Consider the following 144,179-nt stretch of genomic DNA (forward strand, 5'->3'; position numbering starts at 1 on the left):
TGTTGTGGAGCTGAATTGAAAAAGAAATGTATGATTTTACTCAAATATGAAAAGTAATTGAAGAGGACAATACTTTTACAGATATCCATTGATTGATATGATGTTTTAATGAATTATGAGATTTATTATAAATTAAAATAATTAAATTAATATTGATCAACCTAAAATAGTCAATAGGATTTTTGTTGAAAATAAATAAATATTAAAGATGTGTTTGTTTTAGTTTCAACTTGGGAATTTATTGAGAATGAAGTAATTTATTCAGATTAAATATTATTTTACTTTAATTTTTTAATTATTATAAAATATTAAATAACAAATAAAAGTGAATGGGAGAATATACATGTGAATTATTATTGTGGAAAGCCAAAAATAAAAAAGTGATGTATGAGAAGAAGCTGATTGATGGAATGATTTTATTGAAGAAAGCAACAAATCGTGATGGTGGAATTCCAAGTGATGGAAGTCCTTTTCTAAACAATAAAAATGTGTGGTCCTTTATAAATTTTTTTAAAAATTATAAAGATTAAATAATAATTTTTTTATTTTAATAAATATGAAAAAAAAATTATAAAGGATCACACTTGCATTTAAATTAAGATTTTTAGGTAAACTCAATTTTCTCTTCCTTTATTTTGAATTTTAAGCATTATTTGGAATCAACGTCTAAAATTTAAGATAGATAATATTTTGCATGTGTGGGGAGAACTTGATTCAAATTTCAAATAATTTAGAAGTTTAATTTTTAGATTTAATCCAATTTATTAGACATGATTTAGATATTTATTATAGTGTAGAATCAAAATTCTCTCTTAAAAGTAATCAATTATTTGAGTTTAAAAAATCACACTTTTAAAAATATTAATTGTCATTATATGAATGAGTTAATTATCGTCAACTATCACTATTTCTTGTTTTGAAACTCTAATCGCCAAAATTTTTCTTAAAGTAAAAATATGTTATGTCTAATAAAATAAAAACGCGTGAAGTTGGAGATGTATGTGGAATGTCAAGGCTATGCATAAGAACCGTTTGTGCTCTTTGACATTTTTTACTATTTTTAATTTTTTTAATAAAAATAAAGAGTGAAAATTAAAAAAGAAAAATAAAAGTAATGAAAAGGTTATTTTCTCTGAGGTGTTTGAATGTTAAATATTTTTTATTATTTTTAATTTTTTTTTAAAAAATAAAGAATGAAAATTAAAAAAGAAAAATAAAAGTAATGAAAAGGTTATTTTCTTTGAATGTTAAGGACGAAGATTTGAAAAATTTTAAAAAGAGAAATTCACATGTATAGACTTTTTCTTTTTTTTCCTATTTCCTTTTTGTTTTATTATTCAGAATTATTTTAAAATAATTTTGAATATATTTTCAATTGAATTTATTATTAAATTTTTGATCATGAGTAATTAAATTTTTTTATTAGGAAATTTAATATAATTTAGATTGTTGATCCTTTTAAATTTATTTGAATTGATATTATTTATTTATTTATTACTTAATACTCGAAATTAATTCGATTCAATAGTTTTATTAAGATGGTGGAATGATTTTATTATGAAATTAATAAATAAAATAATAAATTAAATATTATATAAATATTAATTAAATTAAAAATAATGATTTGATCTACGGAAGTCTTAAAAAGAATAATTACAGCATTTAATAAATTAATTAAGGTATTATTAAATTATTAAAAGATAAATAAATATTTGAATTGATAAAATTAAAGTTCTCTTTTCAAAGTAATAACTGTTTAAATTCAAAAGATCACGCTTTTGAGAATATCACTATTTATTTTTTAAAATAAAAATATGTCACGTCTAATCAAATAAAGACGCGTGAAGTGGAATGCCAGACTCCTACATAGCAACTTTTTGTGCTCCTTTGATATTTTCCATTACTTTTAAAAAAAAAATTAAAAAAATAAAGAGTAAAAAATAAAAAAATAAAAATGATGAAAAGGTTATTTTCCTCACAGTGTTTGAATGTTAAGAAGGAAAATAAGATGGAAGATAACTTTTCGAAATAGTAAAATAATGATTTTACCTTTTGTATTTACAAATAATATAAATAATTTTAGAGATAAAAATATAATTATTTTTATTTTTCAACTATTTTCTTTTTAAATGGGAGAAAAAGTTAATAATAATTTTAATTTATTATTTTCTACTTCATTTACCTTCTTGTATTATTTTTTATTTTTTTATTAAGCATCCAATTAAAATTGCTCTCGAATCATATTAAACCATTATCATATCCAAACTCATATTATATACATTTTTTTATAATTTTTTTATATTATATAAAATAATTTATATTTTAATTTTAAATTTTAATATAATTATCAAATCAATTTTATATTTTTAACATAAAAAATTTAAATTTCTCTAGAATTAATCAATCTAAATTAAATACCCTACCATTCACTTCTTACTATTAAAAATATTAGTATTTTTTAAATAAATAAATTAAACTTTAATTTTTAAATTTAAATATAATTATTTAATTTATTTTAATATTTTTAAAATTAAACATTTAAACATTTCTTTATTTTTATTAAAATTATAAAATATCTTTATTATTTTTTCAAATTAAAAATATTAATAAGTTAAACTTCATTCATTTTTCTCAATCTATTAAAATTTAAACAGTTAAATTTCTTTTTTATTTTCTATTTAAAAAAATACCTAAATTCTTATTAAATTTTATTTAAATTATCATATTTAACTAATTTTTAATATTTTTACTATTTAATTTTTATTTCTTAAAATATTTTAGTATTATATAACTTCAAAATTTTTAAAAAAAAATTATAAATTTAATAATTTTTAAATGGTATCATATAGATAGTAGACTTTACACAGTATTTTTGAGAAAAAAAAATTATATTTTTAAAAATTTGATCATTCAGTAATTTTTAACTAACATTTATAATGAATAAAAAAAATTAAATATAAAAGGAATTGAAAGTTAAATTTTAAAGAATATAAAATTAATCTATTAATTATATTTAATATTTAGATATAAAATTATAATTTATGCAAAATAAAAAATTTCATCAACATTATTATATTTATTAAATTATTTTAAGTATTTAAAATATTTATTTTTTAATTTATTAATTAATATAATTATGGGGTAAAAACCTCTAATTTAAATAGAAAATTATAGAGGACCTCTGATTTGAGAGCAGAATAAAAATAGGAAGCAGAGAATGAACGGAGAAATGAACACAAGAAAAGTGCAACACGGTTTCTAAAAGGAACGCATATATTGTTGCTTTCTTCACGATGTAATGATTTTATTGAAGAAAGCAACAAATCGTGATAGTGGAATTCATTTTCTAAAAGTCCTTTTCTAAATAATAAAAAAATAAAAAAATAAAAGTATGTCACGTCTAATAAAATAAAGACGCGTGAAATTGAAAATATCTGTGAAATGCCAAGTTCATGCATAGCAACTTTTTGTGCTCTTTTGATATTTTTCATTATTTTTGAAATCTTTTTTAGAAAAAAATAAAGAGTGAAAATTAATGGTTAAAAAGCCATCCCATGCATAATTAATGGTTAAAAAATTAATACTCATATGAATATGTAATTTCCTTAACTTTCTTCTGATTTAATAAATTTAAAAGTTCAATTTTTAAAAATTATATTTTTCATGGACTTAGAGTAAAATAAAATTCAACACTCAAAATATTTGCTACTCTGAATTCAAATAGCTAATAAATAACCATCTATAAAGTTAATTTTTTCTTTATTATAATTTATTTTATTTAATTTTTTTCAAATAGAACAATTTTTTTCTAAACCACATATTTAGATGTGTTTTAGCAGCTTGAAATTTTTAGATAGATGACACTTAAATTTATAATAAAAAATAAATTTTCTTTTTTTTTTATATATATATAACTGGATCTTTAATTGTATTTCTTTAAATGCATCTGCCTAGGACTCTCTTGATGGACTTGATTTTTATTTAATATTACTCTAAATCTAAAACCTTCCGTAAGTGCTCCTCTAAAGACAAAATTGTAACTTATTTGATGTGACCCTACAACAACAGGAAAAACCCAAATGGGCCCATATAGAAGCAATAAGTTGGTACACCCTTATTTTGCAAGGAAATATAAGATGAGGAAAGGATAAAATTATAATTAAATTTTTAAAATTGATCAAAATGTGGCATTATTGATTTACTATGTGACTGTGCAGTTGTCGAAACCGGTTAAAAATAACTTTTTTAATTATCCATAATTTTACAATTGTAGATAATAACAAAATGATCGAATTCATAGGGAATTGATACTTACTTATCTTTCTATCCATGACCAAGAAAATGAATAGACAATAAAAGTAAATTTGAGGGTTTTGAAATTTGATGACTAAACTAGATTTAAAAGCAATAAAGTAAACCAAATAATAAAGTAAAGAGAATTTAATAATGAGAAAAGTCTAGTTGAAGAATTGGATTCACTTTAGTTATTGGAATTGATCATTGACACATAAGTTCTTTTATTTGATTCAATAAATTAGTTATGGAGGTAGAAAATGTTTCTTACCACCATATCCTTCCTCAAGCATAGATTAACTAGAAAACATTCTTTAATTAATCACTAATCAACAAGTTGCCAAGGAAGGCCATTGGGATTTTAGATTCATTCAACTGTCAATTGCATTAAGAAATAGAGAGACTTAATTCTAACTATCCAAACGTATGTTGATATTGCTAGATCATGCAATCTCCTTGGTTTTTACACCAAGAGTTACTTGTGGTTGAATAGTTCAAGTAATTACGGACTTAAAACTATCCAAACTAACAATTTTTCACTTTGCAATCAAGAATTAATTGGTCCAATTGATCTAAAAAATAAAGCAACAATAGAATTAAGCATAAAATTGCATAAATATTGATGAATAAAAGAATAACATAATATGTTCTGATCTCCCAATCCATTAACAACTAAAGTTTCATCTAATTTTCAACTAGAAAAATAGGTTTCAGCAACTCATGGCTGAAACTAACACAAAAATTAAAGAAAGAAAATAAGAAAGAAGAAGAAGAAGGGCCGATCGGCCAACTGGTGTGGCACACGGCTGCTGGTGTGATTTTCGAAGACTGATGATGTTCTTTTTTTGCTGGTTTGGCTCCCTATTTATAACTAATGTGTACAACCCTTTGTTTCCTTATTTAGATGGAGTCTTTTTCCTATTTGGAGTTTGATTCTTTGAAGGCAATTGAATCTTCTTGAGATTTGGCTTCCTTAATATGCGGGATAGGGTGCTGAGTTGTCTTGAAGGGTTGCTGAGCTGTTTTCACGTGTTTGGGGAATGATAGATTTCTTGAAGGTTTGAATTTTAAATCTCCTGCGTTTCTGCTATCTGTTATCGCAGGTTCTGTTTGTCCAGGTTGCTTAGGCAAACAATTTGGTCAAACAGTCTATTTTGATGCTGTCTGTCACTCTGCTTCTATTCCGCGGAGTCTGTTTGCTCAGATTGTTTGGGCAAACAATCTAGTCAAACAGAAAGTCTGTGCCGTTCTTCATCCTTCTCCCTCTAATTATATATATATATATATATATATATATATATATATATATATATATATATATATATATATATATATATATATATATATATATTAATTATATTAACTAGTTATTTATTTGTACCGTTGTGTAAATATTAAATTTTTTTTATATTATTATTATTATATAATATTATTTTACAAAATAATATTTTTTTTCATATAAATTCACTCTATCTTTTAAAAAAACATTTATTTTAAAATTTTAAATTTAAAATAATAATAAGCATTGATTTTAATAAAATAAAGATTTTAATAGATTATATCATTGATAATTAAATTTAATTTATAAAAATATATGTTTTATATTTTTTTACGTTCGGCGTATTTAAAAAATTTAATTAAATTTAAATTTAACTTAACTTATTAATATCTTAATTTAAATTTTAAATTTGACTTTTAAAAAATATATGTTTCATATTTTTTTACGTTTGGCATATTATTAACTTTTAAATTTAACTTAACTTATTAATATCTTAATTTAAATGCAAGTGTGGTCCTTTATAAATTTTTTTTGATATTTATTAAAATAAAAAAATTATTATTTAATTTTTTATAATTTTTAAAAAAAATTATAAAGGACCACACTTTTTTATTGTTTAGAAAAGGACTTCCATCACTTTTAGAAAAGGAATTCCACTTTCTAATTTTCCTCTTTATTCTTCTCCCCTAACACGACAAATTTTTTTCTCTAATGTATCGTCTTGATTTTGAATGATCGTTGTCGTCTCATGATAACAGGTAATTTTTTAATTTTAATTTATACATACTTGTTGGTTTGAAATGCACATATTTTAATTTATGTATATTTAAGATTTAATGATTTAAAATAATTTTACTATGATGAAATGATTTTATCATAAAATTAATAATGAAAATAGTGAATTAAATATCATAAAAATATTAATTAGATTGTAAATAAAAATTTGATAAATAAATATTTAATAAATTAATTAAGATATTATTAAATTACTGAAAGATAAATAATTATTTTTAATTAATTAATTTGATTTTGTTTGAAAGAGAAAAACAATTTATTTTAGAATTATTATTGTGCTAATTAAAATTAAATCTTTAATCAAATGAATTAGGATAAAAAAAAGTAGTTTAGTTAAGCAAAATAGTATTTTAATTGTCTTCTTAATTATTATGAAAAATCTAAAAATTAATCTTTTAATTATACTTAAAATTTATATATAAAATTGTAATTTATGCAATATAAAAAATTTCAACCACATTATTTATTTATTAAATTATTTTAAATGTTTAAAATATTTATTTTTTAATTTATTAATTAATATAATTATGGATGTAAAAAATCTGTAAAATTATAGAGAACGAGCAGAATAAAGATAGGAAGCAGAGAATTAACGGAGAAATGAAGAACACAAGAAAAGTGCGAGGGTGAATAGAAGAGTAGGTAGGAGTTGACGAGTGATGGCTTGATTGCAACTTGCAGCCAAAGAATTAAATTTCTTTGCTTTTATAAAGGTCTACTGCACTACTATATTATAAATTTATTTTTTAATAAATAAAATAAAAAATTTTAAGACCAATAATAAATTTTAAGATGGATTAAATTAAATTTAAATGTTAACCATAAAATACTTAATTTATAAAATAGTCTTTTAATATTATTTTTTTATTTTAATATTATTTTAAATTTAATATATCATATTTTTCCAATTATTTTAGTTTCCCTCTTCAATAATTAAATAATTATAGAAATTAAATCTAATATATCTTAATTTTTTTATTAATACATATTAGAATAAAAAAATAATATGTTTAAATTAATTTTAACAGTATTTAAATTTTTTTAACTCTTAAAATTTCTATACATGATTTTTAATATTATTAGTAGAAAATGTTAAGTATAAATATTTAATTAAACTTTTAATAGATTATCATTGATAATTAAATTAAATTAAAATTAATATTTTGGCATTTCAGTATTTGTTAATAAAAAATCTATTTAAAATTAGTATTTATAAGTTTTAAATTATTAAGAATATAACTAAAATAAAAATATGTATTTTAAAAGAATTATTTTATTAATTAAATAAAAATTAAAGAACTGTACTATAATTTGTTGTTAACTTTTAAATTTAATTTAATTTAGTAGTAAAAATCATCACTAATCTTAAAATTATATTTTTATTGTTTAGTTTTCATTTGTTTTATAATTTTTTTTTTAAAAAGTATTTTTTATATTTTATTTAAGTTTTAAATTTTATTTTTTTTTCAAATCCAAACTGAATTAGTAATTTATAATTTAGATTTTAATTAAAATTGAATCAGAATAGTAAAAAATCAAAATTATAATCACTTTAAAATTGAACCAAATCAAATATTAAAAACTTAAAATTGTTCTGAATCATTTTAAATCGGATCAAATCCAATTCGATTCAAAAATTAATCGAAATGTCGATTTTAATTTGAAAAGTGACTCATGGTCATGTCCTTCATGTATCAGGTTGAAACCATCACAAGAAATGAAGCAGCGCGAGGAATCAATATTATCATCACCGATCACATATAACCTTCACCATATCATCATTCATCAACGCTAAATAACAACCTTTCAAAAAACGAGAAAAAAACAATGCTAACAATAATAATAGAACATAAAATAAATATACATGCTATATTTGGACTATCAAAAAAAAAACAGATAAAAAACAATTCATAGTAAAATTATTATGCACGAAAAGGAGACGCCTCAAAATTTACAATCAATAACAATAAATAAGAATGTGATTGCAAAATATGGCGGACAGATATTAAAATACTGCATTATAGTAATAAAACGCCTTCCAATAGCCAAATAAAATATAAAATAAACATACAAGTATTCAACTTTTAACATTAACCATTTCAAATTTTTTATAAAAAAAAAAATAGAATTTAAATTTTTCAAAAAATTTAAATTATACTTGCAAATGACACTTAATATATAATTGATTGAATAATTTCACTCATTATCTTTTCATGTTGATAATTATTTTAATTTTATATTTCAATTTTAATTGATGAAAATTTTTATGTTTATTTTTAATGAAAATTTTTAATGAAAAAAAGTTATTTTCCATTGATTTAAATTTTTATTAAATATTTTATTTATAAGTTTATTAATAAAATTTATTTTTAAACTAAAATTAAATAATAGAAAATAAATTATCTCCTTAAAAAATATTTTTATGAAAAATATTTTTTATATGATTTTCGCTTTTAAAAAGAAGATAGTCATTTTCCATTCTTTAAATTTTTATTAAAATTTTTATTTATAAATTTATTAACAAAATTTATTTTTTAAATTAAAATTAAATAATAAAAAATAAATTATTTCATTAAAAAATATTTTTATAAAAAATATTTTTATAAAAAATATTTTTTAAATATAAATTATTTTTCATAGACATACGAAATATTAATAAATAAAATTTAAGATATAAATGTTTTTTAAGTTTTAAGTATTTTTCAATAAATTATAAAATAATTAATTTCTGATAAAATAATAAAAATTAAAAAAAAACTATTATCGAAAAATAACGTGCATTTTGTCATCATTATATAAATAAACAAGAAATATATATTTTTAAATTAATGCAAAGATAATATTGCATTTATCAAAGCCATAAAAGATAAAAATATAGAAAAAAAAATTAAAGATAAAAACAAAAATAATAAAATGCAACCCAAACTAAAATAAATAAATTAAGTCAATGGTAGATTAGCTGAAGACCTATAATCACATAAATGAATACATTTTACTATTTACTTATTTAATAAAATATATCTTCAATAATATTTATGATTCATATTTATTTATTTATTTATATTTTATTTAAATTTTCTATTTTTAAATTTCTTTTTTCAAATCAAAATCAAATTAACAGTTAAAATCGAAACTATAATTATATTAAAATTAAATTGGAATCCACCATTAAACAATAAAATTATTTTAAATCAGATTGAATTCAATTCGATTTTAAAATTAATTGAAGTGTTGATTCTGGTTTGAACCTTCACCAACAGTGAACAATAACAGTCCAACTTTCACCAGATTATCATTGATTAACACTAAACAATAACAGTCCAAAAAGCGAGTAAAAAATCAACAATTTTAACAACAATTCAATTTTTTAAAAAAAAAAACAGAATTTAAATTTTTCTAAAAATTTAAATTATGCTTGCAATTAACATTATCAAATATTTTATGAAATATTTATAATATTTATAATTTTTTCAATAAAATTATATTAATTAAATTATAATAAAATGTCATATATAATATTTATAATTAAATTATATTAATTATAATTTTATAAAATTATCAAATAAATAAATAACAATGTTATGGTAAAAATTATTATGCACTGGAGCATCTACTCATTATTTAGATTGCACAGAACAATCTATTAACCATTGAAAGTATATTTTATCCACTACAACGAGGGTAAGAAATGATTATATCTTTATTGGCAGCAACCTTAACAACAAATCGTGAATTGTCAGCCATTTTAGAAAAGAAAAAAGATTTATTTTTAGAAGAAAATGAATGAAAGACCAATTTCTAATCCAATTGAACAGCAAGAATCCAATGAAATATCCTGAAAATAGAACCAAATGATGTGGTTGAAACGGAATTATGCTGCGATTGGTCAATTTGCAAGAAAAAAGAACGTTGGGTGATTGGCGCTTATGGCAGCCACTCCAACACTCAAGTCAGTAAACTGAAAAAAGGCAAGTATATTGAACTGTTTTGAACTCAAGAGTAATTGTATAAGAATGTGTACAATGTGTACCTTGATCTCTGTGTTCACTAATTTTTATACTGTAAGAAGATGAAATTGGTAATCAAATTTTCTGGAAATCCAATTAGCACCAACTAGTAGATAAGGAATCCCGCAATTATAGGTAATCTGCTGGATTGTGTTTTCTAATGGTAACTTTCCGTGAAATCTCACCCTAAAGTTGAGAGGGCGAGTCTTGGTGAAAAGCCGAAATCTACAGCATCCGAGTCTTCTTTTCCACATATGAGACCGCGTATCATCTAATCAGACTATTGCTATGTGATTCTGTTTTCGAGTGACAGTTTATGATTTATTTTGAGCGATTATTGTGTTATATCAAATGTTTAATTTAAAATAATATTAAAATTATTTCTAAAATAGTAAGATTTTTAGTTTCAATATCAATAAGAATCAAATTGTACTAAGAAATAATTGGTGTAAGAAAAACTAATCAATCGAAGTGTTTTCCAACTTGACAATGTTTAAAGTTAAAAGAGTAATTAATTAATTTTTTTTAGGAGGAAAAAATATGGAAAAGGGATGATAATGGACTATAGGTCTTTTCAAGATTTGTCGATCGTTTTAAAATCGTTGATAAATTTTAAGTTTAAATTTCAATTCAAATTAATTGTATAAAATGAAAAACTTCCGAGATTTAATGATAGCAGTTAAAATATAAGTGAAAGAATATACCTTTTATTATGCATGTAATAGAAAAAAAATAGCTAAAAATGTATATTGTGCAATTATATAATTAAAATTTTTAATTAGTATCAGTAAAATGTTATTATTTGTAATTTAGTTGTACTTTCTTAACTAGGGTAAACACGTGATGATTTTAAAGATGGTTTTATCATTAGAAGAGAGGATCGGGTTGGGTGAATTACATGTGCAATAATATATAATTAAGGTTTATTAGAAAAAAGTTGTTTTTTTTATATTTTTTCATTTGACTTTACAATTTCAAATAATAAAATTTACTATTATTATAGCGAATATCTAAAATCAATTTTGATCAGGCCATATTTAAAACCAATTTTGATCCATGAATCTATTTGGTTTTGAAGGTTAAAATATAACTGAAAGATGATATGAGTTTAAAAATATAATGAAGAAATTAAAAGTTTTTGCAGATATGATTTGTAATTCTAATTAAAATTAATTTTAAAGATTAGCTAATTATGAAAAAATTAAAAAATTATTATTTTTTGTTCAAAATTAAAAAGTGAGACTATAATTATAAATATATTGAAAAGATTTGATTTTCAATGTTCAATATGTTTTGATGATGTGAAATTAAAAATTATAAAATTCTATATAGATATGATAAGTGACTAAGATCAAAATTAATTTTAAATATTAGTTATAATCGTGATAAAATTTAAAAAAAAAAGAGTTTTATCGTCTGAAATTGAAAAGTCAGGCTAAATGGAGAAAAAGCCAAACATGAAATGTGTATATATGATTATGACTCAAGACGACTGCTTAGTTTCAAGGTATGACTCAGTCATCATAATTAAGACTTGTCCACACGTGTCAAAGACTTTATAAACACATTTCTTCTTCATCGTAATAAAAGATGCTTAGAATTTCATAACTATATTAATTTCTAATAGGATCTTATATCTTATTGCAAGTATCGATCGATGTCCTTCGGACCCACAACAATAGGAAGAACTTTGAGATGAGTCCACAAAAATAACCAAAAGTCGATACAGTTCTTATGTTACCGGAAAGATGTGACATAAATAAAGAATAAAATTATAATCTAATGGTTAAAATTGATTACCGTTCCGAATTTGAATTCGATTTTTATTAATATTTATATAGATTTCAATAGCTTTCAACATCTTTGAAAATGGCCTAGCAGCCACATGGGCAACCCAAAAAAAATCTTCCAAGCATCTCTTGAGGAGATTTCTTATGCACAAGTTTTATGTGAAAAGTTGAAAGGACTTGATTGGATGTCCAAACATTGATAATAAAAAATGTATTATTGAAGCAAAGCCATCTAAAATTGTATTATTGAAGCAACGTGATCTAAAATTCAAAGAATAGAAAATTCCTTCAATTATTAAATGCATGGAAAATCAGCCATAAAGACAATAAAAATTTCAACGATAATAAAAAATGTGATTCAGTAATAAAAAAGTCTAAATTTTGCAATAAAAATCAAAGCATCTAACTCGGAGCAAGTCTTCTTTAAAAAATAACTTGTACAAAAAATATTAAAGATTTAACTTTTCAAAATCTACCTAAAACGTTTAACTTTCACAGATAACAAACTACTATATTATGTAAGTCAATCTTGTTTCAAAAGAATTCAAGAATAGAATGAAAATCCAAAAATAAAAAACTGAAACTCGATCATACAAAAAAGAGAATCACTCCACATAAACCTTTGCCCATAAATATTTCTATTAACGAGGTGTAAGAAACCCACCACACTTTTTAAAAATCTAATATTCAAAGTAGAGACTAAATCATTTTACACAAATTCAATTTAATAAAATTAATTTTATTAATTTTTTTATTTAAAAGAAAAGAATTTACTTATAAAATTTTATTGTTCTTTTGTATAATTTTATAAAATATATTTATATTTTCTTCTAATAAAATGACTCGTATTAATAGGGGGAAAAAATCGAGATGGGACATGGCGATGGACTTTCTAAGCTTTGATAAGAGTGTTTTGGAAGGGAATGAGGGTAGTGGAAAGTGGAAAACTATAAAATAGACATGTATATGTCTGCATTGATTCTTGCATGGAAAATTCTCGTATAAAGACTTGTGGGGTACGTATTTAAAGACTTGTTTGTCCAGGTCAACATCAAACAGACCTACTGATATTATAGCGAATGAGATAATAAGGTTTAGTTTAATAATACTAAAATTATTTTTTTTAAAAAAAATTGTATAATTTGATTTGAGTTTTATCACAATCAACTGGGCTAAAAAATCGATATTAGCAAAAAAAATTTTCAATTAAATATAATTTTAATCAATTTTCAAAATTAAAATATTTATTATAAATTTTTCATAATTATTATGGTAAAATAAAATTTATTTATTGTAAAAATTATAAAATGTATATTTAATAATTATATTATTAATATTTTTAAAATTAAATATATCATTTAATTATAATTAAATATGAATTAACATTAGTAAAATTAATTTATATTTAAAAAATAATAAAACATTACATTTGTCCTTTAAATTTTCATATTTTAATTTTAAAAATTAGTTAAAATTATACTTAAATATAAATATTAAACTAATTTATATAAAATTTAAAATTTAAAATTAAAATATAAAATAATATAAACGTTCAGTATTTTCAATCTATTAACCAGTAAAAATTAATTAATTGAAATGATTGACAACTTAAATTTTCTCAAGTTAATGTAATTAGGAACTTTTTTTTTCTTCCTTCCCCAACAGAATAAAGATTGATGAGAAGTTTCATGGTAATGCGAGCAGGAAAGATGCTTAGAGTTGTAAGAAATTTCTCATTTAACTCTTAAACTCTAAACCTCATGTATTTCGTGAAAATTTCATATAATATAGAATACGAAAAAAAAATACAATTATTTATATTCCTCCATATCATTTGAGACTTCACCCCAATATGACTTTGGCCTCCGCTCTCAATTCATATTTTTCATTTTTTTTCAATTCAGACCAAAGAGTACAGCGCCAGACTTTTTAGATTGAGTCATACTTTAATTTATATAAAAATAATATATCCAAAATTCAAACCATATCATTTATGCAAATAAATAAATGAATTCTAAAATTATTAAACATTTTTTAAAAAAAAAAATAGTAACTAATGTCTTCCGATCATGTCATATACTTGTATATATTATATCACCTCTTTATTTTATAGTTTATTCTTCTTATATTTACCTAAAAAAAATTTTTTTTTTCTCTGAAAGTGAATTTAAGTATCAGAGAGCTGTTTTTTCATTTCTAAGTTCATTTTGCAAAAATAAAGTACAAATTAGATAAGGTTTTGGCTGAATATACAGTGAGAATGAAAAATATTAAATCTATGTTTGATTTATGAAACAATATTTTTTTTTTTATGTTTGAAAAATTTAAAAGATTAGTGGACGAAAAATATTTTTTGGTTAAAAAAAATTAAATTATTTTAAAAAAATAGTTTTCACACTTTAAAAATTTCATTCATTAAAATTTTTATATATAAATTTGCTAATATATTTTTCACCTATAATTTAATTTCTATAAATCAATGAAGTTAAATTTTATTTTTATTTAATTTTTGTTTAAATTTATTCTTAATTTATATATTATTTTTTAAAATGAGGACAGAAAATCAGGAGAGTAAGAATCGAAACCTTTCTATTTGTGATACATTTTTAAATTATTATTAAAAAATTAAATAAAACTATCGCTCGTAAAAATTTAAAAGTGTATGTGAATTATACTCCTTTCGATCTATTTGAGTTTATTTAATTTTTTAAAATTAATTAGAAGCAAATTTGAATAAAAAGATAAAATTTATCCATTTTAACCCATGTAATATTGTTTATGAATAAATTTGGCCATTTTACTAAATAATTTTATATGAAGTATGAAATAAACATGCAAGGATATTTTGGTACCTAAATAAATAATAAAATAGAAAATTCCATCCTTCTTTTTGTCTCTCATGTGTACATAAATATAATTGTAATTGCATATGTTGTCCAGTTTGATGATGAAGCTGCTATTGTTGATGTTGGCTATTTGTGGATCAATCTCATGTTCTCTTGGAGTTGAACCACTTCAAATCTTGGCTTCACAAAAGGGAGGAAAAGAGAAAACCGGTTGTCAACTTGCTGGGAAAGCAGCAAATCCCAGTGAAGATGTGAAGAAAAACCATGAGAATATGATCGGAAAGCTGAGAGAATATGGTGAAAATCTGCAAGAAATACTATATTCTTTATCATTGCAAAGATAATATTGCATTTATTAATGCCATAAAAGGCGAAAGCACATAGGAAATTAAAGATCAGTCTACCATTCAAGAAAACTAAAAAAACAACTCAAACTAAAATAAATAAATCAATAAATAAATCAAGTGAATCACATATCAATCCAAAACTCATAATTCAACCCAATTCAAACCATTCAGCTCAACTCAATTCGTCTATAGAATAAAATAGACTAGACATAGCTATGGTAGTTTAGACCGTGAATCAAACTCATAACTAAGATTGATCGTTTCGATTTGATAAATTTCTTATTTGATAAAATATATATTCAATAATACTTAAGATTTATATTTACTTTTTTTATTTTATTTAAGTTTTTACTTTTAATTTTTTTTTTAAATTGAAATTAGATTAACAGTCTATCATTTAAATTTAATTGGAATTGAAATTGTGAAAAACCAGAATCATGAAAAATCATAATTATGAAAAATCAAAACAGTAAACGCTTTAAAATTGGATTGAAACTATTGAAAAACCTAAACCATTTTGAACTGTTTTAAATCGGATATATTTCGATTTGATTCGAATAATAAATTGAATCGCCGATTCTGATTTATAACTACATCTACGATGCATCGATTGGAACTATCACAAAAAATAAGCACCGTGAGACGCTAACATTACTATCACCAATCAAACGCAACTTTCACCATATTATTGCCGATCAATACTGAACAACAATAGTCCGAAGGGTGAGCAAAAAATAGCAATGTTGACAATAACGACAAAGCATAAAATAGCCAGCATGCCACATCTAGACTCGGGAAGAAGACAAACCAAAGACAACCTATAGTAAAATCATTATGCACGAGGAGACACCACAAAATCTCTCTAATTAAAGAAATTCTCCTCCAAGATAACTAATAAATTTTTTAACATAAAAATTAAAAAAATATATTTTATAAAATATACAAGAAATTCTCTCTAATTAAAGAAATTCTCCTCTAAGATTTTGTTTACTTATTGTCCTTCTCTCTAATTAGCTAAGGACTAGAGGCTCAGTTGAGTGAATCATCTCCCCTGCCCCTATTCTACTTCCCTCCAGCAGTCTTACTTTTTAAACTGAATAAATGAATGAATCATAAAGCATTGCCCATGCATCATTATGCCATGCAATATTAGGTTGTTTGCATTAGAATTCACGAATATGTTGCATTGCATACTTTGTTGTTGATGTGGATGAATGTTGAATGATCCATTAGCCCTTGTATGTCATGATAGCCTATGTGAGTCCAGGTGTGCCTGCTACGGCTCTACGCCCCTGGCACTATGACTGATTATGGAAGTCCGGGTGTGCCTGCTACGGCTCTACGCCCCCGGCATGTATAAGTAAGAAAGATAGGGGCTAAATGGTGACAAGTTCATCCTTGTTGTGAAATGTTTGTGTTATGGCGCATACATGAAAGCATGAATAAGAAAAAGTTAAATGATAATAATAATAATAAAATGAATAATAATATACCTAAAAATGGAGGAATTAAAACAAATGTTTTTAGTTTCTGCTCACTGGGCTCTAGTAGCTCACCCCACTCCCTTCATCCCCAGAGTTGCAGGTACAGGATAGATCAAGAAGTCGGCTAGAGCGAAGTCAAGTCATGTATGTTGTAATAGATAGTTGTGGACATGAACATGATGTAATGAGTATTTATGACCATGTAATGTAATGAATGATTTGATGATGTATTGAGGATTATAGTGGTGCTTGACCTAGAGGTGTGTGAATCCCCATTATGTACAGAGTGTTTAATGAGTAATGATGTTAATGACTATGATTATCCAAGCTAATATGTATGATGATGATACCCCATTGGAGTATTTGATGAGGACTCCAGTGTGGGGTTTATGTATGATTTTGTGCATGCACAGGTTTTGCTTGGATAAGAGAAAAGAAAATTTTTACAGATCATGTATATGTTGTTATGTATGGGATTCCACAGGTTTACAGGAGGTATGTAGGCTTGCTACGGGTCCCGGCGGCCTTAAGCCGATCTGGATCCTAGCGCCGGTAACGGGTCGGATTTCCGGGTCGTTACAGAGTGGTATCAGAGCCAGGTTCATATGGTCGGACCTAGAGTGTCGGGCTCATAGATGTTCTAGAAGGTCAAGCACACTAGGAAAATCATGTCCACTAGGATAGGATGTAGAGTCCTGTCTATATGATGATATGATATGCCATGATGATATGCATGTGCATAAATGCTATGATGTGATGCTATGTATGTGATGAGGGTTCATGTGTTTCCACATGAACCATATGATGCTAATGATTGCTTGTGCTATGTGCTGTTTTTCAGAAGATAGAATGAGAGGAACTCGTCGATCTGCACGATTGACTGGAGTGCCACCTCAGGACGAGGGCACTGATGCCCGTCCTTCAGCATTGCCTAGGGCAATGTCCAGTAGGTCCAACAGAGACAGAGTAGCTAGAGACCCTAGAAGGTCTTTGGATCTGGGTAGAAGCAGATCAGTAAGGGGAACAGTGCAGGGAGGAATGTCTGAGGATATGGAAGTAGATCAGAGGAGGGATGGCAGTCTCGGTGTGAGCATGCCGGAAGAGGGCATGGGAGAATCAGAAGGAGGCACTCAGGCCTCGAGTTATGTCCAGCCACATCACTACCCACCCTATTCACACCATCCAGGGTATTCGATGGGAGGTACATCGGATTACCCCAATTTTAGCCCTTACCCTCCACATATGCCATACCCACCTTACTACCCACCATACTCTCAGTACCCCATGTACCCACCTCCACCTCCCTATACCAGTACAGCAAACCCTACCCCAGGGGATGTTGTACCTCCACCACCACCAGTATCTACTGTCCCGGAAACACAAGTACCCAAACCTACCTCATCTGGAGGGAGCAAGGTCAAGATGACCGATTACATGAAGCTGGGTGCTCCCCAGTTTGAAACCGGTGATGATCCGTTCGTGTATTTGGAGCGGGTCAAGGCAATTACAGATGAGATAGGGGCTGATGACAGTAGAGCCATTCAGATGGCCGGGTTCACGCTTAAGTGCAAGAAGGCACGGGAGTGGTTCAAGAATTATGTGAACCCGAGAGTGGACAGCATGAATTGGGAAGAGTTTTCAAACGAGTTTGCAGGATGGGCTTTCCCTGATAGTTCAAGGAAATTGAAGATGATAGAATTCGAGCAGTTGAGGCAAACTGATGACATGAGTATAGACGAGTACACAGACAGGTTCCTGGAGTTGTTGCCATATGCTGGGCTGAATTTGGACACAGATCAAAAGAAGTCAAGGAGATATATTATGAGGCTGCACTCCAGGTATTCCTCTTTGGTACAGTCAGCAGAGAGAGAGAGTTTCCATGCCATAGTGGATATGGCTAGGAGAATGGAGGCTAGTGCTATCGTTGAGGGGAAGGTAAAACAGTCAGTGGCACAGTCTTCTGGTTCCAAGACCCCAGGTGGGGAAAGGGTAGACTCTTCTTCTCTGAGTGCAGCAGTTGCAGGCAATAAGAAGTGGGACAGAGGCCACAGAAAATCTAAGAAGAATAAGTTCTGGAACAAGATCAAGTCAGGTCTGGGTTTAGGCAGTGGCTCAAGCTCTGGCGCAGAGGTTACAGCATGTATGAGATGTGGGAGACCACACAAGGGAGTATGTCTGGCAGGGACAAACACATGTTTCAGATGCGGACAGGCGGGTCATTTGGCTCGAGACTGTCCTAGAGGAGCCTTTACAGCACCGTCTCAGCAGACAACCTCCGGCAGTGTGGTGCAGCCAGTAGCTCCAGCCGCAACACAGGCCAGTGGCAGAGGCAGAGAGAGAGGGTCAGCCTCTTCATCAGCAGGATACAGAGGTGAAGGTCCATCAGCTCCGGCACGGATCTTCACTATGACTCAGCAGGAGGCCAACACATCCAACACCGTGGTGGCAGGTAATCTCATCATTGGTTGTTCTGATGTGTATGCCTTAATGGACCCGGGTGCATCTCATTCTTTTATTGCTCCGAGAGTCGTGGAGAGGGTAGGATTGATGGTCTCTGGGTTAGAGTGTCCCCTATGGGTCAGTGGACCCAAGTGTGACCCGTCAGTGGCAGAGGCAGTCTGCCAATGTAGTCCAGTTTTCATAGAGGGGAGATGCCTTTCCGCCGACCTCGTGGTTCTAGATTTGACAGATTTTGACGTCATTCTAGGGATGGATTGGTTATCGACCCATGGTGCTACCTTGGACTGTAGAGACAAGGTAGTCAGATTCAGAGATCAGGATGGGTCAGAGGTCGTCTTCAGAGGAGACAAGAGGGGTACACCTAGAGGTCTGATCTCAGCTCTTCAGGCTCGTAGGTTGCTTAGGAGGGGATGTCAGGGGTTTCTAGCTCATGTGAGGGAGTTAGATAGTCATGTCAGAGAGCCCGCCTCAGTGCCTGTGGTGAGTGAGTTCTTAGATGTTTTCCCAGACGAGCTGCCAGGGTTACCACCTGCTAGGGAGATAGAGTTCGAGATTGAGTTAATGCCTGGTACCAGACCGATCTCTATCCCTCTCTACAGGATGGCACCAGCTGAATTGAAAGAACTGAAGGAACAGTTGCAAGAGCTGGTAGATAAGGGTTTCATCCGACCGAGTACTTCACCTTGGGGTGCTCCGGTTTTGTTTGTGAGGAAGAAGGATGGATCCCTCAGACTTTGTATCGACTACAGACAGTTGAACAAGGTCACTACCAAGAACAAGTACCCTTTGCCGAGGATCGACGATCTATTCGACCAGCTAGCAGGAGCAGGTTGTTTCTCCAAAATAGATCTGAGATCAGGGTACCACCAGTTGAGGATAAGGAATGAAGATGTACCGAAGACAGCTTTCAGGACCAGGTATGGGCACTATGAGTTCCTTGTGATGCCGTTTGGGTTGACCAACGCCCCTGCAGCATTCATGGACCTCATGAACAGAGTATTCAGTCAGTATCTGGATCACTTCGTTATTGTCTTCATAGATGATATCTTAGTGTATTCCAGAAATGCAGAGGAGCATGCCCATCACCTGAGGACAGTTTTGCAGACCTTGAGAGAGCATGGTTTATACGCCAAGTTCTCCAAGTGTGAGTTTTGGCTTAGGAGCATTTCATTCTTGGGGCACATTGTGTCAGAACAGGGTATTGAAGTAGACCCCAAGAAGGTAGAGGCTGTAGCTAACTGGCCTAGACCCACCACAGTGACCGAGATCAAGAGTTTTCTGGGTTTAGCAGGTTACTACAGGAGGTTCGTTCAGGAGTTCTCAAAGATTGCTGCTCCTATGACCAAATTGACAAAGAAGAACCAGAAGTTCATATGGACCGATCAGTGTGAGGAAAGCTTTGAGGAGCTTAAGAGGAGGTTGACTTCAGCACCGGTGTTAGCTCTGCCAAAAAGTGATGATGACTTCTCAGTATATTGTGATGCGTCCCGTGTGGGACTGGGTTGTGTGCTAATGCAGAATGAGAGGGTGATCGCTTATGCTTCTAGGCAGCTGAAGAAGCATGAGCTGAATTACCCCACACATGACCTAGAGATGGCAGCAGTGATCTTTGCACTCAAGATGTGGAGGCATTACCTTTATGGGGTAAAATGTGAGATCTTCACGGATCATAAGAGCCTGCAATACATCCTGAGTCAGAGAGAACTGAACATGAGGCAGAGGAGATGGGTAGAGCTGTTGAGTGACTATGATTGCAAGATTCAGTACCATCCGGGTAAGGCGAATGTTGTGGCAGACGCCCTAAGCCGGAAATCACTCGGCAGTCTATCCCACATTTCAGCAGAGAGGAGGCCGGTGGTGAAGGAGTTCCACAGACTTATGAGTGAGGGATTACAGTTGGAGTTGTCTGGCACAGGTGCCTTAGTGGCTCAGATGAGAGTGACACCCGTGTTTCTAGAGCAGGTAGCTCAGAAACAGCATGAGGACCCAGAGTTGGTCAGGATAGCCAGAACGGTTCAGTCAGGCCAGAGTAATGAGTTCAAGTTTGATGATAAGGGGATCCTCCGCTACGGGAACAGATTATGTGTGCCAGATGACATTGGTTTGAAGGGAGATATTATGGGGGAAGCCCATAATACCAGGTATAGTGTTCACCCTGGAGCCACCAAGATGTATCAGGATCTGAAGAGAGTGTATTGGTGGCCAGCTATGAAGAAGGACGTGGCACTGTTCGTGTCAGCCTGCGATGTGTGTCAGAGGGTGAAACTAGAGCATCAGAAGCCGGCTGGAATGTTGAATCCACTACCGATTCCAGAATGGAAATGGGAGAATATAGCTATGGACTTCGTAGTGGGGTTACCGGCGGCGTCCAACAGATTAGACTCCATATGGGTGATTGTGGACAGACTCACCAAATCTGCTCACTTCATCCCTGTCAGGAGTGGTTACTCTGTGGACAAGTTGGCGCAGGTGTACGTAGATGAGATTGTCAGACTGCATGGGGTCCCGGTATCTATAGTGTCGGATAGAGGGCCCCAGTTCACCTCCAGGTTTTGGCGGAGTCTGCAGAACGCTATGGGTACCAGATTAGACTTCAGTACTGCCTTCCACCCACAGACGGACGGACAGTCAGAGAGGACCATCCAGACAATAGAGGATATGCTCAGAATGTGTGTGCTAGATTTTGGCGGTTCTTGGAGGCATCATCTACCTTTGGTGGAGTTTGCCTACAATAACAGCTATCATGCTAGCATAGGGATGGCTCCATATGAAGCTTTGTATGGGAGGAAGTGCAGATCACCTATCTGCTGGGGGGAAGTAGGAGAGAGGACTCTCGCGGGTCCGGAGTTAGTAGAGCTTACCAGCAGGGTGGTACCCATAATCAGAGAAAGGATCAAGACTGCTGCTAGTCGGCAGAAGAGTTATGCAGATATCCGCAGAAGACAGCTAGAGTTTCAGGAGGGGGATTTGGTTTTGCTCAAGGTGTCTCCTATGAAAGGAGTGGTTCGGTTCGGGAAGAAGGGTAAGTTAGCTCCACGGTACATCGGTCCTTTCGAGGTGCTTCAGAGGGTCGGTAATGTGTCGTACAAGCTAGACTTGCCTGCTTCGATGGAGAGAATCCATCCGGTTTTCCATGTTTCTCTGTTACGGAAGTACGTGTCAGATCCGAGCAAGGTTCTTAGTGAGCCTGATGTGGAGATCCATGAGGATCTCACCTATGTAGAACAGCCAGTGCGGATCCTAGACACTCAGATCAGAAAGCTGAGGAACAAGGAAATTCCGATGGTGAAAGTCCTTTGGAACCACCACAATATTGAAGAATGCACCTGGGAGACACGGGAGTCCATGCTCCAGCAGTACCCCCATCTGTTTTGAGGTGAGTGTTAGTTGTTCTATGTGTTGCATGTATGATATGTTGTATGTTATGATTGATGCCATGCTTTGTATGTTAGTTGAGGAACATTCGGGGACGAATGTTCTTAAGGGGGGGAGAATGTAATACCCGGCTAGACTCCGGTATCGGAATCCCTACCGTCCGGTGGGACCTCGGATGTCGGAAACCTCTAGAAGGGTAAAACTATGATTTTATGAAATGTTTTCATGTATTTCATGTTTTTAAGTAAGAAATTAAATGAGTTTTACATGAAAAATCTTTGGAGGAAAACCCAGGTTCGGCCGCCGAACTCCGAAGTTCGGCCGCCGAACATGCATGCTTTCGGAGGGACTTTAGGCGCCCGAAACTTTTGAGTGAGGGAAATGCAGGTTCGGCCGCCGAACTCCAAGTTCGGCCGCCGAACCTTGCATGCATGCGGAGGCACTTTCGGCCCCCGAACGTGGCCTGGCCAGCCACCTATAAAAGGGGCACTTAGCCGAAATGGGAGAGTTTTTTTCCCATTTTCGACCTCAGCGAGCTTCCGACTTCCCTCTCCCAAATCTTGTGTTTTTTCCTTCAATCCCCACCATTTTCTTTGAGTTTTAAGGTTCCACAAAAGTTTTTGAGTGTTTTTAAGCAAGTTAGGAGCTTGGAAGTCTTGGAGCTAAATCTCTCCATTTTCCGAGCTAGGGTCGTTCTTCCTCTCGATCTTCAAGAGGTAAGCTTCGATCTATGCTTCTTTTATGTTTTATGAAAGTTTTATGCAAGCTGATGGGGTAGAATGCATGTTTAGGCTTGTTGTTAGGTTTATGGGTTTATGTTGTGATTTGAACAATGTATGTTGGAAATGTGTTGTTTGAAGTGTTGTAGTTGGGGTATATTATAGTTTGAGACCTCTAGGTGTGATGTATGATGTGTATGCATGCGTAGAGACAAGTTTATGCAGGTTTGAGGCGTTTTGGAGGCTGTGGACACAAGGGAGCCAAGTTTCTGCCCTTCGGCAGAAACTCAGGTTCGGCCGCCGAAGTGACTTTCGGCCGCCGAACCCCCTTGTGAAGGCAGTTTCGGCTGCCGAAGCCTGCCCCCAAAACTCAAGTTTCGTCTCTGTCTGGGAGGTTCGGCCGCCGAAAGTGCCGCCGAACCTGCATGACTTTCGGCTGCAGAGGGACTTTCGGCCGCCGAACCTGCCGCCGAAAGCACCCTGTTCAGCCATTTCTTGCATGTTTTCATGTGATGTTTTCAGGATGTTTTAGGGGGTTTTTGGGGAGTATTTCAGAGTCATGTTCATGTATGTTTGGTGCCTCATTTGAGTCCACCTGTGTAGGTTCGGACCCGAGGAACCGAGACCCCCGGTTGTGAGATAGTCGTTCAGAGTTCGTTGTTAAAGCTTCAGTTATCAGGTGAGTGGAACAACCCCTTAAGTTTTAAAGTAAATGAATAAATGAATGAATCATAAAGCATTGCCCATGCATCATTATGCCATGCAATATTAGGTTGTTTGCATTAGAATTCACGAATATGTTGCATTGCATACTTTGTTGTTGATGTGGATGAATGTTGAATGATCCATTAGCCCTTGTATGTCATGATAGCCTATGTGAGTCCAGGTGTGCCTGCTACGGCTCTACGCCCCTGGCACTATGACTGATTATGGAAGTCCGGGTGTGCCTGCTACGGCTCTACGCCCCCGGCATGTATAAGTAAGAAAGATAGGGGCTAAATGGTGACAAGTTCATCCTTGTTGTGAAATGTTTGTGTTATGGCGCATACATGAAAGCATGAATAAGAAAAAGTTAAATGATAATAATAATAATAAAATGAATAATAATATACCTAAAAATGGAGGAATTAAAACAAATGTTTTTAGTTTCTGCTCACTGGGCTCTAGTAGCTCACCCCACTCCCTTCATCCCCAGAGTTGCAGGTACAGGATAGATCAAGAAGTCGGCTAGAGCGAAGTCAAGTCATGTATGTTGTAATAGATAGTTGTGGACATGAACATGATGTAATGAGTATTTATGACCATGTAATGTAATGAATGATTTGATGATGTATTGAGGATTATAGTAGTGCTTGACCTAGAGGTGTGTGAATCCCCATTATGTACAGAGTGTTTAATGAGTAATGATGTTAATGACTATGATTATCCAAGCTAATATGTATGATGATGATACCCCATTGGAGTATTTGATGAGGACTTCAGTGTGGGGTTTATGTATGATTTTGTGCATGCACAGGTTTTGCTTGGATAAGAGAAAAGAAAATTTTTACAGATCATGTATATGTTGTTATGTATGGGATTCCACAGGTTTACAGGAGGTATGTAGGCTTACTACGGGTCCCGGCGGCCTTAAGCCGATCTGGATCCTAGCGCCGGTAACGGGTCGGATTTCCGGGTCGTTACATTACCACTTCGTCCACATACACCTGCGCCAACTTATCCACCGAGTAGTTGATCCTGACAGGGATGAAGTGAGCATATTTGGTCAGTCTGTCCATAATCACCCATATGGAGTCTAACCTGTTGGATGCTGCCGGTAACCCCACTACGAAGTCCATAGCTATATTCTCCCATTTCCACTCTGGAATAGGTAGTGGGTTAAGCATTCCAGCCGGCTTCTGATGTTCCAGCTTCATCTTCTGACACACTTCGCAGGCTGACACAAACTGTGCCACTTCCCTTTTCATAGCTGGCCACCAATAAACCTTCTTCAGATCTTGATACATCTTGGTGGCTCCAGGGTGAACACTATATCTGGCATTATGAGCCTCTCTCATAATGTCTCCCTTCAACCCTACGTCATCTGGTACACATAATCTGTTTCCATAACGGAGGATCCCCTTGCTGTCGAATCTGAACTCTCTATCTTTGCCTGACTGAACAGTCCTGGCAATCTTTACTAACTCTGGGTCCTCATGCTGTTTCTGAGCCACCTGCTCCAAAAACACGGGTGCCACTCTCATCTGGGCAACTAAAGCACCTGCACCAGACAACTCCAACTGTAGCCCTTCATTGATGAGCTCGAAGAACTCCCTCACTACTGGCCTCCTCTCTGCTGATATATGGGACAAACTGCCAAGTGATTTCCAGCTTAAAGCGTCTGCCACAACATTCACCTTACCTGGATGGTACTGGATCTTGCAATCATAGTCACTGAGCAGTTCTACCCATCTTCTCTGTCTCAAATTCAAATCTCTCTGACTCAGGATGTATTGCAGGCTTTTATGATCTGTGAAGATCTCACATTTAACCCCATAAAGATAATGCCTCCACATCTTGAGTGCAAAGATTACCGCTGCCATCTCTAGGTCATGTGTAGGGTAATTCAACTCGTGCTTCTTCAGCTGCCTAGAAGCATAAGCAATCACCCTTTCATTCTGCATTAGCACACAACCCAGTCCCACACGGGACGCATCACAATACACTGAGAAGTCTTCATTACTAGATGGCAGAGCTAACACTAGTGCTGAAGTCAACCTCTTCTTTAGCTCCTCAAAGCTCTCCTCACACTGGTCGGTCCACACAAACCTCTGGTTCTTCTTAGTCAGTCTGGTCATGGGAGCTGCAATTTTAGAGAAGTCCTGAACGAACCTCCTGTAGTAACCTGCTAAACCCAAGAAGCTCTTGATCTCTGTCACAGTAGTGGGTCTAGGCCAGTTTGCTACAGCTTCCACTTTCTTGGGGTCTACCTCGATTCCATTTTCTGACACCACATGCCCCAAGAATGAAATGCTCCTCAGCCAGAACTCACATTTGGAGAACTTGGCATACAAACCATGTTCCCTCAAGGTCTGCAAAACCAACCTCAGATGATGGGCATGCTCCTCTGCATTCCTGGAGTACACTAAGATATCATCTATGAAGACAATAACAAAGTGATCCAGGTACTGGTTAAACACTCTGCTCATGAGATCCATGAATGCTGTAGGGGCATTGGTTAACCCGAACGGCATCACAAGGAACTCATAATGCCCATATCTGGTCCTGAAAGCTGTCTTCGGCACATCCTCTTCTCTTATCCTCAGCTGATGATATCCCGATCTCAGATCTATTTTGGAGAAACAACCTGCTTCTGCTAGCTGGTCGAATAGATCGTCGATTCTTGGCAACAGGTACCTATTCTTGGTAGTGACCTTGTTCAACTGCCTGTAGTCGATACAAAGTCTGAGGGATCCATCCTTCTTTTTCACAAATAGCACTAGAGCACCCCAAGGTGAGGTACTCGGTCGGATGAAACCCCTAAATACCAGCTCTTGCAACTGCTCCTTAAGCTCCTTCAATTCTGTTGGTGCATCCTGTAGGGAGGGATAGAGATCGGTCTAGTTCCAGGCATCAATTCAATTTCAAACTCTATCTCCCTAGAAGGTGGTAAACCTGGTAGCTTGTCTGGGAACACATCTAAAAACTCACTGACCACGGGCACCGAGGCAGGCTCTCTAACATGACTATCCAGCTCCCTCACATGAGCCAGAAAACCCTGACAACCCCTCCTGAGCAGCCTACGAGCCTGTAGGGCTGATATCAAACCCCTAGGTGTACTCCCCCTGTCTCCTCTGAAGACAACCTCTGACCCATCCTGACATTTGAACTTAACTACCTTGTCTCTGCAGTCCAAGGTAGCACCATGGGTAGATAGCCAATCCATCCCTAGAATGACGTCAAAATCTGTCAAATCTAGAACCACAAGGTCGGCAGAAAGGCATCTTCCCTCTATAAAAACTGGACTATACTGGCAGACTGACTCTGCCACTGACGGGTCACACTTGGGTCCACTGACCCATAGGGGACACTCTAACTCAGAGACCATCAATCCCAACCTCTCGACGGCCCTCGGAGCAATGAAAGAATGCGATGCACCAGGGTCCATTAAGGCATAAACATCTGAGCAACCAATGATGAGATTACCTGCCACCATGGTGTTCGATGCATTTGCCTCCTGCTGTGTCATTGTGAAGATCCGTGCTGGGGCTGATGGACCTTCACCTCTGAAACCCGCTGAAGAAGAGGCTGCCCCTCTCCCTCTGCCTCTGCCACTGGCCTGAGTCGCGGCTGGAGCTACTGGCTGTGCCACACTACCTGAAGCTGTCTGCTGAGACTGTGCCACAAAAGCTGCCCTAGGATACTCCCGTGCCATGTGTCCCTCCTGCCCACATCTGAAGCAGGCTGTCGTCCCCACCAGACATACTCCTTTGTGCGGCTTCCCACACTTCTTGCATACTGCATTACCTGCACCTGAGCTCGAACCACTCCCTAATCCCAGACCAGACTTAATCTTGCTCCAGAACTTGTTCTTCTTAGACTTGGCTTTACCCCATCTCTTACTGCCTGAACTCAGAGAAGAAGGGTCTAACTTTCCCCCACCTGGGGTCTTGGAACCAGAAGGCTGTGCCACTGACTGCTTGACTTTCCCCTCGATTATTGCACTAGCCTCCATCCTCCGAGCCATATCCACTATGGCATGGAAACTCTCCCTTTCTGCTGACTGAATCAAGGAGGAATACTTGGAATGGAGCTTCATGATATACCTCCTTGACTTTTTCTGATCTGTATCCATATTCTGCCCAGCAAACGGCAACAGCTCCAAGAATCGGTCTGTATACTCATCCACACTCATCTCATCTGTCTGCCTCAACTGTTCAAACTCAATCATCTTCAATTCTCTTGAACTGTCAGGAAAAGCCCATCCTGCAAACTCATTTGCAAACTCCTTCCATGATAGGCTGTCCAACCTCGGGTTCACATAGTTCTTAAACCACTCTCGGGCCTTCTTGCATTTTAGTGTGAACCCAGCCATCTGAATGGCTCTACTGTCATCAGCTCCTATCTCATCTGTAATCGTCCTGACCCTCTCAAGGTACACAAACGGGTCATCACCGGTTTCAAAATGGGGAGCACCCAGCTTCATGTAATCGGTCATCTTGACCTTGCTCCCCCCAGATGAGCTAGGTTTAGGCATTTGGGTTTCTGGGACAATAGGTGCTGCTGGTGGTGGAGGAGGTGTAGCATCCCCTGGGGTAGGGTTTGCTGTGCCTGGATGATAGGGTGAGGGTGGATACATAGGGTACTGTGGGTATGGTGGGTAGAAAGGTGGGTATGGCATCTGAGAGTGATAAGGGTTAAAACTGGGGTAATCCGATGTACCTCCCATCGAATACCCGGGATTATGGGGTGTAGGATAGTTTGAAGCCCCTAGGAGCTTGTATGCTTGAGTATGCATGTTGTAGAATAGGAAAATGCATGATTGAATGAGTTGGGAGGCGTTTGTGCATGTTGGAGCCGAGTTTCTGCCCTTTGGGAGAAACCAGGTTCGGCAGCCGAAGGCTCTTTCGGCCGCCGAACCTGCCTTTGGTAGCATGTATCGGCTGCCGAACCCTGCCCCCGAAAGTGGACTTTCGGCTCTGGAAGGGAGTTTTGGCCGCCGAAGGTGCCGCCGAACATGCATGAGTTTCGTCTCTGGAGGGAACCTTCGGCCGCCGAAAGTGCCGCTGAAGGTGCATGACTTTCGGCTCTGGAGGGCTTTTCGGCCGCCGAACCTGCCGCTGAAAGTGCCCTGTTCAGCCCTCCTGTGCATGTTTTCTATGATAGTTTTAAGGTGTTTTAGGGGATTTTTAGGGGGTATTTCAGAGTCATGTTTATGTATGTTAGGTCCCTCATTTGAGTCCACCTGTGTAGGTTCGGACCCGAGGAACCGAGGACCTCAGCAGTGAGATAGCTGCTTCAGAGTCATTAGAGCTTCAGCCAGTGGTGAGTGGAATAACTCCTTATGCTTTAAAATAAATAAATCAGTTTTAGCATGATTCACGCATCATGAATACCATGAGATATAATAGGATGTTTGCATTAGAATTCACGAATATGTTGCATTGCATATTATGTTGATGATGTGGATGAATGTTGAATGATCCTCTAGTCCTCGTACGGTATGACATGATGTGATATGGTATGGTATGGAAGTACAGGTCGAGGCCCATTCTACACCCCTGGCATTATAGTAAGAGAAAGACCAGGTCGAGGCCCATTCTACGCCCCTGACATTATTGGAATTTTATGTTATGTATGTTATGATAAGAGAAAGACCAGGTCGAGGCCCATTCTACGCCCCTGGCACTATTGGAATGTGTCGAGGACTATTGGTGACAAATTCATCCTTGATGTGATTAGTTGTGATGTGATGCATTTCATGTTATCATGTGTTTTAATTATTATGTTCCATTATTCTGCTCATTGGGCTCTAGTAGCTCACCCCTCTCCCTTAACCCCCAGGTTTGCAGGTACAGGGAAGACCAGGAGGTCAGCAAGAGTAATGAAGTTATGGTCATGTAATAGCTAGTGTGGACATGATAAATGTTAATATGTTATGTTTAGCACAGTCATGTAAAAGTATAGTATTGAATGTAATGTAATGATGTTTATGAGAGTTTAGAGTTGTGCTTGACCATAGTAGTATGTCAATCCCTTTCTAGTACATGATCTTAATGTTTAATGATGATTATTGTGAACCAAACTCAATACATGTTATGTCACCCCATTGGAGCATTGATGAGACTCCAAGGAGGGGTTAATGTTTATGATTGTGTTTATGTATAGTGCATGCACAGGTTGAGTTTGGCGAACGAATGAATGAATGAATGAAAAGAAAAGTTCAAATTTTTATGTATGTTGTTGATCATGTATGGGATTAATCAGGTTCACAGGATGTATGTTAGGCTTGCTACGGGTCCCGGCGGCCTTAAGCCGATCTGGATCCTAGCGCCGGTAGCGGTCCGGTTTCCGGGTCGTTACAGTTTAGTCCTTTGAGACTTAATTTAATTTGTGCTATTTATTTCACTATCTTCATTTTCTAGCCTGCGAGCTCCTTTTAACTTATCTTAATATGAATTGCATTGAGTTGTATGTTCAACTTACTTGTATTAATGGATTTAAGCTGTCCTCTACGCAATTTTATCAAATGGATAGATTTAGGCTGTGAGCTCAAAATTTTTATTATGTATTCAACTTGTAAGTCTTTCTCCATTTTTACAGGAGTATTTAGGTTATTTTTCTATGACTTTTTCAGTGCCACGAGCTCGGTTATGTTACACAGTTTATTTTCACGTATTTATCTTATGAACTCATTCACGCTTATGTGGATGATCATTTTTACATATAAGATCTTTCTAGGTATGGTGGTCCTTTGGACCCGTCCGTTCTGTGAGTTCGAACATTTTATACTTGGGATTTTTTTTTTTATAGCAAGCTCGTCCGTGTTGCGAGCTCGGTTGTTTTATACTTGGTCTACTTTTATCATAATGCTTTCGAATGGTGAAACCATCCAAACTGCGAGCTCAGTTACTGTTTTTCGTATTTAACCTATTTTTTCATATGATTTAAAGGTTGCTGACTCTGTCCGAGCTGGGAGCTCGGTTACTTTTCATGCTTAGATCATTTTTGTGCTTATTAGTCTGTGAACTCGTCCGAACTACGAGTTCGGCAATTTTTACGCTTGGTTTGTTTTTACGTGCTCATAGCCTATGGGCCCGTCTGAATGGCAAGCTCGGCTTTTTATTGTTTTTCATACTTAACTTATTTTACCAAGCGTTTATAGGCTACAAGGTTATCCGAACTGCGAGCTCAATTTTTTATTCTTACTTAAGCTTTTTTGCGTGCTTATATCTTGTGAGCCCCGTATTGTGAGTTTGGGAATTCAAATTTTTGCTTCTTGCACTTTGTTGCCCTGAACTCTTTTATGAGGTTGGACTCAATTTTTTGCTTATTTGCTCAGCCTTACGGGCTATATTTTAAGCTGACTACTTGCTTGTTTAGCTTTAGCTTTTCGTTAGAGGAGAAGCTCAAGCCCTTTATTTTTTTGTTGACTTTTATCTTCTCAGTCGATTTTATAATACCGATGATTATTTTCTAACATTTGAATCCCACACATATTATATATTGAAGAAGGAGTGAGAGGCTAAAATTCAAAGACATTCAGAATAAAAGGGTTCATGGGGCGTTGACCAATTCAAAATTTCAATAATTTTATACCCAACTTAGTTGAATAGGAAAAGAAAATTTCAATTTGGTTTATTTAATTAGTTACATTGGATTGAGATTATACTGACATTAAAAACTCGCATTTCTATTTAAATATGTGTGCTAGCTGGAACCATATAATTTTAAAATAAAATTTATTAATTTTTAATTTAATTAAACAAAAAACATAATTTTTATTTGCTAGATGATCAGTAATTTTCTGTTTAATTAGAATAATAAAAAGTAACATTATATATTTTTCAATTTGAAATTATAATTTATGCTATTTTATATTAAGATTATAAAATTAATTTAATTTCAATTTTAAATTATTTACTTATATCACAAGATATTTTTAAAATTTAAAACGCTTCTTATTCTTGAATACTAACCCTACAAAGACATTAATGAAATTCGACTCTAAGTGGCAGCTAAAATCAATAAATAAACCACAATTATTTAATGGCTATCATGCTATCATCCATTTGTATTAACAATCATAATAATAAGGTCTAGTAGATAAAATTTAAATTTTAAAAAATAAAAGTTATATATTTTTAATTTATCATAATTATAATAAAAAAATTAAATTAAATTTAAATAATTAATAATAAATTACAATATAATCTTTAAAATCTTTAAATTTAAATTTTATATTAAAAATAAATTTAGTTTATATTTATCATAATATAATGAATATTATTTATTTTAGTTTACAAAGTCATTCCCTTACGGAATAAATCTTAGAGAATTTAATTTAATTAATTTTGTTAATAATTTTTTAAAAATTTCAAAATTTTCATTGTAAATGAAGTTAAAATATTACATGATTTTAAAAAATTTATTTAATTTTTTTTTTACAAAATAAATCAACTAAACAGAGGGTCAATGATATTATAAAAACTCATCTTTTTTTACTCTTTTATATAATACATATATATAAATTTATTAGTTTATTAGATAAAAAATATATTTAGTCATATTAAATAAAATAAAATATTATATATTTTAATTTATAAAAGTTTTTATACATTTTAGATTTTTATTAATAATTTACGTATATAAAAGTGAGGATGAAAAATAAATAATAAATTTAACAAAAAAAATTATTAAAATTAAAATATATATTTTAAAAATTATTTTATTAATCAAATAAAATTAAAAGATTATATTACAATTTACCCTTAATTTTTTAGATTCAATTCAATCATCTGAATCGTAAGCAATCCAAAATTTAAAATTTAAAATATAAATATAATTAACATAATTGTTTAAAGTTATTTTATGCAATAATAATAATAATAATTGCATACTTCTAAATTCATTTAATTTTAATTTTTTTTAACTCTTCAAATTTGAATTAACTTTCACTCAATTCCTTCTCATCTATAATTGCATACTTCTAGATTAAAATAAATTTTAAAAAAAAGTTGAAGGAATATATATAATATATAGGTTCTATTTTATTCTATTTTTTATAATTTATTATTTTGAAGTATTTTAAAATTTTAAATATTAAAATATTATTTTAAAAAATATAATAATAATTATCTAAAATTAATTTTATTATATATATGTATAAAATTATGTAAATAACTATTTAAAAACACCTATCCATTAGCCTTTAAAATAAAATGATAAATTAACAATAAAAATATTATACATTTAAAATAAATTAATAAATAATATGCAGACAGTTATTTAAATACTAAAATTTCATCTATAAAATTATCTAAATTAATATATAAAAATTATTCATTAATGTTTAAAATAAAATTATAACTAATTAATATTTTTACTATTAATAAAAAAATTTTAGTGTGATTCAAAAATAAAATATAAAAATATATTAATTAAATTATTAAAATAAAATAATTAATAAATTGTGTGAATAAAAATATAAAAAATAAAAATAAAGTAAAAAAGGGAAGAGATAAGAAAAATAAAAAATAAATGATAAAAAAGAGAGAAAAATATTTTTTTTATTTATGTTAATTTCGAAATTTGTAATAGTAGATAAAAATGAACTTAAGGAAAGTTTAAAATTTAAAAAGTTTAAAATTAAAAATTGAATTTGAAATTAGTCACATTTATTTTGATAAATTAGGGATTTTAATTCATTCACTTTTTGGCAGAATTTATTTTGCAATAAAAAATTTTTTAAAAAAATATAAAATCATGTAATAATTTAATTTTTTTAAAAATATTTTTTTAATCAAACTTTTATAAAATTCTTAATTTTAAATAAAAAGTTAAAATATTTCAATTTGGGATATGAGATTTTAACTAAGACTTAATTATGGTTTAATCATCACTAATGTCAAAATTGTTATTTAATTGTTTAAAATTAAAAAATTAAAATATAAATATAGTTTTTTTTATAAAAAATTTAAATTATTTTATTTAATAAATAAAATAGTATAGTATGTGACGAATTCAGTTTTAGTCAATTTGATTTTAAGTCTTAGATAAAATCATACCAGCGTCAAAGTTGTGGTTCTAAAATTAAAGGGTTGAAATACATGAATTTGCGTAAAGTTTTAGACCATCTTAATTAATAGATTTTTTTTTATTTTATTAATAAATAAACTGATTTCAGTTTTTTATTTTTTAATAATAATAAATCATATTTTAATTTATGAATTTTGACGTAATTAATAAATTAATATTTATATTTTTTAAATTTAAAATTTATATTGTTATATAATTAATATGTTTAAATTAGATGTGATTTCATTTATAATTTCATTAATTAACTGGTAAAAAAAATATTTTAAATATCTAAACTATTTTAATGAACACTTAAATTTTTTTAATATAAAAGAAAATTTTTATTTTATATAAACTATGCTTTTTTATTAAATTTTAATATAATTAATTGATCAATTTTTATATTTTTAAAAGGGAAAATTACTTTGTAGTCCCTGAGTTTTAACGTAATTAACACTTTTGTCCCTCTATTTTGGCGACCCAACACTTAAGTCCCTCACTTTCTCTTCCGTCCAAATTCGTAGTCCTTCCGTCTAAAATAGCCGTTTGGGACACGTGAATTGACAAAATTAACCCTCTTCTTCTTCTTTCTTCTTCTTCTTCTTCTTCTTCTTCTTCTTTCTTCTTTTTCTTCTTTTTTCTTCTTTTTCTTCTTCTTCTTCTTCTTTCTACCCAGCAACTTTTTCTTCTTCTTCTTCTTCTTCTTCTTCTTTCTTCTTTTTCTTCTTCTTCTTCTTCTTCTTCTTCTTCTTTCTTCTTTTTCTTCTTCTTCTTCTTCTTCTTCTTCTTTCTACCCAGCAACTTTTTCTTCTCCTTCTTCTTCTTTCTTCTTCTTCTTCTTCTTCTTCTTCTTCCTATCCAGCAACTTTTTCTTCTTCTTCTTCTTCTTTCTTCTTCTTCTTCTTCTTCTTCTTCTTCTTCTTCTTCTTCTTCTTCTTCTTCTTCTTCTTCTTCTTCCTACCCAGCAACTTCTTCTTCTTCTTCTTCTTCTTCTTCTTCTTCTTCTTCTTCTTCTTCTTCTTCTTCTTCTTCTTCTTCTTCTTCTTTTGGAATTTTACATTGAAAGAAGGGTATTTTTGGAAAAAATCATCACATCTCACTTTTGACTCTTTGACCGAACGGTTTAAATGGACGGAAGGACTACGAATTTGGACGGAAGAGAAAGTGAGGGACTTAAGTGTTGGGTTGCCAAAATAGAGGGACAGAAGTGTTAATTACGTTAAACCTCAGGGACTAAAAAGTAATTTTCCCTTTTTAAAATTAAATTTTTAAAATTTTCATTATTTAATCCGTTTAAAAATAAGTGTTTTTATCTATTATAGACATTGATTCAAAATTAGTAGATAGTTAAATTTTTTTTAAAAAGTATAATTTTTTTTAAAAATATTATTTATAAAAGTTTATGATCTATTTTAAAATTATTTAGTACTATTAAAAAATAACTGAAATTGTAAATATGTTATGAAAATTTTGAAATATTTTAATAAATAAAAATTAAAAAATAAAAAGTATTAAAAATTAATTAAATAAAATATTAACAGTAAAAATTTAAATGTTATTTTAAAAAAATAAAAAATAAAAATATTTAAATTATAATAGATCAAAATAAATTTAATTATTTTATTAATAACATAAAATTTAATAAATTATATTATAATTTATGATTAATTTTTTTAATATTTAATTCAAACTTTTTAATTATAATCATAATCAATTCAAAAATTTTAAATCTTAAATATAAATATAATTAACAAAAGCGTTTAAAGTTATTTTATGCCATAGGCGTAGCATACACAAAGTTTACATCAATAACTTATTGAATCAAGGTTGCCTTCATTCGCCAGCTCATGAATTGCCAGAGCTTTCTTCTCTGCTTTCTTGCTAAGTTGGTAGCGTGTCTTCAAATCAGTACATAATCCAACGAAACAATTTTATATTATTATAAGATAAAAAATTTTATATATGTATGAAAAATAATTATATTTTAAAATTATATTTTTAATTATTATATATATATTATATAATAAATTAATACATTTATAATTATTATTTAATATAATAAATTAATATATACACTTAATAATTAATTTACATACAAACTATAAATTATCAAACACGATGAAATCAGACATCAGTTATCAAATATCACTGTATATTAGCCATTAACAATAATTACTAAAGGTATTTAACAATTAAAAAAAACTTCCATTCTTATTCTTAATATTAAATTAAATTAAATTTTTATAAAATTTTTAATTCTAAAGAAATGGAATAGATTTCAAAAAAACATTCTAAAGAAATGAAATTATAATAAATTATAGAAAAAATTATTTTGTAATTCTTGAAATTTAACGTAATTAACATTTCTGTCCTTTTATTTTAGCGATCCAACATTTAAGTCTCTTACTTTTTTTTTATCCAAATTTATAGTTTTTCTATCTAAAATAACCATCTGATAAAAAAGTTAAAGGTGAGAGTTGAAATTTTTTTTCAAAAATATCCTTAATGAACTTGTTAAAACCCTCTCAACATGAATTCCTCATCTTTCTTCTATTTCATATCTTCTCTATTTCCTTTTGCTTATTGTTAATTCTTTTTTTTCTCTCTCTTTTCATCTTTTTTTCCTCTCATATATTTTCTATTTCCTTTTGGCATTATTGATTTTCCTTTTTTCTTTTTCCTCTTTTCCATCTTTCTTCTCTTTCATAAATTCTCTATTTCCTTTCGACCATTGCTGTAAATCATCACTGGAAAAGGAATATCTACTGAAATAAAGTTAAGAAAAGGAAGTCCTTCTACAACTAAATTATTTAGTGAAGCAAGTTAATAGCTAGAAACTATATCCAGTTTAAATCAATTAACCAATACCATTAAAGGTCTCAACATAATCATTTTTGCTCAGAAATTTTTTAAACATTATGAAGTGAATTAAAAGATTTCGAGAAAATGAATGTTTACCCCAGCATTGAAGGAATATCTATTAAAATTGCTTCATTTTTCCAAGTCATAAGCGGTAAAATGTTTGCAACAAGCAAACAACAGAAGCCCATCGTCAACTTCTCTCAACACTCTTCTCTCTCCAAATCCACCACCATTTCTCCGATCAGAACCACCTCCCCAATCTTCCAATCCCCACCTTAAAAACCCTTGACATACTCAATAGCATAAGCAGAAGCCACCATAGGATCCTCCCATGATTTTCTTGGCCTCTCCTCCATCTAAGGTCCCTAAAAACATTAAAATTAGGAGTCCAAAATGTCAACCCTGCTTCCCAATATCATACATTGCCCTAGCCTCAATAGCAACAGTGTAATACCCGGCTAAATTTCAGTGTCGAAATTTCAATTTTCCGACGTAATCCTTATTGAAATTCGGAATCTCGAAGCTGGAATCTCTTAAAAGGGTAAAAATTAAGATTTTCATAAAATAAATATGAATTTCTAAAAATTGTGTTAAAAAATAAAAGAGAAAAGAGTTTTAGAGAAATCCCCAGGTTCGGCGCCGAAGGTGATTCCTCCAGCCACCTATAAGATGCCTTCAGCCCGAAAATGAAAGAGCTTTCTCTCTATTTTAGGGCAAAGGTGAGTCCTTGCCCTCCCTTTGTTGCTTTTGTTGGTTTTCCTTCAAATTTCTCAGAAAACTCATAAGTCTCCTTTTGTTTTTAAAGATGCTTAACTTAAGTTTTAGGATTTGGATTAGAGTTTATGATAAATGCTTCCTCTTATGTTTTTGTTGTTGTTTGATGAGGATTAGGCTAGTTTTTATGTCCCTTATGCTTGTTGAGTGGGTATGGATGGTTATGAGTTGTTGGGTGTGAGGATCGAGTGTTTGGTGGCTGTGTGCTTAGGACAGAATCAGATTCTGCCTTGCTAGAGAATCCAGGTTCGCCGCCGAAGCATGGTTCGGTCGCTGAACCTGCTTGTGGAGGCACTCTTCTGGCCGCCTAAATTGCCCTCAAAAGTCTACACTTTCGGATCTGTGAAGGAGTTTAGGCCGCCGAAACTGCCCCCGAAAGTTACTGACTTTCGAATCTGTAAAGGGGTTAGGCCGCCGAACTTGCTCCCAAAAGTCACTGACTTTCGGATCTGTGAGGGACCTTCGGCCGCCAAACCTGCCGCCGAAAGTCCCCTGCCCAGCCTTTCCCTGCTTGTTTTCTATGTATGTTATGTTATGTTTTAGGGGTTCCTTGGGGAGTTGTTTAGAGATTGTAAAAGTTATGTTTGGTCCCTCATTTGAGTCCATTTATAAAGGAACGGACCTGGGAGACTGTAGAGGCCTGCAGTAAGATAGTTGCGTCAGTTTTAGGCAAGCGTCAGCCAGAGGTGAGTAGAACTAAATTGAATTATTGTTTTAAGAAATCAACCTTTTTAAGCATAATCATGCATCACGAATGCCATATATATGTATTAGGTTGTTTTGCATTAGAATTCACGAATATAATGCATTGCATAATTTACTGTTGATGTGGATGGATATTGGATGACCCACTAGCCCTCGAGTATGTTATGATATGATATGATACGGAAGTCCAGGTCGAGACCCATTTCTACGCCCCTGGCAATATGTAAGAAAAGTCTAAGTCGAGACCCATTCTACACCCCTGGCATTATGGATATGTTATGTATGTTTAAGAGGAAGTCCTGAGGAGCTCCCATCGAGGGCCGAGCACCATTAGAATTGTAGAGGGTTACTGGTGACAAATCCATCTTGATGTGAATTGTTTGTGTTATGACGCATTCATACTATCATGTGTTTTATGGAAATGTTTTCTTTATGTTCTGCTCACTAGGCTCTTGTAGCTTATCCCTTTCCCCTAATCCCAGGTTTGCAGGATCAGAGATAGCTCGGGGAAGTCGACATAGTTGCTAGTATAGTCCAATGTAATAATATAGATGTGGACATGTAATGTTTTATGAATTAGAATTGTGCTTCGCCCTAGTGTTTATCCTTGTAAATCCCTGTGTTTCATGATCTTTTTTGTAAAAGTTTTAAGTATAAGTTATGTTTGAATCAAGCTTGAGGCATGGATGTTGACCATAATGGAGCATTTGATGAGGGCTCTAGTATGGGTTTTATGTTTTTAGTTTATGATACATGCACAGGTTGAGCCTTGATTCATGAAATGTTTATATTTTTGATATATCGTGTGATCATGTATGGGATTTTATCAAGTGTATCAGGATGTTTAGTAGGCTTGTTACGGGCTCCGACGACATTAAGTCCATCTGAACCCTAACGCCGGTAGCAGTCTGATTTCCGAGTCATTACAAACAGGTGATCCAATTAAGAACCAAAGTGTCCTATTAAAAGCAACAGCTGATATAATAACTTGAGGGAAACCTGTAGCTGAAGAAACAAGTCCACTTTCAAAGGAGCAAGACCATAAGTGGCAATTCCATGGAGAGACTCAGACTACCATTAATAAGGTGGGATTCCAAGTCTTAGGATCCCTGAAGCATTATTTGAGAGTTGCAAGTTCTTTTGGGTCAATAGAGAGATGAGAAAGTGAGCTCTTGCAGAAACAGATAGAGATTTGTTGCAGAAGGGATAGGAGTTATGGTGAGGAGACTGACATGGGAACTGGGGGATCATTGATTTGAGGGATCAGTGATTTGAAGATAGAGAGTTAGAGAAATAATATGAGGAAGTATGAGGAAGAAGAAGAATCTACAGTGAAAAGGCAGTGAGTGTGGGTTTCATAATTTTGAAAAAGATGGGCTTTCAGCGAGAGTCAATTTTGTCAATTCACGTGTCCCAAATGACTATTTTAGATGGAAACACTATAAATTTAGACGGAAGAGAAAGTGAGAGATTTAAGTGTTGGATCGTCAAAATAAAAGGGCAGAAGTGTTAATTACGTTAAATCTCAAGTAATTAAATTGATTCTATTGATTATTTCATATATAAAGTTTATGCATCTCTAAGACGTGGTAGGATTAAAAAATAATGAATAAAAAAAAGTTAAGTACAGCGTCTTATAGATGGCGATGCTTGAAAAAAAATACAAAAAAAATTAACACATTGCTTCGAACTCATAGCTGCGATAATATATTATATATATATATCAAATAAATTAAATGTTAATTTATATTATATTCCTTAAATTTAGTGAAAATTTATAATTTAATTCTTATTTTTCAAATAATAAAAAATTTAATCTATAATTTTTTAATTAAAACAATTATTCTTTGAATTTACTATTAATCAACCATTTATTGAATAAATCAACTAAATTAAAGGGCTGATTTGTTATAAATATTAAAATTATACATAATAAATTATTATAAATTATTAATTATAAAAATATTAAACTGTTATAAAAAATAAAATTTTAACGAATAAATTATTATAATCTAATAATATAATTTAATGTAATAATTATTTTATTAATAAAATAAAATTTAAAAATTAAATTGTTTCACATTTTATAATAATATTACATTAAATATTTTTTCTATCCTATTAATATAAATAATTTAATTTAAGTATTTATATTTTTTTATTATATCATAAAAAATATATAAATTTTATAAAAAAAATTATTATTATTATTTATTATATAATTAAAATTAAAAAAAAAACTTTAAAAAGCTGCGAAAGGAGATGAGTAGTATTCAGTTTAAATCGAAAAAATCGATCGAACCGAATTAATTTAAAAATTTAATTTGATTTTTTATTTATTTCGATTTGATTCGATTTTTAATTTCAAAAATTTTAATTATTTTGATTCAGTTCGATTTTGATAAGAAAAAATCAAACCGAACTGATTAGTGATAATAATATATTATTTTCAATAATATAGAGATTATATCATACTAAAGTTAAAATATTCTAATTAAAATTTAAAATATTAAAAATAAAATAAAAAATAAAAATTTTATTAAAAATTTAAATCGATCAAATCAAATCGAATCGAATCAAATTAAATTAATTCGATTTGATTTGATTTCTGATTAAAATCAATTCGATTCGATTCGATTTTTATAAGTACTAAAATTTCAATTTCCAATTTATTCTGTTTAATTCAATTTTAAACTGAATCGACCGAATGCTCACCTTAACTGTCAGAAACATTTCTGCATTAAACTCTAGCACAACAGGCTTTTCTAGATAGTATGTCATACTGTTTCAAAACTTTTTTTCTAATTATAAAAAATAATAGCAGGAGTTTGTGGCGCCCTTGTTGAATTCCTAGTTGGTAAATATTATTAGGTGAAATATAAAATTCTAAATATTTTAAATTTTAGCACTAAAAATCTAAAATTTTAGAAGTTCATGCACTTGGTTAGAATTTAAGAACTTTCAATCATAACAAAATAAAAAAAAATTAAAAAAATAAAAGGTTCGAAATTAATCAACACCTTGTTTTTATATATTGTACTTAAATCTCCAAAGCAGTTCAAATCTCTTTTGGGATATCGTGAAAGCAACCTCTATTATTGCTGCACACTTATGGCAAATCACTTCCGGATACAACAAACCAATCAAAACCTGCAAGTAGTAACTCCTGAAGATTTTCTTTAGAATATTTCTTGACTAATCTCGCAGGAAAAAAAAACAGAAACTGTTTACAGCAGTTTATATCTGTTGGTTTGATGAACCAACACAAATAGTCACAACCAATTTTGACTCTTAAAAACTAAGAGTAAACAACTAAGATAAATTTTATAAGTATCCTTTTGAATATAACATAATTTAATTAATTTATATTTCAATCTATTCTAGCACATTTCAATCATCACAGCTAGTGCAGGACAAGAGCATAAAGAAAGAAAGCGTCTACCGGTGATCTCAAAGCACATCCCTCCAAATGTACACTACCCAACACAAGCTACAAACCAAGTCTCTCAATTTTTGGTGCAAAACATTTTATGATTAAGTAGAATATATAATCAATGTGCAAATTTAAATTTACATGATACCATAGAAAGAATGTAAACTCAGTTGTTCAACCTCAAACCAGGTTGACCTGTAGGAGTGATAAATGATCAAGATGCTTTCAATGCAAAATTAACTGCTAGTTGTATAAGAAATTCTGAACAAAGTGAAAAAAAATGAAATCTAGCACAAAAAAGAATAGAAGAACGGAAAAATTGAAAATGTACAAGATTGGTCCCATAAATACTAACAAAAGTAACATTAACAATAATAACATAGGAAAAAACAAGCTTTACTTTAACGACTATGGAGTTGTCTCAAAATAAAGTTTCGAGTTCAAAAACTCAAATAAAAGCAAGATGCGCCAAAAAAATAATATAAGAAATTCAAAATTGAAAGTATAATATAAGTTAAACACAAATTCAGGCATGACAAAGTGGATAGTTTAGTCTTGTCAATGCTGAAAAACTCAGCACGCAGCATGGACACATTTTATTGATTCTTATTCATGAAAGAAAGACAAGTTGATCCCCAAGAGATCAAATGGTACCAAATGGTAGTCCCACCATCTATCTTCAATTTGAAAAATGTGAGAATATCTGTCATAAATCATATGGAACGTCAGCCTTCTTATCCAAGCTCACCCATATGAACATTGGCCTATCCCCGTATCTTCAGCTTTCTGGGAAAGTAATTTGACAGTAAAAGAATGAGCAATCTTGTGATCATTGAGGTATAAAAAAATATGTATTAATTTTTGGCAATAAATGTTACCATTTCCATAAATAATGCTTGAATGGTGTTATTAAGGCTGCCTTCCCATTCCCATTCATATATACGTGGTCCTGTTTGAACTCTCCACAGCTGCGGCGTGCTTACTTCTTGAGCAAAAATCTTTACATTGGGGCATTCTACAATGATCACTTCTTCCATAGATGGGAAACTGAAGGTCAAATTCCCAGAGCAGAAGCTAGAGAGGCTTGGTAGACGTTGAAGTTCCAAACATTTTAGTCGGCTGAAGCAAATCTCATTCTCTTCTTCTTCTTTATCTACTTTAGCCACTATGACTTCTTGTATCAGTTCACATTTCTCTATCTTCATTTTTTCAAGTCGTTCAAGACTTCTCGCTGTTGAAGAAGACAACAAATTTACTAGACCTTGGCAATTTGATACCTGCAGCGCTGTTAAATTTTGAAAAGAAACAGAGAATGCCACTAACACTTGCAATCTACCACATTCCATTACATTTAAAGTCTCCAGAGATTGGAAAACTGAGAGTAGTTTGGTATCCCTGAGATGCTTGAGCCTTGGCAGTTTAGACAAACTTAGTTCTTTCAATTTCACAAGTAATTGAGGATGTATTTCCTCGCCAATAATCTCTTCACAGAAAATGATATCTTCGAAAGAAGCATCACTCAGAACAAGCTTTTCCAGAATGGGTAAACTTTCAAAGAACTGAGATGGCAAAAGTGTAGAGTCACTAGAAATACATGTCAACTCAATACCTTTCAGCCCACACAAGAAATCAGCTTGAGATGTTTGAGAACACAGATTCTTTATGGTGTTACATTCCACTCTTAATTCTTCTAAACTTGGGATGACAACCTAATAAACCAAATAAACAGTAATTATAAATAAGGATATATGAGATCAAAACATTAACAACATATGGTTCATCTTAGAAATAGAATGTAATTGAGCTTTTTAAATTGAGCTTAAGTTCAAACTTCTGAATTAATTTGGATAAACCAACTAAATTGAAAATCTCCACGAAGTACAGTGATGAAATTGAACAAGAAAGTATTCTCCTTATTATACAGAAAACTGACCTTCCCGCCAGAAGAGGCTGCAATTCTTTCTCCATTTCCCTCAGCAATCATGCTTAGATCATGTTCTTTGCAAAATTTAGAAGCTAATAGCTCCATGTTTGGACAGCCAACCATCTCAATTCTTTTCAAGGATGGGCATTTCAGAACATCGCTTGCAGAATAAAAACTTGACAAATTAGGCAAACACTCTAGACTCATGGACTCCATTGATGGAAATATGGTATTATCCTTTGCTATTTCCTCTTCTGATTCTTTTGTGATGATATGTTCCACCAAATTACATCTTTTCAATTCCAAATGTTTGAGGTTTACAAGACCCGAAGCCATGGACAGAGTAAAAATATTAGTCAAGCTGCTACAATTCTCAACTTTCAACAATGTTAGGTTTCTAAAGCTCAAAATTCCTTGAGGATCCTTGTTCCACACATGCACCAATCTAGGCAAATCAATTAACCTCAATTCTTCTAGAGACTCCAATAACCCAACATCACCTTCATCAGCATTTAGCCATTCTAATTCAAACAGCTCTTCCATAGAGTCACATCTTTCTACAGCCAGCTTATTTAACCAGGACAAGCGCTTTAGTAGATTTGATGATATGGCAATTGAGAAAAATGCACACTGGTCCACCATCAATTTTCTCAAGTACTCCAAGTTCTCGAATGGAAATTGGCCATGCCATTTTTCTTTCAGCATGGGAAAGTTGGAGAGTTGAATATCATATATCCCTTTAAATCCAATCTACAAATCCAAAATATTGCATTATTGGAGAACAATAAACAAGCATCGATACTTTTAATACAGGGAGAAGCAAGAGTTGGTAAAAATACGTACATATTTCATGTAAATCTGTTCAATGGTCGCATTGAGATCGCCTTCCCAATGAAATGTTCTTTTGAATCTGTTGCCTGTGAATACACCATGTATCTTTGGTGCGCTCAGCTGGTGGACAGTGAAAATCCTCAACTTGGGGCATCTGAAAACATCCACTTGTTCTAAAGATGGGAATTTGAAAGTGTAACTGCCCAAGCAGAAGCATTTGAGGTTCTGTAAATCTTCAAGTTCTAATGTTTTCATCTTACTGAAAACAATCTCATCAGTTGATCCATCCTCTTGAACACCTCCTATTATTTCGGTCAACATATTGCAAGATCTTACAATCAATGTCTCAAGTTGTACCATACTTTTGGCTGCGGCTGATGTAAAAATATTTGCCAATGTGTTGCATCCATATACTTTGAGAGTTTTCAGATTTCCCAAAGACACAGAGGATGGTGCTAAAACAATCAAATTTCCACAAGACTCTATCTCAAAAGTCTCAAGAGACTGAAATAATGGGTCATGCAGTTGGCCATCTGGATTCCATATATGCTTCAAATCAGGAAGATTTTTAAGCTTTAAATCTCTTATATGTGGGATTGTAGTGATATCTTCTTGGTCACCAACCAGTCTTTCAAATGGAAGTAGCTCGTTGAGAGAAGAATGAAGAACTTCAAGTCTTTGGAGATTGGGGAATATTGAAAGTAAACTAAATAGAGGAACATGATATTTGTTTGGAAAGAAACTCAATTCAAGAACTTTTACTTTGGAAAAGAAGCCTGTTGGAAACTGAGATCCAAGTATGGTTATGGTAGACTTCTTATCTAACCAAAACTTTTCCAAATTTGAAAACATCTGCACATCAGCAAATAAAAAAATTTCTAATTAGTAAAAGATTGTTAATGATAAATCCCCAGATGCTTATAAAAATTCATAATATATTTAATTAATTAATATATTAATAAGAAAACAATTTCTATGTTATAATAAACATGTATTATTAAAGTTTAATGTGGAGCAAAATTAGATATAAAAACTATAAATATATTTATTAAAGTAAAAATATAGTAAATATATTACATATCTCACTATTTTTTCTCTTTTATCTTCAAATATTTAAAAAAATTACTTGATTTTCCTTTAGCTATATTTAAAGTTTTATATTTATTTTTTTTATTTTATTATTTTTATTAATATAAATATTTTTATATTAGTATAAATGGTACCTTATTTTTGTATAAAATTTCTGAAATGTATTTATGAGCTTATATGCTAGTAAATTTTAATGATTATTAACCGATAAACTTATAATGTATTATAGTAATGGGTATAAATTTAAAATTTTATTGAAATAAATGAAAAATATAAAAATTTTATATTATCTTTAAATTTATGTGTGTATAATAAATTTGAATAATTAAAATAAAATTAACGTATTTTTTATTTAAATTTTTATTAAAAAAGCTAAAATTAAATATAGCAAATAAATTTAATTCTTAACATATTATATATATATCTTTTAATGAGGAGTTCTTATGATTTTTCATTTGAAAAAAACACTTATTTTTTTTTAATTGAAAAGAAAAATTAACATTATAAATACTTTTTAAATGTAAAAATTATTTAAATAAAATAAACTGACGTATAAATTAGTGTTTTTATACTTCTCTATGCAATGTTTGGGAAAAAAATAAATAGAAAAACTAACCTGAAAAGGTGTATGAACCTCATCAATTGTGTTCACTAGTGTCTGTGTGGTAAAGATATTCTTTAAGCTTGGACATTCATGTATGCTCATCTCCTCCAACAATGGACATTCCACATTACTCCATCCTGAACACAATCTGGAAAATCTAGGCAAACATTTAAGGACTACAGATTTCAATGAAGGCAATAATATCATCTTATCAGCTGCTCCCTCCTTTTCTATGATTCCTTCAATCATCTTACAATTGTATATCTCTATCTTTTCAAGTTGCAAGAGGCACAATGCTATCGACTCAGTAAATATATACTTCAAGCTGCTACAGTTTCCAACTTGGAGCAACCTTAGGTTCTTGAACTCCAAAATTCCCTGAGACTCCTTATTCCATAAATGTCTCAACATTGGCAGACTTGTTAATTTCAATTCACATAGTTGGGGAAGCAGCCCATCATAAGCAGATACCCCTTCCAAATCAAATACTACATCTGCTGAATCACAGTCTTTCACCTCAAGCTCTTCCAACTTGTTTAAAAACACCATTACATTGGATGGTATAGCTTTGTTATACATTGCACAGTTATCCACCATAAGCCTTTTTACATTGCGTAAGAGTCTCCCTTGCATCTCATCATGCCAGAGCTCAGGAAATTCAGATGCTTTAAAATATTGGTCAACTCTCTGATCCCACAAGACAAAGGGAAAAACAAATGAACTGACTTATCATAAACATATAACATATATGCATGCAACAGATATCTTGAAAATTAAGAAGAAAGCATAAGAATAAATACGCAAATACCATTTCTGCTAGTGTTGCATTAAGGTTTCCCTCCCAACGCTAAACAAGCATCGATGCATTTAACCAAACACATTAGCATGACTGAGTTTAATACAGGGAGAAGCAAGAGTTGTTAAATACGTACATATTTCATGTAAATCTGTTCAATGGTCGCATTGAGATCGCCTTCCCAATGAAATGTTCTTTTGAATCTGTTGCCTGTGAATACACCATGTATCTTTGGTGCGCTCAGCTGGCGGACAGTGAAAGTCCTCAACTTGGGGCATCTGAAAACATCCACTTGTTCTAAAGATGGGAATTTGAAAGAGTAACTGCCCAAGCAGAAGCATTTGAGGTTCTGTAAATCTTCAAGTTCTAATGTTTTCATCTTACTGAAAACAATCTCATCAGTTGATCCATCCTCTTGAACACCTCCTATTATTTTGGTCAACATATTGCAAGATCTTACAATCAATGTCTCAAGTAGTACCATACTTTTGGCTGCGGCTGATGTAAAAATATTTGCCAATGTGTTGCATCTATATACTTTGAGAGTTTTCAGATTTCTCAAAGACACAGAGGATGGTGCTAAAACAATCAAATTTCCACAAGACTCTATCTCAAAAGTCTCAAGAGACTGAATTAATGGGTCATGCAGTTGGCCATCTGGATTCCATATATGCTTTAAATCAGGAAGATTTTTAAGCTTTAAATCTCTTATACGTGGAATTGTAGTGATATCTTCTTGGTCACCACCCAGTTCTTCAAATGGAAGTAGCTCGTCGAGAGAAGAATCAAGAACTTCAAGTCTTTGGAGATTGGGGAATATTGGAAGTAAACTAAACAGAGGAACATGATATTTGTTTAGAAAGAAACTCAATTTAAGAACTTTTACTTTGGAAAAGAAGCATGTTGGAAATTGAAATCCAAGTATGGTTATGGTAGACTTCTTGTCTAACGAAAACTTTTCCAAATTTGGAAACATCTGCACATCAGCAAATAAAAAAATTTCTAATTAGTAAAAAATTAATGTATTTTTTATTTCAGTTTTTATTAAGAAAGATAAAATTTTATTTTAGTAATAAATATGGTAAATAAATTAAATTCTTAACATATCATTTTCTTTTTCTATATCTTTTAATGAAGAGTTTTGTATGATTTATTTTTTTTAAATTGAAAAGAAAAATTAACATTAAATGTAAAAATCGTTTAAAATAAATAAGCTGACGTATAAATTAGTGTTTTTATAGTTTTCAAATGCAATGTTTGAGAAAAGAATGAATAGAAAACTAACCTTATTAAGAAAAGGTGTATGAAACTCATCAATTGTGTTCACTAGTGTCTGTGTGGCAAAGATATTCTTTAAACTTGGACATTCATGTATGCTCATCTCTTCCAACAATGGACATTCCACATTACTCCATCCTGAACACAATTTGGAAAATCTAGGCAAATATTTAAGGACTACAGATTTCAATGAAGGCAATAATATTATCTTATCAGCTGCTTCCTCATTTTCTATGATTCCTTCAATCATCTTACAATTGTATATTTCTATCTCTTCAAGTTGCAAAAGACCCGATGCCATCGACCAGGTAAAAATATACTTCAAGCTGCTACAGTTTCCAACATGAAGCCACTTTAGGTTCTTGAATTCTAAAATTCCTCTGGGATCCTTGTTCCATAAATGTCTCAACATTGGCAGACTTGTTAATTCCAATTTCCTTAGTCGGGGAAGCAGCCCATCATCTGCAGATAGCCCTTCCAAATCAAATACTATTTCTGCTGAATCACAGTCTTTCACCTCAAGCTCTTCCAACTTGTTTAAAAACACCAGTACATTGGATGGTATAGCTTTGTTATACATTGCACATTTATCCACCTCAAGCATTTTTACATTGCGTAAGAGTCTCCCTTGCATCCCATCATGCCAGAGCTCAGGAAATTCAGATGCTTTAAAATATTGGCAAAATGCCTGATCCCACAAGACAAAGGGAAAAACAAATGAACTGACTTATCATAAACATATAACATATATGCATGCAACAGATATCATGAAAATTAAGAAGAAAGCATAAGAATAAATATGCAAATACCATTTCCGCTAGTGTTGCATTAAGGTTTCCCTCCCAACGCTGTTGATATTCCAGGAGTATTCCTCGTAGTTTTGGTGTATTTAGAAGTCCGGAAGCGAAAATCTTCATCCGGGAGCATCTATTGACGGTAACATTTTCTAAAGCCGGAAAATTGAAGGCATTATTGCCGGAGCAAAAGCTGATGAGACCAGGCAGACCATCAAGTACCAAACATTTCAGTTTGTCGAAATTAATAATCTCATCCTCTGTATGATCATCTCCATCGCTGGTCACTATTTCTGTCATCATACCGCAATCTCGTACTGTCATTTTGGTGAGTTGCACCATGGACTTGGCTGTGGACGCTGTTATCAAGTTTGCCAATCCTGCACAGTACCTCACTTCAAGAGTTGCTAGATTTTGGAAAGATGATGAGGATGGTGCTACGTTGATCAAACTAACACAATTAAATACACTCAAAGTCTCGAGATACTGAAGAAGTGGTTTCAGTACGGAGTCTGGGTCCCATATATGCTTTAAATTATAAACTCTATCTAGCTTCAAATTTTTCACTCGTGCAAGTGTCCTGGCATGTTCTTCTTCTTCTGCGGCAAGTCCTTCATATGAGAATAACTCTTCTAAAGCATTATATTCTTCTACCAAAATTGTTTCCACAGAATATAATCTTTCAAGGAAACCAATTATGAGAGGGCGTGATTTGTTGTGTAAGTTGGTCAAAGTAAGCATTTTGAGTTTAGAAAAGAATTGAACTTGCTGTATCGCAATCAAGTCCTTGTGCTCTAAAGTCAATTCCTCCAAGTTGGGACTCATCTATGCACAACAAATAAGTATATTGTTAAACTAATTACAATGATGGTGAGATGTCCAAATACATGTGAAACATTATATTTTCCCAGAAAATAAACGTTTCCCAGAAAATAAGTATATTGTCCAAATACTGTTAACATAATTAGTTATCAAGAAATATCTAATTCAAAGTTTTTTTATTTAAATCCAAAATTTTCACTTTTAAAATCTAACTAGTTTAAATTTAAAATCTAAATAGTTTGAAATTAAAGAATTTAAAATTTAAATTAAAGAGTTTAAGATTTAAATTAGAGAATAGGATGATTTTTAAATAGGACAATAAAAATCAAGTGTTTGTAAGGTAATGGTTAATTAGTTATTAAATAGTTGTTCACGTAGATTTAATTAATATTTTAAAAAGAAAATAAATAATATATACATATATATTGCATTATACGTACAATAATCTAAAATTGATCAAAAAGTTTGGTATAATTATATAAAAAAATTTAAAAAATTTAAATATAATATTAAAAGTTTGAGGTATAATAAATTAAATCTTTTTAGGCTTTATTATCTAAAATAAAAAATTTTATTATAATTATCATTAAATATAAAGTTTAGCTTTTTATATACAATTGGCATTTTGAATATATTATCTTGTTCATCAATTTTTTTTTATTTTTTTTTTAAAAAGAAAATTTAATTTGAAATAGAGAAAGAAATTTGAGGAAAAAATATTTCAACTAATATATTATGAAGTAAAAAAAAAAAAAGATCTTACCTTTTTCAAAAAAAGTAGGGGTCGTCTACCTTTTTCGTCTATTTCTTGGAAACTGAATTTTATTAGCTTGTGACAACCACGAACATTCAAACATGTCAATTTCTGCAACTCAGAAATGTGTATCCCTGGATACCAACTCCTTAATTTTGATAGATCTGTAAGTTCAAGAGATATTAGTTGAGGAAATTTAAAACAATAATAAGGGGCTTGTTCCACATCTTCAGCCTTTGCAATAATCTCCTCAACCCCACACCTAATTATTGTAAGCTCTTCAAGTTGCAAAAGACCCTCGGTAATGGAGGCTGAAAACAGATAGTTTAGAACATTGCAATCTGAAACTCTAACTGATTTCAAATTTTGAAAACTGAAAACTCCTTGTGGATCCTTCCTCCATACATGCTTCAACGATCTTAGTTCATCTATATATAATCTTCTCAACTCAAATACTTCATCAACATTGAACCCTTCAAATTGATATATCTCTTGCAATGAAGCACAATTGCTCACATGCAACTCCTCCATTTTTCGGAATCTTTCTAAGACATTAGATGGAAAAACAGCCATCAATTTCTGACAATTAGAAACATTTAATGATTTCAATTTAAAGAATGAATTTGCTGCAAGTGGGCTGTGCCATATTCTTTTCAACTCATTTATTCCGAAGAGACTCAATCTCTCCAAGTTAGGAAAACTAACCTGCAATGTCAAACACACTGATTTAGTAAATGCGGGAACTCCAACATAAGCATAAGTTAAATAAATATGAGATGATTTAGTAAATGCGGGAACTTCAACATAAGCATAAGTTAAATAAATATGAGACAAAAATGTAATCGTTGGAGGTGATGTGAAGTGGAGCCCTATCGAATTAAGGTCTTTTAGTCAACAGAGGGATTAGGCTTACCTATTAATGAATGCTATTTGACTATAGGATGTCCAAATATGTATGCATTTATGCATGCATAAAGAGAGAAGAGTAAAATTAATCACCATTCCATTGAAAAGAGATTGAATTTCAGCATTGTCACTTTGATTCTGATTCTGATTCATCTCTCTGTCATCTTGTTTTTCTATCATGCCTGTATGAGGGACACTGGGGACCAAGCACATCAATGTATAGCACCCTCTTATGTCCAAGTCTCTAAGAGATTGAAATTCAATTTGATATCTAGTGCAGAATCTAATCAAATTTGGAAGATTTTGAAGTGTCAGCTCATCCAATTTAGGGAAGAGTATCTGATTCATCCTCTCATCTTCCTCTTCTATAAATTCCTCAATCAGTATTATCTCTTCCATGGAACTACAAACATAAATTTGAAGTGTTTTGAGCTGCAAGAGTCTTTTAACAATTGAAGTTGTAAATAAATGCTTTAACTCATTGCAATCATTCACAGACAATCTCTCTAATTTTGAAGAAGTTGCAGAAAGTTGATCGTGCCATATCTTTTCACAACTAACTGAATGTAATCGAAGATCATCTAAGTTGGGGAAAGAAACCTGCAGCAAATAACACATTTGTTTGAAGCACTACTTTTCTATAAAAATAAATAGAAATGCTTTACGGATCAATAATGAATTTCCCAAAAAATGTGAAAAGTCTTTAATATTCTTTCTTAATTTTGGAGGCAATTAGTCAATTTTTTATAGATATTTAAGTATCAAATTTGAAAATTTCTTAACTTAATTTGTTATAATCCAATGATAAAAAATATAATTAAAAATATCTCACTAAAATTATCAATATATGATTGATTTCTTTTCACAATAACCATAATTTAAAAAATGATTCATTAAATTTTATCATTAAAAAAATTTTATGAGATAACTTTAAAAATAAAATATAAAAATACATTAAATTAAATTATTAAAATGAAATGATAAATACTTAGTGAAATTAGAGTTGGATCTTCTGTAGGGTTTAAACGGACCTGCTATTTATTAATTTTGATCATTTAAAATTAAAATAGTAAAAATAACTTAAAAATTATTAAAAATTTAAAATAAAATATTAATTAAATAAAAATTAAAAATTATCGAGGAATTACCAATCCCTATTTTGTTATATTTAATTATATCACACATCGAGAATTCAACAAAATTCTCTCTATTTTATATCATCTTTATCGTACTCAAAATTTAGCAATTTAACAAGTAAATTATCCCTAATTATATTAAAATATTTATATATATATATATGTCTCATTTAAATATAAGAATCCCTCATATTTCCGTCAGCTTTTTTTTTCTATTATTTTTGGAAAATCTGTCCATCACCTAGAGTCGGTGAGAATTTCTTTTTTTTTTTTAAAAAAAAAAATAGAATCTACATTAAAAACATAGCTACGCAAGCATTTATGTTAAATTTTGTTTTAGTAAAATTAAAAGGGTAAAAAATAAAATGAATTTTAAAATTTATTTAATGACAAGAAAATAAAAATTAGATAATTTGTGTTAGAAAATTGAAATTTTATTTTGAAACTTCTATTCCTTGATTAGAATGTAAAATTTTGAAAAAATTTAAAAAAATTATTTTTCTTAAATTTTATGTTTAGCAAAATCAATAATGTAAGCATTAATTTTTCTTGAATTCTTATGAGAATTGATTTTGAATTAAAAATAAATCTTGCTAAAATTATTAAAATTTTACAAAAAATATTTCAATTAAGGTTATTTATATCAAAATTATTTAATTAGCCATTTAATTTTTTTTATTTTAAATTTATTTATTATGGTTAATTAATAATTAATCTTTATAAAAATTATTTTAATTTAATAGTAACTAATAATATTTAATACATTTATAATTCATATTAAAATTTTATTATATTATTTTATTAATTTAAAAAAAATATTTTTAATGGTAAAAAATTATATAAAATTCAAAATGTTACAAAAATATTAATAATATTTTTTAATGAATGTAATAAAAATAATTATTATTTATAAGAATAAATATTTATGTTTTGTTTAAAAATAATAAGAAAGATGAATAAATTAAATCAATTTGAATTTTATTATTAATTTATCTAATATAAAATAAATTTTATTACATTTAAATTGATTTCAAATAAATGAATTCATTTATAAATAGAAATAAATTGAATTCCATTAATAAAATTTAATTCTTTTTTGAAAAGAATTGCATACCAAAAGATCTAGTATTTTTAATGAAAGAGAATATGTGATTCAAATTTTAAAATGGTCAAATTATTTTAAAAAAATATGTTAAAAGGAGTAATAATGTAAAGATATAATTTTTAGATATGAAATTATCACAATTAATTCATATTTATTGTTTCATCAGCTTATTCATATAATATACTCATAAAATAAACTAAATATGAATACTAAAAAATTATAAAATTGTATTTAATAATAAAAATCAAAATATTTTTTTCATTTTAAGAAATTTAAAGTACGATTTGAATAAACAAAATGTAGAGTAACCGATAGTAATGAAATATAATTATTTATATAATTTTTTTATAAATTATTAATGAAAATAACTAATAATAGTTATTTAAAAATTTGAGCATTCAACAATTAATATTAAATATTTAATATACATCTAATAAATAAAAAATGCATACAGACTTATTTCAAAAAATTAATACATGCGTACCATTCTGTTGAAAAGTGATAAATGGGCATTATTCCCCTGTTCTGACAGATATTCTTCAATCTTTGGCGGCGCCTTTATTTTGCTGCGGAAGGTTCTAAAATTGGGAAGATTTCGCAAATTCAAAGAGCGCAAGCAATTGAACTCAAGCACTTCATTACTGTTTTCACTTTCATCAATAACAATAGCTTCCATCCTAGGACAATCTTTCACTTTCATTTCCTGTAGTTGCAAAAGACACTTGGCAGCAGATAATGAGAAGAGATACGTCAATTTCTGACAATTTCTTACTTGCAAAATTTCTAATTTATTAAAAGATCCTGCTGCAAGTCGACCATGATAGATCTTCTCCAACTTTATCAAATTTTTCAAAATCAAGGACTCTAGAATTGGAAAGGCATCACATACGGCCCACTTCGTCGAATTGATGATATGTTGAATGGCATGATTATTTTGGACTCGGAGATGCTTCAATTTTGGAAAGCCGTCCCCGTCAATATCATACAACAAGTTCTCAGCCTCCCTCACTTCATCTAAGCATAAATCTTCAGTCTCCCTCAATAGCACTTTAATCCCGTATCCTGAATGAATGCTTGTCTTGAGCTTAAGTTTCAGCGTTCTGGAGGTTTTATAGTTGTCATCCCAGTCCCAGTTATCCCCTATCAGTATTCTGAAGCTCTGCAAGCGGCCATTGGAGAACAAGTGTTTTGGCAATATCTTGTCATCCAGTATTTGCATTTCCGAGGTAGTCAACTGAGACAACTTTTCCAACTCAGCAAGGCTTGCATTGTTCCCATCGGCCTCCCACTCAACAAAGCTGTTACTCATGTACAGTTCTTCAAGCTCCGACAGCTTTGATAAGGCATTTGCTGGAATCATTTTGAGTTTGGAACAATTGCTCACATCTAAGACTTTTAGTCGAGCCAGTTGCTCTATTTGTCTGGGCAACTCAACAACGTAGGAGTTTGCAAAACTAAGAACTCGTAGTTGCTTCAAGTCTCCAATGATAGCTAAGTCGTCCAGTTGGCATCGATGCAAGCAAAGGGTATGAAGGTTGGATAGGAAAGCGAGCGATAAAGGGAGGGACACAAAATGGATCCCAGTAAAATCCACTACTTCCAGGTTTCTAATGCCCTTGAAAAACTGATGTGGAATTCCCAAACAAAAAACTTCTGTGAAAAGGAATAGTGCCTCTGCTTTTGGGCACTCCCATCCTTCGGGGAGATTTTCAATATCACAATACGGCAGAGAAATTCTGGTGCAACCCTTATTTGGGAATTTCACCAATTCCATGCCACTTGTAACTATAAACGCATGTTGCTCTCTAGATGCAATATTGAGAGCAGTATCTCGAACAACATCATGAATTTTAACGAATCCATACATGTCGCCATCTAGCAATAAGCTCTGCGCTTTAAGGGTATCAATCAAACTATATACTTTGTTTCTTGCTCCCTGGACAGTGGAAATGTTCTTGAATAAACTAAGACCCATAACATATTTCAGCAAGGACTGGATTTCAATATTAGATTGTCCTATCAGACCACAGAGAAAGAAAAACGACTTGACTTCATTGCTACACAAATTATTGTAGCTTGACTCCAGAATCGCGTGCACTTTCGAATATATTTCTTCGTTGTCAAACTCGGATAGCTGATTGAGCTTATCATTCCACGCGTACAACTCTCTGTTTCTCAAGTCTGTCGCCACTGTGAGCAGTAGAAGAGGCAATCCTGCACATTTTTTAGCAATTTCCGCGGCGATAGGGGGCAATTCTGAATCTTTAGCACCTGCTACAGTTATTTCAAACAAACTCCGGGCCTCTTCGTCCTGTAGAACGTCGAGCTTGAATTCTTGCTGTGTGCCCATCTCGCGAGATAACACATCTTGTCTCCTTGAGGTGAGAAGTATTTTGCATCCTTTGAAACCATCTCCAAAGGGAATTCCTACGGCATTTAAATCAAGTTTTTTCCAAACATCATCAAGAATTATAAGTACCTTCTTCTCTTTCTCCAACTCTGTCTTCTCTTTCTCCAACTCTTTCTTCAACCTCTCATATAGCCGATTAGCTCTTCCAGGTATTTCCTCCGACTTAAATTCCAAGCCCAGGATATCAGCGATCTCCGATTGAATTCTTCGGAGTTCTGGTGTTTGACCTACAGCAACCATAGCGACGACGCCGAATAGCTTCCCTTCCAGAGCTTTTCTGTGGACCTGTTTTGCTAGGGTGGTCTTACCCACACCTCCAAGTCCATACACCCCGATCATATTAAGATCTGGATCTAATAGTGCATCCATAACTTTCTCCAAGAACAACTCTCTTGAATTCAAGCCCTCACGAGCGTAAACTGACGGGGCAACTATCTGCTGTAGAGTGGGACGGAAGGAAATTGAATCAAGGTCGCCTTCATTCGCCAGCTCATGAATTGCCAGAGCTTTCTTCTCTGCTTTCTTGCTAAGCTGGTAGCGTGTCTTCAAATCAGGACATAATCCAACGAAACACCTCTTTTTCGCTGGTTCTTTGCCTTTGATACATTCCTCAGCTTCTTCAATAGCTTTGCCTGCGTCGTTCAGCCACTTGTTGACACTTTCATAGATCTCTTCCCCTTTCCTTGTAGCCTCCTCAACAGCTTGCTGCAACTTGACTGTTCTGTTCTTCAATTTCTCAGACTCATGATGGAGTTTCTCAACCTTGCTCTTGTAGGTGAAAGGGTAGCTGATATGTCGTTTGATTGGGACAACAACAAATTCCATGATGGGTTCTTTAATGAACTCAGAGAAGATGGAGATAAAGATATCAAGAACCATTTTAATTTTTTTGATTTTTTTTTGAAATCTCAGAGCAAAAACAAAATAGACTAAGAAATCAGAGTCGAACAAGATAAAAGAAAATAAAGACAAGAAAGGACTGCTGAAATCAACAGAAAAGCAAAACAGTGGCTAAAGAATTAGAGAGCCAAATGAAGAGAGGAAGCAGAGAACTAACAGAGAGATGGAGGAGTGCTGGTTATGGATGAGTAAAGGTTGGTGAATACTGAATACAAAGGAGGGAATGTAGGAGTTGACCAGCGATGACTTAATTATTGCTTGTGTTTTATAATTAAATTAATCATATTAATATGTTAAAATAAATAAAGTGAAGATAAATTGTTAATACACAATAAATTAACAATTTAAATCAACAAGATACCAAATTTTGAATTTTAAACTAAATAAATTTATTTATATTTTTTTAAAAAATATTTTTTTCACTTGACCTATTTTTGAGTTTTTTTAAAATTATAAAAATTAAATAATAAAATATTTAACAGATTAAAATTAATAAAATAATTAATTAGTAATTTTTTTAAAAAATTAAATATTTTAATATAATTTTTAAAATTAAAAGATTAATTAATAAATTTTTATATTATAAAAATTAAATGAATAATATTAGATTTTTTTCCTTTGATTTGACATTGTATTTTGTCAGATGTGATTCTATGAGAGCAATTTGTGCGGATGTCTATTCTCCATAAAGTCTCTGTCTCCGTCGGTACTAAATACATTAAAAAGTAAAGTAAATAATGAAAGTCTCTGTCTATGTCTATTCCCTTTTCTTCAAAATTAGCCGTTCAGTTTTAAAATTTTGTAATAAAAATCGTCTAAATATTGTAATTTATTATTAACTTTTAAATTTAATTTAATTAATAAAAATCATCATTAATCTTAAAATTATGTTTATATTATTTAATAAATAAAATTCAAAATATAATTTTTTTTAGTTTTGAGTGATTTTTTTAATAAAAATTAAAAATTATAAACTATTCTCAAAAAATAATTTGTATCTCTTTGTCATTATTATATAAATAAACAAGAAATATTATTTTCTTTATCATTGCAAAAGTTAATATTTTATTTATTAATGCCATAAATGGCAAAAGTACATACAAAATAAAAAATCAGTCTACCATTCAAGAAAACTAAACAAGTAACTCAAACTAAAATAAATAAATCAAGTTGAAGTGAATTACATATTAGTTTAAAATTCATAATTCAACTCAATTCGAATCATTCAACTTAATTCAATCCGTCTATAGAATAAAATAAACTAAATATGGCTATGATAGTTTGGACTATTTATCAAACTCATAATTAAAATTAATTAATTTGATTCGATAATTTGATTTTTTATTTTTTAAATAAATTATTTTTAAAAATTATGTTACTTAAAATTAATATTAATGTATAAATAAATTAAATTATTAAATAATTAAATTTAAATTTATTTTTAATTTATAAAAAATATTATTAATATTTAAATGTAATATTATTTTATTTTTATATTATACATATATTATTTTATTTTTATATCATATAAATGGATACACTTTATAATTTTCTTATTTGATAAAATATATATTTAATAATACTTAAAATTTATATTTACTTCTTTATATTTTATTTAAGTTTTTATTTGATTTAGATTTAATTAAAATTGAAATTGCAACAGTTAAAAATCAAAATCATGAAAAATCAGAATTATGAAAAATTGAAACCGTAAACACTTTAAAACTGGATTGAAACTGGTAAAAAACTTAAATCATCTTAAATTGTTTTAAATCGAATTTATTTCGATTTAATTTGAGCAATAAATCAAACCGTCAATTCTGATTCATAATTATATTTACGATCCACCTATTAAAATTATCACAAAAAATAAATACTATGAGAACCAACGTTATTATCACCAATCAAATACAACTCTCATTAGATTATCACCAATCAAATACAACTCTCACTAAATTATGGCCAATCAATAACGAACAATAATAGTCTAAAAGGTGCGAAAAAAATTAGCAATATTAACAATAACGATAAAATATAAAATAGCCAGCATGCCACATCTAGACTTTCAAGAAAGGATTAACAAAGTATAAAATAGTCAACATGCCAAGTCTAGACTTTCAAAAAAGGAAATAGACTAAAAACAATCGATAGTAAAATCACTATGCACGATAAGGAAACACCACAAAACCTACAGCCAATAATCCCGAATGAGAGCGTGATCCCAAACGTAACGGGCTGGTTTCAAAATACTGGCGTCATAGTAATTAGAAACCTCTCCAATAGCCAAATAAAATATAAAATAAACATATAAATATTCACCATTCAACATTAATTTTTTTAAAAGAAATTGAATTTTTAAAAGAATTTAAATTATATTAGTAAATGACACTTAACATATAATTGAATGAATAATTTCACTCGTTATCTTTTCAGATTAATAATTATTTTAATTTTATATTTCAATTTTAGAATATTAAAATAAATTTATTAAATTTTAATTGACGTTATTTATTTTTAATTTTTAAAATTTAAAGAATAAACATTAATTTATTAGCATATGCATCGTTATCTTGTTTTTAAAATAATTATTTTTATTTTATTGAGATTTATTATTCAATTTAAAAAGAACATTAATGAATTTAACAATATTCAAATTGCATTGATTTTATTTGTCCAAAGAAAATTTTACTTTAAAATATATATATATTATTAAATTACTTTTTTTTTAAAATGGAATTATTAAATTACTTTAAATATAAAATATACATAATAAATTAACAACTTAAAATAACCAATTTATTAAATTTTAAAAAAATATTATTTTCATGAAGTCATTAATGCATTATTTTCTTCATATTTCATATAAAAAAGTCTTGTTCAGTATAAATGATAAAATAATTGATATTTTCTTTTTTTAAAAGAATAAAAAATAAATAGGAGTACTAACCAATTTAATAATATTCAAAATTATATTATTATTTTTATTATCACAAAGTAAATATATTTATTTTTAAATTTTAAATTAATATAATGAAAATAGGATGATATAAATATTTAAAATTATAAGGATTAAAATAACATGTATAATTAAAATTAAATAGATATTAAATAATATAAATATTTAAAATAACTAATAAATTTTTTAACATAAAAATTAAAGAAATATATTTTATAAAATATACAAATATTTTAATAGTACATTTTTAAAATAGAAACGAATTAGTAAATTTAAGAAAAACTCAATAACCTAATAATAATTCCATCATGCACCTGAAATTCTCAAAAGTGATCTATTGAACAGCTTTATGTTATTACCTCTATACTTTGTTTAATTTTCTTTAATTATTATCAATAAAATTTTGCTTACTAAAAAAAAGGCAAAGGAACAAAATGAATTCAAAAGCTTTTGAAAAGTAGAAAAAAAAATTGGATTATTATTTAAATAATGTGAATTAAAAAATTAGTATTGACTTAAATATGTAACTAAAAAAATATTTTTTAAATTTGATTGGTAATATTTTTTAAATTTGATTTGGTTGATATTATCCGCTGCTTCTAAAAATATCAATAGGAGTGGCATTTTTAGAAGTAATCAAATGCTTTCGAAAATGCCACTTTAATCGGTATTTTCAGAAAGAAAATACTATTTTAAAAAAATTACTATTTAATCCATATAATTTAGTAAAATTAATTAATTAATTTTTCTATTAAAAAAATATATTAATTATTTAGCCACTTTCATTAGCTAAACGGTTGTTATTTTTAAATTGTAATGGTCAATTAATTATTGTAATATTCTTGTCAGGTCAGAAGACAATCCCAATTTAAAGAAATTCTCCTCTAAGATTTTGTTTACTTATTGTCCTTCTCTCTAATTAGCTAAGGACTAGAGGCTCAGTTGAGTGAATCATCTCCCCTTTGCCCCTATTCTACTTCCCTCCCTCAGTCTTACTTTTTAAACCCACATGACAACCATCTCCATCAATCATTATATGAAGAGACTGAACCTCCTAATTCCAAAAAACAGTTGGAACATATATAAAAGAACCAGTTATAACAAAAAGACTGGTAGAAGTCAAAGGGATCTTTCAAATTTGCCACACTATTGAGGATCTATAATCCCTGCTGCACAGGCCTATCTATATATGAATTTTGAAGCCTTCACCTTGATGGATATCTCTTTTCAAACATTTATTCATACTTCAAATGTGATGCAAAAGACATGCTTAATTCTCAATTTTACATGCAACAAGGCTGTGTTCTCTCAAAGTAAACTGGGGTAGTTTTCTGAAATAGTTATTTAAAATAACTAGAAAACAAGATTTTGCTTATACATGTGCCCATTTTCCAAAATTTTAGCTAGGATTTGAAAAATAACTTTAGATTGTTTTCTACTATTTTCCTTTATAACAAAAGTCATGTTTTTCAACTATTTTCAACAGGTAAACATGTTTTCTATCCATCGTCACATTTGACATGAAGATTTAACCCTACCATAGAAATAGAAAAGCTAATAGATAGTTGAATTTTAAGCAGAGACAGTTTACTAGAAGCTCTAAATGGATTTATAAGTCAATTAAAGTAAAGTGAAATTGTAAATCTTACTTGTCCCTTGAGGATAGAAGTTAGCTTTAACTTTTGCCTCAGCAACAGTAACTTGATCCTTTCAAGAATGACACAGTGCCGTAGTTCTGCGATGGTCACCCATACATTCCACAAAATTTTCTAGTATAAAGAACAATACCAAAACTGTAAGAATACTAAATTGCGTCCATCATATTTATTCTCTACAGTTTGCCAACAAACAAAAGTCATACAGTGCTGCAGTTGCCAACAAACCAAAACCAAAAGATGAGTATTTAGACAAAAGAGAGAATTGCTGTTGAAAATCAATCAGGTGCATATGACCTCACCTACTGAATGCTTAAAAGCTTGCTTGGAATATATATATATATATATATATATATTTACAAGTATGTATGTGTATATGTATATATGTATGCATGCAGGAACTCAAATGAGCAAATTTTACAGAAGAAACTTTCTTATTTGGATAAAAGTTCATTTTTCTCCATGTGCTCTTCCAGGAATAGCTTTTCGAAATACTGAAAATAACATTTCATGTCTAAATAATGGAATATATACAAGTAAACGTAGGGACTTGTTCTGAGAAACAACTATGAGAAAAAGTTATCCACTGCAAAGTATTATTTTCTTCAAAACCAAACCAACTTTTAGAAACAAGTCTGAACATGCCTAAGCGTGTAGATTTCGTTTTGTTGAACCTCAAACAAGCTAAAGTAACTTTCGTTTGTCATATTGAGTCTACCTTAGTTTTAGATGACCTTTAATTTGACCCAACTAAAATAAATGGATCACTTTATTGTTTAAATTATGCTCACTAACTTTAGATCACCCTATAAAAAATTATGAACTCTTTCATTTGAATTTCTAAGGGAATAACAAATGAAAAGGCCAAATGTGCCTAGTACAGACACAACCAAGTGACCCTTAATAGGCCTGCTGCAAATGAACTAAGCCATTTGTCATTTTCGAGGTAGAGCTTCGCTTCATTAAGCTTGTTCATACCCATAATTACTAGATTCTCTCACCCCCTGGAAACCGACCCAGGTACTGCATCTTGAAACGCAATACTCTTCTGTCCCAAATTGCTAGGGACGCCATCCAGTTTGCCAAAAATAGAAGTTCCACAAGAAATGAAAATATGGAAGGAAGGAAGAAGAAAGATCAATAAATATGACAGTGTGCAATAGCAGCATGCAGAAACAAGAAGAAGAAGAGGAGGAGAGGAAAAAGGCTATAGCAAGAGAATAATAAACAGAAGAGAATACATTTTGAAACATTTTAAGCAAGATAGTTGATTTACATGTTAGTGGAATAGGTTGACGTGGGAGTGTAATTGGCTATTTTATTAGTTAAAATTTAAAATTGTTTAGAAAATATAAATATTATCATTTATTAATCATATATTTAATTATTTAAACATTCTATTATATTGAGTAAATATAATTTACATTCCCAAATTAAATTGGCATACTAACTAAACATACCACTAATACCAATCAAGTTTACCATGTACCCGTACCAGGACTCAAGAGTACCATGGTCTAGGTAACCATGTCCATACCTGTTCACTATGATTAATGATGCAAACTCAAGCTTACTTTTAAGGTTCAGTTGTTTTCTTTCCATTTTAGGTGATGGGAAGACACATTGCCTCGAGTATATATTTCACTTTTGACTATATCTAGAGCTTAAACTCTATTCTTAGGCAGTATAGTTAAATCTTGAGCCTTGGAAATCTTTACCATCCCAAAAAAAAAAATCATAGAAACTGTGTAACATCTTTCCTAAAATTATAGCATTGATGTTGCTCCAGTTAAATGCAGTTCTTTGTTTGTCATTTCCAGAAACTGATATTAGAAGCTATAAGTCCTAAGAAATTTATATTATGCCAAGGATGTTACTATTGACATTGTAGTGGCCAGAATAGATTGTTTAGAGGAACATTGATGGGTTTATAAATAGCTAGCATAAACTAGTGAGTAAGTGAAAAAAAGTGTCCAAATAACTAAGTTTGAGCCGGAATGCTTGTCCAAAAGTTATTTGGGTAAGTTTGAGCCTTAATGCTACGGATATGGTTACTATAGATGAGAAACCAAAATCAATGGACGGAAAACAGTGAAAAGTGTGTATACCATACCTCTGCATTTAGTCTATGCAACATGAAGGAAGCATTTGCCTTTGCATTTATAAACCGCCATTGCAAGTAACGTTTGTACAGAAGCCTCAACATATGTGCATCAACAATTCGATCCTCCCCCATCTTCCCTCTCCTTAAATCAACTGAGAAACTAAGAATTGAAACTCATGGGTCTCACCCTTGAAGGACTAGAAATCCCTCGTGATGGAGAGGAAGCCGTAGGTGTCCAAAGCTTAGTAGGCGAGGCAGGCCACGTGGCTCCCCTAATAGTTGAAGAAGCAATAGTTCTGGGAGATGTCACTGTACCATCAACACCAAATCTTTTTGATTGACTGGTTTTAGATGAAATGCTCATTCTGGAATTAGGACTAGTTGGTAATAGTGAACCTGGATCCTGCAAGCGCCTCAACCTGCTATTTGTTTCTTGCCAAAACCTTGCAGAAATAAAAATGCCACGAGCCCATTTTTTTCCTTTGGAAATCCCACTACCTAATTCATGCAATCCTGAAGTGCTACCAGAGGAAACACTATCGCTATCAGATACAGTGAGATCAACAGTAAGAGAATATTCAATCACCGAATTGGCATCTGGGTTTTGCTTAGCATTGCCTAAATCCAAGCTCAACCTCCTCTCATCAACCATCACAGATGGCTGCAATGACTTAACCATCATCAACCCAGATCCCAGACTCCTCTTATCTCCACCACTACAATCCAAAATCCTAGACAACATCGGCTTTCTTTCTGCCGAACCTAAATTCCCTTCTCTACTCCTCCCCGGCCACCTATGCTGATCCAGAGGCCTCGAATTCTCCCCTTGATCTCTCACAGGAGTCGCTTTCCTCCTCTCTGGAGTGGCCTTTCTACCCACATTTGGCGAAGTCACAGCCTTAGCCTTGCTAATCGGGAGTGAAAACGCTTCACAGAGAGAGAGAGAGTTGGTAGGCTATTCTCTTCTCTTCCTCTTCTGATAGATTTTGTTTTTTTTTTTTTTTCAAATACATTTTGTCTATTTATTTAATGGTATTCTTGATTTTGATTGACAGTATGATGCTATTTTTAAATTAATTAGTCAAATAAATAGTATTAAATCCCATAAATTTTATGTTCTCTTTTTTATTTTTTTTAAAGGTATATGTCATTCCATTAGTTTTTTTTTAAATAAATGAGGTGAAATTATATATTTTATTGATTAATTTTTTTAAACTCCTACATTATTATAGCTATTAGACTATTGTTTATATTAATAAGTTATTTATTGTCTTTAAAATATTTAAATTAAGAAATAAAAACCATTATTTTATCACATATATATTCTTTTAAAAATATATCTATTATATCTAGTAATGGCATAATGTATTATAAATATAATTAAAAAAAAAAGTTAATTAATTGACTCAATCTTTACATTTTCATATAATTTTAATAAATTGACATATACGTATATTATTATTATTATTATTATTATTATTATTATTATTATTATTATTATTATTATTTACGTTTATATTTGAATTTAATTTTAATTGATTTTTAAAATTAACATTAAAGATAAAAAATTAATCATTAAATATGTTATTCAAATCTCTAATAGTAATAAATTTTATTTTACAATAATAATTATAAATATCTTATAATAGATATATTATTTAATAAAAAATAATCGTATATATAAAATAATTAAAAATAATATATTTATTGTAAAATTTTTATAATTATTGATATAAAATAAATAATATTTGGTAATGGTATATTTAACCGTTAAATTAAAAATTAAATAGTTAAATATGAGTTAATATTATTTTTATATATAAAATTAGTTTATATTTAAAAAATAATAAAATATTACATTTCACATCCTATCTCAACTATTACATTTTTATTTTTAAAAATTAACTAAAATTACATCTAAATATAAATGTGGAGACTGAATAGATTGAACCACTTGCAAACAGTCCATAAGAATGGAGCCATTAAAAGGCAAAAATTTCATCGCTAAGAGCAAATAGTGACAGAGAGCTATGTTTCCATCAAAAATAAAATATTCGGCCTGTAACTAGTAACAAAATCCTTCAATGTATTAACTGTCCGAAAATTACCGAGTACTCGGCAGTTCCAACACAGGACGATAATTGCTTTTGGCTATCCCGATCTTTGACGGGATGAGCCGCTTCATTGTTTACCTATCAAATTAACATTCACAGGGGTGTGGTTAGAGGTATCCTGTTGAGAGGAAGAAACTTGTAGCATCATCATCCTGTTGAGAGGAAGGAAAATCAACATTGTTAAAAAACCGAAACAGATATTTTTTTGCCTCTAATTCCATAATAGATACCCCTCTAAAGGATATCATAAATCTACCAAAAAGGTCTGTATGTTCTGAAAATTGATTTGATTGTATGTGAAAAACATTCCCACCATACAAAAATCATAAGTGACGATCCGAATATTTCTGGAGCTCTTAATAAGGACAACAACATTTTCTTCTTCATCGATAGTCAATTGACGCAGATCGTCTTTTATGAGGAAAGGAAAAGCATGAGTTAGGTTTAAGAAAGAGGAAAAAGCAAGAGTATCGAGGCACAGAGGAACCACAGAGAGAAACTTTGAGTATTATTATTATTAATAAGTCAGTTCTTGCATTTTCAAAAAATCTATTAAAATGTCTTTATTTTTTTTCTCTCCATTAATAAAATAGTCTTTACCTTCTATTTCTCGTTAAAATAGAAAAAGAATGAGAGAGAAAATTTTTAAAATTCAATTTTGCCCTCAAATAAATCTTCTTATTTAATCTCTGGTATTACCATTATAACAAGTCAGTCTCTACATTTTTTAAAATCTATTAAAACGTCCTTAGCTTTTTTAAATCTATTAAAACATTCTTATATTTTATTTTTGTCCATGAAATAGCTATCCTCCCCTCCTCCTTAAAAGAGAAGAAGAAAAATAAGAATCGTCCCCTCCTTCTCCTTAAAGAAAGAAGAACCGAAGAAAAAGAAAAAAAAGGATCGAAAAAGAAGAAGAAGGGATGATTTGGTCTTTTGTTATATTTTTAATGACACAAATAGATGGAACAACTATTTTATTTATAAAAAAAATAAAAAAATTTTAATAGATTTCTCAAAATTGAGATATTGATTTGTTAATAATGGTAATTTTCAGTGACTAAATAATAAAGTTCTCATAAAATAATAATAATAATATACGTGATATACCAAACTAAACTATTAAATTACCACGTAAACTATTCAATTTAAAAATTTTCAGAATAACTAAAATTACACCAAAATATAAATATTGGACCAATTAAATCAAAACTAAAAGATTTATATTAAAATGTAAATGTACATAAACATAGGTCTTTTTAAATCGATTCGCCTAAATGAAATGTTCATGTTCATGTTATTTTTATATTTTAATTTAAAATTTTAAATAAATTTTAAATTTTAAATAAATTAACTCAGTATTTATATGTAATTTTAAATTAATTTTTAAAAATAAGTAAATCAATTATTAAGTACATCTTATATAGATTTTATTTTATAGTAATAATTCTTTAAATATTCATGTTTTATTAATGGATTTTGTAGTTAAAAAAAATTAAAAATCAGCAATTAAAATTAAAAATATCAAAGATTAAATTTAAATCACTCCATCAAATTTACATTTTATGACAATATATAGTATTCAACTACAAATATTAATAATAATTTGAATTTAAATATATATTGCCTAGTTTATTAGAAATTAAAATTCTAATTTACACCCTAAAAACTAAAATAAAATTTCATATCCTTAATTATCAGTTAATAATTTTTATTACCCTTTAATTAAAGTCGTTAATTGATGATGTATGGTCTCAAACTGTTCTGATATATTCTTTTCAATAATCTATTTAATTTAAATTTTACTTTATATAAAGATAAAAACAATATTATAAACTAAATATTTATGTTAATAAAACTTTTAATGTATATATATATATACTTGTAATTTTTTTTTAAGTCTCACATAAATCAAGTATTTCAAAAATAAAAATATAACTGTGATTTTTTATTGATAAATAATTAATAATTTTTTATTAATATTAATTATAAATATTTAGTAATTTATTTTAATGATTAATTTTTTAATAATTTAATTGATAATTTTTTTTTATTTTTTTAAGTTTTTTAGTGTTTGCAATTAAATAATAATAATAATAATAATAATAATAATAATAATAATAATAATAATAATAATAATAAGATTAAAGATATTATTAAGTTACTTATTATTAACTAATGATACATGTTAGGGGAAGTAATTAATTTTTTTCGGAAGACTCTGTCCACAAATCTAATGGACATGATTACACAGTAATGAAGATCATATCACAAATCTAAGCTAAAGCTTCAGCAAAATTAAATAAATCATTGGATTCTTATTAAAGAAATAAGAAAAGGAAATTAATTACTGAAAATAAATAAAATCTGGCAGAGAAAAAAAATGCGCTAAATGGTTATTATGACAGAATATCTCACATATGATTTTGGCAATTTCTTATTTAATTAATTAAGTTTTTATTGTTACATAAATTTTTTTTTTATTGGCAATAAAGATTGCATTATAAAACTGTAATATCTGCAAAATTTATAACAAAGAATGTAACATATATTCAAAGTATACAACGTCTAATTCACTAGTTCCTAAGACATAATTTAAGTATAGTATCTGTTTAAAGCTTATAATTGTAAGGAATATGACAAAAGGAAAACCTCGATAAACCAGAAGTAAGTTGCATAAGCGATGTTACAGTAGCTCACATTTCTCAAGACACAGCACTTCCATGACTCCTGATTGCAGAAGTTAAAAGTTGTGAGTCGGAAGTGCAAATAAAAGAAGTGAGACCATGATTGAGAGCAAAATGGATATCGTTCAGCATGGCTCGTGCTTTCAACTGCCAGGACCGTAAAATATCGAATGTGTCTAGTTAAACCATGTACAAAATGACCACAGTAGTTATTAACAATCACAACTATTACTACTGGCGAAAACGGATTCTTTTATGCAATATCACAATGAATTTGAAAAACGTCCTGAGACAATAAAGAGCAAAAAGTTTGACTATCCACTAGATGTGGAACATGATCAGGAGGAGCAGCAAAAGCACTAGTATATTGTAGATGTGAAAAGTCAAAAGCGATCTGAGAGAATTTTCAAGGGGTCCGGGCCACTTTATCAAACACACAACCATTGTGTTCTTTTCAAATATGCCATAAAGTCATAACACCAAGAGCTAAGGATTGATCAAGTAAAGATTCCGACCAACGAACAAAACTGGGAAAACCAACCCCCTCAGGTTTATAAGTACAAGGGCTGCAAACCAAATTAACCGAGCAGTGCCACAGAAAAAACATATGATGTAATGTTTCGGATGCAAAATGACATATAGCGCAAGTAGAGTCCACATAATAACCATGTTGAGCTAAACTAGATAGCATAGATAAAGCATTATGGAGCAAGTGTCAGAGAAAGAATTGCAATTTTGGTAGACCTGCAGAGACCAAACACTTTTCCAAATGCCCAAACCAGGAATCCTAGAAGATGATGGATGAGAAACCAAAACAGTAGAACTAAGATGTGGCATCAAAGACTGATAACCAGATCGAACAATATACTTGCTCTGCCTAGTATGTGTAACGACTCGAAAACCGGACCGCTACCGGCGTTAGGATTTAGGTCGGCTTAAGGCCGCCGGGACCCGTAGCAAGCCTAACATACATCCTGTATACCTGTTTAATCCCATACATGATCAACCATTTACATATAATTTTTAAAACTTTTCCTTTCATTCACCCAACTTAACCTGTGCATGCACAACTCATAAACATAAAACCCCACACTGGAGCCCTCATCAAATGCTCCAATGGGGTAACAATTCATACATTAAGCTGGGTTTCCATAAACATCATTAAAACATTCAAGATCATGTACAAAAGGGGATTAACATACATTAGGGCCAAGCACAATTCTATCCTCAATATACTCTTTAACCTTACATTCCAATACTTTAACATATTACAATACATGTCCACAAACTGCTAACTAATACATAAACCAGACTTTACTCTTGCTGACCTCCTGGTCTATCCTGTACCTGCAAACCTGGGGGTTAAGGGAGAGGGGTGAGCTACAAGAGCCCAGTGAGCAGAATAATAAAACATTATATTTAGAATACATGATTTCATGGAATGTATCACAATACAAACAAATCACAACAAGGATGGATTTGTCACCAATAGTCATCTACATGTCCAATAGTGCCAGGGGCGTAGAATGGGTCTCGACCTGGTCTTTCTCTTAACATAGCATAACATAACATAACATTCCAATAGTGCCAGGGGTGTAGAATGGGCCTCGACCTGGTCTTTCTCTTACATAGTGCCAGGGGCGTAGAATGGGCCTCGACCTGGACTTCCATACCATATCATCATCATATCATATCATAGGAGGACTAAGGGATCATCCAATACCCATCCACATCATCATTCATATTATGCAATGCAACATATTTCGTGAATTCTAGTGCAAACATCCTAATATATCTCATGGCATTTGTGATGCATGAACATGCTCAAAACTGATTTATTTACTTTGAAATATAAGGAGTTATTCTACTCACCTCAGGCTAGCTCTGAAAAGACACTGATGCAGCTATCTCACTACTGGGGTCCTCGGTTCATCGGGTCCGAACCTACACAGGTGGACTCAAATGAGAGACCAAACATAGACTAACATAACTCTAAACAACTCCCCAAAAACCCCCTAAGACACCATAAAACAATCATGGAAAACATGCAAAGGAAGGCTGAACAGGGCACTTTCGGCGGCAGGTTCGGCGGCCGAAAGTCCCTTCAGAGCCGAAACTCAGCCACTTTCGGCGGCACCTTCGGCGGCCGAAAGTCCCTTCCAGAGACGAAACTCATGCATGTTCGGCGGCACCTTCGGCGGCCGAAAGTCCCTTCCAGAGACGAAAGTCCACTTTCAGGGGCAGGGTTCGGCAGCCAAAAGCTTGCCTCCACAGGCAGGTTCGGCGGCCGAAAGTTCCTTCGGCTGCCGAACCTGAGTTCTTCCAAATGGCAGAACTCAGCCTCTTCATGCACATATTGCCTCCCAAACCATTCAAACATGCCCTAAGCCATTCTACAACATGCATACTCATACCAACAAGCACATAGGGGCCTCAAACTATCCTAAACCCTAAAAACATCACATTTAACATCAAAAACAGCATACATTGAGCATAACTCCACATTTTTACAACTAACCAAAACATGCATTTCTACCCCATAAACTTCATAAAACTTGCTTAAAATATGGAAGGAGCTGAAGATCTACTATTACCTCTTGAAGATCGAGAGGAGAGACACTTCAACTCGGAGGTGGGAGAGATCTAGCCTCTTTGGTCACCAAACTCCAAAACTTCGTTCTTGGCTTCAAAGATCTTCAAAACCAAGCAACACTTGTTAAAACTTGAAAGATTGGAGGAAAATACTCAAAACCAACCATGGAGGGCATGAACTCACCTCTTGTAACGACCCGAAAATCCGGACCGCTACCGGCGCTAGGATCCAGATCGGCTTAAGGCCGCCGGGACCCGTAGCAAGCCTACTATGCATCCTGTACAGCTGGTATAATCCCAAACATGATCAAACATATCCATAAAACATTTAAAACTTTACCTTTAACCAGTTTGACCTGTGTATGCACTATGACTGAACTCATAGAACCCCTAGGGTCAGCATACCCTATGTCAAACTCGGTCCATCACATGTAATAATATAAAATAAAACTCATGTACAAGGGGATTATCCAACTCGGGCCAAGCACAATACTATAACTCTGAACATATAACATAATATCATTATGCAATACAACTCCTTTTACATCAATACATAACCTTACATTACATCATGTCCACTACTATTCTATTACATATCATGACCATAACCAAATCTTGCCGTCTTCCTGAACTACCTCTGACCCTGCAAACCTGGGGTTAGGGGAGAGGGGTGAGCTAAAAAGCCCAGTGAGCAGAAACCATAAAAGAAAACAATTCATTTTAACATATGCTATCATGGAATGCATCACATCACAAACAAATCACCTCAAGGATGAATCTGTCACCAATAGCCCTCTACATATCAATCTCGTACCATAACAAATCAACAATACTATATGCCAGGGGAGATACGGCCACGCCTGGACTTCTCATGCTCTATGCCAGGGGCGATATGGCCACGCCTGGACTTCTCATGCTCTATGCCAGGGGCGATACGGCCACGCCTGGACTTCTCATGCTCTATGCCAGGGGCGATACGGCCACACCTGGACTTCTCATCTCATATCATATCGTACATGCCATATCATATCATTCCATATCATGTCATAACATACTGAGGGCTAGAGGATCATCCAGTATCCATCCACATCATCATCATCGTATTATGCAATGCATCATATTCGTGAATTCTAATGCAAACAACCTATTGCATAACATGGTATTCATGATGCATGAACATGCTTGAACATGTTGAAAACATTTGATTTAAAACGTAAGGGTTAGTTCCACTCACCTCTGGCTAGCTCTTGACTAACTCTGAAGCAGCTAACACTGCTAAACACCTCGGTTCCTCGGGTCCGATCCTACACAGGTGGACTCCAGTGAGGTGCCAAACATACTCTAAACAACTCATAAACAACTACCCAAAAACCCTCTAAAGCATCACTTAAACATGCATAGAAAACACTCAAGAAAAGGCTGGACAGGGCACCTTCGGCGGCCGAAAGTCCCAGACAGAGACGAAAGTCAGGCAGGTTCGGCGGCACCTTCGGCGGCCGAACCCTCTCTCCAGAGACGAAAGTCAGGCACTTTCGGCGGCCGAACATTACCTTCGGCGGCCGAAAGTCTGCTTTCAAGCCAAAACTCAACTTTCGGGGGCAAGGTTAGGCGGCCAATCCTTGCATCCTCAGGCAGGTTCGGCGGCCGAAACCACCTTCGGCGGCCGAACCTGAGTTCATCCAAAACTCAGCCTTTGTGCATTTCAAGCCTCCCAAACCTTCCATACACCCCAAAACAAGCACCCAACTTCTCAAACACATGCATACATCCTTAACCATGCACAAAGGAGCTCAAACAAGCTTAAACTCCCAAAACAACATCTAAAGCATACATAGATAGTTTATGACCCACATAGGCCAAAACCATCAAAACAAACCAAACCTCACATACTCTCTCCCGATCATGCATACTCTCTCCCATAAGCTCAAGGGGCTTGAAACTAACTTAAACCCCAACACAAACATCACAAGAACATACATTATCATACATTGGGCATAAAACCCACATAAACCCTAACATGCATATCTACCCATACTCAACCATCAAAATCTCTTAAAACTCACTTAAAACTTCATGAAACGTAAAAGAAAGTATAGATCCACACTTACCTCTTGAAGATCGAGGGTTTGTGCGAGCTCTAACTTGGAGATGGGAGGAAACTACTCCTTGGGTCTCCAAGCTCCCAAAACTTTGATCTAAGCTTGAAAACTATTCAAAACAACCATGGAACTCTTAAAAATATGAAGGAGATGAAGAGAAAACATGAAAATGACCAAAGGAGGACATGAACACACCTGAGCTCGAGAATGGGGAGAAATCTCGCCCATTTTCGGTCTGAGGGGCTTTTATAGGTGGCCAGCCAAACCTCCTTCGGCGGCCTAACGTGCATGCAAAACACCCCCATGTTCGGCGGCCGAACCTGGTTTGTTCAAACAAGGCTTTCGGAGGCCAAAAGCACTTCCGAAACCAACTCATGTTCGGCGGCCGAACTTCACTTTCGGCGGCCGAACCTGGCAAAAACCTCCTTGGTCTTTTCTTTTCAAAACTCACTTCTTTTTCATTTAAAACCATGAAATCAGTAAAAAAAATCATTTTAGAAATCACATTTTACCCCTCTAGAAGACTCTGACATCATCAAAATTCCATATTCCAACGGAGATTCCGCCAGAAGGTAGGGATTCCGATGCCGGAATCTAGCCGGGTATTACACCTTTGGCCGGAAATGGGGAAGAAACTCGCCCATTTTCGGCCATGGGTTCCTTTATAGGAGCTGGTCAGGCAACCTTCGGAAGCCGAAGACGCCCCCTAAACTCATGCAAGTTCGGCGGCCGAACCTGGATTTTCCCTCCATGGTCTTTTTCATTTAAACTCAATTTCTTTCTTACCTAAAACCTTAAAATTCATTAAAACATTTTATGAAAACATGATTTTACCCTTCTAGAAATCTCCGACATTCGAGATTCCACCGGACGGTAGGAATTCCGATACCGGAGTCTAGCCGGGTATTACAGTATGCCTCCAAACTAAGACATTAGGAGTACCAAGAGGGGCAACTGATAAGGAAAAAAATCCTACGTCAAAAGGGAGAAATAGACGAACAAGCAGTCGATGGATAAATGCACATTCATCACATGGGAGAGTCGGCTTTGAGTTTTCATACCCTCAATTGTTTTGAAAAAAAAGTTTACAGTTTAAAAAAATTAAGAACACATTTAATTACACATAATAAGGTTTGTGCAATCATTATCAAATACTAGAAATTCTATGATTAGTGAATGTTAAATAATCTCAATCTAGGAAGTTGCCTGTAATACCCGGCTAGACCCGGCATCAGAATTCCTTCCGTCCGGCGGAATCTCAGATGTCGGAATACTCTAGAAAGGGTAAAATATGTTTTTATGAAATGTTTTCAGATATTTTATGGTTTTAAGCAAGAAAGAAATTGAGTTTTGAATGAAAAAGACCAAGGGAGGAAATCCAGGTTCGGCCGCCGAACATGGTGCACTTTAGGGAGCACCTTTGGCCCCCAAAGGTGGTCTGGCCAGCCACCTATAAAAGGCCCCATGTCCGAAAATGGGCAAGTTTTCTTCCCCATTTCCGGCCAACGGTGAGTCCATGCCCTCCCATGGTTAGTTTTGATGATTTTCTTCAAATCTTTCAAGTTTTAACAAGTTTTATCTTGGTTTTGAAGATTTTTTGAACAAGAACAAAGTTTTGGAGTTTGGAGACCCAAGGAGTTAGATTTCTCCTATCTCCGAGCAAGGATCGTTTTTCCTCTCGATCTTCAAGAGGTAAGCTTAGATCCTACCTTTCTTGTATGTTTTAGGAAAGTTTTGAAGGGTTTTGAGAGGGTTGATGCATGTTTTAGAGTAAATGTTTTAGGTTAGGGCTTGTGTTGGTTTTTGAGTAATGTAGGTTGTATGAGTTGCTATATATGTTGTTGTTGGGGTATAGGCTAGTTTGGGACCCCTATATGCTTATGTATGTGTGTATGCGTGTTCTTGCATGGTTTGGTTTGAGTTTAGAAGTTTGGGAGGCAAATATGCATGAGGAGGCTGAGTTCTGCCATTCTGGAAGAACTCAGGTTTGGCCGCCGAACCCATGTTCGGCCGCCGAACCTGCCTGTGGTAGCATGTTTCGGCTGCCGAACCCTGCCCCTGAAAGTTGGACTTTCGGCTCTAGAGGGGAGTTTCGGCCGCCGAAGGTGCCGCCGAACATGCATGAGTTTCGGCTCTGGAACCACTTTCGGCCGCCGAAAGTGGCTGAGTTTCGGCTCTGGAGGGACTTTCAGCCTCCGAAAGTGCCCTGTCCAGCCTTCCTTTGCATGATTTCTATGATTGTTTTCTGATGTTTTAGGGGGGTTTTTGGGGAGATGTTTAGAGTATGTTTGGTCCCTCATATGAGTCCACCTGTGTAGGTTCGGACCCGAGGAACCGAGGACTCCAGCAGTGAGATAGCTACTTCAGAGTCTTTTCAGAGTTAGCCAGAGGTGAGTAGAACACAACTCTTTTACTTTAAAGCAAATCAATTTTAGAGCATGATCCATGCATCATAAATGCCATGATATGTATTAGGTTGTTATGCATTAGCATTCACGAATATGCTGCATTGCATTTTATGATGTTGATGTGGATGGATGTTGAATGATTCATTAGTCCTCGATATGATATGATGACGATGATACGGTATGGAAGACCAGTGAGGCCCATTCTACGCCCCTGGCACATTGGAATGTTATGTTATGTTATGATATGTTAAGAGAAAGACCAGTGAGGCCCATTCTACGCCCCTGGCACCATTGGAATGTGTAGAGGGCTATTGGTGACAAGTCCATCCTTGATGTGAATTGTTTGTGTTGTGATGCATTTCATGATGACATATATTATTTAAATGTTTTACTTGTTCTGCTCACTGGACTTTTTAGCTCACTCCTCTCCCTTAACCCCCAGGTTTGCAGGTTCTGGATAGACCAGGAGGTCAGCAAAAGTAAAGTTTGGTAATTGTAATAGTTAGCTAGTTGTGGACATGTAATGTAAAACAATTTTATGTAATATACTGATGTTCAGAAATGTAATGAGGATTAGTTGTGCTTGGCCCTAGTCTTTGGTTAATCCCTTTGTCACATGATCTTTATATAATGTTAATGTTGAGAAATGTTAAACCAAGCTTAATGTATGATATGTTGCCCCACTAGAGCATTTGATGAGGGTTCTAGTGTGGGGTTTTATGTTTATGGTTATGTGCATGCACAAGTTAAGCTTGGTAAAAGAAAAAGTTAATAGTTTTTATGTTTATGTTTGATCATGTATGGGATTATACCAGTTGTACAGGATGTATAGGAGGCTTGCTATGGGTCCCGGCGACCTTAAGTCGATCTGGATCCTAGCGCCGGTAACGGTTTGGTTTCCGGATCGTTACAGAGTGGTATCAAAGCCCTAGGTTCACATGGTCGGACCTAGAGTGTGTCGGGCTCATAGAGGTTATAGAAGGGCAAGTACAATAGGAAAATCATGTCCACTAGGATAGGATGTATAGTCCTATCTTGAATGGTGATGATGTGAAATGCCATGATTTTATGCATGTGCATTAAGTAGATCAGTAAGGGGAACAGATCAGGGAAGGAGGTCTTCAGATGTGAGGGAATCTATGGAAGAGGATCAGAGAAGGGATGGAAACTTGGAAGTAAGCATGTCTGAGGAGGGTACAGGGGAGTCACAGGGAGGCGCTCAGGCCTCAGGGTTTGGTTATCCACCCCAATATCCACCCTTTCCACAGGGACCAGGGTATCCGATAGGGGGTACATCGGATTACTCTGGCTTTAACCCATACCCTTCCTATATGCCTTATCCACCTTTCTACCCACCTTACCATCAGTACCCAATGTACCCACCCTCACCTTTCTACCTGTAACGACCCGAAAATCTGGACCGCTACCGGCGCTAGGATCCAGATCGGCATAAGGCCGCCGAGACCCGTAGCAAGCCTAACATATATCCTGAATACCTGTCAAATCCCATACATGATCATACATACTAAAAAAAACCTGTAGAATTTTCTTTCTTTAACCAAGCTTAACCTGTGCATGCACATCTACATAAACATGAACCACACACTGGAGCCCTCATTAAATGCTCCAATGGGGTAACATAACATACATTAAGCTTGGTTCATCAAAGACATCAACTCATAACATAAAGATCATGCATACAAAAGGGGATAACAATATACATAGGGTCAAGCACAAACTCTAATCCTCAATATCATCAAATACATATTGTGACTATACAAGACATTACATTACAATTTCATCATGTCCACAACTTCTAACTATTACATAAGAACAGACTTTACTCCTGCTGACCTCCTGGTCTACCCTGTACTTGCAAACCTGGGGGTTAAGGGAATGGGGTGAGCTACAAGAGCCCAGTGAGCAGAATAATAAAACATTATATTTAAGTTTCATGCTTTCATGAAATGCATCACATCACAAACAAATCACATCAAGGATAGAGTTGTCACCAAAAGCCCTCTACATGGTCCAACTGAGCCAGGGGCGTAGTGCAGGCCACACCTGGTCTTTCCCTTACATAAACATATCATAACATGACCAACTGTGCCGAGGGCGTAGTGCAGGCCACACCCAGTCTTTCACTTACATAGTGCCAGGAGCGTAGTGCAGGCCACACCTAGACTTCCATAACATATCATAGCATATCTCATCATACTGAGGACTAATGGATCATTCAACGTCCATCCACATCCACATCAATATATATGCAATGCAACATATTCGTGGATTCTAATGCAAACAACCTATAATATCGCATGGCATTGATGATGCATGAACATGCTCAAAGATTTATAATTATTTGCTTTAAAACATAAAGGTTTATTCTACTCACCTCTGGCTAGCTCTGACAAGACACTGAAGCAGCTATCTCACTACTGCCTACACAGGTGGCCTCAAATGAGGGACCAACATACATAAACATGACTCTAAAATACTCCCCAAAAACCCCCTAAAACACCTCAAAACATCCATAGAAAACATACAAAGGAAGGCTGAAAAGGGCATTTTCGGTGGCAGGTTCGGCGGCCGAAAGTCCCTCCAGAGCCAAAAGTCAGGCAGGTTCGGCAGCACCTTCGGCGGCCGAAAGTGCCCTTCAGAGATGAAAGTCCATTTTCGGAGGCAGGCTTCGGCAGCCGAAAGGCTTGCCTCACAGGCAGGTTCGGCGGCCGAAAATCCCTTCGGCTGCCGAACCTGGTTTCTGCCAAAAGGGCAGAAACTCGGCTCCTCATGCTCTCAAAGCCTCCCAACCTTTCAAACATGCATTCAAACAACCCAAAACATGCATACACACATACATCAGCACCTAGGGGTCTCAAACTATCCTAAACCCCAACTACAACACATCAAACATACACAAAACTCATACATTGTCCATAAACACATCATAAAACCCAATAATGCTCAACTAACCTAATCATGCATTTCTACCCCATGAATCAACTTAAAACTTACTTAAAACATAAAATGAGTTCAAGATCGGCTCTTACCTCTTGAAGATCGAGAGAGAGACGACCTAAACTTGGAGATGGGAGAGATCTCAATCTTTATGCCTCCAAGCTCAAAAACTTGCTCTAATGCTCAAAATCTTCAAAACAAGTTAAAAACTCATAAGAAAACATGAAGGATTTGAAGAAAGGAGCTCAAAATCAGTGAGGGACGGCGGAGAGCTCACCTTAGCCGAAAATGGGGAGAAAAGCTCGCCCGTTTGGGCTAAGGGACCCCTTTATAGGTGGCTGGCCAGGCCACATTCGGGGGCCGAACGTGCCTCCGTAACACATGCAAGTTCGGCGGCCGAAAGTGAAGTTCGGCGGCCGAAACTTGACTCCCCTCACCTTACGCCTTCGGGGGCCTAAAGCACTCCCGAAGCGCATGCATGTTCGGCGGCCGAACCTGGATTTTCCTCCAAGGTTATTTTCATGCAAAAAAACTCATTTTCTTTTATACTTAAAAACATAAAATACATTAAAACATTTTATAAAAACATGGTTTTACCCTTCTAGAGGTTTCCGACATCCGAGATTCCACCGGACGGTAGGAATTCCGATACCAGAGTCTAGCCGGGTATTACATTCTCCCCCCCTTAAGAACATTCGTCCCCGAATGTTCCTCAACTAGCACATGCATAACATATATCAAAACATCCACATAGAACACGTAAAACACGCATAAAACTAACCTTAGAAAAGATAAAGGTACTGCTGGAGCATGGACTCTCGTGTCTCCCAGGTGCATTCTTCTATATTGTGGTGGTTCCAAAGGACTTTTACCATCGGGATTTCCTTGTTCCTCAACTTTCTGATCTGGGTGTCAAGAATCCGTACTGGCTACTCAACATAGGTGAGATCCTCTTGGATCTCCACATCTGGCTCGCTAAGAACCTTGCCCGGATCTGACACAAACTTTCTCAACATGGAAACATGGAAAACCGGATGGATTCTCTCATTGAAGCAGGTAAATCCAGCTTATACGACACATTCCCAATCTTCTGCAAGATTTCAAAGGGTCCGATGTATCGTGGAGCTAGCTTACCTTTCTTTCCAAAACGAACCACCCCTTTCATAGGAGACACTTTGAGCAATACCAGATCTCCCTCCTGAAACTCTACCTGTCTTCTGCGAATGTCTGCATAGCTTTTCTGTCTGCTCACAGCAGTTCTGATTCTCTCTCTGATCATGGGCACCACTCTGCTGGTGATCTCTACTAGCTCAGGCCCCGCTAAAGACCTCTCTCCAACCTCTTCCCAACAGACAGGTGACCTGCATTTCCTCCCATATAAAGCTTCATATGGAGCCATCCCTATGCTAGCATGATAGCTGTTATTGTAGGCAAACTCCACCAAGGGTAGATGCTGCCTCCAGGAACCGCCAAAATCTAGCACACACATTCTGAGCATGTCCTCTATTGTCTGGATGGTCCTCTCTGACTGTCCATCTGTCTGGGGATGAAAGGCAGTACTAAAATCCAACCTAGTACCCATAGCACTCTACAGACCCCGCCAAAACCTGGAGGTGAACTGGGGCCCTCTATCAGACACTATCGACACTGGAACCCCATGCAACCTGACCACCTCATCAACATACACCTGCGCCAACTTATCCACTGAGTAGTTGCTCCTAATAGGGATGAAGTGAGCAGATTTGGTGAGTCTGTCCACAATCACCCATATGGAGTCTAACCTGTTGGACGTTGCCGGTAACCCCACCACAAAATCCATGGCGATATTCTCCCATTTCCACTCTAGAATCGGCAGTGGATTAAGCATTCCAGCCGGCCTCTAATGTTCTAGCTTCACCCTTTGACATACTTCGCAGGCTGACACGAACTGTGCCACTTCTCTTTTCATAGTTGGCCACCAATAGACTCTTCTCAGATCTTGATACATCTTGGTGGCTCCAAGGTGAACGCTATATCTTGCATTATGAGCTTCCCTCATAATGTCTCCTTTTAGACTGATGTCATCTGGTACACACAAACGGTTCCCATAGCGGAGGATCCCCTTATCATCAAATCTGAACTCGTCATTCTTGCCTGACTGCACGGTCCTGGCAATCTTTACTAACTCTGGGTCCTCATGCTGTTTCTGAGCCACCTGTTCCAGAAACACAGGTGTCACTCTCATTTGGGCTATCAAAGCACCAGTACCAGACAACTCTAGCTGTAGACCTTCATTAACAAGCTTATAGAACTCTTTCACCACCGGTCTCCTCTCTGCTGTGATGTGGGAGAGACTGCCTAGTGATTTTCGGCTTAAGGCATCAGCTACAACATTAGCCTATCATAGTCACTGAGCAGTTCTACCCATCTCCTCTGCCTCAAATTTAACTCCCTCTGGCTCAAGATGTGCTGCAGGCTCTTATGATCTGTGAAGATCTCACACTTTACTCCATAGAGGTAATGCCTCCACATCTTGAGTGCAAGGATAACAGCTGCCATCTCAAGATCGTGTGTAGGATAGTTCAGCTCGTGCCTCTTCAGCTGTCTAGAAGAATAAGCTATCACTTTCTCATTCTGCATTAACACACAACCCAAACCTACTCTGGATGCATCACAGAATACTGTGAAATCCTCATTGCTGATTGGCAGAGCTAACACCGGTGCTGACGTTAACCTCTTCTTAAGCTCTTCAAAACTTTCTTTGCACTGGTTGGTCCACACAAACTTCTGGTTCTTCCTGGTTAATCTGGTCATAGGAGCTGCAATCTTAGAGAAGTCCTGGACAAACCTCCTGTAGTACCCTGCCAGACCCAAGAAACTCCTAATCTCTGTTACTGAAGTGGGTCTAGGCCAGCTTGCCACAGCTTCCACCTTCTTGGGGTCTACCTCTATTCCATTTTTTGACACAACATGCCCCAAGAAAGAAATGCTCCTTAACTAGAACTCGCACTTGGAGAACTTGGCATACAAGCCGTGTTCCCTCAAGGTCTGCAACACAATCCTCAGATGTTGGGCATGCTCCTCTGCATTTCTGGAATACACTAGGATATCATCTATGAAGACAATAACGAAGCGATCCAGATACTGTCCAAACACTCTGTTCATGAGATCCATGAATGCTGCAGGGGCATTGGTTAACCCGAACGGCATCACAAGGAACTCAAAATGCCCATATCTGGTCCTGAAAGCTGTCTTTGGTACACCTTCATCTCTGATCTTCAGCTGATGGTACCCGGATCTCAGATCTATCTTAGAGAAACAACCTGCTCCTGCTAGCTGGTCAAATAGATCGTCGATCCTAGGCAACGGGTAATTGTTCTTAGTAGTGACCTTGTTCAACTGTCTGTAGTCGATACATAGTCTGAGGGACCCATCCTTCTTTCTCACAAAAAGCACTGGAGCACCCCAGGGTGAGGTACTCGGTCGGATGAAGCCCTTGTCTACCAACTCTTGTAACTGCTCCTTAAGCTCTTTCAGTTCTGCTGGCGCCATCCTGTAGGGAGGGATAGAGATCGGTCTGGTTCCTGACATCAATTCAATCTCGAACTCTATCTCCCTTGCTGGTGGTAAACCTGGCAACTCGTCTGGGAAGACATCTAAGAACTCTCTAACCACTGGCACTGAGGCGGGCTCTCTAACCTGACTGTTAAGCTCTCTCACATGAGCCAAATACCCCTGACATCCCCTCCTAAGCAACCTACGAGCCTGAAGGGCTGAGATCAAACCTCTAGGTGTACCCCTCATGTCTCCTCTGAAGACGACCTCTGATCCATCCTGACCTCTGAACCTGACTACCTTGTCCCTGCAGTCCAAGGTAGCACCATGGGTAGATAACCAGTCCATCCCTAGAATGACGTCAAAATCTGTCAAGTCTAGAACCACAAGGTCGGCGGATAGGCATCTTCCCTCAACAAAAACTGGACTACATTGGCAGACTGACTCTGCCACTGATGGATCACACTTGGGTCCACTGACCCAGAGAGGACACTCTAATCCTGAGATCATCAATCCCAACCTCTGAACAGCCCTCGGAGCAATAAAAGAGTGAGATGCACCAGGGTCCATCAATGCATACACATCAGAATAACCAATGATGAGATTACCTGCCACCACAGTGTTAGATGCATCTGCCTCCTGCTGTGTCATTGTGAAGATCCTTGCTGGTGCTGATGGACCTTCACCTCTAAACCCCGCTAAAGAAGAGGCTGTCCCTCTCCCTCTCCCTTTGCCTCTGCCACTGGCCTGAGTCGTAGCTGGAGCTGCTGGTTGTGCCACACTACCAGATCCTGTCTGCTGAGACTGAGCCATAAAAGCTGCTCGAGGACACTCCCGTGCCATGTGCCCCTCCTGTCCACATCTGAAGCATGCATTCGTCCCAGCCCGGCAGATTCCCTTGTGTGGTCTACCACATTTCACACATACTGCATTATCCGCACCTGAGCTCGAGCCACTTCCTAAACCCAGACCTGACTTGATCTTGCTCCAGAACTTGTTTTTCTTGGACTTCCTGGAGCCTCTGTCCCACTTCTTACAGCCTGAAGCTGCTGTACTCAGAGAAGAAGGGTCTAACTTTCCCCCACCTAGGGTCTTGGAACCAGAAGACTGTGCAACAGACTGCTTTACCTTCCCTTCAATTATTGCACTAGCCTCCATCCTCCGGGCCATATCCACTATGGCATGGAAACTCTCCCTCTCTGCTGACTGGATCAAGGAGGAATACCTGGAATGAAGCCTCATGATATACCTTCTTGACTTTTTCTAATCTGTGTCAAGGTTCTGCCCAGCAAATGGCAACAACTCCAAGAATCTGTCTGTGTACTCATCCACACTCATTTCCTCCGTCTGCCTCAGCTGCTCAAGCTCAATCATTTTCAGCTCCCTTGAACTGTCAGGGAAAGCCCATCCTGCAAACTCATTTGCGAACTCCTCCCATGAAAGACTATCCACCTTCGGTTTCACATAACTCTTGAACCACTCACGGGCCTTCTTGCATTTTAGTGTGAACCCAGCCATCTGAATGGCTCTACTGTCATCAGCTTCTATCTCATCAGTAATCATCTTGACCCTCTCCAAGTACACAAACGGGTCATCACCTGTCTCAAACTGGGGAGCACCCAGCTTCATGTAATCGGTCATCTTGACCTTGCTCCCTCCAGATGAACTAGGTTGAGGTATTTGGGTTACTGGAACAGTGGATTCTGCTGGTGGTGGAGGAGGTGCAGCATCCCCCGGGGTAGGGTTTGCTGTGCCTGGGTAGAAAGATGGGGGTGGGTACATAGGGTACTGTGAGTATGGTGGGTAGAAAGGTGGGTATGGCATATGAGAAGGGTAGGGATTAAAGCTGGGGTAATCCGATGTACCTCCCATCGAATACCCGGGATGCTGTGAAAAGGGTGGGTACTGGGGTGGCTGAACAAATCCCGAGGCCTGAGTGCCTCCTTGGGACTCTCCCATGCCCTCTTCCGACATGCTTACTCCCAGACTGCTATCCCTCCTCTGATCCATATCCATGTCATCCCCCACATCTTCTGATATTCCTCCCTGAACTATTCCCCTCACTGATCTGCTTCTACCCAGATCCAAAGACCTTCTAGGGTCTCTTACTGCTCTTTCTCTGCTGGACCAACTAGACATTGCCCTTGGCAATGCTGGGGGACGGGCGCTCATGCCCTCATCCTCTGGTGGTACTCCAGTCAATCTTGCAGATCGACGAGTTCCTCTCATCCTGTTTTCTGAAAAACAGCACATATAACACAAGCATTAGCATCATATGGTTCATGTGAAAACACATGAACCCGCATCACATACATAGCATACAAAGCATATCATGAATGCACATGCATATAATCATGGCATTTCACATCATCATTCAAGACAGGACTCTACATCCTATTCTAGTGGACATGATTTTTCCTATTGTGCTTGACCTTCTATAACTTCTATGAGCCCGACATACTCTAGGTCCGACCATATGAACCTAGGGCTCTGATACCACTCTGTAACGACCCGAAAATCCGGACCGCTACCGGCGCTAGGATCCATATGGGAATAAGGCCGCCGGGACCCGTAGCAAGCCTAACATACATCCTGAATACCTGTCAAATCCCATACATGATCATACATACTCAAAAAAAACCTGTAGAATTTTCTTTCTTTAACCAAGCTTAACCTGTGCATGCACATCTACATAAACATGAACCACACACTGGAGCCCTCATCAAATGCTCCAATGGGGTAACATAACATACATTAAGCTTGGTTCATCAAAGACATCAACTCATAACATAAAGATCATGCATACAAAAGGGGATAACAATATACATAGGGTCAAGCACAAACTCTAATACTCAATATCATCAAATACATATTGTGACTATACAAGACATTACATTACAATTTCATCATGTCCACAACTTCTAACTATTACATAAGAACAGACTTTACTCCTGCTGACCTCCTAGTCTACCCTGTACCTGCAAACCTGGGGGTTAAGGGAATGGGGTGAGCTACAAGAGCCCAGTGAGTAGAATAATAAAACATTATATTTAAGTTTCATGCTTTCATGAAATGCATCACATCACAAACAAATCACATCAAGGATGAAGTTGTCACCAAAAGCCCTCTACATGGTCCAACTGTGCCAGGGGCGTAGTGCAGGCCACACCTGGTCTTTCCCTTACATAAACATATCATAACATGACCAACTGTGCCGGGGGCATAGTGCAGGCCACACCCGGTCTTTCACTTACATAGTGCCAAGAGCGTAGTGCAGGCCACACCTGGACTTCCATAACATATCATAGCATATCTCATCATACTGAGGACTAATGGATCATTCAACGTCCATCCACATCCACATCAATATATATGCAATGCAACATATTCGTGGATTCTAATGCAAACAACCTATATTATCGCATGGCATTGATGATGCATGAACATGCTCAAAGATTTATAATTATTTGCTTTAAAACATAAAGGTTTATTCTACTCACCTCCGGCTAGCTCTGACAAGACACTGAAGCAGCTATCTCACTGCTGGGGTCCTCGGTTCCTCGGGTCCGAACCTACACAGGTGGCCTCAAATGAGGGACCAACATACATAAACATGACTCTAAAATACTCCCCAAAAACCCCCTAAAATACCTCAAAACATCCATAGAAAACATGCAAAGGAAGGCTGAACAGGGCACTTTCGGCGGCAGGTTCGGCGGCCGAAAGTCCCTCTAGAGCCGAAAGTCAGACAGGTTCGGCGGCACCTTCGGGGACCGAAAGTGCCCTCCAGAGACGAAAGTCCATTTTCGGGGGCAGGCTTCGGCAGCCAAAAGGCTTGCCTCACAGGTAGGTTCGGCGGCCGAAAATCCCTTCGGCTGCCGAACCTGGTTTCTGCCAAAAGGGCAGAAACTCGGCTCCTCATGCTCTCAAAGCCTCCCAACCTTTCAAACATGCATTCAAACAACCCAAAACATGCATACACACATACATCAGCACCTAGGGGTCTCAAACTATCCTAAACCCCAACTACAACACATCAAACATACACAAAACTCATACATTGTCCATAAACACATCATAAAACCCAATAATGCTCAACTAACGTAATCATGCATTTCTACCCCATGAATCAACTTAAAACTTACTTAAAACATAAAATAAGTTCAAGATCAGCTCTTACCTCTTGAAGATCGAGAGAGAGACGACCTAAACTTGGAGATGGGAGAGATCTCAATCTTTATGTCTCCAAGCTCAAAAACTTGCTCTAATGCTCAAAATCTTCAAAACAAGTTAAAAACTCATAAGAAAACATGAAGGATTTGAAGAAAGGAGCTCAAAATCAGTGAGGGACGGTGGAGAGCTCACCTTGGCCGAAAATGGGGAGAAAAGCTCGCCCGTTTCGGCTAAGGGACCCCTTTATAGGTGGCTGGCCAGGCCACATTCGGGGGCCGAACGTGCCTCCGTAACACATGCAAATTTGGCGGCCGAAAGTGAAGTTCGACAGCCGAAACTTGACTCCCCTCACCTTACGCCTTCGGGGGCCTAAAGCACTCCCGAAGCGCATGCATGTTCGGCGGCCGAACTTGAGCTTCGGCGGCCGAACCTGGGTTTTCCTCCAAGGTTATTTTCATGCAAAAAAACTCATTTTCTTTTATACTTAAAAACATAAAATACATTAAAACATTTTATAAAAACATGGTTTTACCCTTCTAGAGGTTTCTGACATCCGAGATTCCACCGGACGGTAGGAATTCCGATACCGGAGTCTAGCCGGGTATTACACTACCCAAGCACATCAAACCTTACCCCGGGGAATGCTGCACCTCCTCCACCACCTGCAAAACTAGTAGCCCCAAACATCCAAACACCTAAACCTAGCTCATCTGGGGGGAGCAAGGTTAAGATGACCGACTACCTGAAGTTGGATGCTCCCAAGTTCAAAATGGGAGATGATCCGTTTGAATATCTCAAAATGGTGAAAATGATTACAGATGAGTTGGGGGCGGATGACAGTAGAGCCATTCAGATGGCTGGGTTCACCTTGAAGTGCAAGAAGGCACGAGAATGGTTTAAGCATTATGTGGACCCGAGGTTGGACAGCATGTCATGGGAAGAGTTCGCCAATGAGTTTGTTGGGTGGGCTTTTCCTGATAGTTCCAGAGAGCTAAAGGTTGTTGAGTTTGAACAGCTAAGGCAGACGGAGGAGATGAGCGTTGACGAGTATACGGATAAGTTCTTGGAGCTATTGCCGTTTGTGGGACAAGCTTATGACACCGATCAGAAGAAGGCAAGGAGGTATACCATGAGGCTCCACTCTAGGGATTCCTCCCTAATTCTAGCAGCAGAAAGAGAGGACTTCCACTCTATTGTGGATGCAGCAAGAAAGATGGAGGCTAGTGCCATCATCTAGGGGACAGTAAAGCAGTCAGTGGCACAGTCTTCGGGTTCTAAGACCCCAAGCAGGGGAAAGCTAGATTCCCCTTCTTTGAGTGCGGCAGCTTCAGGCAGTAAGAGGTGGAGTAGCACCACCAAGAAGTCAAAGAAGAATAAGTTCTGGAATCGCTTGAAGTTCGGTCTGGGTCTTGGTGGTGGCTCGAGCTCAGGATCAGATGGTGCAGAATGTTTGAGGTGTGGTAAGCTACACAAGGGAGTGTGTCGGTTTGGGACTACAGCCTGCTTCAGATGTGGGCAGGAGGGACACATGGCACGGGAGTGTCCTAGGGCACCTTTCATGGCACCGTCCCAGCAGACAACCTCGGGTAGTATGGCACAGCCAGCAGCTCCAGCCATGACACAGGCCAGTGGCAGAGGCAGAGGGAGAGGGGCAGCCTCTTCCTCAGGTTCTCGAGGTGAAGGTCCATCAGTTCCAACTCGGATCTTCACCATGACACAGCAGGAGGCGAACACATCTAACACCGTGGTGTCAGGTAATCTCATCATTGGTTGTTCTGATGTGTATGCTTTAATGGACCATGTGCATCTCATTCTTTTGTTGCTCCGAGAGCCGTTGAGAGGTTGGGTTTGATGGTCTCTGGATTAGAGTGTCCCTTCTGGGTCAGTGGACCCAAGTGTGACCCGTCAGTGGCAGAGTCAGTCTGCCGGTTTAGTCCAGTGTTTATAGAGGAGAGATGCTTTCCAGCTGACCTAGTGGTTCTAAATTTGATGGATTTTGATGTCATTCTAGGGATGGATTGGCTATCTACTCATGGTGCTACCTTGCATATGATTTTTACAATTTTACTATAATTTTAAATTTTAAAATTTTTACTCTTTGTAATTGATGTTGGTTTTTTCTTTTCTTTCATCTCTATTCAGGGTTTGAGAATTTATTGTATGTTTGTTTGGATTTTATAAAAAAACTTTATGCTAATTTGTTAGTAAAAATAGATTTGAGCATTTTCTTAGTTTTTACTCCATCATTCTAAACATCTAATGTTTATATACTTTTAGGTATTATTTTAATTAAAAATAATATAATAAAATAGAATAAATTAAAAACTTTTCTCGACTGTTTAATGCTATAAATTTATTAATATATAATGAAAAAATAAATTTTCTAAAAATTTCATATTATTTACATAATAATTAAGATATAATTTATTTTAAAAGGTGAAATAAATAAAATAAATATTTTTTTTTTAAAATAAGAATATATAATTAAATGATGACAAAATTATACTCAATGGGACAATTAGTTTAAAAGTGACATATCCACCAAGTAATTTTTTTTTCTTAAATTACTTCTAGTTTTGCTCACTTTGAAAGTGATTGTATAATAGGGTGGGTGGTGAACAAATGCTCCTTTGTGCATGCATTAAAATCCTTAATTTATGAATATTTTTGGTTGGAAAGTCAAGATTTAATACTAACTTAAAATAAAATATTAGAAAAAAATCTCTATCCCTCTCCCTCTCTCCTTTTTAACAACTCATTATCATACAACCTCTCTATGCTATTTTCTGACAAATGCTTAGCATCCTTTTCCTTTTCATCGATTTTTAACTGTACTGCACTGATGGAATCAAAACCTATCACATAAGATTTTTTTTTTTTCAATGATTTAATGTGGGTAATTACCATTAGATTCATGAACTTTTAAAAAATTTACTAATTCATTCTTATATAGTACTACCTTTTATTTAACGTGTGCTTTGCATATTTTCATACTTATTTTAATATTTTACTTATTTTATAAATAATAGAATTTTAATTTATATACAACTTATTTTTTATATAATTTTATATAAAAATATAATAAAATTAGAATTTAAATATATAAATAATAATTTTAAATTTTTTAATCCTAAACAGTAAATTTATATCAATTTTTAACTAAAATTAATTTTATTGTAAATTATCATGAGTAATTTTAATAATTTAATAATTTTATATTTTTTAACTTTTATATATATATATATATATATATATATATATATATATATATATATATATATATATATATAATTTTATTAATTTTATTCTAATAGATAAAATAATTTAAATTAATTAGTATTACTTATTAGATTTAGATGGTAAAATTATTTAAAATTTAAATTTTAAATTATAATGGAGTTTTTTATATAAGTAAAATTATTATTAAAATAATTTTAACTTTTATTTAATATTAATTGTAATAATTTCTTTTTGAAAAATAATATTAATTGTAATAATATTAACAATACAAATGTAAATATTTGCATAAATTTTCATTATTTAATGTTATTATTTGACAGAATTTGACAGAATGATTGTCATTAAATTTTATTAATGATAATTTAATATGCAATAATTATATATATATATATATAATTTTGTTAATTTTTATTTAATAGATAAAACAATTTAAATTAATTAATATTATTTATTAGATTTAGATAATAAAATTATTTAAATTATAAATTTATAATAGAGTTTTTAGTATAATTAAAATTATTATTAAAATAATTTTAACTTTTATTTAATATTAATTGTAATAATATTAACCATATAAATATAAGTTTCGGCATAAATTTTCATTATTTAACATTATTGTTGACAGAATAATTCTCATTAAATTTTATTAATTTAAATTTAAATAAAAATTAATAACTTTTAAAATAATAAATTTTTTTATTATTTCGTAATCAATAAAAATAAAGGACAATGAGTAATTATTAAATTTAAATAAAGATTGTTTAGAAATTCTACTTATTTACCTCATTCTCGATTATATATATATTATAGATTATTAATTAAAATAATAATATTATTAAAAAAATAATTTAAAAAAATTAATTTATAAAATAAATAAAATAAAATATATAATGTATATTATATATAAAAACACATGCTATAAAAAAAAAGATAATTATATATTAACTTTATTCAACAACTAATTTATAGTTAAAAATTTTTTATAAATTAATAATTTTCATTTATAAATTTTGAAAAAATTAAAAAAAAACACATATAAAACCATAACGAGTTATTTAATTATAGTTTTGATAGATGTCGAATTCATCAATTTAATTTTACTTTCCTTCTCTTTGTTAATAAGAATTTGTATATGAGATAAATGAGTATCTTAATTATGTTTAATTTAAATGACCAATTAAAATAGAAATGTAGTTTAATATAATAAGTGAGAAGAAAGAGTTTTTCATAAAAATAATTTTGTTTTGGGCAAACTAAGAAAAAAATAAATTTTAAAAAATATATATAATGCAATTAAAAATTAAAAACAAATAATTAATTGAAAATTTCAGTAATAAATTAAGGTGTTTTGCAGTCGATTAAGAAAAAAAATTTTATATTATCATTTATTATTTGGTTATAGTGGTTAAATACGCAAATGTCACCAATTCTTTCTTATGAATAAATTAATCGATTTCGCGCTTAAATTAATTCCTAATTAACTAATAACTCCAACACGCATGTAAATTTAATTAGTTAACTGCATCAAGAGAGAAGAACTCAAACTTAATCAATAAAAACACGCGATTTATTTAAATCAAATCTATCAATTTCTTAACATATGTTAATTGTTACTTGTTATTAATCTAATTAAATAATTACGGATTTAATTAGATTAATTAGTAACATGTTATTTTAATGAGACCCTTGCATTCTCAAGAAAACACCAATGGAGAGGTGGTGTTTCTCAAATTTAGAAATTAATAGAAAATAGAAATAAGATGAAAAGAATTGAAGGACATAACCTCACAACTTGAATAAAACCTTAATTGAAATTAACCTCCAACTAAAAATAATTGTTTAGCTTAGGGCATAAGAAAATTGTAAAAGTTAAAGAAAAAAGAAAAGAAAAAGAAAAAAGAAGATGGAGAAGAAGAGAGAGGGGCTGCAGCAAGAGAGGAGGGGAAGAATGAGAAAATATGATATCTAGGCTTAATTCTAAAAACCTTTATACATGTACAAAAAGATAAAATTTAATAATTTAAAATAAATTCATACTACTTCTATTTTATTTCTATTTGTGTTTGATACAACTTGAAACTTATTATATTATTGTGGCAAAATCTACTGAGGTGACGCTTTCTGAAACTTCTCATCGCCTTGAGCTACATATTTGGCAAAGATTGTAACCTTTCAGTCCAAAAATTCTTCAATTCAGCCTCTTTTCGTTTATTTTCTCAACTCTCGCTCAAAAAATATGTTCAAAATTAAATTTCAAATAAAAATAAATATTTATATCAATATTATAGTAAAATTATAAAATTAAATAAGAAAAAAGTTGTGAATTTTGCAACTCATCAAACTCCCCCATATTTGCACCTTTGCTTGTCCTCAAAGTATAAAAATTCAAAATAACAAAAACAATAAAATACATTCCTATGCTCAGTCAATCTAAAATTTAATTATCCAAAATAAAAAAAAACCAAATTGTTATACAGGATAGCAGAAATAGCTTATATATTATTAATTTTTTTATAATATAATAGATTTCAAATTAAAATGAAGAATAATCTATTTAATTTAAAATTTTAAATATTAATAAATTTATATATCTTATTATTTTCCTAACAAATTCTTAAAACTAATTTAATAAATAAAAAAATTTCATCTTATAAAAATAAAAAAAGTAGAGATATTTAAGTAAAATATTTTTTTTTCATTAATATTTTTAATATTCATTATCAAATTTAACTTCTTACTTTAATTTATACTTTAAAAATATGAATTTATTATTTTAATAATCTTCTTAATATTTATCTAATATTTAAACATGTTATTTTAATAATTTTTATTTTAAAAATTAATTTAATAGTATTTAAATTAATTTAGATCTTTACTTTAAATTTTCTTAATAAACTCTAAAATTAATTTAAAATAATAAAATTATAATCTAATATATATTTTTATTTAAAAAATTTAATCTTATTATATATCTTTTAAGATTTTCTTAATTAACTCAAATTAATTTAAAAATACAATTATAATCTATTTTAAAAATTAAATTTTAAATAATAAAATTATCAACTGCTTAAATAATTAAAGTAATTAATTTGTAAATGATTTAAAGGCTTAATATATTATAGAAAATTTTATTATTCCCCTCTTTCCACTTTTATATATAGTATAAATATAAATAAAGAAAAAAAGAACTAATTGGAGAAATGAAGCATTGATGAGAATTTGAGATGCACACTTCATTGATAGAGATAATGGATTGGTGATTGAAAAAGGAAAATGGGAAAGCATCACAAAAAGACTACCTTGAATGAGAAGAAATATAGCAGTCAAGCAAGTTGGTGAAATAGAATATGAAATTTGGCCTTATTCAAGCTCACCCATATGAACACCGGCCTATCCCCGTCTCTTCAGCTTTCTAGGAAACCAATTTGATAGTGAAAGAATGAGAAACCTTATGATTATTACGTACTAAAAAATATATATATTACTTTTTTTTTCAGTAAATGTTTACCTTTTCCTTAAATAGTGCTTGAATGGTGTTGTTAAGGCTGCCTCCCCACTCCCAATCACATATGGTGTCTTTCCATCCCCATTTATATATATGTGGTCCTGTTTGAACTCTCCACAGCTGCGGCGTGCTTACTTCTTGAGCAAAAATCTTCATATTAGGGCATTCTACAATGATCATTTCTTCCATAGATGGGAAACTGAAGGTCAAATTCCCAGAGCAGAAGCTAGAGAGGCTTGGTAGACGTTGAAGTTCCAAACTTTTTAGTCGGCTGAAGCAAATCTCATTCTCTTCTTCTTCTTTATCTACTTTAGCCACTATGACTTCTTGTATCAGTTCACATTCCTCTATCTTCATTTTTTCAAGTCGTTCAAGACTTCTCGCTGTTGAAGAAGACAACAAATTTACTAGACCTTGGCAATTTGATACCTGCAGCGCTGTTAAATTTTGAAAAGAAACAGAGGATGCCACTAACACTTGCAATCTACCACATTCCATTACACTTGCATCACTCAGAACAAGCTTTTCCAGAATGGGTAAACTTTTAAAGAACTGAGATGGCAAAAGTGTAGAGTCACTAGAAATACATGTCAACTCAATGCCTTTCTGTAAGGACCCGAAAATCGGACCGCTACCGGATCCGGGTCGTTACACTTTCAGTCCACACAAGAAATCAGCTTGAGATGTTTGAGAACATAGATTCTTTATGGTGTTATATTCCACTCTTAATTCTTCTAAACTTGGGATGAAAACCTAATAAACCAAATAAACAGTAATTATAAATAAGGATATATGTGATCAAAACATTAAGAACATGTAGTTCATCTTAGAAATGGAATGTAAATGAAAACAAACATCTTAAAGATCCCAATAATTGAGCTTAAGTTCAAACTTCTGAATTAATTTGGATAAACCAACTAAATTGAAAATCTCCATTAAGTACAGTGATGAAATTGAACAAGAAAGCATTATCCTTATTATACAAAAAACTGACCTTCCCGCCAGAAGAGGCTGCAATTCTTTCTCCATTTCCCTCAGCAATCATGCTTAGATCATGTTCTTTGCAAAATTTAGAAGCTAATAGCTCCATGTTTGGACAGCCAACCATCTCAATTCTTTTCAAGGATGGGCATTTCAGAACATCGCTTGCAGAATAAAAACATGACAAGTTAGGCAAACAGTCTAGACTCATGGACTCCATTGATGGAAATATGGTATTATCCTTTGCTATTTCCTCTTCTACTTCTTTTGTGATGATATGTTGCACCAAATTACATCGTTTCAATTCCAAATGTTTGAGCTTTACAAGACCCAAGGCCATGGACAGAGTAAATATATTAGTCAAGCTGCTACAATTCTCAACTTTCAACAATGCTAGGTTTCTAAAGCTCAAAATTCCTTGAGGATCCTTGTTCCACACATGCCTCAATCTAGGCAAATCAATTAACCTCAATTCTTTTAAAGACTTCAATAACCCATCATTATCTTCATCATCATTTAGTCCTTCTAAATCAAACAGGTCTTCTACTGAATCACATCTTTCTACAGCCAACATATATAAACAGGACAAGTGCTTTAGTAGATTTGAAGATATGGCATTTGAGAAAAATGCACACTCGTCCACCACCAGTCTCCTTATGTGCCTCAAGTTCTCGAATGGAAATTGGCCATGCCATTTTTCTTTCAGCATGGGAAAGTTGGAGAGTTGAATATCATATATCTCTTTAAATCCAATCTACAAATCCAAAATATTGCATTATTGGAGAACAATAAACAAGCATCGATACATTTAACCAAACACATTAGCATGACTGAGTTTAATAAAGGGAGAAGCAAGAGCTGGTAAATACGTACATATTTCATGTAAATCTGTTCAATGGTCGCATTGAGATCGCCTTCCCAATGAAATGTTCGATTGGATCTGAGGCCTGCGAATACACCATGTATCTTTGGTGCGCTCAGCTTGCGGACAGTGAAAATCCTCAACTTGGGACATTTAAGGACAGTCACTTGTTCTAAAGATGGGAATTTGAAAGTGTAACTGCCCAAGCTGAAGCATGTGAGGTTCTGTAAATCTTCAAGTTTTAATAGTTTCATTTTACTGAAAACAATCTCATCAGTTGATCCATCCTCTTCAACACCTCCTATTATTTCGGTCAACATATTGCAAAATCTTACATTCAATGTCTCAAGTTGTACCATACTTTTGGCTGCGGCTGATGTAAAAATATTTGCCAATGTCTTGCATCCAAATACTTTGAGAGTTTTCAGATTTCCCAAAGACACAGAGGATGGTGCTAAAACAATCAAATTTCCACAAGACTTTATCTTAAGAGTCTCAAGAGACTGAAATAATGGGTCATGCAGTTGGCCATCTGGATTCCATATATGCTTCAAATCAGGAAGAATTTTAAGAGTTAAAGCTCTTATATGTGGGATTGTAGAGATATCTTCTTGGTCACCAACCAGTCCTTCAAATGGAAGTAGCTCTTTGAGAGAAGAATCAAGAACTTCAAATCTTTCGAGATTGGGGAATATTGGAAGTAAACTAAAAAGAGGAACATGATATTTGTTTAGAAAGAAACTCAATTCAAGAACTTTTACTTTGGAAAAGAAGCCTGTTGGAAATTGAAATCCAAGTATGGTTATGGTAGACTTCTTGTCTAACGAAAACTTTTCCAAATTTGGAAACATCTGCACATCAGCAAATAAAAAAATTTCTAATTAGTAAAAGATTGTTAATGGTAAATCCCCCAGATGCTTATAAAAATTCATAATATATTTAATTAATTAATATATTAATAAGAAAACAATTGCTATGTTATAATAAACATATATTATTGAAATGTATTTATAAGCTTATATGTTAGTAGATTGTAATGATTATTAACCGATAAACTTATTTAATGGGTATAAATTTAAAAGTTTATTGAAATAAATGAAAATATAAAAATTTTATATCATCTTTAAATAATTTCAGCACTTTTTTTACAATTTTTATTTTTATTTATTTTTAAATATTTTTTTAATTACCTTCTTAATATAATTTATTAATATGGTTGGTCGTGCAAAATTTATGTCTTTTTTATTAATTATAAATTTATAATAATCTCATTAGTTAAATTTTTAAATGAAAAAAAAAAACAAATCGACATTTTAAATTTACATAATATTAATTTATATATAAATGCAAATGAATTTGAATTTTAGATTTTATAAGTTATAGATAATCAATTATAAATGAGAAATTGTTGATACATTTTAATAGTAAAAATAGAAAATTGATTTTTTTTTATTTTAACGACCCAAATAATTAAGAATTTTTAAAGAGAATAGAAAAATACATCAATTTTTTAAATTTCTCTAATATAAAGATAGTTTTGAATAAATTTAAAAAATTTCTCTAACAGACGTTAAAATATATATATATATATAAAGATTGACATGCTTAATTAAAATATTTAATGTTCCGACAATTTTAGTTCAAGTTAATAAAATTGGATTCGAATTCATGTGTATAATGAATTTGAAAAATTAAAATAATATTAATGTATTTTTTATTTCAATTTTTATTAAGAAAGATAAAATTTTATTTTAGTAATAAATATGGTAAATAAATTAAATTCTTAACATATGATTTTTTTTATATCTTTTAATGAAGAGTTTTATATGATTTATTTTTTTTAAATTGAAAAGAAAAATTAACATTATAAATACTTTTTAAATGTAAAAATCATTTAAAATAAATAAGGTGACGTATAAATTAGTGTTTTTATAGCTTTCAAATGCAATGTTTGAGAAAAGAATGAATAGACTACTAACCTTATGAAACTCATCAATTGTGTTCACCATTGTCTGTGTGGCAAAGATATTCTTTAAGCTTGGACATTCATGTATGATCATCTCCTCCAACAATGGACATTCCACATTACTCCATCCTGAACACAATCTGGAAAATCTAGGCAAACATTTAAGGACTACAGATTTCAATGAATGCAATATCATCTTATCGGCTGAATTAACTGCTTCCTCTGTTTCCTCCTTTTCTATGATTCCTTCAATCATCTTACAATTGTTCAGCTCTACCTTTTCAAGTTGCAAGAGGCACAATGCCATCGACCAGGTAAAAATATACTTCAAGCTGCTACAGTTTCCAACATGAAGCCACTTTAGGTTCTTGAACTCCAAAATTCCTATGGGATCCTTGTTCCATAAATGTCTCAACATTGGAAGACTTGTTAATTGCAATTTCTTTAGTCGTGGAAGTAGCCCATCATCAGCAGATAGCCCTTCCAAATCAAATACTACATCTGCTGAATCACAGTCTTTCACCTCAAGCTCTTCCAACTTGTTTAAAAACACCAGTACATTGGATGGTATAGCTTTGATATACATTGCACATTTATCCACCTCAAGCCTTTCTACATTGCGTAAGAGTCTCCCTTGCATCCCATCATGCCAGAGCTCAGGAAATTCAGATGCTTTAAAATATTTGCAAAATGTCTGATCCCACAAGACAAAGGAAAAAACAAATGAACTGACTTATCATAAACATATAACATATATGCATGCAACAGATATCATGAAAATTAAGAAGAAAGCATAAGAATAAATACGCAAATACCATTGCTGCTAGTGTTGCATTAAGGTTTCCCTCCCAATGCTGTTGATCTCCCAGGAGTATTCCTCGTAGCTTTGGTGTCTTTAGATCTCCGAAAGCGAAAATCTTCATCCGGGAGCATCCCTTGACTGTAACATTTTCTAAAGCTGGAAAATTGAAGGCATTATTGCCGGAGCAAAAGCTGATCAGACCAGGCAGATCATCAAGTTCCAAACATTTCAGTTTGTCAAAATTAATAATCTCATCCTCTGTATGATCATCTCCATCGCTGGTCACTATTTCTGTCATCAGATTGCACCTTCGTACTGTCATTTTGGTGAGTTGCACCATGGACTTGGCTGTGGAAGCTGTTATCAAGTTTGCCAATCCTGCACAGTGAATCACTTCAAGAGTTGCTAGATTTTGGAAAGATGATGAGGATGGTGCTATGTTGATCAAACTATAACACTGAGATACAGTCAAAGTCTCGAGATACTGAAGAAGTGGTTTCAGTCCGGAGTCTGGGTCCCATATATGCTTTAAATTAAAAACGTGCTCTAGCTTCAAATTTTTCACTCGTGCAAGTGTCCTGGGATGTTCTTCTTCTTCTCTGGCAAGTCCTTCATATGAGAACAACTCTTCTAACTCTTCTAACTCTTCTAAAGAATTCCGACCTTGTACCAAAATTGTTTCCACAGAATATAACCTTTCAAGAAAACCAATTATAAAAGGGCGTGATTTGTTCTGTATGTTGATCAAAGTAAGCATTTTGAGTTTAGAAAAGAATTGTCCTTGCTGTATGGCAATCAAGTCCTTGTGCTCTAAAGTCAATTCCTCCAAGTTGGGACTCATCTATGCACAACAAACAAGTATAATGTTAATTAGTTATTAAATATTTAAAAAGATAAATAATATATATATATATTACATGACATGTACACTAATTTAAAATTAATTAAAATTATTTTAAAAGTTTGGTATAATTATAAAAAAAATTAAACCTAAAATTTTAACTTTTGTTATTTAAAATTGAAAATTTTGTTATAATTATCATTAAACATAAAGTTTAGCTTTTTATATCAAATAGGGGTTTGAATATATTGTATTGTTTATATTTTTTTATGTTTTTTTTAAAAAAAAATTAATTTGAAATATTTAAGAAAATTTAAGGAAAAAAATTTTCAACTAATATATTATGAAGTAAAAAAGGAAAGGATCTTACCTTTTCCAAAAAAAGTAGGGGTTGTTTGCCCTCTTCCTGTATTTCTTGGGAACTAAATTTTATTATTTTGTGACAATTATGAACATCCAAAGTTGTCAATTTCTGACATTCAAAAATGTGTGTCCCTGGAAATAGATAGTTTAGAACATTGCAATCTGAAACTTTAACTGATTTCAAATTTTGAAAACTGAAAACTCCTTGTGGATCCTTCCTCCATACATGCTTCAATGATCCCAGTCGAGCTATATTTAATATTCTCAACTCAAATGCTTCATCAAAATTGAACCCTTCAAGTTGATATATCTCTTGCAATGAATCACAATTTCTCACATGCAACACCTCCATTCTATAAAATCTTTCTAAGACATTTGATGGAAAAATAGTCATCAATCTGTGGCAATTAAAGACATCCAATGACTTCAGTTTAAAGAAGGAATTTGCCGCAAGTGGGCTGTGCCATATCCTTTTCAACTCATTTATATCTGAGAGACTCAATATCTCCAATTTAGAAAAACCAACCTACAATGCCAAACACACTGATTTAGTAAATGTGGGAAATTCAACATAAGCATAAGTTAAATAAATATGAGACAAAAATATAAAGTGGAGGCCTATGGAATTAAGGCCTATCGAATATGAGACAAAAATGAATGCCATTTGACTATAAAATGTCCAAATATGTATGCATTTATGCATGCATAAAGAGAGAAGGGTAAAATTAATCACCATTCCATTGAAGAGAGATTGAATTTCAGCATTCAAATTTTGATTCTGATTCTGATTCATCTCTGTGTCATTTTGTTTTTCCATCATGCTTGTATGAGGGACACTGGGGACTAAGCACATCAATGCATTGCAACCGATTATCTTCAAGTATCTAAGAGATTGAAACTCAATTTGATATCCAGTGCAAAATCTAATCAATTTTGGAAGATCCAAAAGTACCAGGCTACCCAATTTAGGGAAGAGTATCTGATTCGTCCTCTCATCTTCCTCTTCTATAAATTCCTCTATTAATATTATCTCTTCCATGGAACTACAATTATAAATGTGAAGTGTTTTGAGCTGCAAGAGTCTTTTAACAATTGAAGCTGTAAATAAATGCTTCAACTCGTTGCAATCTTTGACAAACAAGCTCTTTAATTTTGAAGAAGTTGCAGAAAGTTGGTCGTGCCATATCTTTTCACAACTAACTGACCATAACCGAAGATGCTCCAAGTTGGGGAAAGAAACCTGCAGCAGATAACACCTTTGTTTGAAGCACTACTTTTCTATCAAAATAAATAGAAATGCTTTACAGATCAATAATGAATTCCCCAAAAAATGTGAAAAGTCTTTAATATCCTTTCTTAGTTTCGAAGGCAATTAATAAATTTTTTATAAATATTTAAGTATCAAATTTGAAAATTTCTTAACTTAATTTGTTATAATCCAATGATTAAAAATACAATTAAAAATATGAAGTAATTCTTAATATGTTCTCACTAAAATTATCAATATATGATTGATGTCTTTTCACAATAACCATAATTTAAAAAATGATTCATTAAATTTTATCATTAAAAAAAAATTATGAGATAACTTTAAAAATAAAATATAAAAATACATTAAATTAAATTATTAAAATAAAATATAAAGGATCCCGCATATTTCCGTCAGTTTTTTTTTTCTATTATTTTTGGAAAATCTGTCCATCACCTAGAGTCGGTGAGAATTTCTTTTTTTTTAAAAAAAAAAAAATAAAATCTACATTAAGAACATAGCTACGTAAGCATTTATGTTAAATTTTATTTTAGTAAAATTAAAAAGGTAAAAAATAAAATGAATTTTAAAAATTATTTAATGACGAGAAAATAAAAATTAGGTAATTTGTGTTAGAAAATTGAAATTTTATTTTGAAACTTCTATCCCTTGCTTAGAATGTAAAATTTTGAAAAAAAATCAAAAAAAAAATTATTTTTCTTAAATTTTTATATTTAGTAAAATTAATAATGTATGAATTCTTATTAGAATTGATTTTGAATTAAAAATAAATCTTACTAAAATTATTAAAATTTTATAAAAAATAATTTCACTTGTTTACATCAAAATTATTTAAGGAAGATTTGCAATTTAGTCTTTGGATATTGTTATTATTAACAAGTCAGTTCTTATATTTTCAGAAACCTATTAAAACGTCCTTATATTTTCTCTCCGTCAACAAAATAATCCTTCCGTCTATTTCTACCTTTAAAAATATAGTAAAAGACCAAATTACCTCCTCCTCCTCCTCCTCCTCCTCCTCCAACTATTTCATTAATGGAAAGAAACGATAAGGACGTTTTAATAGATGTGAGAAAAGATAGCGACTATTTCATTGACGGAAAAAAAATGATAAGAACGTTTTAATAGATATGAGAAAAGATAATGACGTTTTAATAGATTTCAGAAAATGTAGGAAGAGACTATTTCGTTGATGGAAAGAAACAATAAAAAGGGACTATTTCGTTGACGAAAAGAAATGATAAAGACGTTTTAATAGATATAAGAAAAGATAGGGACTATTTCATTAACGGAAAGAAACGATAAGAACGTTTTAATAGATATGAGAAAATATAAGAACGTTTTAATAAATTTCTGAAAATGTTGGGACTGACTTGTTAATAATAGCAATATCCAAGAACTAAATAAGAGATTTTATTTGAGGGTAAAATTGAATTTTAAAAATTTTCTCTCTCATCCTTTATCTATTTTTAACGGAAAAGAGGACGGAATGACTATTTTGTTGATGGAGAGAAAAGATAAAAATGTTTTAATAGATTTGTGAAAATGGGACTGACTTGTTAATAATGGCAACACTCAGAGACTAAATTGTAAATCTCCCATTATTTAATTAGCCATTTAATTTTTTTTTATTTTAAATTAATTTCTTATGGTTAATTAATAATTAATCTTTATAAAAATTATTTTAATTTAATAGTAACTAATAATATTTATACATTTATAATTAATATTAAAATTTTATTATATTATTTTATTAATTTAAAAAAATTATATTTTTAATGGTAAAAAATTATATAAAATTCAAAATATTAAAAACATATTAATAATATTTTTTTAATGAATGTAATAAAAATAATTATTATTTATAAGAATAAATATTTATGTTTTGTTTAAAAATAAATGAATTTATTTATGAATTGCTTTCAAATAATTTTATTATATTTAAATTGATTTCAAATAAATGAATTTATTTATGAATAAAAATAAACTGAATTCCATTAAAAAATTTTAATTTTATTCTGATAAGAATTGCATATCAAACAAAGATCTAGTGTTTTTAATGAAAGAGAATGTGTGATTCAAATTTTAAAATGGTCAAATTATTTTTAAAAAAATGTTAAAAGGAGTAATAATGCAAAGATATAATTTTTAAATATGAAATATGCAATTATCACAATTAATTCATATTTATTGTTTGATCAGCTTATTCATATAATATACTCATAAAATAAACTAAATATGAATACTAAAAAATTATAAAAATTGTATTCTCTTCAATTATGTTCTAAATTTTCATAAACAATAAAATTGTATTTAATAATAAAAATCAGAATATCTTTTTTATTTTAAAAAATTTAAAGAGAGTAATCCATAGGAATGAAATATAATCATTTATATAATTTTTTTTGACAAATTATTAATGATAATGACTAATAATGGTTATTTAAAAATTTGAGCATTCAACAATTAATCTCAAATATTCAATATACATCCAATAAATAAAAAATGCATATAGATTTATTTCAAAAGGTTAATACATGCGTACCGTTCTGCTGAAAAGTGATAAGTGAGTATCATTTTGCTGTTATGACAGAAATTCCTCAATTTTCAGTGGCGCCTTCATTTTACTTTGAAAGGTTCTAAGATTCGGAAGATTTTGCAAATTCAATGAGCGCAAGCGATTGAATTCAAGCACTTCGTTACTGTTTTCACTTTCATCAATAACAATAGCTTCCATCTTAGGACAATCTTCCACTTTCATTTCCTGTAGTTGCAAAAGACATTTGGCAGTAGATAATGAGAAGAGATGCGTTAATCTTCCACAATTTCTCACTTGTAAAATTTCTAATTTATTAAAAGATCCTGATATGAGTCGACCATGACAGATTTTCTCCAATTTCATTAAATTTTCCAAAATCAAAGAGACTAGAATTGGAAAGACATCACATGCTGCCCACTTGGTCGAATTGATAATGTGTTGAATGACATGATTATTTTGGACTCGGAGATACTTCAATTTTGGAAAGCCGTCCCCCTCAATATCATACAACAAGTTCTCAGCCCCCCTCACTTCATCTAAGCATAAATCTTCAGTCTCCCTCAATAGCACTTTGATCCCGTATCCTGAATGAATGCTTGCCTTGAGCTTAAGTTTCAGCGTTCTGGAGGTTTTATAGTTGCCATCCCAGTCCCAGTTATCCCCTATCAGTATTCTAAACCTCTGCAAGCGGCCATTGGAGAACAAGTGTTTTGGTAATATCTTGTCATCCAGTATTTGCATTTCTGAGGTAGTCAACTGAGACAACTTTTCCAACTCAGCAAGGCTTGCATTGTTCCCATCGGCCTCCCACTCAACAAAGCTGTTACTCATGTACAGTTCTTCAAGCTCCGACAGCTTTGATAAGGCATTTGCTGGAATCATTTTGAGTTTGGAACAATTGCTCACATCTAAGACTTTTAGTCGAGCCAGTTGCTCTATTTGTCTGGGCAACTCAACAATGTAGGAGTTTGCAAAACTAAGAACTCGTAGTTGCTTCAAGTCTCCAATGATAGCTAAGTCGTCCAGTTGGCATCGATGCAAGCAAAGGGTATGAAGGTTGGATAGGAAAGCAAGCGATGAAGTGAGGGACACAAAATGGATCCCAGTAAAATCCACTACTTCCAGGTTTCTAATGCACTTGAAAAACTGATCTGGAATTCCCAAACAAAAAACGTCTGTGAAAAGGAATAGTGCCTCTGCTTTTGGGCACTCCCATCCTTCGGGGAGATTTTCAATATCACAATACTGCAGAGAAATTCTGGTGCAATCCTTATTTGGGAATTTCACAAACTCCTTGCCACTTGTAACTATAAACGCATGTTGCTCTCTAGATGCAATCGAGAGAGCAGTCTCTCGAACAACATCATGGATTTTTACGAATCCATACATGTCGCCATCTTGCAATAAACTCTGCGCTTTAAGGGTATCAATCCATACGCGTAGTTTGTCTCTTGCGTCTTCCACAGTAATGTTCTTGAATAAACTAAGACCCATAATGTATTTCAGCAAGGACTGGATTTCAATATTAGATTGTCCTAACAGACCACAAAGCAAGAAAAACGACTTGATTTCGTTGCTACTCAAATTATTGTAGGTCGACTCCAGAATCGCGCGCACTTTGGAATATATTTCTTCGTTGTTAAACTCGGATAGCTGTTTCAGCTTATATTTCCACGCGTATAACCCTCTATTTTTCAAGTCTGTCGCCACTGTGCACAGTAGAAAAGGCAATCCTGCACATTTTTTAGCAATTTCTGCGGCGATAGGTTGAAATTCTGAATCTTTAGCAATGGCTACAGTTATTTCAAACAAACTCCGGGCCTCTTCGTCCTGTAGAACGTCGAGCCTAAATTCTTTCTGTGTGCCCATCTCGCGAGATAACACATCTTGGCTCCTTGAGGTGAGAAATATTTTGCATCCTTTGAAATCATCTCCAAAGGGAATTCCCACTGCATTTAAATCAAGTTGTTTCCAAATATCATCAAGAATTATAAGTACCTTCTTCTCTTTCTCCAACTCTGTCTTCTCTTTCTCCAACTTTGTCTTCTCTTTCTCCAACTCTTTCTTCAACCTCTCATATAGCCGATTAGCTCTTCCAGGTATTTCCTCCACCTTAAATTCCAAGCCCAGGATATCAGCGATCTCCGATTGAATTCTTCGGAGTTCTGGTGTTTGACCTACAGCAACCATAGCGACGACGCCGAATCGCTTCCCTTCCAGAGCTTTTCTGTGGACCTGTTTTGCTAGGGTGGTCTTACCCACACCTCCAAGTCCATACACCCCGATCATATTAAGATCTGGATCTAATAGTGCATCCATAACTTTCTCCAAGAACAACTTTCTTGAATTCAAGCCCTCACGAGCATATACTGACGGGGCAACTATCTGCTGTAGAGGGGGACGGAAGGAAATTGGATTATGGTCGCCTTTATTCGCCAGCTCATGAATTGCCAGAGTTTTCTTCTCTGTTTTCTTGCTAAGCTGGTAGCGTGTCTTCAAATCAGGACATAATCCAACGAAACACCTCTTTTTCGCTTGTTCTTCGCCTTTGATACATTCCTCAGCTTCTTCAATAGCTTTGCCTGCATCGTTCAGCCACTTGTTGACTCTTTCATAGATCTCTTCCCCTTTCCTTGTAGCCTCCTCAACAGCTTGCTGCAACTCGACTGTTCTGTTCTTCAATTTCCCAGACTCATCATGGAGTTTCTTAACGTTGCTCTTGTAGGTGAAAGGGTAGCTGATATGTCGTTTGATTGGGACAACAACAAATTCCATGATGGGTTCTTTGATGAACTCAGAGAAGATGGAGATAAGGATATCAAGAACCATTTTGATTTTTTTTATTTTTTTATTTTTTTTTTGAAATCTCAGATCAAAAATAAAATAGACCAAGAAATCAGAGTCGAACAAGATAAAAGAAAATAAAGACAATAAAGGACTGCTGAAATCAACAGAAAAGCAAAACAGTCGCTAAAGAATTAGAGAGCCAAACGAAGAGAGGAAGCAGAGAACTAACAGAGAGATGGAGGAGTGCTGGTTATGGATACGTAAAAGTTGGTGAATACTGAATACAAGGGAATGTAGGAGTTGACGAGCGATGACTTAATTATTGTTTGAATTTTAAACTAAATAAATTTATTTATATTTTTTCAAAGATTATTATTTTCACATTCATGAGTTTTTTCCTTTTTATCTTCATTTCTCGTTCCTCTTTTATATGATATTGAAAAATTATTATATAGTTTTTATAGTATATAAAAATTAATTAAAAAATATATTAATTAATTATTATATTAATTTAGTTATTAAATATTATAAAAAAATTTAAATACTTCTAATAAGAATATATTAATTAATAAATTTTTAAAAAAATTAAGTAATCGACTAATAATTTTTTTTAAATTATAAAAATTAAAATAATTATATTTAAAATTAATAAAATAATTAATTAATAATTTTTTTAAAAATAAAATTTTTAAAATTATAAAAGTTGAATGCTAAAATAATTATGTCTAACATTAATAAAATAATTAATTAATAATTTTTTTTAAAAAAATTATTTTTTTACATTTTTAATATATTTTTTAAAATTAATAAATTTTTTATATAAAAAACCTAAATAATATATTAGATTCAAATCTCAACAACTCAACTCAAGATACAATTAACAAGAGAGATGGGGCCCGCTGGCTATGGATGAGTAAAGGCTGGTGAATACTGAATAGAAGGGTAAGTAGGAGTTTACCAGCGATGACTCAATTATTGCTTATAGTTTTATAATTAAATTTAGCGTGGGTATTAAAATTTTTTATATTATTATTATATAATATTATTTTATAAAATAATTTTTTTTTATAAATTTAAGAGAAACAAAATATTTCTTTTAAAATTTTAATTTTAAAATAATAATTAAATATAAATTTATGAAAACTCAATGGCAATAAATAAAATTAAAAATTTTAATATTTAATATTAATATATAATAATAAATTTTACTTTAATAAATTATATTTTTTAAAAAATAAAATTTATTAAGTTCTAATGATAGAATATAATAGTGGCAGGACGATGGTGGTGGTAGGAAAGGAGAATTATTCTGTTTTATTATAATATCTTTAAATATTAATTTTTTGAATAATAAAATTTAATATATCAGTTATGTTAGATAATAGTATAAATGATTTCATAATAATTATAATATAAATATATTTTATTATTTAAAAATAATAAAATAATTTTTTTTAAAATATTCAGATGACTTATCATTTAATTTTAATTTAGTCAACTGAGTGAGATATAAAGAGTAATGCAATTATACATCCTATATTAAATGTTAAAGAAATTAATAAAAAAATTTTAAATATGAATAATTTGAAAATAAACGAAAGAAATATATAAAAAAATATATAAAATGGAGATTGTGTAAATATATTTTATATAAAATATATAATGAAAATTATATATTTGTAAAAGGTGAAGAGATTAAAATTATTATATTTATTAATATAATAAATTATAATAATTTAAATTTAATAAGATTATTGTTATGATTTATAATAAATAATTTAAAATATTAGGATCATAATTTTATTTTTTATTATATTTAATTATTTATATTTATTAATTTTTATAGTTATTTAAATTAATAAAATTTTAATTTGATAATATTACACAATTAATTTTGTTTGTGTCTGTCTGTGTACCATGGACTGTTCTCCATACAATCTTCCGAAATACTCTGTCTGTGCAGATGTGACCCTGTCTGCACAGTCATTAAAGCTTTATAATAAATACCGTATTAAATTAAATTTATTTTAATTTTACTTTGCTTTTTATTTTTTCTTTTACTAAGAACCCAATTAAAATTGTTTTGAAATCATATTAGACTGGTATCATATCCAAACTCATATTATATATACGTTTTTTTATAATTTTTTATATTATATAGAAGAATTTATATTTTAATTTTAAATTTTAATATAATTATTAGATTAATTTTTATATTTTTAACATCAAAAATTTAAATTTTTTATAATTAATTTATTCAAATTAAATATCTTTCAATTTATTTTTTATTATTAAAAATATTTAAATATTTTATAATTTTTTTAAATAAATAAATTATACATTAATTTTTAAATTTAAATATAACTATTTAATTTATCTCAATATTTTTAAAATTAAATATTTAAATATTTTTATAATCAGACTTTTCCAATTTTAGTTTTTCAATTTATTTATTTTTATTAAAAATATAAAAATATCTTTATTATCTCCTTTTAAATTAAAAATATTTATTAAGTTATTTTAAATATTTATTTTTTCAACTTGTTAACTAATATAATTATGGATTTGAAACAATCTCTAATATGGACAGAGAAATTATAGAACCACCTCTGATTTGAGAGCAGAGAATTAATGGAGAAATGAACAACACAGAGTGAGAGGGTGAATAGAAGTGTACGTAGGGATTGCAATTTGCAGCGGAAGAATTAAATTACTTTGTCCTTTGCTTTTATAAAATAAGGCCCATTGCACTACAATATTCTAAATTTAATTAAGTAAATTATTTTTTAATCTCATTAATTTTTATATTTTTAAAATAAACTCTTAAATTTTTTTATAATTAATCTATTCAAATTAAAAATTTCTCTATTTATTTTAATTATTTAAAATGAAAAAATATTTTTATTAATTTTTTTAAATAGATAAATTATACTAAAATTCTTAAATTTTAATATAATTAATAAATTAATTATTATATTTTAAAAAATATATATTTAAATTTCTTATAATTAATCTATTTTCGTAAATATTTTGATTCTTTATTCTTTATTTAAAAAAAATACTTAAATTTCTATTAATTTTTATTTATAATATTTTATTTAATTAATTTTTTACACTTTTGTTCTTTAATTTTTATTTATTAAAATATATTAATATTTATAACTTCATAATTTTTAAAAAATATTATAATTTTTAATTATTTTTAAGTAATATTAAATAATCTTTAAGTATATTGTAAATTTTTATAAAAAATATTTTAAAAAAAATTGTACTTAATTTGTTATTTCAATATTTACTAATAAAAATTTAAAATATGAGAAATTCAATTTAAAATTAATATTTATAATTTTTAATTATTAAATATATAATTAAAATAAAAATATTTATTTTTAAAAAATTATTTTATTAATAAAATAAATTTTAAAAATTATATTATAATTTATCATTAATTTTTCAAATTTAACTTAATTTATTGATAAAATCAGGATAAATTTTAAAGTTTTATTTTATTACTTAATATATAAAATTTAAGATATAAATATTTTTAAATTTTAAATTATTTTATATAATAAATTATAAAATAATTAATTTTTAATAAATTAATATAAATTAAAAAAATAAACTATTGCGGAAAATAATGTATATCTCTTTTTTTTTTTTAACGATGCAGGATTATTTGCATTCCACAATGTCTATTTTGGTTATTTTGAAAGGGTATGGAGTCTTTTCAAAAAGTCCAATCAAATTAAAACAAATTAAATAAAGAAAATAAAATCAAAGTGAAAATTAGCCAAATTATATAAAACCAAACAAAAAAAAATTAAAATTTTGAATGCAAACGTATTCCACTGTAATCAATGAACCGAAGACGACTCAAGTCAATGATGGAATCCATAAAAAAAATAATCAATACAGAAGAAAAATAATAAATAACTACATGAAAACACAATTGATTAGAAAAATAGCATTCACGTGTCGATCCACACCGACAAGGAGAGATGTGGCAGAGTGTAGTCGTTGTCTAATATAATGATGTGGTCCTACATTGCCGACATAAGACTCAATAGGTCTTTCCGAAAGCCAAATCAAAACATTCAGATCAGGTTCATGAAACTTTCTTATATAACAACTCTTATCCACGGCGAGGAAAGACTCGGGATAGAAATCTACCAGAAACAAAACCAATAAACAAAGGAGAAGTAAATCCTCCCTTAGCTGAAGGCAAAAAAAGGTACCAATAACTTAAACGAAAAACAAAAGAAACACCAATAAAAATTTAAACAAAATAGCATTACCAAAAATACAACGGATCCTCTTTTAAATAACTACCCTCGCACTCTTGTGCTCCACACACTTTGAAGATGTTGATGATCAACAAAACCTTTTTCTTCCCCTTGTCTTCTTTTCACCCACGCTCTCGCTCTCTCTTTTTTTGCCAAAAAGTTCGGAGAGAACTTTTTTATTACATAAGCAAATAAGAGATACTTATTTTTATATATTTTAATTGATTTAAAAAAATAAAGTTTGTAATAAATTAAATAGAATTCATGTATTTATATTTTAAATCTATTATAAAAATAATATATAAAACAAACATATAAGTATTTACCTTTCAACATGATATAATACAATAATTCCAAAATGGATCATATGCTAACACTCAGAAAATAAGACCACTTGACAAGAATCTCATCAATTGATACTCAGTCCTATTAAGAGAAAAGAAAACTTGAACGCTTAGATCTCAGTCAGGGGCGGAGCGAGGGTACGGTAAGGGGGCACGGCAAGGGGGCACGTGCCGTACCGGCGACCGGAAAATGCTTTAAAAGGGGATGAAGGTGCCGCAGCGGCGCAGCTGGTGGTGCCGCAGCAGTGCAGCCGCTAAGCCAGTGGTGCTCTACCAAAGGGAAGCTCCTAGTTCCGCTACTGGTCTCAGCTCTTTGTCAAAACTCACTCTCTCAACTATAATGTGAATTAATGAGATTTCACGAGAAATTACCGTCAATAAATTTCCACTGCAATTAATAATTTATAATAATCGTTTGTTTATTCATTTAAAAAATAAAATATTTTAATTTTTAAAAAATCAATTTATTTAGTTTATTAGATAATATTAATTAATTAATTAATTTTTATTTTTATAACATAACTTTCATTTAAAAATAAAGATCTTATTTAAAATGAATAAACAATATGGCTAATTAATATTATTGGACTTGATAAAATTAATAAAATACCATAAATAACTAAAATTACATCAACTAACTAAGAAAAATCTACTAATTCTTAAACAATTTGATTACATGAATTAGGAAGGTAGACAGTAGGATATCTAGGAAAATCACTTTACCCGAATCTAAACTACATTAATATTATTAATATCTGAACTTATATAAACTAGATTAAAATTTATCCTAAATTATCTAAACACATTCTAGATCCGATATTATTACCCGAATAATATTTAAATAGTTTAATTTTATATATTTTAATTAGTAATTCATATAAAATATATTTTTATGAATTTTATTTAAAAAAATAAATTTTCTAAGAAAGTAATAAATATATAATTGATACAGAGCAATTAGTCTTGAATTTTATAGAATACTTGGAAAGGGAATTTCGAAATGGATGACCTTCAAAAATGTTACAAGAGCCATAGGCCTGGTTGCAAAGTTCAAAACCAAAATTCTATTGTTTAGGGGTCAATTTTGCATTTTAATTATTTTTAAATTTTTTTCATAAATTTTTACATTAGGATTTTTGCTATTATAAATAGTCATTTTCTTGGCTATTTGGAGGACTTTTTGAATTTTTGAGAATTCTATAAGAAATTTCAGCTTCTAGCCTTTCTAAATTTCATTTTATTCAAATGATGTTGGTTAAAACTCCTGACAGAATATAAATCGTTCTATTTCAGTTCAATCGTCCTATTTTAGTTGGTATCAGAGCCAGGTTCATCCATGACCGATACAAGAGGCACGACTATTACAATTGAGTTATCCTTGGTAGAATAACCCTACAACGGGGTAACAACCAACCTGCCTGTAATACCCGGCTAGACTCCGGTATCGGAATTCCTACCGTCCGGTGGAATTTGGATGTCGGGGACCTCTAGAAGGGTACAAGCATGTTTTTATAAAATGTTTTTAATGTGTTTTATGTTTTAAACATGAAAGAAAATGAGTTTTTGCATGAAATCTATCTTGGAGGAAAGCTCAAGTTCGGCCGCCGAACATGCAAGCATTTCGGGTGTGCCTTAGGCTCCCGAAGGCATAAGTGAGGGAAGCCCAGGTTCGGCCGTCGAACCTTAAGTTCGGCTGCCGAACATGGCATGCATGTGGGGGCACGTTCGGCTCCCGAAGGTGGCCTGGCCAGCCACTATAAAGGGGTCCCTTAGCCGAAAACGGGCGAGTTTTTCTCCCCATTGTCGGCCAAGGTGAGCCCTCCGCCATCCCTCACCAATCTTGAGTTTCTTCCTCCAAATCTTTCACAATTTTCATTAGTTTTACCTTTGTTTTGAAGATTTCCAAGTTTAAAGCAAGTTTTGGAGTTTTGAGGTTCAAAGAACTCAACCCTCCCAACTCCAAGTTAGGTCGCCTCTACTCTCGATCTTCAAGAGGTAAGAGTCGATCTCTAGCCTATAGTATATTTTAAGTAAGTTTTAAATAAGTTTTAAGTAAGATCTATGGGGTAGAATGCATGTTTAGCTCATGGTTAGGTTTATGGGTTTATGTTATGTTTTTGAACAATGTGACTTGAATGTGGATGCTTAATGTGTTGTAGAATAGGATTTTTGCATGTTGAAAGGTTTGGGGAGCTTTGGAGGCAAGAGGAGCCAAGTTTATGCCCTTTGGCAGAAACCAGGTTCGGCAGCCAAAGGACTTTCGGCCGCCGAACATGGCTTAGGAGGCAAGCCTTTCGGCTGCCGAAGCCTGCCCCCGAAAGGAGACTTTCGTCTTTGTCTGGGAGTTTCGGCCGCCGAAAGTGTAATACCCGGCTAGACTCCGGTATCGGAATTCCTACCGTCCGGTGGAATCTCGGATGTCGGAAACCTCTAGAAGGGTAAAAACATGTTTTATGAAATGTTTTCATGCGTTTTAATGGTTTTAAGTATGAAATTAAATGAGTTTTTGCATGAAAAGTCTTTGGAGGAAAACTCAGGTTCGGCCGCCGAAAGTCAAGTTCGGCCGCCGAACATGCATGTGTTTTGGAGGCGCGTTAGGCCCCCGAAAGCATAGGTGAGGGAAGTCCAGGTTCAGCCGCCGAAACTCAAGTTCGGCCGCCGAACATGACATGCATGCGGAGGCACATTCGGCTCCCGAACGTGGGTTGGCCAGCCACCTATAAAAGGGGCACTTAGCCGAAATGGGCGAGCTTTCTCCCATTTTCGGCCATAGCTAGCTTCCGACCTCCCTTTGCTAAATCTAGTGTTCTTCCTCCAAATTTCCATCTTTTTCTTTGAGTTTTAAGCTTGCATTGAAGGTTTTGAGTTTTTGAGACAAGTTTTGGAGCTTTAGGAACTCAGGAGCTCATTTGCTTGGACCTCCGAGTTTTGGTCGTCTCACTCTCGATCTTCAAGAGGTAAGAGCCGATCTAAAACTCATTATATGTTTTAAATAAGTTTTAAGTTGTTTTATGGGGTAGAAATGCATGTTTAAGTTAGTTGAGCTATGTTAGGTTTTATGTGATTTTTTTGGACAATGTATGTTGTTTGAAGTGTTGTAGTTGGGGTATATGATAGTTTGAGACCCCTAGGTGTGATGTATGTTAAGTATGCATGTTTTAGGACAAGTTTATGCATGATTTAAGGTTGTGGGAGGCGATATGAGCATAAGAACAAAGTTTCTGCCCTTCGGGCAGAAACCAGGTTCGGCAGCCGAAGGAAGTTTCGGCCGCCGAACCCTCTTGTGGAGGCAGTTTCGGCTGCCGAAGCCTGCCCCCGAAAGAAGACTTTCGGATCTGTCTGGGACTTTCGGCCGCCGAAGGTGCCGCCGAAAGTGGCCGACTTTCGTCTCTGTCTGGGACTTTCGGCCGCCGAAGGTGCCGCCGAAAGTGCCCTGTTCAGCCATTTCTTGCATGTTTTTGCATGAATGTTTTATGATGTTTTAGGGGGTTTTTGGGGAGTAGTTTAGAGTTATGTTTCAGTATGTTTGGTCCCTCACTTGAGTCCACCTGTGTAGGTTCGGACCCGAGGAACCGAGGACCCCAGCAGTGAGTCAGCTGCCCTAGTGTCTAGTCAGAGCTAGCCAGAGGTGAGTGGAATTAACTTAATCTTTTTAATATAAGAAATTAAATGTTGAGCATGATACATGCATCACGTATGCCATGAGATGCACTAGGATGTTTGCACTAGAATCACGAATATGTTGCATTGCATAACTTGATGATGATGTGGATGAATGTTGAATGATCCTTTAGTCCTCATATGTTATGGCATGATGATGATACGGTATGGAAAGACCAGTGAGGCCCATTCTACGCCCCTGGCATAGAGAAAGAGAAAGACCAGTGAGGCCCATTCTACGCCCCTGGCACTATGGAATGATATGTATGATATGATATGTTAAGAGAAAGACCAGTGAGGCCCATTCTACGCCCCTGGCATGTTTGGACTATGTAGAGGACTATTGGTGACAAGTTCATCCTTGATGTGATTTGTTTGTGCTATGTTGCATTTCATAAAAGCATGAAATATAATTTAAATGTTTTTACTATTCTGCTCACTGGGCTTTATAGCTCACCCCTCTCCCCTAACCCCAGGTGTGCAGGTACGGGCTAGACAGAGAAGTCAAGAAGAGTAATGTCTTATGTTTGTAATAGATAGGTAGTGGACATGAAAATTGTAAAACGATGTAAGAGTATTGTAATGTATAGTTATGTTATGTAATGATGATGATGATTGAGGATTAGTATGTGCTTGACCCTATGTGTATGTTTATCCCTTTTATTACATGATCTTAGAGGTTTTTTTTTATTCAGATGTAAACCAACTCAACATATGTATGTAGCCCATTGGGGCATTGATGAGATCCCACAGAGGGATCAATGTATAGTTATGGTATGATCAGGTTGAGCTTGGTATATGGAAGTATGTATGAAAAGAAAAGAAAAAGTTTACAGTTTTTATGTATATTTGTTGATCATGTATGGGATTATACAGATACTCAGGATGCATGTTAGGCTTGCTACGGGTCCCGGCGGTCTTAAGCCGATCTGGATCCTAGCGCCGGTAGCGGTCCGGTTTCCGGGTCGTTACAGAGTGGTATCAGAGCTGCCTAGGTTCATATGGTCGGACCTAGAGTGTTGGGCTCATAGAGGTTATAGAAGGTCAAGCACAATAGGAAAGATCATGTCCACTAGGATAGGATGTTGAGTCCTGTCTTGCTATGATGATGTGAAATGCCATGATTAAATGCATGTGCATTAATGATATGATATGCTATGTGATGTATGTGATGCAGGTTCATGTGTTTCCATATGAGCCATATGATGCTGATGTTCTATGTGTTATGTACTGTTTTTCAGAAAACAGGATGAGAGGAACTCGTCGATCTGCGCGATTGACTGGAGTACCACCTTAGGACGAGGGCACCGATGCCCATCCTCCAGCATTGCCTAGGGCAATGTCAAGTAGGTCCAGCAGGGACAGAGCAGCCAGAGACCCTAGAAGGTCTTTAGATCTGGGAAGAAGCAGATCAGTGAGGGGAACAGTACAAGGTGGTATGTCAGAGGAGTTGGAGGATCAGATGGATGTGGATCAGAGGAGGGATGGCAGTTTGGGAGTAAGTATGTCGGAAGAGGGTATGGGAGAGTCCTAAGGAGGCACCCAGGCCTCGGGATTTGTTCAGCCACCCTACTACCCGCCCTTTTCACACAACCCCGGGTATTCGATGGGAGGTACATCGGATTACCCTAGTTTTAACCCTTATCACTCTCAGATGCCATACCCACCTTTTTACCCACAGTACCCACAGTACCCTATGTACCCACCTCCACCTCACTACCCAGGTACAGCACACCCTACCCCAGGGGATGCTGCACCTCCTCCACCACCACCAGCACCTACAGTCCCAACCACCCATATACCTCAACCTAGCTCATCAGGAGGGAGCAAGGTCAAGATGACCGATTACATGAAGTTGGGTGCTCCCCAGTTTGAAACCGGTGATGACCCGTTTGTGTACCTTGAGAGGGTCAAGGTGATTACTGATGAGATAGGGGCTGAGGACAGTAGAGCCATTCAGATGGCTGGGTTCACACTGAAATGCAAGAAGGCACGTGAATGGTTCAAGAACTATGTGAACCCGAAGGTGGATAGCATGTCTTGGGAAGAGTTTGCAAACGAGTTTGCAGGATGGGCTTTCCCTGAAAGCTCCAGGGAGCTGAAGATGATTGAGTTTGAACAGTTGAGGCAAACAGATGAGATGAGTATAGATGAATACACGGACAGGTTCATGGAGTTGTTGCCATTTGCTAGGCAGAACCTTGACACAGACCAGAAGAAGTCAAGGAGGTATATCATGAGGCTCCATTCCAGGTATTCCTCCTTGATACAGTCAGCAGATAGAGAGGGTTTTCATGCCATAGTGGATATGGCTAGGAGGATGGAGGCTAGTGCTATCATTGAAGGGAAAGTCAAGCAGTCAGTGGCACAGCCTTCTGGTTCCAAGACCCCAGGCGGGGAAGGGTAGACCCTTCATCCTTGAGTTCAGGCAGTAAGAGGTGGAGCAGCACCACCAAGAAATCAAAGAAGAACAAGTTCTGGAACAAGGTTAAGTCAAGTCTGGGATTAGGAAGTGGCTCAAGCTCAGGTGCAGACAATGCAGTTTGAGCGAGGTGTGGTAAGCTACACAGGGGATTGTGCCGGTTTGGGACGACAGCCTGCTACAGGTGTGGGCAAGAGGGACACATGTCATGGGAGTGTCCTAGAGCAGTTCCCAGGGCACAGCCTCAACAGACAGCTTCAGGTAGTGTGGCTCAGCCAGTAGCTCCAGCCGCGACTCAGGCTAGTGGCAGAGGCAGAGGGAGAGGGTCAGCCTCTTCTTCAGCAGGGTTCAGAGGTGAGGGTCCTTCAGCTCCAGCACGGATCTTCACCATGACACAGCAGGAGGCTAACACATCTAACACCGTGGTGTCAGGTAATCTCATCATTGGGTGTTCTGATGTGTATGCATTGATGGACCCAGGTGCATCTCACTCTTTTATTGCACCGAGAGCCGTTGAGAGGTTAGGGTTGATGGTCTCTGGGTTAGAGTGTCCTCTATGGGTCAGTGGACCCAAGTGTGACCCGACAGTGGCAGAGTCAGTCTGCCAGTACAGTCCAGTATTTGTAGAGGGAAGATGCTTTTCCGCCGACCTTGTGGTTCTAGATTTGACAGACTTTGACGTCATTCTAGGGATGGATTGGCTATCTACCCATGATGCTACCTTGGATTGCATAGACAAGGTAGTCAGGTTCAGATGTCAGGATGGGTCAGAGGTCGTCTTCAGAGGAGACAAGAGGGGCACACCTGGAGGTATGATATCAGCTCTTCAGGCTCGTAGGTTGCTTAGGAGGGGATGTCAGGGGTTTTTGGCTCATGTGAGAGAGCTTAGCAGTCAGGTTAGAGAGCCCGCCTCAGTGCCAGTAGTCAGTGAGTTCTTAGATGTTTTCCCGGACGAGTTACCAGGATTGCCACCGTCCAGGGAGATAGAGTTCGAAATAGAGTTAATGCCTGGAACTAGACCGATCTCTATCCCTCCCTACAGGATGGCACCTGTAGAGTTAAAGGAGCTTAAAGAACAGTTGCAAGATCTGGTAGACAAGGGTTTCATCCGACCGAGTGCCTCACCTTGGGGTGCTCCAGTGCTTTTTGTGAGGAAGAAGGATGGATCCCTCAGACTTTGTATCGACTACAGACAGTTGAACAAGGTCACTACCAAGAACAAGTACCCTTTGCCAAGGATCGACGATCTATTCGACCAGCTAGCAGGAGCAGGTTGTTTCTCCAAGATAGATCTGAGATCGGGGTATCACCAGCTGAGGATCAGAGAAGGGGATGTACCAAAGACAGCGTTCAGAACCAGATATGGGCACTATGAGTTCCTTGTAATGCCGTTCGGGTTAACTAATGCCCCTGCAGCATTCATGGATCTCATGAACAGAGTGTTTAACCAGTACCTGGATCACTTTGTTATTGTCTTCATAGATGATATCTTAGTGTATTCCAGGAATACAGAGGAGCATGCCCATCATCTGAGGATAGTTCTACAGACCTTGAGGGAACATGGCTTGTATGCCAAGTTCTCCAAGTGTGTGTTCTGGTTGAGGAGCATCTCATTCTTGGGACATGTAGTGTCAGAGAACGGAATTGAAGTAGACCCCAAGAAGGTAGAGGCTGTGACTAACTGGCCTAGACCCACCTCAGTGACAGAGATCAGAAGTTTCTTGGGTTTGGCTGGTTACTACAGAAGGTTTGTTCAAGACTTCTCAAAGATTGCAGCTCCTCTAACCAGATTGACCAGGAAGAACCAGAAGTTCGAGTGGACCGATTAGTGTGAAGAAAGCTTTGAGAAGCTCAAAGAGAGGTTGACTTCAGCACCAGTGTTAACTCTGCCAACTGACAATGAGGATTTCACAGTGTTCTGTGATGCGTCCCGAGTGGGACTAGGTTGTGTGCTCATGCAGAATGGAAGGGTGATCGCTTATGCTTCTAGACAGCTGAAGAAGCACGAGTTGAATTACCCCACACATGACCTAGAGATGGCAGCAGTTATCTTTGCACTCAAGATGTGGAGGCACTACCTCTATGGGGTAAAATGTGAAATCTTTACAGATCATAAGAGCCTGCAGCACATCTTGAGCCAGAGGGAGCTGAATTTGAGACAGAGAAGATGGGTAGAGCTGTTGAGTGATTATGATTGCAAGATCCAGTACCATCCGGGTAAGGCTAATATAGTAGCTGATGCCTTAAGCCGGAAATCGCTTGGCAGTCTATCCCACATCACGGCAGAGAGGAGACCGGTGGTGAAGGAGTTTTACAAGCTCATGAATGAAGGTCTACGGTTGGAATTGTCTGGTACAGGGGCTTTGATTGCTCAGATGAGAGTGGCACCCATGTTTCTGGAGTAGGTAGCTCAGAAACAGCATGAGGACCCAGAGTTAATGAAGATTGCCAGGACTGTTCAGTCAGGCAAAGACAGTGAGTTCAGATTTGACAGCAAGGGGATCCTCCGCTATGGGAGCAGATTATGTGTACCAGATGACATAGGGCTAAAGGGAGACATTATGGGAGAAGCCCATAATGCAAGATATAGCGTTCACCCTGGGGCCACCAAAATGTATCAAGATTTAAAGAAAGTTTATTGGTGGCCAGCTATGAAGAGAGAAGTGGCACTGTACGTGTCAGCCTGCGATGTTTGTCAAAGGGTGAAGCTAGAACACCAGAAGCCGGCTGGAATGCTTAACCCGCTACCCATTCCGGAGTGGAAATGGGAGAATATAGCTATGGACTTCGTAGTAGGGTTACCGGCAGCGTCCAACAGATTAGACTCCATATGGGTGATTGTGGACAGACTCACCAAATCTGCTCACTTCATCCCTGTCAGGAGTGGCTACTCTGTGGATAAGTTGGCGCAGGTGTACGTGGATGAGATAGTCAGGCTGCATGGGGTCCCCGCTTCTATAGTGTCCGATAGAGGGCCCCAGTTCACCTCCAGGTTTTGGCGGAGTCTGCAGGATGCTATGGGTACCAGGCTAGACTTCAGCACTGCTTTCCATCCTCAGACTGATGGACAGTCAGAGAGGACCATCCAAACTATAGAAGATATGCTCAGAATATGTGTGCTCGATTTTGGCGGTTCTTGGAGGCAGCATCTACCTCTGGTAGAGTTTGCTTACAATAACAGCTATCATGCTAGCATTGGGATGGCTCCATACGAAGCTTTGTATGGAAGGAAGTGCAGGTCACCCGTCTGTTGGGAAGAAGTAGGAGAGAAGGCCTTGGCAGGGCCGGAGATAGTAGAGATCACCAGCAGAGTGGTGCCCATTATCAGAGAAAGAATCAAGACTGCTTCAAGCAGACAGAAAAGTTATGCAGACATCCGCAGGAAACAGGTAGAGTTTCAGGAGGGGGATCTAGTGTTGCTCAAGGTGTCTCTAATGAAAGGGGTGGTTCGGTTCGGAAAGAAAGGTAAGCTAGCTCCGCGATACATCGGACCCTTCGAGATCTTGCAAAAGATTGGGAATGTGTCGTACAAGCTGGATTTACCTGCTTCAATGCAAAGAATCCATCCGGTTTTCCATGTTTCCATGTTAAGAAAGTTTGTGTCAGATCCGGGCAAGGTTCTTAGTGAGCCTGATGTAGAGATCCAAGAGGATCTCACCTATGTAGAGCAGCCAGTACGGATTCTTGACACTCAGATCAGAAAGCTAAGGAACAAGGAAATCCCAATGGTGAAAGTCCTTTGGAACCACCACAATATAGAAGAATGCACCTGGGAGACACGGGAGTCCATGCTCCAGCAGCATCCCCACCTCTTTTAAGGTCAGTCTTTATGTGATATATGTATGTTATGTTTCATGTTATGCATGTATTAGTTGAGGAACATTCGGGGACGAATGTTCTTAAGGGGGGGAGAATGTAATACCCGGCTAGACTCCGGTATCGGAATTCCTACCGTCCGGTGGAATCTCGGATGTCGGAAACCTCTAGAAGGGTAAAAACATGTTTTATGAAATGTTTTCATGCGTTTTAATGGTTTTAAGTATGAAATTAAATGAGTTTTTGCATGAAAAGTCTTTGGAGGAAAACTCAGGTTCGGCCGCCGAAAGTCAAGTTCGGCCGCCGAACATGCATGTGTTTTGGAGGCGCGTTAGGCCCCCGAAAGCATAGGTGAGGGAAGTCCAGGTTCGGCCGCCGAAACTCAAGTTCGGCCGCCGAACATGACATGCATGCGGAGGCACATTCGGCTCCCGAACGTGGGTTGGCCAGCCACCTATAAAAGGGGCACTTAGCCGAAATGGGCGAGCTTTCTCCCATTTTCAGCCATAGCTAGCTTCCGACCTCCCTTTGCTAAATCTAGTGTTCTTCCTCCAAATTTCCATCTTTTTCTTTGAGTTTTAAGCTTGCATTGAAGGTTTTGAGTTTTTAAGACAAGTTTTGGAGCTTTAGGAACTCAGGAGCTCATTTGCTTGGACCTCCGAGTTTTGGTCGTCTCACTCTCGATCTTCAAGAGGTAAGAGCCGATCTAAAGCTCATTATATGTTTTAAATAAGTTTTAAGTTGTTTTATGGGGTAGAAATGCATGTTTAAGTTAGTTGAGCTATGTTAGGTTTTATGTGATTTTTTTGGACAATGTATGTTGTTTGAAGTGTTGTAGTTGGGGTATATGATAGTTTGAGACCCCTAGGTGTGATGTATGTTAAGTATGCATGTTTTAGGACAAGTTTATGCATGATTTAAGGTTGTGGGAGGCGATATGAGCATAAGAACAAAGTTTCTGCCCTTCGGGCAGAAACCAAGTTCGGCAGCCGAAGGAAGTTTCGGCCGCCGAACCCTCTTGTGGAGGCAGTTTCGGCTGCCGAAACCTGCCCCCGAAAGAAGACTTTCGGATCTGTCTGGGACTTTCGGCCGCCGAAGGTGCCGCCGAAAGTGGCCGACTTTCGTCTCTGTCTGGGACTTTCGGCCGCCGAAGGTGCCGCCGAAAGTGCCCTGTTCAGCCATTTCTTGCATGTTTTTGCATGAATGTTTTATGATGTTTTAGGGGGTTTTTGGGGAGTAGTTTAGAGTTATGTTTCAGTATGTTTGGTCCCTCACTTGAGTCCACCTGTGTAGGTTCGGACCCGAGGAACCGAGGACCCCAGCAGTGAGTCAGCTGCCCTAGTGTCTGGTCAGAGCTAGCCAGAGGTGAGTGGAATTAACTTAATCTTTTTAATATAAGAAATTAAATGTTGAGCATGATACATGCATCACGTATGCCATGAGATGCACTAGGATGTTTGCACTAGAATCACGAATATGTTGCATTGCATAACTTGATGATGATGTGGATGAATGTTGAATGATCCTTTAGTCCTCATATGTTATGGCATGATGATGATACGGTATGGAAAGACCAGTGAGGCCCATTCTACGCCCCTGGCATAGAGAAAGAGAAAGACCAGTGAGGCCCATTCTACGCCCCTGGCACTATGGAATGATATGTATGATATGATATGTTAAGAGAAAGACCAGTGAGGCCCATTCTACGCCCCTGGCATGTTTGGACTATGTAGAGGACTATTGGTGACAAGTTCATCCTTGATGTGATTTGTTTGTGCTATGTTGCATTTCATAAAAGCATGAAATATAATTTAAATGTTTTTACTATTCTGCTCACTGGGCTTTATAGCTCACCCCTCTCCCCTAACCCCAGGTGTGCAGGTACGGGCTAGACAGAGAAGTCAAGAAGAGTAATGTCTTATGTTTGTAATAGATAGGTAGTGGACATGAAAATTGTAAAACGATGTAAGAGTATTGTAATGTATAGTTATGTTATGTAATGATGATGATGATTGAGGATTAGTATGTGCTTGACCCTATGTGTATGTTTATCCCTTTTATTACATGATCTTAGAGGTTTTTTTTTATTCAGATGTAAACCAACTCAACATATGTATGTAGCCCATTGGGGCATTGATGAGATCCCACAGAGGGATCAATGTATAGTTATGGTATGATCAGGTTGAGCTTGGTATATGGAAGTATGTATGAAAAGAAAAAGAAAAAGTTTACAGTTTTTATGTATATTTGTTGATCATGTATGGGATTATACAGATACTCAGGATGCATGTTAGGCTTGCTACGGGTCCCGGCGGTCTTAAGCCGATCTGGATCCTAGCGCCGGTAGCGGTCCGGTTTTCGGGTCATTACAGAAAGTGCCGCCGAACATGCATGAGTTTCGTCTCTGTCTGGGAGTTTCGGCCGCCAAAGGTGCCGCCGAACCTGCCTGACTTTCGGCTCTGGAGGGACTTTCGGCCGCCGAACCTGCCGCCGAAAGTGCCCTGTACAGCTATTTCTTGCATGTTTTCCTATGATTGTTTCATGATGTTTTAGGGGGTTTTTGGGGAGTAGATTAGAGTTATGTTCATGTATGTTTGGTCCCTCATTTGAGTTCGCCTGTGTAGGTTCAGATCCGAGGAACCGAGGACCCCAGCAGTGAGTCAGCTGTCCCAGTGTCTGGTCAGAGCTAGCCAGAGGTGAGTGGGATAAACTCTTATATTTTAAAGCAAATAAATATGAAAAGTTTGAGCATGAACCATGCATCATGAATGCCATGTGATATTTTAGGTTGTTTGCATTAGAATTCACGAATATGTTGCATTGCACTCTATGATGTTGATGTGGATTGGTTATTGGATGATCCTTTAGTCCTCATATGATATGATGATGTTACAGCATGATATGATATGGAAGTCCAGGTTGTACCCATTCTACGTCCCTGACATATTGGAATGTTATGTGATATTATGTAAGAGAAAGTCCGGTTGTACCCATTCTATGTCCCGGCACATTGGAATGTAGAGGACTATTGGTGACAATACCATCCGTGATGTGATATGTTTTGTGATGTGATGCATTACATGAAAGCATGAAATTTAATATAATGTTTTTACTATTATGCTCACTGGGCTTTATAGCTCACCCCTCTCCCCTAACCCCAGGTTTGCAGGTACGGGCTAGATCAGGAAGTCCAGAAGAGTAAAGAAGTCTTATGTTTATGTAATAGTTAGAGTGGACATGAGAATGATGTAATGTATATGTAATGTATGTATAGTCATGACATGTAATAATGTTATGGAGGATTAGAGATTGTGCTTGACCCTATGAATATGGTTATCCCTTTGTCACATGATCTATAGAAATGTTTTTATGATGATGTTTAAGATAACCCAAGCTTAATGTATGATGAAATACCCCATTGGAGCATTTGATGAGGGCTCCAGTGGAGGTTTATGTTTATAGTTATGTGCATGCACAGGTTAAGCTTGGTAAAGGAAAGAAAAAATTTACAGTTTTATGTATGATGTTGATCATGTATGGGATTAAACAGGTTCACAGGAGATATGTTAGGCTTGCTACGGGTCCCGACGGCCTTAAGCCGATCTGAATCCTAACGCCGGTAGCGGTCCGGTTCCTGGGTCGTTACAGAGTGGTATCAGAGCGCCTAGGTTCATATGGTCGGACCTAGAGTGTTGGGCTCATAGAGGTTATAGGAGGTCAAGCACAATAGGAAAGATCATGTCCACTAGGATAGGATGTCGAGTCCTGTCTTGTATGATGATGTGAAATGCCATGATTTAATGCATGTGCATTAATGTGATGATATGTATGCTATGTATGTGATGCAGGTTCATGTGTTTCCACATGAACCATATGATGCTGATGATCTATGTGTTATGTGCTGTTTTTCAGAAAACAGGATGCGAGGAACTCGTCGATCTGCACGATTGACTGGAGTACCACCCCAGGACGAGGGCACTGATGCCCGTCCTCCAGCATTGCCTAGGGCAATGTCCAGTAGGTCCAGCAGGGACAGAGCAGCTAGAGACCCTAGAAGGTCTTTAGATCTGGGAAGAAGCAGATCAGTAAGGGGAACAGTACAGGGCGGCATGTCAGAGGAGTTGATCAGATGGATGTGGATTAGAGGAGGGACAGCAGTCTTGGAGTGAGTATGTCGGAAGAGGGAGTGGGAGAGTCCCAAGGAGGCACTTAGGCCTCGGGATTTGTTCAGCCACCTTACTACCCACCCTTTTCACATAACCCCGGGTATTCGATGGGAGGTACATCGGATTACCCTAGTTTTAACCCTTATCACTCTCAGATGCCATACCCACCTTTTTATCCACAGTACCCACAGTACCCTATGTACCCACCCACATCTTACTATCCAGGTACAACACACCCTACCCCAGGGGATGCTGCACCTCCTCCACCACCAACAGCACCTACTGTCCCTGAAACCCAAATACCACAACCTAGCTCATCTGGAGGGAGCAAGGTCAAGATGACCGACTATATGAAGTTGGGTGCCCCACAGTTTGAAATCGGCGATGACCCGTTTGTGTACCTTGAGAGGGTCAAGGTGATAACAGATGAGATAGGAGCGGATGACAGTAGAGCCATTCAGATGGCTGGGTTCACACTAAAATGCAAGAAGGCACGTGAATGGTTCAAGAACTATGTGAACCCGAGGGTGGATAACATGTCTTGGGAGGAGTTTGCAAACGAGTTTGCAAGATGGGCTTTCCCTGAGAGCTCCAGGGAGTTGAAGATGATTGAATTTGAGCAATTGAGGCAGTCTGAGGAGATGAGTGTAGATGAGTACACTGACAGGTTCATGGAGTTATTGCCCTTTGCAGGGCAGAATCTGGACACAGATCAGAAGAAGTCAAGGAGGTATATCATGAGGCTCCATTCCAGGTATTCCTCCTTGATTCAGTCAGCCGAAAGGGAGAGTTTCCATGCCATAGTAGATATGGCTAGGAGGATGGAGGCTAGTACTATCATTGAAGTGAAAGTCAAGCAATCAGTGGCACAACCTTCTGGTTCCAAGACCCTAGGTGGGGGAAGAGTAGACCCCTCATCCTTGAGTTCAGGCAGTAAGAAGTGGAGTAATACCACCCGGAAGTCAAAGAAGAACAAGTTCTGGAACAAGGTTAAGTCAAGTCTAGGATTAGGGAGTGGCTTGAGCTCAGGAGCAGATAATGCAGTATGCAAGAAATGTGGGAAGCTGCACAGAGGAGTATGTCTGATTGGGACGACAGCCTGCTTCAGATGTGGGCAGGAGGGGCACATAGCACGAGAGTGTCCTAGAGCACCTGTTATGACACAGTCTCAGCAGACAGCTTCAGGCAGTGTGGCACAGCCAATAGTTCCACCTGCGACACAGGCCAGTGGCAGAGGTAGAGGGAGAGGGTCAGCCTCTTCTTCAGCGGGTTATAGAGGTGAAGGTCCATGAGCTCCAGCACGGATCTTCACCATGACACAGCAGGAGGCTAACACATCCAACACCGTGGTGTCAGGTAATCTCATCATTGGGTGTTCTGATGTGTATGCATTAATGGACCCGGGTGCATCTCATTCTTTTATTGCACCGAGAGCCGTCGAGAGGTTGGGACTGATGGTCTCTGGGTTAGAGTGTCCCCTATAGGTCAGTGGACCCAAGTGTGACCCGTCAGTGGCAGAGTCAGTCTGCCAGTGCAGTCCAGTTTTTGTTGAGGGGAGATGCCTATCTGCCGACCTTGTGGTTCTAGATTTGACAGACTTTGACGTCATTCTAGGGATGGATTGGCTATCTACCCATGGTGCTACCTTGGACTGCAGAGACAAGGTAGTCAGGTTCAGAGATCAGAACGGGTCAGAGGTCGTCTTCAGAGGAGACAAGCGGGGTACACCTAGAGGTCTGATATCAGCTCTTCAGACTCGTAGGTTGCTTAGGAGGGGATGTCAGGGGTTTTTGGCTCATGTGAGAGAGCTGAATAGTCATGTCAGAGAGCCCGCCTCAGTGCCAGTGGTCAGAGAGTTCCTAGATGTTTTCCCAGACGAGCTGCCAGGTTTACCACCTGCTAGGGAGATAGAGTTCGAGATTGAATTGATGCCTGGAACTAGACCGATCTCTATCCCTCCCTACAGGATGGCACCTGCTGAGTTAAAAGAGTTGAAAGAACAGTTGCAAGATCTGGTAGATAAGGGCTTCGTTCGACCGAGTACCTCACCTTGGGGTGCTCCAGTGCTTTTCGTGAGAAACAAGGATGGATCCCTTAGACTTTGTATCGACTACAGACAGTTGAACAAGGTCACTATGAAGAACAAGTACCCGTTGCCAAGGATCGATGATGTATTCGACTAGCTAGCAGGAGCAGGTTGTTTCTCCAAGATAGATCTGAGATCGGGGTACCACCAGCTGAGGATCAGAGAAGAGGATGTACCGAAGACAGCGTTCAGGACCAGATATGGGCACTATGAGTTCCTTGTAATGCCGTTCGGGTTGACCAACACCCCTGCAGCATTCATGGATCTCATGAACAGAGTGTTTAATCAGTACCTGGATCACTTTGTTATTGTCTTCATAGATGATATCTTAGTGTATTCCAGGAATGCAGAGGAGCATGCCCATCATCTGAGGACAGTTCTGCAGACTTTGAGGGAACACGACTTGTATGCCAAGTTCTCCAAATGTGAGTTCTGGCTGAGGAGCATCTCTTTCTTGGGGCATGTGGTGTCAGGAAATGGTATAGAGGTAGACCCCAAGAAAATGGAAGCTGTAGCTAACTGGCCTAGACCTACCACAGTGACAGAGATCAAGAGCTTCTTGGGTTTGGCAGGTTACTACAGGAGGTTCGTTCTGGACTTCTCCAAAATTGCGGCTCCCATGACCAGATTAACTAAGAAGAACCAGAGGTTCGTGTGGACGGACCAATGTGAGGAAAGCTTTGAGGAGCTAAAGAAGAGGTTGACTTCAACACCGGTGTTAGCTCTGCCGACTAGTAATGAGGACTTCACAGTGTTCTATGATGCATCCCGAGTGGGATTGGGTTGTGTGTTGATGCAGAATGACAGAGTGATAGCTTATGCTTCTAGGCAGCTGAAGAAGCACGAGCTGAACTATCCTACACACGATCTTGAGATGGCAGCAGTAATCTTTGCACTCAAGATGTGGAGGCACTACCTCTATGGGGTAAAATGTGAGATCTTCACAGATCATAAGAGCCTGCAGTACATCCTGAGTCAGAGAGAGCTGAATCTGAGGCAGAGGAGGTGGGTTGAACTGCTTAGTGACTATGATTGCAAGATACAGTACCATCCGGGTAAGGCGAATGTTGTGGCAGACGCCCTGAGCCGGAAATCACTTGGCAGTTTGTCCCACATATCAGCAAAGAGGAGGCCGGTGGTGAAGGAGTTTTACAAGCTCATTAATGAAGGTCTACAGTTGGAGTTGTCTGGTACAGGCGCTTTGATTGCACAGATGAGAGTGGCACCCGTGTTTCTGGAGCAGGTGGCTCAGAAACAGCATGAGGACCAGAGTTAGTGAAGATTGCTAGGACTGTTGAGTCAGGCAAAGATAGTGAGTTCAGATTTGACAGTAAGAGGATCCTCCGCTATGGGAGTAGACTATGTGTACCAGATGACATAGGGCTAAAGGGAGACATTATGAGAGAGGCTCATAATGCAAGATACAGCGTGCACCCTGGAGCCACCAAGATGTATCAAGATTTGAAGAAAGTTTATTGGTGGCCAGCTATGAAAAGAGAAGTGGCACAGTTTGTGTCAGCCTGCGAAGTGTGTCAGAGGGTAAAGCTGGAACATTAGAAGCCGGCTGGAATGCTTAACCCACTGCCTATTCCAGAGTGGAAATGGGAGAATATAGCGATGGACTTCGTAGTGGGGTTACCGGCGACGTCCAACAGATTGGACTCCATATGGGTGATTGTGGACAGACTCACCAAATCTGCTCACTTCATCCCTGTCAGGAGTGGCTACTCTGTGGACAAGTTGGCGCAGGTGTATGTGGATGAGGTTGTCAGGCTGCATGGGGTTCCTGTTTCTATAGTGTCTGATAGAGGGCCCCAGTTCACCTCCAGGTTTTGGCGGAGTCTGCAGGATGCTATGGGTACCAGGCTAGACTTCAGCACTGCTTTCCATCCTCAGACTGATGGACAATTAGAGAGGACCATCCAGACTATAGAAGATATGCTCAGAATGTGTGTGCTAGATTTTGGCGGTTCTTAGAGGCAGCATCTACCCTTGGTGGAGTTTGCCTACAATAATAGCTATCATGCTAGCATCGGGATGGCTCCATATGAAGCTTTGTATGGAAGGAAGTGCAGGTCACCTGTCTGTTGGGAAGAAGTAGGAGAGAGGTCCTTAACAGGGCCCGAGTTAGTAGAGATCACCAGCAGGGTGGTGCCCATGATCAGAGAGAGGATTAGAACGGCCATGAGTCGACAGAAGAGCTATGCAGATGTCCGTAGAAGACAAGTAGAGTTCCAGGAGGGGGATCTGGTATTGCTCAAGGTGTCTCCAATGAAAGGGGTGATTCGGTTCGGGAAGAAAGGTAAGCTAGCTCCACGTTACATCGGACCCTTTGAAGTCTTGCAAGAGATTGGGAATGTATCGTACAAGCTGGACTTGCCTGCATCTATGGAAAGAATCCATCCGGTTTTCCATGTTTCCATGTTGAGGAAGTTCGTGTCAGATCCGGGCAAGGTTCTTAGTGAGCTTGATGTGGAGATCCAAGAGGATCTCACCTATGTTGATCAGCCAGTACGGATTCTAGACACCCATATCAGAAAGTTAAGGAACAAGGAAATCCCGATGGTGAAAGTCCTTTGGAATCACCACAACATCGAAGAGTGCACCTGGAAGACACGGGAGTCCATGCTCCGGCAATATCCCCATCTCTTTTAAGGTTAGTCTCTATGTGTTTTGTATGTATGATATGTGATATGCTATGCATGTGTTAGTTGAGGAACATTCGGGGACGAATGTTCTTAAGGAGGGGAGAATGTAATACCCGGCTAGACTCCGATATCGAAATTCCTACCGTCCGGTGGAATTTGGATGTCGGGGACCTCTAGAAGGGTACAAGCATGTTTTTATAAAATGTTTTTAATGTGTTTTATGTTTTAAACATGAAAGAAAATGAGTTTTTGCATGAAATCTATCTTGGAGGAAAGCCCAGGTTCGGCCGCCGAACCTCAAGTTCGGCCGCCGAACATGCAAGCATTTCGGGTGTGTCTTAGGCCCCCCGAAGGCATAAGTGAGGGAAGCCCAGGTTTGGCTGCCGAACATGGCATGCATGCGGGGGCACGTTCGGCTCCCGAAGGTGGCCTGGCTAGCCACTATAAAGGGGTCCCTTAGCCGAAAACGGGCGAGTTTTTCTCCCCATTGTCGGCCAAGGTGAGCCCTTCGCCATCCCTCACCAATCTTGAGTTTCTTCCTCCAAATCTTTCACAATTTTCATTAGTTTTACCTTTGTTTTGAAGATTTCCAAGTTTAAAGCAAGTTTTGGAGCTTTGAGGTTCAAAGAACTCAACCCTCCCAACTCCAAGTTAGGTCGCCTCTACTCTCGATCTTCAAGAGGTAAGAGTCGATCTCTAGCCTGTAGTATGTTTTAAGTAAGTTTTAAACAAGTTTTAAGTAAGATCTATGGGGTAGAATGCATGTTTAGCTCATGGTTAGGTTTATGGGTTTATGTTATGTTTTTGAACAATGTGACTTGAATGTGGATGCTTGATGTGTTGTAGAATAGGATTTTTGCATGTTGAAAGGTTTGGGGAGCTTTGGAGGCAAGAGGAGCCAAGTTTCTGCCCTTTGGCAGAAACCAGGTTCGGCAGTCGAAGGACTTTCGGCCGCCGAACATGGCTTAGGAGGCAAGCCTTTCGGCTGCCGAAGCCTGCCCCCGAAAGGAGACTTTCGTCTCTGTCTAGGAGTTTCGGCCGCCGAAAGTGCCGCCGAACATGCATGAGTTTCGTCTCTGTCTGGGAGTTTCGGCCGCCAAAGGTGCCGCCGAACCTGCCTGACTTTCGGCTCTGGAGGGACTTTCGGCTCTGGAGGGACTTTCGGCCGCCGAACCTGCCGCCGAATGTGTTCTGTCCAGCTTTTCTTTGCATGTTTTATGTGATTGTTTTAAGAGCTTTTAGAGGGGTTTTGGGGAGTTAGATAAGAGTTGTTTATGAGTTATTAAGAGTATGTTTGACACCTCATTCGAGTCCATTTGTGTAGGATTGGACCCGATAGTTCGAGGAGGTCATCAGGATTAGTGGTTGCAGAGTCAGTTCAGCTTTCTGCTTGAGGAGCAGAGGTGAGTAGAACTAAACTTAATCTTTTTATTAAAGAAACAAAATGCTTGTTAGCATAGTTCATGCATCATGGATGCTATGATATGTTTAGGGTGATTGCATTAGAATCACGAAGATGGTGCATTGCATTATATATTGATAGTGGGGATTGGACCAAGGCGACATCAATAGCCCGTCGAGGGAGTTTTGAGGTCATGTCTAATCCAAGGTGTGGAATGTTTGTTTTGTGATGCATTTCATAAAAGTGTGTATGAATGAACTATTTTCAGTATTTATACTCACTGGGCTTTAGAAGCTCATCCCTTTCCCTTTATCCCCAGTTTTGCAGGTACAGAGTAGCTGGGAAGGGCAGAAGCATCAGAGTATTTGCTAGAGGATTGCATGTGTAATAGTATAGTGTGGACATGATGTAAATTAAAGAAATATTTGTTACAGATGTAATGAAGTGTAAGATAGTCTGTAAAAGGTTTAGTATGTGCTTTTGCCTATAGTATGTTTAATCCCTTGTGTATACATGTATCCTGTTTTAAGTTTCTTGATGAGAAATGAGTCAAACCAGGCTTAATGGATGTTGTGTTTCGAAAACTCCAGTGAACTATAACTGTGAGGGAAGATAGGGTTTAATTCTGTAACGACCCGGAAACCGGACCGCTACCGGCGCTAGGATCCAGATCGGCTTAAGGCCGCCGAGACCCGTAGCAAGCCAAACATACCTCCTGTAAACCTGTAATATCCCATACATGATCAAGATCATACATAAAAATTAAAACTTTTCTTTTCTTTTTCCAAGCTTAACCTGTACATGTACATAACTATAAACATAACCACCACTGGAGCCCTCATCAAATGCCCCAATGGGGTATTTCCTCATACGATAAGCTTGGACTAACATAAACATCATAAAAATATTTCTATAGATCATGTGACAAAGGGATAACCATATACATAGGGTCAAAGCACATACTAATCCTCAATCATCATCATCATTACATAACATAACTATACATTACTCTTTCATTACATTAACATAGTTCTCATGTCCACTTCTAACTATTACACATCATAAGACATCTTAACTCTTCTGGACCTCCTTATCTAGCCCGTACCTGCACATCTGGGGTTAGGGGAGAGGGATGAGCTACAAAGCCCAGTGAGCATAATAATAAAATATAATTTAAAATTTATGCTTTCATGGAATGCATCATAACACAAACATTTCACAACAAGGATGAACTTGTCACCAATTAGCCCCTATGCTGCTTACTTATGCCAGGGGCGTAGAGCCGAAGCAGGCACGCCTGGACTTCCATGGTCTGTCATAATGCCAGGGGCGTAGAGCCGAAGCAGGCACGCCTGGACTTCTGTAGGATATCATACCATATGGCTAATGGATCATTCAACATTCATCCACATCAACATAGCATTATGCAATGCAACATATTCGTGAGTGCTAATGCAAACACCCTAACATAAACATGGCATCAATGATGCATGATACATGGTAAAATATTTAATTATTTGCTTTGAAAACATAAGGAGTTATTCCACTCACCTCTAGCTAGCTCTGACTATACTCTGTAGCAGCCAACTCACTGCTGGGGTCCTCGGTTCCTCGGGTCCGAACCTACACAGGTGGACTCAAATGAGGGACCAACATACATAGACATGACTCTAAAAAATACTCCCCAAAAACCCCCCTAAAACATCTCAAAAGCATCATGGAAAACATGCAAGAAATGGCTGAATAGGGCACTTTCAGCGGTGGGTTCGGCGGCCGAAAGTCCCTCCAGAGCCGAAAGTCAGGCAGGTTCGGCGGCACCTTTGGCGGCCGAAAGTCCCAGACAGAGACGAAAGTCTTCTTTCGGGGGCAGGCTTCGGCAGCCGAAACTGCCTCCACAAGAGGGTTCGGCGGCCGAAGGAACCTTCGGCGGCCGAACCTGAGTTTCTGCCAAAGGGCAGAAACTCGGCTCATCAAGCAAAACATGCCTTAAATCCAACCAACATGCACAAATCCTATTCTACAACACTCACATCAAGCACACAAGCATATAGGGGTCCCAAACTATCCTAAACCCCAACCACATTGCATTAAAACACACAAACATCAACATACATTGCTCAAACATTCAAAAATAACCAAAAACTCAACATGCCTCCTAACATACATTTCTACCCCAAATCTCGTATAAAACTTACTGAAAACATAAAAGGGGTGTAGATCAGTGCTTACCTCTTGAAGATCGAGAGGAAGAACGATCCAAATCTTGGAGATGGGAGAAATCTAGTTCCTTGGGTCTCCAAGCTTAAAACTTGCTCTAAAGTTCAAAAAATCTTCAAAACAAAGGTGGAAACTTGTAAAAATCATGAAAGATTGGAAGGAAGAACTCAAAATCATCATGAGGGTGGCGGAAACTTACCTTGGCCAAAAATGGGGAGAAAACCTCGCCCGTTCGGACTAAGGGGTCCCTTTATAGTGGCTGGCCAGGCCACTTTCGGGAGCCGAACGTGCCTCCGCATGCATGCAATGTTCGGCGGCCGAACATGAAGTTCGGCGGCCGAACCTGCACTTCCCTCTCTCATGTTTTCGGGGGCCTAAAGTCCTCCCGAAGGCATGCATGTTCGGCGGCCGAATCTCAAGGTTCGGCGGCCGAACCTGGGTCTTCCTCCTAAGACTTTTCATGCAAAAACTCATTTAATTTCATACTTAAAACCATTAAAACACATGAAAACATTTCATAAAACATGTTTTTACCCTTCTAGAGGTTTCCGACATCCGAGATTCCACCGGACGGTAGGAATTCCGATACCGGAGTCTAGCCGGGTATTACATTCTCCCCCCCTTAAGAACATTCGTCCCCGAATGTTCCTCAACTAATACATGCCTAACATAAAACATGTCATACATACATAACATATAAACACAAAGAGGTCTAACCTTAAAACAGATGGGGATATTGCAGGAGCATGGACTCCCGTGTCTCCCAAGTACACTCCTCGATGTTGTGGTGGTTCCAAAGGACCTTTACCATCGGGATTTCCTTGTTCCTCAACTTTCTGATCTGAGTGTCTAGAATCCGCACTGGCTGCTCAACATAGGTGAGATCCTCTTGGATCTCCACATCAGGCTCACTAAGAACCTTGCCTGGATCTGACACAAACTTTCTTAACATGGAAACATGGAAAACCGGATGGATTCTTTCCATTGAAGCAGACAAATCCAGCTTGTACGACACATTCCCAACCTTTTACAAGATCTCGAAGGGTCCGATGTATCGTGGAGCTAGCTTACCTTTCTTCCCGAACCGAACCACCCCTTTCATTGGAGACACCTTGAGCAATACTAGATCCCCCTCCTGAAACTCTACCTGTTTCCTGCGGATGTCTGCATAACTTTTCTGTCTGCTTGAAGCAGTCTTGATCCTTTCTCTGATAATGGGCACCACCCTGCTGGTGATCTCTACTAACTCGGGCCCTGCCAAGGACCTCTCTCCTACTTCTTCCCAACAGATAGGTGACCTGCACTTCCTTCCATACAAAGCTTCATATGGAGCCATCCCGATGCTAGCATGATAGCTGTTATTGTAAGCAAACTCCACCAGAGGTAGATGCTGCCTCCAAGAACCGCCAAAATCTAGCACACACATTCTGAGCATATCTTCTATAGTTTGGATGGTCCTCTCTGACTGTCCATCAGTCTGAGGATGGAAAGCAGTGCTGAAGTCTAGCCTGGTACCCATAGCATCCTGCAGACTCCGCCAAAACCTGGAGGTGAACTGGGGCCCTCTATCAGACACTATTGAAACAGGAACCCTATGCAGCCTGACTATCTCATCAACGTACACCTGTGCCAATTTGTCCACAGAGTAGTTGCTCCTGACAGGGATGAAGTGAGCAGATTTGGTGAGTCTGTCCACAATCACCCATATGGAGTCTAATCTGTTGGACGTCGTCGGTAACCCCACTACGAAGTCCATAGCGATATTCTCCCATTTCCACTCTGGAATAGGTAGCGGGTTCAACATCCCAGCTGGCTTCTGATGTTCCAGCTTCACCCTCTGACACACTTCGCAGGCTGACACAAACTGTGCCACATCTCTCTTCATAGCTGGCCACCAATAAACTTTCTTCAGATCTTGATACATTTTGGTGGCTCCAGGGTGAACGTTGTACCTTGCATTATGAGCCTCTCTCATAATGTCTCCCTTTAGCCCTATGTCATCTGGTACACATAGCCTGCTCCCATAGGGAGGATCCCTTTGTTGTCAAATCTGAACTCACTGTCTTTGCCTGACTGAACAGTCCTGGCAATCTTCACTATCTCTGGGTCCTCATGCTGTTTCTGAGCCACCTGCTCCAGAAACACGGGTGTCACTCTCATCTGTGCAATCAAAGCCCCTGTACCAGACAACTCCAACTGTAGACCTTCATTCATGAGCTTGTAAAACTCCTTCACCACCGGTCTCCTCTCTGCCGTGATGTGGGATAGACTGCCAAGCGATTTCCGGCTTAAGGCATCAGCTACTACATTAGCCTTACCCGGATGGTACTGTATCTTGCAATCATAGTCACTCAACAGTTCTACCCATCTCCTCTGTCTCAAATTCAGCTCTCTCTGACTCATGATATACTGCAGGCTCTTATGATCTGTGAAGATCTCACACTTTACCCCATAAAGGTAATGCCTCCACATCTTGAGTGCAAAGATTACTGCTGCCATTTCCAGGTCATGTGTAGGGTAATTCAACTCGTGCTTCTTCAGCTGTCTAGAAGCATAAGCTATCACTCTATCATTATGCATCAATACACAACCCAATCCCACTCGGGATGCATCACAGAACACTGTGAAGTCTTCCTCACTGTTAGGCAGAGCTAACACCGGTGCTGAAGTCAACCTTTTCTTTAGCTCCTCAAAGCTTTCCTCACATTGGTCCGTCCACACGAACCTCTGATTCTTCTTAGTTAACCTGGTCATGGGAGCCGCAATCTTGGAGAAGTCCTGTACAAACCTCCTGTAGTAACCAGCTAAACCCAAGAAGCTCTTGATCTCTGTCACTGTGGTGGGTCTAGGCCAGTTAGCTACAACTTCCACTTTCTTGGGGTCTACCTCAATTCCATTCTCTGACACTACATGCCCCAAGAAAGAGATGCTCCTCAGCCAGAACTCACACTTGGAGAACTTGGCATACAAGCCATGTTCCCTCAAGGTCTGCAAAACTATCCTCAGATGATGGGCATGCTCCTCTGCATTCCTGGAATACACTAAGATATAATCTATGAAGACAATAACAAAGTGATCCAGGTACTGGCTAAACACTCTGTTCATGAGATCCATGAATGCTGCAGGGGCGTTAGTTAACCCGAACGGCATTACAAGGAACTCATAGTGCCCATATCTGGTCCTGAACGCTGTCTTTGGTACATCCTCTTCTCTGATCCTCAACTGATGATACCCTGATCTCAGATCTATCTTGGAGAAACAACCTGCTCCTGCTAGCTGGTCGAATAGATCGTCGATCCTTGGCAAAGGGTACTTGTTCTTGGTCGTGACTTTGTTCAACTGCCTATAGTCGATACAAAGTCTGAGGGATCCATCCTTCTTCCTCACAAAAAGCACTGGAGCGCCCCAAGGTGAGGTACTCGGTCGGATGAAACCCTTATCTACCAGCTCTTGCAACTGTTCCTTCAACTCTTTTAACTCTGCAGGTGCCATCCTGTAGGGAGGGATAGAGATCGGTCTGGTTCCAGGCATTAATTCTATCTCGAACTCTATCTCCCTAGCAGGTGGTAAACCTGGCAGCTCGTCTGGGAAAACATCTAAAAACTCTCTGACCACTGGCACTGAGGTGGGCTCTCTAACCTGACTGTCTAGCTCTCTCACATGAGCCAAAAACCCCTGACATCCCCTCCTAAGCAACCTACGAGCCTGAAGGGCTGTTATCATACCTCTAGGTGTGCCCCTCTTGTCTCCTCTGAAAACGACCTCTGACCCGTCCTGACATCTGAACTTGACTACCTTGTCTCTGCAATCCAAGGTAGCATCATGGGTAGATAGCCAATCCATCCCTAGAATGACGTCAAAGTCTGTCAAATCTAGAACCACAAGGTCGGCGGAAAAGCATCTTCCCTCTACAAAAACTGGACTGTACTGGCAGACTGACTCTGCCACTGACAGGTCACACGTGGGTCCTCTGACCCATAGGGGACACTCTAACCCAGAGACCATCAATCCCAACCTCTCAACGGCTCTCGGTGCAATAAAAGAGTGAGATGCACCCGGGTCCATTAATGCATACACATCAGAACATCCAATGATGAGATTACCTGACACCACGGTGTTGGATGTGTTAGCCTCCTGCTGTGTCATGGTGAAGATCCGTGCTGGAGCTGATGGACCTTCACCTCTGAACCCTGCTGAAGAAGAGGCTGACCCTCTTCCTCTACCTCTGCCACTGGCTTGTGTCGCGGCTGGAGCTACTGGCTGCGCCACACTACCTGAAGCTGTCTGCTGGGACGGTGCCATAAAAGCTGCTTTAGGACAATTCCGAGCCAAATGCCCCGCCTGTTCGCATCTAAAACATGTGTTCGTCCCTGCCAGACATACTCCCTTGTGTGGCCTCCCACATCTCATACATACTGGAACATCTGTGCCTGAGCTCGAACCACTTCCTAATCCCAGACCTGACTTGATCTTGTGCCAAAACTTGTTCTTCTTGGACTTTCTGTTACCTCTATCCCACTTCTTACTGCCAGAAGCTGCTGATCCCATAGAAGAGGGATCTATCTTTCCCCCACCTGGGGTCTTGGAACCAGAAGGCTGTGCCACGGACTGTCTAACCTTCCCCTCAACAATTGCACTAGCCTCCATCCTCCTAGCCATATCCACTATGGCATGAAAACTCTCTCTATCTACTGACTGTATCAAGGAGGAATACCTGGAATGGAGCCTCATGATATACCTTCTTGACTTCTTCTGGTCTGTGTCAAGGTTCTGCCCAGCGAATGGCAACAACTCCATGAATCTGTCAGTGTACTCATCCACACTCATCTCATCCGTCTGCCTCAGTTGCTCAAACTCAATCATCTTCAACTCCCTTGAACTGTCAGGGAAAGCCCATCCTGCAAACTCGTTTGCAAACTCCTCCCATGATAGGCTGTCCAACCTCGGGTTCACATAGTTCTTAAACCACTCTCGGGCCTTCTTGCATTTCAGTGTGAACCCAGCCATCTGAATGGCTCTACTGTCATCCGCTCCTATCTCATCTGTTATTACCTTGACCCTCTCAAGGTACACAAATGGGTCATCTCCGGTTTCAAACTATGGAGCACCCAACTTCATATAATCAGTCATTTTGACCTTGCTCCCTCCAGATGAGCTAGGTTGAGGTATTTGGGTGTTTGGGACTGTAGGTGCTGCTGGTGGTGGAGGTGGTGTAGCATCCCCTGGGGTAGGGTTTGCTGTACCTGGATAGTAAGGTGGAGGTGGGTACATAGGATACTGTGGGTATGGTGGGTAGTAAGGTGGGTATGGCATCTGTGTGGGATAAGGGCTAAAACTTGGGTAATCCGATGTACCTCCCATCGAATACCCGGGATTATGTGAGAAAGGTGGGTAGTAGGGTGGCTGAACAAATCCCGAGGCCTGGGTGCCTCCTTGGGACTCTCCCATACCCTCTTCTGACATGCTTACACCAAGACTGCCATCCCTCCTCTGATCTACATCCATCTGATCCTCCACATCCTCTGACATACCACCTTGCACTGTTCCCCTTACTGATCTGCTTCTTCCCAGATCTAAAGACCTTCTGGGGTCTCTAACTGCTCTGTCCCTGCTGGACCTACTGGACATTGCCCTAGGCAATGCTGGAGGACGGGCATCAGTGCCCTCGTCCTGAGGTGGTACTCCACTCAATCGTGCAGATCGACGAGTTCCTCTCATCCTGTTTCTGAAAAACAGTACATAACACATAGAACATCAGCATCGTATGGTTCATGTGAAAACACATGAACCTGCATCACATACATAGCATACATATCATAGCATTAATGCACATGCATATTATCATGGCATTTCACATCATCATCATAGACAGGACTCTATATCCTATCCTAGTGGACATGATCTTCCTATTGTGCTTGACCTTCTATAACCTCTATGAGCCCGACACTCTAGGTCCGACCATATGAACCTAGGGCTCTGATACCACTCTGTAACGACCCGGAAACCGGACCGCTACCGGCGCTAGGATCCAGATCGGCTTAAGGCCGCCGGGACCCGTAGCAAGCCAAACATACCTCCTGTAAACCTGTAATATCCCATACATGATCAAGATCATACATAAAAATTAAAACTTTTCTTTTCTTTTTCCAAGCTTAACCTGTACATGTACATAACTATAAACATAACCACCACTGGAGCCCTCATCAAATGCCCCAATGGGGTATTTCCTCATACGATAAGCTTGGACTAACATAAACATCATAAAAACATTTCTATAGATCATGTGACAAAGGGATAACCATATACATAGGGTCAAGCACATACTAATCCTCAATCATCATCATCATTACATAACATAACTATACATTACTCTTTCATTACATTAACATAGTTCTCATGTCCACTTCTAACTATTGCACATCATAAGACATCTTAACTCTTCTGGACCTCCTTATCTAGCCCGTACCTGCACATCTTGGGTTAGGGGAGAGGGATGAGCTACAAAGCCCAGTGAGCATAATAATAAAACATAATTTAAAATTTATGCTTTCATGGAATGCGTCATAACACAAATATTTCACAACAAGGATGAACTTGTCACCAATTAGCCCCTATGCTGCTTACTTATGCCAGGGGCGTAGAGCCGAAGCAGGCACGCCTGGACTTCCATGGTCTGTCATAATGCCAGGGGCGTAGAGCCGAAGCAGGCACGCCTGGACTTCTGTAGGATATCATACCATATGGGCTAATGGATCATTCAACATTCATCCACATCAACATAGCATTATGCAATGCAACATATTCGTGAGTGCTAATGCAAACACCCTAACATAAACATGGCATCAATGATGCATGATACATGGTAAAATATTTAATTATTTGCTTTGAAAACATAAGGAGTTATTCCACTCACCTCTGGCTAGCTCTGACTATACTCTGTAGCAGCCAACTCACTGCTGGGGTCCTCGGTTCCTCGGGTCCGAACCTACACAGGTGGACTCAAATGAGGGACCAACATACATAGACATGACTCTAAAAAATACTCCCCAAAAACCCCCCTAAAACATCTCAAAAGCATCATGGAAAACATGCAAGAAATGGCTGAACAGGGCACTTTCGGCGGCGGGTTCGGCGGCCGAAAGTCCCTCCAGAGCCGAAAGTCAGACAGGTTCGGCGGCACCTTCGGCGGCCGAAAGTCCCAGACAGAGACAAAAGTCTTCTTTCAGGGGCAGGCTTCGGCAGCCGAAACTGCCTCCACAAGAGGGTTCGGCGGCCGAACCTGAGTTTCTGCCAAAGGGCAGAAACTCGGCTCATCAAGCAAAACATGCCTCAAATCCAACCAACATGCACAAATCCTATTCTACAATACTCACATCAAGCACACAAGCATATAGGGGTCCCAAACTATCCTAAACCCCAACCACATTGCATTAAAACACACAAACATCAACATACATTGCTCAAACATTCAAAAATAACCAAAAACTCAACATGCCTCCTAACATACATTTCTACCCCAAATCTCGCATAAAACTTACTGAAAACATAAAAGGGGTGTAGATCGGTGCTTACCTCTTGAAGATCGAGAGGAAGAACGATCCAAATCTTGGAGATGGGAGAAATCTAGTTCCTTGGGTCTCCAAGCTTAAAACTTACTCTAAAGTTCAAAAAATCTTCAAAACAAAGGTGGAAACTTGTAAAAATCATGAAAGAGTGGAAGGAAGAACTCAAAATCATCATGAGGGTGGCGGAAACTTACCTTGGCCGAAAATGGGGAGAAAACCTCGCCCGTTCGGACCAAAGGGTCCCTTTATAGTGGCTGGCCAGGCCACTTTCGGGAGCCGAACGTGCCTCCGCATGCATGCAATGTTCGGCGGCTGAACATGAAGTCGGCGGCCGAACCTGCACTTCCCTCTCTCATGTTTTTGGGGGCCTAAAGTCCTCCTGAAGGCATGCATGTTCGGCGGCCGAATCTCAAGGTTCGGCGGCCGAACCTGGGTCTTCCTCCTAAGACTTTTCATGCAAAAACTCATTTAATTTCATACTTAAAACCATTAAAACACATGAAAACATTTCATAAAACATGTTTTTACCCTTCTAGAGGTTTTCGACATCCGAGATTCCACCGGACGGTAGGAATTCCGATACCGGAGTCTAGCCGGGTATTACAAATTCCCTTGACCCAAAGCAGAAACCAAAGCTAACCTATGACATGCTGACCCTAACAGAGTGGGTTCTATGTCTTCTGACATAGGGCATAGAGGTTAAGTCTTGTGAGATATAACTGTGAGGGAAGACCGGGTTTGATTCCCGTGACCCAAGATCAGACCGTGAGAGAAGACCAGGTTTGATTCCTGTGACTCTATGGACAGGATTACTGGTGTATTAGCCCTGGGGGCTATTTCAGATTAGTATATCTAAATGTTTTAAGGTTAAGTCTGGTAGTTTTTACAGAAAAGTTTTCCAGTTGTTGGATCATGTATGCGATATTTGGAGTTCAGGTTAGGCTTACTACGGGTCCCGGCGGCCTTAAGCCGATCTGGATCCTAGTGCCGGGCGGTTCGGGCCGTTACAGAGAGGTATCGATTTCCGGGTCGTTACAGATTGGTATCAGAGTATAGGTTCCTCATGAGTACGGTGTGTTGAGCAAGGTATCTCACATCGGAAAGAGGTTTTGTTTATATGAAGGCAAAGCACAATAAGTAAAATCATGTCCACTAGGTTAAAATGTTAAATTGGTTTTGCATGCTGATGTGAAATGCCATGAATATATGCATGGGCATTAATGTTATGCTATGTATGCATGTATATGTTGTAGGTTCATGTGTTTTCATATGAACTCTATGTTTGCTAATATTTGTGTTTATGTGTTATTCTTCAAGAAAGCTATAGGAGAGTTAAGATGAGTAGATCTATAGAATCAGATCCATCTGAAGGATCTTTTGAGGAAAGTAGAGAGGGGATGGATCTAAGGAGAATGCCTGGAGATAGGAGAGAGATAGAATTAGATGTGCAGAGAAGGGATGTAGGTGTACAGGTGAATATGGATGAAGAAGATGTTCAAATCAAGGAGACTAAAATGTCAGGTGTAGGAGAACATGATCCCTCTACTTGGAGTACAGCTACTTGAAAAGGAGTGAAGTGGGGGAAACTATTAAGAAGAAAGTTAGAGGCCTTAAAGGGTTAAAGAAGAGGGAGTTAGGAACTAGTGGTGCTGGTTCAAGTTCTGGTATAGGCAAACCAAAATGTGAGAGGTGTGGACGACGACACCAAGGAGTTTGTTTAGCAGGAACCACAGCTTGTTATAAGTGTGGACAGGAGGGGCATAGGATGCGTGAGTGTCCCACAGGTAGAGCGGCTCAGACTAGTAGCCGAGGAGGAGAGGTCGACACATCTGACACCTCTGTGCCAGGTATGTTCATTCATTTTTCTTTTGAATGATCTGAGGTGTATGTTTGTGGACCATAGTAGGATGTCAGTTTTGTGGCAAAGGTAAAAGGTGAATAGATAGAGATCTAGAGGAAGAGCAAAAGACAAAGAGATGGAGATTCAGAGAAGAGTTAGTAGCTAAAGGTTAGCGAATCAGAGAAGAGTTAGAGAAAGAATTGTTATAAGTTAGATTAAAGCAAGAAAAAGAAAAAAGTAAGTGAAGGAGAACAGAGCAAAGTATAAAAATAGAGTAAGTAAGACAGAAGGCAGAGGAAAAAGCAGAAGAGTAAGTGAATCAGATCAGAGTAAGAGAAAAGGAAAGTAAGATCAGAAAGAGATTAGAGTCAGTCTGGGATTAGGTGGTAGTTGAGGCAGAGGAAAAAGGTGAGCCTTTTCTTCAGTAGGTTCCCGAGGGAAGTTCCGTTAGCTTCGGCTTGGATCTTCACCCTGACGTAGTAGGAGGCTAACACATCGAATACGGTGACGTTAGGTACGTTCACTTGGAAGTGTTCAGATGTGTATGCTGTTTGTTTTGGACCCCAATGTTTCGCTTTCCTTATTGTTTGTGAGCCGTTGATAGAGTGGGTTTGATGACTTCTGGGCTTAGAGTGTTTCTTTGGGTCAATGGACCTAAGTATGATCCATCTGAAGCAGAGTTAGTCAGTTAGTTCAGTTCAGAGTTTACAGTGAGTATATGCAATCCAGCTGACCTTATGGTTCTAGAGTTGACTGTTTGATGTCATTCTAGGGCGGATTGGCTAGCTACTCATAGTACTACCTGTGTCCGCAGAGACAAGGTAGGAGAGTTTAGAGCTCAGGATGGATAAGAGAGAATCCTTTAGGGGGACAGAGTATAGTATAGATGCCTAGAAGTTGATGTCAACCCTGCAGGCTTACAGTTACTCAGGAAAGGTTATCAGAGGGTTGTTTTAGCTCTGGTGAGCAAGTTTGTCAGGACAGGGAATCAGCCTCAGTACCCATTGCTAGAGAGTTCTAGATGTTTCCCAGGCAAGTTGTCAGGTTTACCATCTACCAAGGAGTTAGAGATGGAATAGGAATGGTATCTGGACGCGGAATCATTTCTTTCCTTCTACCCTACAGAATGGCGCCTGCAGAGAGAGAGAGTAAGAGTTATAAGAATAGAGAAAAGGTTTAGTAGATAAAGGTTTTATCCGACTTAGTACCTCACCCTGGAGTATTCCAGTGTTGTTGTGGGAAACGAAGGATGGATCCTTGCGACTTTGTTATGACTGTAAGCAGTTAACAGGGTCACTACTAAGGATAAATATTCTTAGTTAGGATTGATCTAGTAGAACAGTGAAAGAGTTGATTATGGTTTAAGTGTGATCAAAGATTTGAGTATCACCTACTGAGAGTTAGAAAATGAAAGTTAGAAAAAGATAAAGAGAAAGAGGAGTAAGGATCAGAGTAGCGCAGCGGAAGCTGTGATTTTTCAGGAATAGGTTGAGATCTTGATTGTCTCTTTGTTGTTTTTAACATTCGAGGACGAATGTTTTTAAAGGGGGGAAGATTGTAATACCCGGCTAGTTCAGGCATCGAAAATTCTACCGTCCGGTGGAATTCGGGGATGTCAGAGATTTCTAGAAGGGTAGAATGAAGATTTTCTAAAAGATTTTAAGTGTTTTAATGATTTTTAAAGTGGAAAAGAGTTGAGTTTTGAAGAGAAAAGACTATGGGGACAAAGGCCAGGTTCGGCCGCCGAAGGTAAGTTCGGCCGCCGAAAGTGCTCAATGTTCGGCCCCCGAAGGTTAAGTTCGGCCTCCGAACGTTGCATGGTTTTGCATGCAGTTTTGGCAGCCGAAGCTGATGTGGTCAGTCAGCTTTTGGGCATTTCTTAGTCGATGGTTTGGACAGGTGTTGCCTCCAGATCATTGCCAGAGGTTAGGCCACGTCTCCCATGACTCATCTGCAGGGTTTTATTAGCTTATGCAGAAGTTTGGTTGTGTTTAAGTGGT

At 35.3% G+C, this 144,179-nt stretch overlaps 4 protein-coding genes across 6 annotated transcripts; all 4 read right to left on the reverse strand.

The window, feature by feature from the left end:
* Positions 1 to 14,986: 14,986 nt before the first annotated feature.
* LOC110618515 (QWRF motif-containing protein 2) lies at positions 14,987 to 66,510 on the reverse strand. Its single transcript, XM_043958119.1, is given in 6 exon segments — positions 14,987 to 15,315; positions 61,900 to 62,019; positions 64,019 to 64,181; positions 64,183 to 64,964; positions 66,118 to 66,201; positions 66,442 to 66,510. Coding segments are annotated over 6 exon segments (1,341 nt in total). The 3' UTR covers positions 14,987 to 15,192.
* LOC110618951 lies at positions 42,412 to 57,635 on the reverse strand. 2 transcript variants are annotated; one of them, XM_043958438.1, is made up of 11 exons: positions 54,469 to 57,635; positions 51,837 to 52,343; positions 50,847 to 51,542; positions 49,277 to 50,086; positions 48,475 to 49,155; positions 47,326 to 48,165; positions 46,406 to 47,080; positions 44,713 to 45,552; positions 43,879 to 44,619; positions 42,824 to 43,654; positions 42,412 to 42,731 (listed from the first exon to the last, which is right to left on the reverse strand). In XM_043958438.1, exons 1-11 carry the CDS (start codon positions 57,271 to 57,273, stop codon positions 42,690 to 42,692), a joined length of 9,468 nt encoding a protein of 3,155 aa, XP_043814373.1. In that variant the 5' UTR covers positions 57,274 to 57,635; the 3' UTR covers positions 42,412 to 42,689. The 2 variants fall into 2 exon arrangements, with proteins under 2 accessions (XP_043814373.1, XP_043814374.1); XM_043958439.1 differs by lacking the exons at positions 44,713 to 45,552; positions 46,406 to 47,080.
* Positions 66,511 to 91,788: 25,278 nt separating the features above from the next.
* LOC122723951 lies at positions 91,789 to 103,112 on the reverse strand. 2 transcript variants are annotated; one of them, XR_006351171.1, is made up of 11 exons: positions 102,950 to 103,112; positions 99,868 to 100,374; positions 99,142 to 99,660; positions 97,944 to 98,771; positions 97,142 to 97,822; positions 95,174 to 96,013; positions 94,314 to 95,054; positions 93,974 to 94,072; positions 93,323 to 93,922; positions 93,114 to 93,226; positions 91,789 to 91,958 (listed from the first exon to the last, which is right to left on the reverse strand). XR_006351171.1 is itself a non-coding variant. In XM_043958071.1 (10 exons), exons 2-10 carry the CDS (start codon positions 100,171 to 100,173, stop codon positions 93,185 to 93,187), a joined length of 4,656 nt encoding a protein of 1,551 aa, XP_043814006.1. In that variant the 5' UTR covers positions 100,174 to 100,374; positions 102,950 to 103,112; the 3' UTR covers positions 93,023 to 93,184. The 2 variants fall into 2 exon arrangements, 1 of the variants encoding a protein (XP_043814006.1); XM_043958071.1 differs by lacking the exon at positions 91,789 to 91,958 and having other exon boundaries at positions 93,023 to 93,226.
* LOC122723979 (disease resistance protein At4g27190-like) lies at positions 102,989 to 105,772 on the reverse strand. The gene has a single exon (XM_043958120.1). It carries the CDS (start codon positions 105,770 to 105,772, stop codon positions 102,989 to 102,991), a length of 2,784 nt encoding a protein of 927 aa, XP_043814055.1.
* Positions 105,773 to 144,179: the final 38,407 nt, after the last annotated feature.

The sequence above is a fragment of the Manihot esculenta genome, chromosome 7, assembly GCF_001659605.2.
Source record: "Manihot esculenta cultivar AM560-2 chromosome 7, M.esculenta_v8, whole genome shotgun sequence".
NCBI classification, from domain to species: Eukaryota; Viridiplantae; Streptophyta; class Magnoliopsida; order Malpighiales; family Euphorbiaceae; genus Manihot; species Manihot esculenta.

What these genes read in the sequence shown, in the direction of transcription:
- LOC110618951 (XM_043958438.1), bottom strand. Translation starts at nt 57,273, where the DNA reads ATGGTTCTTGATATCTTTATCTCCATCTTCTCTGAGTTCATTAAAGAA. An exon ending in AATCTCTTTTCAATGGAATG is followed by an intron (nt 51,543 to 51,836) that starts GTGATTAATTTT and finishes TTGACATTGCAG; the next exon opens with GTTAGTTTTCCTAACTTGGA. An exon ending in AACAGATTTACATGAAATAT is followed by an intron (nt 47,081 to 47,325) that starts GTACGTATTTAA and finishes TTGTGGGATCAG; the next exon opens with AGAGTTGACCAATATTTTAA.
- LOC122723979 (XM_043958120.1), bottom strand. Translation starts at nt 105,772, where the DNA reads ATGGTTCTTGATATCCTTATCTCCATCTTCTCTGAGTTCATCAAAGAA.
- LOC122723951 (XM_043958071.1), bottom strand. Translation starts at nt 100,173, where the DNA reads ATGGAAGAGATAATATTAATAGAGGAATTTATAGAAGAGGAAGATGAG. An exon ending in CAGCCTCTTCTGGCGGGAAG is followed by an intron (nt 94,073 to 94,313) that starts GTCAGTTTTTTG and finishes TTGGTTTATTAG; the next exon opens with GTTTTCATCCCAAGTTTAGA. An exon ending in AAGCACTATTTAAGGAAAAG is followed by an intron (nt 93,227 to 93,322) that starts GTAAACATTTAC and finishes TTGGTTTCCTAG; the next exon opens with AAAGCTGAAGAGACGGGGAT.